This window comes from Vipera ursinii (genome assembly GCF_947247035.1).
Source record: "Vipera ursinii genome assembly, chromosome: 3".
Classification (NCBI taxonomy): Eukaryota; Metazoa; Chordata; class Lepidosauria; order Squamata; family Viperidae; genus Vipera; species Vipera ursinii.
This window is the reverse complement of record NC_139516.1, coordinates 69,959,044-70,103,222: the sequence shown is the minus strand read 5'-3', so window position 1 is coordinate 70,103,222 and position 144,179 is coordinate 69,959,044. Positions and strand designations below refer to the sequence as shown.

The 144,179-nt window shown below is 40.8% G+C and overlaps 3 protein-coding genes and 2 long non-coding RNA genes across 8 annotated transcripts; 3 read left to right on the top strand and 2 right to left on the bottom strand.

Annotated features, from left to right (window-relative positions):
- The first annotated feature begins 19,232 nt into the window (after positions 1-19,232).
- On the top strand, positions 19,233-21,824 carry DIRAS3 (DIRAS family GTPase 3). The gene is made up of 2 exons (XM_083360379.1): positions 19,233-19,407; positions 20,562-21,824. The coding sequence occupies exon 2, from the start codon at positions 20,627-20,629 to the stop codon at positions 21,221-21,223; it is 597 nt and encodes a 198-aa protein (XP_083216505.1). The 5' UTR covers positions 19,233-19,407; positions 20,562-20,626; the 3' UTR covers positions 21,224-21,824.
- A 13,902-nt stretch (positions 21,825-35,726) lies between these two features.
- On the top strand, positions 35,727-88,917 carry GNG12 (G protein subunit gamma 12). The gene is made up of 4 exons (XM_083361129.1): positions 35,727-35,893; positions 56,651-56,754; positions 81,911-82,028; positions 86,174-88,917. The coding sequence occupies exons 3-4, from the start codon at positions 81,933-81,935 to the stop codon at positions 86,297-86,299; spliced, it is 222 nt and encodes a 73-aa protein (XP_083217255.1). The 5' UTR covers positions 35,727-35,893; positions 56,651-56,754; positions 81,911-81,932; the 3' UTR covers positions 86,300-88,917.
- Positions 39,591-44,610, bottom strand: LOC310637529. Its single transcript, XR_014491938.1, has 3 exons — positions 44,329-44,610; positions 40,016-40,059; positions 39,591-39,725 (listed from the first exon to the last, which is right to left on the bottom strand). It is a non-coding gene; the product is annotated as an uncharacterized lncRNA (long non-coding RNA).
- Positions 88,918-94,326: 5,409 nt separating the features above from the next.
- GADD45A (growth arrest and DNA damage inducible alpha) lies at positions 94,327-99,165 on the bottom strand. Of its 4 annotated transcripts, none has more exons than XM_083360464.1 (5): positions 99,093-99,111; positions 98,687-99,055; positions 97,752-97,853; positions 96,859-97,078; positions 94,327-95,818 (listed from the first exon to the last, which is right to left on the bottom strand). In XM_083360464.1, exons 2-5 carry the CDS (start codon positions 98,728-98,730, stop codon positions 95,705-95,707), a joined length of 480 nt encoding a protein of 159 aa, XP_083216590.1. In that variant the 5' UTR covers positions 98,731-99,055; positions 99,093-99,111; the 3' UTR covers positions 94,327-95,704. The 4 variants fall into 4 exon arrangements, with proteins under 4 accessions (XP_083216590.1, XP_083216587.1, XP_083216589.1 ...); XM_083360461.1 differs by having other exon boundaries at positions 98,687-99,038; positions 99,072-99,101; XM_083360463.1 differs by having other exon boundaries at positions 98,687-99,165.
- Positions 99,166-99,393: 228 nt separating this feature from the next.
- LOC310637984 lies at positions 99,394-113,620 on the top strand. The gene is made up of 3 exons (XR_014492009.1): positions 99,394-99,541; positions 103,291-103,388; positions 112,695-113,620. It is a non-coding gene; the product is annotated as an uncharacterized lncRNA (long non-coding RNA).
- The last annotated feature ends 30,559 nt before the right edge of the window (positions 113,621-144,179 follow it).

Sequence of the window (144,179 nt, the reverse complement as noted above, 5' to 3'; positions counted from 1 at the left end):
TGGGGTTCTGTTTGGAACATGGAAACCAATATTAGTAGTTGTGGCTCTTGTTTATATAATGATGAGCATGTGCAAGATAATGCTTAAGAGATGATAGCTTTCATATAAACTATTCACAAAGCTTCCCATTTTAGGCAATTTCTAGAAGTGGTTTGAGGATGGATGCTTTTTCTTTGTTTCTCCTTCAATAACAAACTTGGATATAGAAATTGAGTAGGCAAAGGTCTTCTCATGGAGATCATGGATCTATGAAAAATAGTATAATGCTTAGGAACTTCCATGAACCACACAATGTCTTCTGGATTTGTTGGAATATATCCTCACCATCTTTAGCTGAGTAGATGTAGGCATCAAGTTTGGAGAACTTGGCTCATAGTTGGTGGCTGAAAAATGCATTTAACAAAATTGCAGAGGGCAGGGAAATAATCCAGATTTGATATTATTTTGGAGATTTGGATATGTCCATTCTATGCAAATGGATGGAGCCTGAATTTTCAAACTTTTGGCTGGGAATCTGTCGTTGTATATGTGATATATTGAACTCTCTCAACTTGCCAACCTTTGGCATTCTTCTTACTGGTTCCTGCGTTTTCTGGATCCTGCTTCAGGCTCAGGGAATGAGTCCACTGAGCACAAGGTCGCTAGTGTAGCTTGCTAGCTGACCTTGAGAGGGGGGGGGGAAATGCCTCTTCCCTCCGGCGTGTGCTGCCTTTCCCTCGTATACTTCAGCTCTTTAGTCAGTGAAGCAGGATCCCACCTTCGTCGCCACTGTTACAGTTGCAAGAAAAAGTATGTGAACCCTTTGGGATTACGTGGAGTTTTGCATGAATTGGCCATAAAATGCGCTCTAAACGTCATGTAAGTCACAATAGAAAAACAGTCTGCTTAAAATAATACACAAACATTAGCTGTTGTCATGTTTGAATTGAACATAAGATGGAAACATTCACAGTGCAGGGTGGAAAAAGTATGTGAACCTTTGGACTTAATAACTGGTTGACCCTCCTTTGGCAGCAATAACCTCAACCAAACGTTTCCTGTAGTTGCAGATCAGACCTGCACAACAATCTGGAGTAATTTTGGACCACTCCTCTTTACAAAACTCTTTCAGTGTAGCAATATTCTTGGGATGTCTGGTGTGAATCGCTCTCTTAAGGTCATGCCACAGCATTTCAATCGGGTTGAGGTCAGGACTCTGACTGGGCCACACCAGAAGGCGTATTCTGTTGAAGCCATTGTTTTGTTGAATTACTTGTATGCTTTGGGTCATTGTCCTGTTGCATCATCCATCCTCTGCAGAGCTTCAGTTGGTGGACAGATGGTCGTACGTTTTCCTACAAAATGTCCTGATAAACTCTGGAATTCATTTTTCCATCAATGACAACAATCCGTCCAGGCCCTGAGGCAGCAAAGCAGCCCCAAACCATGATGTTCCCTCCGCCATGTTTTACAGTGGGGATGAGGTTTTGATGTTGGTGTGCTGTGCCTTTTTTTCTCCACACATAGTGTTGTGTGTTTTTCCCAAACAACTGCGTTTTGGTTTCATCTGTCCACAGTATATTTTGCCAGTAGTGCTGTGGAACATCCAGGTGCTCTTTTGCAAACTTCAAACGTGCTGCAATATTTTTTTGGACAGCAATGGCTTCCTCCGTGGTGTCCTCCCATGTACTCCATTCTTGTTTAATGTTTTCCTTATTGTAGATGTGTCAACAAAAATGTTAGCATGTGCCAGAGATTTCTGTAGGTCTTTAGCTGACACTCTAGGATTCTTCTTTACCTTATTAAGCATTATGCGCTGTGCTCTTGCAGTCATTTTTACAGGACGACCACGCCTAGGGAGAGTAGCAACAGTATTAAACTTTCTCAATTTGTAGACAGTCTGTCTTACCATGGACACATGAACATCAAGGCTTTTTGAGATACTTTTGTAACCCTTTCCAGCTTCGTGCAAGTCAATTCTTGATCGTAGGTCTTCTGAGAGCGCTTTTCTGCGAGGCATGGTTCACATCAGACAGTGCTTCTTGAGACCAGTAAACCCAAAACAAGCGCGTGTTTTTAAAGGGCAGGACAGCTGTCAGCAACACATCCAGTATCACACTGATTGGAGTCAAGGTTGGCTCACTCCTGGCTCCAATTAGTTCTTGGACAAGTCATTAGGCTAGGGGTTCACATACTTTTTCCACCCTGCACTGTGAATGTTTCCATCTTATGTTCAATTAAAGCATGACAACAGCTAATGTTTGTGTATTATTATTTTAAGCAGACTGTGTTTTTCTATTGTTGTGACTTACATGACGTTTAGAGTGCATTTTATGGCCAATTCATGCAAAACTCCATGTAATCCCAAAGGGTTCACATACCTCTTCTTGCAACTGTAAATAGCGGGTTCTTTGGTGTAGGAATGAAGACGCAGAGCAGAGTACAGGATAACTCATTGTTTATTTCGTGCTGGAACTGTACTGAGGGAAATGCCTGCAACTAGCTGCAATATATAGTCTAGACTCTAGCCCCTAGGCAGCAGCCAATAGGTTTGAATCAACCATTGCCACCTGGAGATAGCCAATTGCAGCACAGGAGACTTGTAGTCTGGGTTGCTGGAGAGCCCTTAGCTGCTCCAGCAACCCACATGGTATTTCACAAGAGCCCAGTACATAACAGTGTGGTAATTCTAAGGATCATGGAGTGATCTGTCCATGACAAGGCACTGATGGCAATATCCCTCAGACTGCATTTCATCCCTCCAAAACAAAAGACCGGATCTAGCACATGGCCATCCTGTAGATCAGGCCTGTTATCTAGGTCAAAGCTGTGGTGACCGTGAGCTCCTGGCTGCCTCTGACTCTGCACCCAAGGAAAGCAAGTTGAAACCCCAAAGACCATAAACCTGCAACACCAGCCCAGATGTAACATCGAGCAGTATGGGCACAGAGGCTGGAATTAGCAGCAAATCCAATTGATCACTAAGGCCCAACTAGGCAAGTAAGATATCACTCCAGCAAGCCTGCACGTCTCACAACCCCCTGGAAAACAGCAACCCTCTTCCAGTTGTGGGATCCCAGCCTTTGCCAAACATAGTGGCCTGTTTATGGGCACCTTTCAGAAGGCACCCTCCCTAGGCCCAGCCATATCTCCGTAATATACTAAATCAGTCCTGAGCCTTAAATCTAGGATAAGAGTTTTATAAGAGACTACTCTGGCATTCAAGAGCACCAAGTGAAGTCTAGAGGTACCTGAAGCTCAATAACAACAACAATAAACCAGTGGATAAACTCAACAACAATAAACCAGTTGAACGGCTTGCCTTCAGAAGTTGTGGGTACTCAATCACTGGAGGCTTTAAAAAGGAACTGGACAGCTATTGTCTGAAATGGTATAGACTTTGAGTCTCCTACTTGAGCAGGGGGTTGGACTAGAACATCTGAAAACATTCTGAACCAGGAACTGATAATGAGTACAGAAAATCAGAAGGTGAGAACCCGTGTAAGAGCGCTGCTCTTTTATGCTAGTAAAGGTAAACGTTCCCCCACACATACGTGCTAGTCGTTTCCCACTCTAGGGGCTGGTGCTCATCTCCGTTTCAAAGCCAAAGAGCCAGCGCTTGTCCGAGGACGTCTCCGAGGTCATGTGGCCGGCATGACTAGACACCAAAGGCGCATGGAAGGCTGTTACCTTCCCACCGTAGTGGTCCCTATTTTTCTACTTGCATTTTTACATGCTTTCGAACTGCTAGGTTGGCAGAAGCTGGGACGAGTAACGCGCTCACTCTGTTACGCGGCACTCGGGATTCGGCCCGCCAAACTGCCAACCTTTTGCTCTTTTATGCTAGAGGAACATAAACTGATCTTTTCCATACTTTGGTCACAGCTGTGTTTTATATACCTATTTGCAAATTCAATGTAATACATAAAGGCACTATTATAACATGCATTCAGGAACATCATGTTATCAGGATATCTTTCTATAAATTCAGAGCAACTATCCAGACTAGAAGGCTGGGCTAACTAGGCCCTTGATTGCATATGACCCCCTTGCCTTTTCTGCATTGGCTGGTATCTGTTTTATATTTTCTTGCCCTAGAGCAAAGGTAGAAGGGATAGCTCTGTTTTAATTATTTTATTGATTCCTAATCCAATCCCTGTTAAATCCCATTAAATAAATGTTTTCCTCTTTTTAATTCATCACATTCAAGGCAAATAATTTGTAATTGTCATTGGGGATGTATAGAAGAGTTATGGTAAGAACCAACAAATTGGGCATAAGCAACCTGCTTGTGGGCAATGGTTATTAGAACCTTCAAAATGATTTTTTAATTTGGACACTACAGTATTGTGGAATAAGTAACTCAGATTCCTTGTAAAATCTGTTGAGTCATTTTTGCTTTTTAAAAGCTGTAGGCCAGATATGTCAAACACAAGGCCCGGGGGCCGGATCCGGCCCACCAAGTGGTTTCATGTGGCCCGCGAAGCCATCCTGGAAACAGTGAGGGAACGGCCCCCACTGCCTTGGCCCTGGCCCAGAGACCCTCCTTCTGCCAGAGACCCCCAGATCTGTCCCACTCCTGCCCAGGCCCCCATAGGCACCCTTGATGCCAATGATGTAGAGCTGGCCATGCCCACCCAGTAGGCCATACGCACTCTAGCCACGCCCACCCAGTAGGCCACGCCCACCCTGGCCATACCCACCCGGCCCCCTGAGGGCAACCGCAATGCTGATGTGGCCCTCAATGAAATTGAGTTTGACACCCCTGCTGTAGGCTTTGAACCAGTTCAAACTACTTCCTGTATCCAGTATGTTTATGCTTAGATCTCTCAAGTTGGGATCCAAACCTTCTCTCCTACAGTTATAAAAACCTAGAGGCCCTGCATTTACATGTGTTTCAGAATATAAAAAAATACTTTGCCAGAATTAAAAAGGAAAAAAATCCTAAAATACATCAAAATATAAACATTCCTTTTTAGAACAAATGCCAATCACACCAACTTATATTTCGTCTACAAAGGGCCATTTGGAAAGTTGAAAGCAACAAAACATGTCCTCAATCCAATGTTTTACATCTGGGCTAGTAGAGTTTTTTTCGCCCCAACTGCACATTATCTAGTTTGCTATATTCTAATATGTAAGTCTGATATCCAATGTTCATTACAAATTGCCACATTCAAAATTTTTGGTACATAATTGAGCTTTATGTTCACATATTTAAACTTTTAAAATCTTATTAATAAAAATACAAATCTTAAACCAACACTGGACAACCAAAGACCAGCTCCAAAACATACCGGTTAAAGTTTATTTAAATGCATTAGATCACCAGCATTTTTATTAAATGATAGATAGTGGGGGGTTTTTTGGAACATTTGCTAATAAACATGAAGGCTTTTGATGAATTAATGTTTTAATATTGGAAGACACAAATCCAACCTTCTTTAAAACACGAAGCTCCCATAGGATATTTCAATTCTTTATTTAAAAGTTTGCAATACGTTTTGGGGATGGATAGAATGATTCCCAACATCTTCAGGTTTTCGGGCTATGAGACAAATAGAGTGCAGCAAATGCTGTATCTTCCTGTCACAAAGCTTTTAATTCCATTTATATGGCATATTTCTGTAAAGTTCTTGATGCTGGAGGCCAGCCTGAGCATAATATAGAACAGCAACAGAAAAAAAGCTGTCAGGGTTGTAAAGACTGCTTTTTCTTAGAGGAAAAATAATCTTAAAGTACGTTTAAAAATAAGGGGTAAGGTTTCTGAAATGGATCCTAGGGTAAGATGGTGGTGATAGTGATGGTGCTGAAAACCCATTTTAAAGCCCTTCCTTTCCATTTTCAGTGGTGATAGCACAGGTGCCCAAGACAACTACTTTCTAGCCTTTCCTCAAAACACGTCTGTTAGATCCTTTCATTAATTGATGCCCCCAGGATTAAATAAATCTGACTTGTCCTTGTAAGAATGAAGATGCTTTTCCTTGAAATCTGAAGGCCAAAGTATGATGGGCTTCCTTTGAGGCACATTAAAAATTTTCTTGTCTTCTTGTTCTCTTCTTTAGGAACTCGTTTACCTTGTTCTGCTCTCAGCTTGATTTTTAGGATTGACCTAAGCATGCACATACACAAGGATTTTAGAACTAGCAAAACAACAACAACACAGATCCAGCAAGGTTTTTGCCAAAATGCTTTACTGTTGCAGGAGAGGAGTAAACATGCTTCATTGCCCTCCTCCATCTAAATTCCTCTCAACTGGGTTCCCCATAATTTTTGCAGAAGGGCTGCTTAGGTGGTGAGAAGAATGGCAGAAGATAAATTATTTCTCTAATTCTTCTAGACATCTGAAACAGAGAGGAGTTTAATCAGAACGACCTTCATTCCTTTTAGTGCGGTTATAACAACTGTGCAGGCCATGTTAGGATTGCTAATTCTGTATCTCTGCCTAGAGCTCTTCCAAATAATCCATGGTAAGCATGGTGATATAAGTCATGTGCCTGGAGGTAGCTTATATTTTACTGATATAAAATAGCTTAAGTACAAGACTAGAATGATCACAAAGCTAATCAAGAGAGCTTCGGGACTCAGCATGGATTCAAGCTTTGTAGCTCTCTTGTCAAAACAATGCCTGCTATTTCACCCTGGATTGTCAAAGTGATGTCACAGAGGGTCTGTTCCCACAGCATGCTTAATCCAGGCAGTCAATCCTTACAGGGCTTCTGACAGCGTGCTGTCACACCAATTGAATCAAGTCACCAATTGGGGAATAGAAGCCCTGCTTATGTCCTACTCCAAAATGCCTGGTTTTAGCCATGAGCTTTAGCACCAGAAGACCAGCAAATTTTTATTTGATCATGTAGGCACAGTCTGGACTACCAGACTTTGGCACCGAGTTCTGCATTACAGAGGTTTGTATTTCCAGATAAACTTTCTTTTGAGCTGTTGTTATCATTGTTTTTGGAGGACTAAATACACAAAACAAGAGAACTGGGTTTAGCATTATCAGAAAATGGCTGCCTAGCTGGAGTATAACTGGTTCTAATCCCCTGGAATTTAATTTACTTTATTCTCTGGAAAGTAGATAATTAAGTCAACTAAATCCCTTTTGGTGTTCTCACAAGCCACAAACCATCACTCTTATTGATCCAATTAAATGGGTTGTGGGGATGGGAACACAATACAGTAAATGAGAAAATGGGAAACCTATAAACTAGAAATTGATTTTTATCTTAGAATTGTTGAGCTAAATGATAACTAAGTTCACACATCACACTAAGATGTGATGTGACTTGTTAGGTATCTTATATTGGTGAACTCACAAATTGTGACTCGGTATCTTATCACAGTGTTCTGCAACCAAAGAACCTCAGCTGCCTGACTTTTCTGCAGTGTTGTCCTTTCTGACAATTCCAGGTCTTCATGTCCACCTGCCGAAGGCCTTCAAAGAGAAGGAATACTGGGGTTAGCATTATAAGTGAATATGGGACTCAGTAACTATCCCCTCTCCTGCCTTTTTAATTGTTTTCTCCATGTTGTCTATAACCAGGGCTTTTTTTGTCATAGAACGCTCAGAACAGAGTTCTGGCACCTTTTTTGGATAGAACCTTGTATGGTTGGCAAGGCGGGTTGTATGACATGTGTGAGTTCCGGCACCTTTTTCTTTTACAAAAAAAGCACTGTCTATAACCAACCTGAAATAATAGCTATAGGCTAGAAGAAGCAGAAGGGATCAAGGGGAAAAGGTTACAAGAAAAGCCACAACTATTCAATGTCTCAATTTGGTTGGAACTGCTAATCAACCTCCATTTCTGGGCATGGCTTAACATACCTAGTCTAAAAGGAATCAATAGGCACACCAACTTTATTGACACATCCAACTTTATTGACACATGGCGAGATAAAAATACTCCCCATTAGGAAATGTTGAGATCAGGAAGAGCTTGTATGCTAAAAGCTGCCTAAACCTTGAGGCACTTTCTCAATGCAGCAAATGTTAAATCCTTCCATGAAAAGCCAATCCTAACTTGACTGGAAAAACTTAATCCAACAAATGTAAAGAGACGTTTCTGATTTATGACATGATCCTCTCCGCCTCTCTTAAATTCCTATCACGTTGTTCTCCAGGAGGCAGACTCTCCAACCTTCATGTGATACGTACACAATGGGCACTTGAACAGTGATGTCACTGGGGGTTATTTATTCTCTACTTAACCAAAAAGGGAAGACTTTTTTCTCATTCAAGTAGCAAGGTGCTATTGCACAATGTGTGTGTGTGTATGTGCGTGTGCATGCACGTGCACGTGTGCGTATGTACAGCAGCATATCAGTAACGCCATAAGGGAGAGATTGCTTATATGCATTAAAAGGGAGGGTTCCTCCAGCTTTCAGTCAATGCATAGAAAAGCTCTCTGTTCAAAGGGCATGCACGACAGGCTTTCAGTCACCATGGTTATGTCCTCATGTTTCCTGGGGAGAAAGCCGGCAGCAAGATTAATCAGCATTGATCGTGACCAGCTTCACTCAGCCCACACACTACTGAAACAAGCCGGATCATGGGAGCTGACAGCAAGTGCAGGTAGGTCCTTGACTTACAACTAGAATCAAGCTCACAATTTCAGTCATAAGCTGCCAGTGTATAATAAAGCAGTGAGCATGCCCAATTTCACCTTTTCCACGACAGTCATTAGGTGAACACAGCGACTGTAAAGTGCATGTTGCAGCTGTTAAACAAACATTGTTCGCCATGGGTTGCTTTTTGCTGGGAATAAATGCCAGTGGCTGGCAAAAAAAAAGTCATAAATCACAATCACATGGCTGCAGGGTGCTGCAAATGTCCATAAATGCAGTTTGGTTGGCAAGTGCCCAAAATGTGGTCATGTGACCCAAGTTCCTTTTTCGGGGTCTGTCATAACTTTGAACAGTTGATAAACAACCAGTCATAAGTCAAGGACTACTTGTGGATGAATGGGGGCAAGGGCTCTCCATCCTACAAGCAGAGTATAAAGTTCATTTACTAGAAGTGGAAGCAGTCCAATGACTTCCAAATGCTTCAGATTTTATCCAGAAAAGGCAAGGTCTTTCTCAAGTGGAGTTTCATAGAGCCTCAGGTTTTGCAAGAGGTCACTACAATTTCCATGAGAGATTATAATTTAAAAAAAAACTTTTAAAAAAAACTTTGCATGCTGTGGCATGCTATGTTGAGAACACTGCAACTCAACTTATTGATCATGCTAACGTACCCTGAGCTGTGGATATATAATTATTTTTAGGCAAGAGTTCCCTCACACCTGAAAACTGGTTTAAGGGTTCCTCCCCCAAAAAAACGGGAGTTGTGAAAGGCTGCCTCTAGAAAGGGTGGGCAACTATGGCAATTTCGCAACCATGTAGACTTCAACTCCCAGAATTCCAGAGCTGTCATAGAAGTACCCATAAGGGCAGCAAAAATGCCAAGAACCAAGACAAATCCGCAAAGCTTTGTTTGGTTTTAGCTAAGTGGTTTATTAAAGTCAGCCATTGTGATTTCTGGCTTAGTATGGTTTGTGAAAATTAATGTATGGCCTATCAATAAACTGTGATTAAGTAAACCATGGCTGGGTATTGCATGAGTGTATACAGTGTTTTGGTTTGGTCTTTTCTTTCTTTTTTTTGCCAAAGTGTGTGTTTTTATTTGATTGATTTATTTTATCCTACTTTTATTATTTTTTATAACTTAACACAAGGCAGCGAACATACCTAATACTTCCTCCTCCTCCTGTTCCCCCCCCCTCCCCTAACAACAACTCTGTGAGAATTGGTTTAAGGGTTGAGGTGTGAGATGGATTGGGCTGAGAAAGAGTGACTGGCCCAAGATCACCTGAGGCAAGACTAGAACTCACAGTCTTTTCATTATCGTGTCTTCCCATCTCCAGATGAACAACAGATTTAGAAACCATAAACTTGGAGCTCTGTAAAGTACCCTGAAAAGGTTAATGTTTAAAGTAAGTTAGCTTTTAAAATTAATGTTCTTGATAATGCAGCCACCCAAGGCCAATTAAGTAGCAGTTGGAGCATGCAGAGAAAGAGGCAACCTTCAGGAAATGCTGTCGGCTCTTGGGTGTTTTAAAGACTATAGTATAGAAAAGAAAAATAATTCTGTTTAGGAACCTTTAATTGTTTTGTACTATCTTTGCATAGTTCAAGAATTTAATTGGGCTGAACGGGCTTTGAATTCCAACTAAAATGCCAGTTAAATTCCCATTATAGTTTCCATTCCCCCCCCCCCGTCGACTTAAAGTGGTCTCCCTTTTCGGTTTCTTACTAAACATTTGTGCTATCTTCTGAACGTTAATTGAAGGGTAGTGTTTTCCCTCCAGCAAAAGCCAGCTGAAAACTGTAGCTGGAAAAAAATCCCTCCTATAGAAAAAGGGTAGGCTACAGTAGGGACGCAGTGGCTCAGTGGGTCAGGACGCTGAGCTTGTCGATCAGAAGGTCGGCAGTTTGGCGGGTCGAATCCCAAGTGCCGCGTAACAGAGTGAGCGCCTGTTACTCGTCCCAGCTTCTGCCAACCTAGCAGTTCGAAAGCACGTAAAAATGCAAGTAGGAAAATAGGGACCACTATGGTGGGAAGGTAACAGCGTTCCGTGCGCCTTTGGCGTCTAGTCATGCCGGCCACATGACCATGGAGACGTCCTCAGACGAGCGCTGGCTCTTCGGCTTTGAAACGGAGATGAGCACCGCCCCCTAGAGTCGGAAACGACTAGCACGCATGTGCGGGGGAACCTTTACCTTTACCTTTACAGTATTCACGATTCAGCATTTGTAGATGCAGGATCACTAGAAACATTCAGGATAATGACGGACTAAAAAAAAAATTCATTCGGTAGCAGTAAGAGCCTTTCTAAGGCAGCAAGAAAAAAACTTCAGTTGAAAATATCCTGAAGACAGGTATGCTGGGGATCTATAGCTCTCCGAGCTAAAGTGAAATGTCCACAACAGTGCTGCATCCATTATTTTATCAGGGTTTCCCTCCATTCTCATTAATTGGATGAGGGAGGGAAAAAATATAAGCATTTCCTTGTACCATCCTCTCTCCAGCAATCTTGGCCTCCCTGGATGGTTGTGCTTCTATTCAGTCCCAAAGAAGACATAATCAAGAATCTCTTTCCTTTGGTCCTTTTCAGATTAGGAAATGGAAGAACCGAGGACAAGCAAAGCCAATGGGGGAAGCCAGATTCACTTAACAACCGTGTTACTAATTTAACAACTTCAGTGGGTCACTTAACAACTGTGACAAGAAAGGTCGTAAAATGGGGCAAGGCTCACTTAACAAATGTCTCCACAACCGAAATTTGGGGCTCAATTGCGGTGGTGAGAGTCGAGGACTATCTGTATTGTAACAAAGCAGCCAATCTGAAGGAAGTCTCACTCCTGGGAATCATGTAGAAAAGTAGAAGGGGGACGAAAACATTAGGAAACTACAAAACAGATTTGAGCCCAGAATTTAACCTTCTTTAGCAGAGTGTCCATGGCATGTCTCAAAATCTCAAATGTGCCCACAACCCAAATATTGGGGAGCCTATGTAAAGATGATGTGGATATTCTGATCTCATGCACTTTTCCTGTGCTGGGTTTGAATCCTTCACACTATTGTTTATGCTGAGAGCTTCCTCAGTTTTCCCTGTAGATGCTACCGTATCCCTCTGATTATATCCCACAGAGCCCATCTTAGTCCTCAACAACTTTATGCATGGGTAGTCCTTGACTTACATCCATTTGTTTAGTGACCATTCAAAGTTACAATGGCACTGAAAAAAAGTGACCGATGACCATTTTTCATTTATGATTGTTGCAGCAACCCCCATGGTCATCTAGTCAAAATTCAGACACGTGGCAACTGGCATCTATTTATTTGTGATCACCTTTTGCGACTTTCTGACAAGCAAAGTCAACGGGGAAGCCAGCTTCACTTAACAACTGTGTAACTAAACTGCATTGACTCATTTAACAACAAGTGGCAAGAAAGGCTGCACAATGGGGCAAAACGTACTTAACAACTCTCTTACTCAGCAATGGAAATTTTGAGCTGAACTATGGTCATAAATCAAGACTACCTGTACTAGTATAATGGCAACCATATTTTTGTGAGTTTAACAAGCAGATGTGCACATAAGGATAAACTGGGTTTAGAATTCCTCCACATAATTTCCAACCTATATTAACCTGCAATTATTCCCTAGTATAATAATTTTTTGCATGTCAGGCAGCTGTTAAAGGCATAGATGATTAGATGGGGCAGTTAGAAAGGCAAGCAATTTCAACCTGCAGCATGGTTAATACCATTTATTTATTTTTTAGAAAGAAAGAAATGGTTGTGCCCTATACAGAAAATTACTAATCTCTGTCTTTAAATGAAAAGCCTAGAGCTGGGTGTATGTTTTGCAATGCATAAAGGGAAGCAGAGTCAGAAATTATACATTTTCTCTCTCCAGCCTGGGCATGGTTAATATGTATACAATACAATGTAGCACATCTTTATCTGGGGAAATTCAACAATGTGTTGATGAAGTGCAGCTGCCCTGAACAGAAAACCTTTGAAAATCAAGCCAAGTTACAGATCTGTAATTAATCTGTCTGCTTTTTTAAATGCAAATAAATAACCCATGACTAAAAATCAAAGGGAAATATGCTGTTTAGCAATAGCACTCCTCCCCTAGCCGCTCAGAGGAAGAGAAAGAGATGGTTGTTTATGATATATAAAGCAAGGTTCTGCAAACTTGGCAACTATAAGATTTTTAGATTTGCTGGCTGGGGAATTCTGGGAGTTGAAGTCCACAAGTCTTAAAGTTGCCAAGTTTGGAGAGTCCTTTATATAGGTTTCCCTGCAACATAACAAGCAGAAAATCTACAGATACTGCTCTTCTGGTCAATACATACGTCTTCATGCTAGGAAAAGCTGAACCTCAAATATTTGTTCACTTTTACAGATATTGATTACCTCTGATTTTAATCTTTATTATTCTCACTGAGAAAGCAGAGCTGCTATTTCAACTGGTTATATGTATCAATCAATCCTGAGATTGAACTTATTTCTTCATGCTGATTATTTCTAGCCAGCCTTTAATTTATCTCTAGGTATACTCAAACTTTCTATAGACATGTCTGCTGCATTTCCCCACATTTATCACTCTGTTGTGGTTTTCCCTTCCCTCTCCTGCTCAATAGACCCCAAAATATAAGTGCTACATACATTCTGGTATTTGCAAATAATAGGTGAAGAACAAAGGTAGACAGAAAAGAAAGGTCTAAAGTTCTGCCTTCTCCAGCCTGGTGTCTTTCCAATATATTGTGCCTACAACTTTCAGAATTCCCAGCTGGTGCGTGATGGGGAATAGGGGTAGTTCTGAAATTTGGTTAATAATCATCCATTGCAGATGAGAGCTATGTTGGTCTAGGCCAGGGTAGCCAAAAATCAGAAGTGTATCAGTTTAGCAAACTCAGATCCTATGTCTTGCACAGCAATAGAAATTCTGGGCTCAGTTGTGGTCATAAGTCAAGGATTACCAACCCAGGTAAGTGAATCTTGCCCCATTTTATGACCTTTCTTGCCACAGTTGTTAATTGAATCACTGCAGTTGTTAAGTTAGTGACACGGTTGTTGAATGAATCTGGTTTCCCCGTTGACTTTGCTTGTCAGAAGGTCACAAAAGGGGATCACATTACCCTGGGATACTGCAATTGTCCTAAACACCTGCCAGTTGCCAAATGTCTGGATTTTGATCATGTGACCCTGGGGATGTTTCAATGATCCTAAGTGTGAAAAACAGTCATAAGTCACTTTTTTCAGTACTGTTTTGACTCCAGTCACTAAAGAATCTGTTGTATATCGAGGATTACCTATACCAGGGGGTATTCAAACTCAGCCCTTTTATGACTCATGGACTTCAATTCCCAGAATTCCTCAGCCAGCTTGCCTGGCTGAGGAATTCTGGGAGTTGAAGTCCATGAGTTATAAAAGGGTCGAGTTTGAAGACCCCTGAGCTATACTATACGGTTGGTTCAAGCTTATTGCTGCTTTAATAAAGGACCTCCTAGATTTGTTAGCATTTTGTGTTATAATGGACAGCTGGGACAGCTGTTGCAAGAATTCAGAAGGGGGAAGTATTCTAGATCCCCCTTTTTATTATTTAAAAAGAACACTTCAAAATAACAACAACAACAACAATAATAATAATAGATATACAACTGTTCTCATTCGGAAACCAGGCACCTCTTCCTCAGGAAGAACAAAGCCCTCTAACTAAAGAAATATAAGAATTGAAACAAAGAATAACTGAGCATCTAGAACAGCACAAAAACAACAGAATAGGGCTGCCTGCATTGAAGCTTGTTCCAAAGAAACAGCTAGCACATGTAGTTATCATAGACTCCCAAAAGACCTTTTTGATTTCTATATTGAAAGTTACAAAGTTCTGCATTCCTGTGATAATGTCTCTTGTAATTGCCTCAAATGCCTTTCAAGTTATGTCTTCCTGTGACAACCCTTGTCTTCTCTGTTAGCATTTGTATATGATAAGCTATGCTTTATTGTTTCCTGTGATGACCCTTGCTCTCTTCATTAGCAGTTGTATGCAATGAGTTATGTTTTCCTATGTTGCTCTGTTATCTGTACTTCCCCCTCCCTGATGAAACTGCTCAATAAATAGAGTGCTGTGCAAAGCTGTTTGGGGGGGCAACACCATCCACCCCGGGCACTCTGTGCTCTCTCACCTTGAACAAACTTGTGTTGGTGCCTCAGTTTGTCCTAGGATCCTGTTCCTGCGCCATCGCAGTTCCCAAGTGTGACCGTTGGAACGTCCGGCACACTGGGTCGGTGGCAAAGGGCAAAATCCTTCCATATTCAAGGTGTTCACCCTTGCGAGGGTCCCTCTAAATTCTCACCCCTGTTACGGGGCTCTAAGAGTTGAGGCCAGAACCCTGATCAGTCGCTCAGCGCAACAAGCACAAGCATTAAAAGATGCAAATACTGCAATATCAAGTATAAGCACCAATTCACTGCAAGAAACAAACCAACTAATGTACAGCACAGCTGCAGTTATAACTGAATACCTGGGATGCAAAATCAACAAAGAAGAAAAACAAAGAAACACCACAAAAATGGAAGGTTAGACTAGAAAATAAGATCAGCAAGTTAAGATCACATACAAGCAAGCTAGAACAGATGAAAGAAAAGAAGCTGATGAACAAGAAGACCAAAGAATACCTAATCAAGAAATATCACTTAGAAACAAGGAAGATCAAGGAAGCACTGGAAATAATAAAGCAGCAATTAACAGCTATAGCCAGGAAAATCAGTAGATACAAAGCTCGAATTACAAATTATAAGCAGAACCTCCAATTTTAATCCAATCAGAAACGTTTCTACCAATCCATCAATGGAGAAACTGCAATGAATCAGTCAGTACCTGACAAGGAAGAAACAGTGCAGTTCTGGAAGCAGATATGGGATAACCCAAAGAAACACAACAAGGATGCAGCTTGCTTAAAAGAGGTGGATGCAAATAAATCAGAAGTTGAAATGAAAGAACTAGTAATAACAACAAAAATGGTAGAAAAAAGACTAAGGAAGATCAAAAACTGGTCAGCAACAGGTGAAGATGAACTGCATGGGTTTTGGTTGAAACCTCTGTTATATACCCACTCATTGCCAAGCAATTCAACAATATACTAAAAGGAGAAATTGAAAAGTGGCTAACAACTGGGAAAACCTACCTAATAATGAAAAATCCAGCAAAAGGGGCAACACCACGCAACTACAGGCCAATTACCTGCTTACCAACAACTTTCAAATTGCTAACTGGTGTGGTAGCTGATGCAGTACAACAACATCTAGTTGAAAACAATCTCTTTCCACCCCAGCAGAAAGGAAACTGCCCCAATAGCAGTGGAACAAAAGATCAACTCCTAATAGACAAAATGATCTTGGAAAACTGCAAGAAAAGGAAGACCAACCTGAATGTGGCATGGATTGACTACAAAAAGGCATTTGACTCTCTGTCACATGACTAGATAATCAAGTGCCTAGAAATAACAGGAGTCAGTAGAAACATCAGAAAATTTGTGCAAAGATCGATGGCACAATGGAAGACACAATGCAGGTCAATGGTGAAAGACTGGGAGAGATTAATATCAAGAGAGGAATATTTCAAGGAGATTCATTATCACCACTACTACTTGTTATTGCACTGTTTCCTCTGTCAACAATACTGATTAACTCAGGACATGGCTATCAAACATCAAAAACATCTGCCAGACTATTCCACCTCATTTACATGGATGATCTGGAGCTATATGGAAAAACATCATCTGAAATAGAATCGCTGCTGAACACTGTCCGTATATATAGCCAAGATATTGCAGTGGAGTTTGGCTTGGACAAATGTGCCACACTTACTCTCAAACAAGGAAAAATAGTGAAAACTGAAGGAATCAAGATGCCCCATGAAAATAATATTAAAAATCTGGATAAGGAAGATTACTACAAATACTTGGGTATCCTTCAAGCTGACAACATCAAGCACACTGAAGTCAAGAAAAAGATTAGAGGTGAATAAATCAAGAGAGTGAAGAAGATCTTAAAGTCCAAACTCAATGGAGGAAATACTGTGAAGGCAATCAACACCTGGGCAATTCCAGTCATTAGATACACAGCTGGAATAGTGGACTGGACTCAAGCAGAACTAAAAGCAATGGATAGGAAGACCAGAAAAATAATGACAATGAATCATGCCCTTCGTCCATGCAGTGACACTGACAGACTCTATCTACCAAGGCAAATAGGTGGACATGGAATGCTGCAAGTACATCAGATGGTTGAAGAAGAAAAAATGGCTTTGGAAGAATATCTGAAGGACAATGATGAAGATGCACTGAAATTAGTATATCAGGAAGGCTTACTAGAGTGACCAAACTGGCCTACAAGAAAGACCAAATGAAGAACAGAATAGAGGCATGGGAAGACAAAGCACTAAAAAAATAGCTAGGAAAGCAGATATTAACAAGACCTGGCAATGGCTAAGAGCAGGAAAGTTGAAGAAAGAGACCGAGGGACTAATTCTGGCTGCACAAGACCAAGCCTTAAGGACAAATGCATACAAATTCAAAATTGAGAAGACAGCAACAGACAGTAAGTGCCACCTATGCAAAGAAGCTGAAGAAACAATGGACCACCTGGTAAGCTGCTGCAAGAAGATCAAACAGACTAACTACAAGCAGCGGCATGACAAAGTAGCAACAATGGTACATTGGAAGATCTGCAAGAAGTATCATTTGTCTGTAACCAAGAACTGGTGGGATCATAAAATAAAGAAAGTCATAGAAAATGATAAAGTTAAACTGCTCTGGGACTTCAGCATTCAAACAGACAAGCACCTGCAACATAACACCCCAGACTTAACAATTGTCCATAAGAAAGACAAAAAAAAATCTGGATAGTGGATGTGGCGGTGCCTGGAGACAGCAGAATAGATGAGAAAGAACTGGAGAAGATAACAAAATACAAAGACCTACAAATAGAAATAGAAAGACTCTGGCAAAGGCAAGCAAGGGTAGTACCAATAGTAATAGGCACCTTGGGTGCAATCCCAAAACAACTGGAGCACCACTGACATTGACAAATTTGCCATTAGTCAATTGCAAAAGGCAGCCTTACTAGGAACTGCTTCCATCCTGCGGATGATATCTGTAATACCATCAAACATCCACATCTGCCTACCCCAGGCCCTTGGTAAGGACTCGCTAGGTAGACAAAAATCCCAAATCCAGTCTGAACATCTGGCTGACTGTGCGATGATCAATAGTGATAATAATATATGGCTGCTGCCCTTTCCTTCCCTCTAATAATTGTACTACCACGCGTCACCGTGAATGACCAAGCAGATAATTCAACAGGTGCGGCACTTCCCCACAGTCTGATCTTGGCGCACCAGAGACACTGCCCGCTTCCGCGGAGAAGGGAAGCGGGGCGTCGCCTGCTGCGAGACCCCGCGGGGATCGCTTCCCTCCATCCCACCCGCCGTTTCGTCCCTCGGCAACCGAGAACTTCACCCGAAGAGGGGCAGGCGTCTCCACACACACACACACACACAACACCCGCGGCCCCTTGGAACGGAACAAAGCTTTCCCCTGAAGCTCTCTCTCTTTAAGCTGGGTTTCGCTTTGGTTTTTCATTCTCGTCTCTCCAGGTTTGGATTCTTTTAACGGCTAATTCCAATGCTGCTATTGCTGTTTATGACAAGCGCCGGGCTCTGCCTGCATGCTAGTGGGACGTTCCCGGTTGTGGGGGTGGGAATGAACGAACGAAGGAATGAATGAACTAACGGGAAGGCGGCGGCAGCGGCAGCGGCGGCGGCAGCGCCGGAGACTGATCTCTCTCCTGGCCGCTCGCTCCGCTTCCCAACCGAACCGAGAGAGGGAAAAGGCGGGCCAGCGGGGAGAGGCGAGGCTGTTGCAGCCGCCGCCACCGCCGCCAGGGAGGCAGATAAAGCGCAGGGAAGGGCTACTCTCCCCCGGGGCGGGAAGCGACTCCACGGCCTGGGCTTGGAGGTAGCTCGTTTTCAGGGAGTGGCCCTCTTGGTGTCGTCCGGTCGTGAGTAGAGCGCCCGGTCTCCCGGGCCTCCCCAGCCTCTGCAAGGCGCGGAAGCGACCAATGCTGGACCGGATTTCCTCGGCCCGAGACGCTGCTCGGCCTCCTCCTGACTGCCCGTGAGGTGCGTGTTTGGCTGGGCTATCCGCTGCGCGGCTGTATCGCTTTTTGGGCTCCCGGCTGTCGGCAGGCCTGCTCGGCTCTCCCATGTGTCGGGACTGAGGGACACGTGTCGTTTCCTCTGGGCTGGAGGTGGATGGGTGGGGGGAAGAGAGCTCGGGATCTGATCGGGTTTCCACGGTCGGAATCCACGCTTGGTACGCTCACGTGTCTATCAACACTGCTAAGCTTGTAAGCCGCCCTGAGTCTTCGGAGAAGGGCGGGATATAAATGGAATTTAAATAAATAAATAAATAAAACACCGTTGATCTCGAGCCAACTTAACCGTTGCTTGGGAGGGTATTCCCCTTTATCTTGAGAAACTTAAATCTCAATATAAATATTCAGCACTGGAGACTTGAGAATGGGGGTGTTCATATATGAGAGGTTGTTGTGCCTCCTCCACCACCACTTTCTGGAAAAATTGATCCGTGATGCTTTTTTTTTTAAAGGTGGTTTATCCGATAACGTAGCTAAACGTGGCTACGTTAGTAGTAAGTAGGAAGTATTTGGATGAGTGACCTCCAGGAAGTGAATCATACAACTCTGGTGTTCCCCAAGGTGGGAGTAGCAAAACGCCCGATCCTATTACTAAGATCACTGCATCATTGCATCCATGGAGTCATCAGGAGTCGGGCCTGACTCTTAAGGTACGGTTTACCTTTTATAGATCTGATTTTCATGTAACGCTAATGGAATTTGGGAATTCTCAATTCTGGGTAGGTATGAACATTCAGACTGTGTGCTCATGGAAAAAGATACCACGTGGTTTGGAAATAGGCTTGTATATGAAACATTAAACTAAGTACCATATTGTGGTTTGCTTATCATTACCTAGCCATGAAGTAGTCCTCTGTTATATCACAATATACCAGTAGGCAATTGTTTAACTGGGATGTTGCAGGTCAGCTTTTGGCTTAGCATTAAGAACATCCAGGCCTGCAAAAATTTGGATCTCCATTAGTTGGCAGTAATGAAGGACAGAAAACGAAGTCTTTGCCATTCTTTGTTGACTCAACCTCTGTAGCCCAAATATCCTTAAGAACGTGCAGTAGTTTCCATGTTTGATCTCTGGTTTGTCCATTTTTTTTACTTATTTTGTAATTGGAGAGCTGGTTATGGGAAGGTGTTGTGCCTGAAACTTTGGAAATCCATTGATAAATTGGGCTAGAATAATGAATAATCCAAACAAGTGCAAAGCAGTTTTCTGTGAAGTTAGGGCAAACTTTCCCTATTTGGTTCCCCCCCCCCCAAATGCATTGCCTTTGGCTACCAAAATCCACTACTATAGCTATGCTAAGTGGGAATCAGTAGCTGGAAATTACATTCAACACATGCAGCAAATGTTCAAGATGGTGAAGACTGGAAACTGTAGTTTAGACCAGGGCTGGGCAATTAATTTTCCCAAGGGGCCACATGAGAAACTGGAACTTTGTGGAAGGATAAACCAGGGGTCTTCAAACTTGGCCCTTTTATGACTTGTGGACTTCAACTCCCAGAATTCCTCAGCCAGGCATGCTGGCTCAGGAATTCTGGGAGTTGAAGTCCACAAGTCATAAAAGGGCCAAGTTCGAAGACCCCTGGACTAAACCAATAGATTTTTTTCTTTCTCCCATATTTTGGCGATTCTTCCCATTAGCTGCCATTTCATTTTGTCTAATGGCAAGGTCATCTCTGTGCACCATACTCCTTGCTTAAAATCTTGAAGCTATGTTTTTTTTTAGGGTGGGGGAAGGGTATTGCTGAATTTAAATACAAGTTGGAACTTCAGCTGCTGATATCTTAATTTGTTTTCCCTTGACAGGCCTCTTCACCAAAGGAGCATGTAAATTCAGGGTTCATCCTTGGTTTCCCAGCTGAACAAGCAGGATGCCGGAGCAAAGTAATGATTACCGAGTGGTTGTGTTTGGAGCTGGTGGCGTTGGTAAGAGTTCTTTGGTACTTCGTTTCATACAGGGGACCTTCCGGGAGACATACATCCCCACTGTTGAAGATACCTATCGTCAGGTGATCAGCTGTGACAAGAACATCTGTACTCTTCAGATCACAGACACCACTGGAAGCCACCAGTTCCCTGCCATGCAGAGACTCTCCATTTCTAAAGGTCATGCATTCGTGTTGGTGTACTCTGTGACCAGCAGGCAATCCGTAGAGGAGCTCCAAGCAATCTATGAGCAGATCTGTCAGATCAAAGGAGACGTTCAGAAAGTCCCAATTATACTGGTAGGAAACAAGAGTGATGACCCTCAGAGAGAAGTGGACACTGGTGAAGGAGAAGTCCTCGCCACAAAATGGAAGTGCTCCTTCATGGAGACCTCGGCCAAAATGAACTACAACGTGCAGGAGCTCTTTGCAGAGCTCCTTAATTTGGAAAAGAGAAGGAATGTAAGTCTGCAGGTGGATGGCAAGAAATCGAAGCAGCAGCGAAAGAGGGATAAACTGAGAAGCAAATGTTCTGTGATGTGACACCTGCTGTGTGGCTAAAATAAGAGCGTAGTCTTGATCTTGCAGAACATCTATTCAGAGATAATTCTGAATATAGAGGTTTTCAGAGGCTAAGTATACTTTTAAGATGTTAGTATTAAATGTGGGTTGGCTCATTTGAATATTTACTTAAGGGCTGTTGGATTTTGCATGTTCCATTTTGCACAGGCATCAGCCACGCCCACTGCAAACCAGTCGGATTCCGTTCTGTGGTCAAGTGCATGATAAAAGTGGAATAAATAATCTTAAGCCTGCAATACTGCTGAATTTTTATATTTTCTTCAATTTGCAACATATTTCCTCTTATACAAATACTAATGTGAATGAACAAATCACAACAGGAGTATACTGAGTAAACCAGTACGATTAGACAGTGCTATATCTAATGCTTGCATATACTTGGAGCAAAAAATAAATGCTTACAAATACAAGTTAACTAGTTCTCTGACTACTGTAGATTATTTGTATTATTTATGGTGGTCCTTTGAATATATATTTATAGGAAAGTAACTTTGTTCTCAAGTATTCCATGTTATATGTAAATACATTGTTGTATGTGTAAATACAGTATGCGGTGATTCTACATTGGCAAGATTTTATGTGAATGATTAAAATTAAGTGAGTTTTTAGTGTCTTATCTATTGACTTTCTAACTGTTAATTGCCGAAGCTTGATTTTCCAAAAAGGCAAGTTTAGTGAATTAAATTGTTGGGGGATGGGGGGTGAATTTGGTATTTCAGAATCTTTTATTCTTTTTTAACTTGCTACAGCTGGCATTGAACATCTGATATTGTAATAGTCTGTTTTAGCTTACCAAATTAATCCATGAATATAAACATGAATTGCACTAATTTATAGACCACAGTTTCTGAATCATGGCTCAGTTCACACAACATCCTACTAGCCAATTAACTTCATCATGGATAAAAGAGAATATTTAGCTCACGGTTGAACTGTGAGGTCCTTGGTACTGTCTGAGATTGATGGTTTTCTTGAAGATGTTTCATTATCAAAGTAGTTAGCATTCATGCTCTGATGTGCACTGATGATGTTGTCTAGTTTGCTAATAAAATGTCTGCAATAAAACCAAGTTCAGAAAGCACCAATACTACATTATGGCTTAGTATATTGCTTAGTACATTATGGCTTAGACATTACGTGCTGTGGTCCTTGAATTGCTCCATAAAATTGGATTTTCAATGAGCATTTTCTCTCAATTTTGCTATCCAAAAATCTGCAGTAATTTTGTGTTAAAAATAATCTTTATTTTCTACAAAGTAATTCTATGCCAGTAGAATTTGAACAATAAAATGCTGCACCAATACAGGATCACAAATTCATTTTATGCAGCTATGCAAATAGCTTATAAATTCATTCTACATTTTATTACCAAATGTGTGCCTAATCCCTGCTGATTAATACATTTGCAACTGAAAATATAAGAAATCCAGATTCCAAAAATGACCTGTGTTATAATAAACATATAATGTACCCTTTGCACCTAAAACAGTCCCATAGAGCAGAGTTCCTCAACCCAGGGTCTGTGGACCGGCACCAGGCTGCAGCATGCCAGAAACCGGTCCACGCAAACAAGCAAAGCCCCATCTACAGGATGCACGTAGCACACGAAACCATGCTCCCTCCAGTCCGCAGAAAAACCTATCCACAGAACCGGTCCCTGGTGCCTAAAAGATTGGGAACATCTGCCCTAGAGATCATAGTAAGCAATAATTATGGCTGGTATCATCAATGCCTCAGTAGCATTATCACCTCAGTTGCATACAAGCACTGATCCTGAACTAATAAAAATACTAAATATTTACAAAGCTACAGATAGCCAAATAGGATTTGAATTGTCTTTAAACCAGTTTAGCTCTTTGGACTTTGTAAATGAAAGATAGGATGTTAAAATAAATTGAGTAGAAGACCGAATTATGAGAGATGTGACTTATCAGGCAAGAGGGGGGAAAAATCTTTGCAGCTATTAAAGACAGCAATCTAATTTATCTCAAATCCTTTTTGATTTTAGACACAGTTGTTTTTACACATTGTGCTAAATTATTCTTTATTTTAATCATATTTTCTAGCACAAATTATAGTGGCCTTCATATATGTTACATTGTAAACCAGACTTTACAAACCATTTTGTAATTATGTGTTGTACTGTAATTTATTGTTTTGTTTGTTTTGGCTTAGCACAATATTTAAATCTAGTGGCAAACTAAGTTAAATCAAAGGTTACTAGTGTGAGAATATGCTAAATATTCACATGCTTGTTCTTTTTCCTACTTGATTAGTTACTTCTCTCCACGTTTCTTACACTAAAGTTTCCTGATTCATATTAATTCCTATGTTTAAAACTTGGTTTGTAAACTAAGCCATAAAAGCAGGATCTGCTCATGATGGGTATTTCATATGCAACAATGTGAGCTAGCTAGACAGTTGTAGAAGAATGAGCTGAAGGGTGATCTATAGATCTATAAAAGCAGTTGGAAAGACAGGATATTTCTACAAACTAGCTTTCTGCAATCCTCATTAGCAAATTGGATGGTCTTCTTTCTTGCCTTTAGCCGTGCAGAGAATATGGTTTTGTGCTTGTAAACCACCATTTTTGCTTTGATTGATTCCAATGATTTTTGATAAAGAGTTTTCTGTTTTATAGCTGGTCTCATGAGAATTGTATATGGAAACTAGGCCATAGAGGAGATGGAAAGCTTTAAGAAAGATGATGTAAGTTTCAGTCTGTAGGACAGGCATGTCAAACTTGCGCCGTCATGTGACGTGCAACGTATCATGACTTTTTCTCCATTGCCGGCAATGGGGTGGGCGTGGTTTTGGCATGATGCATCCGGCCCGTGGGCCAGCAGTTTGACATGCCTGCTGTAGGATGCCTATGATTTGAAAACAGACTTATGATTCTCCCTCAGTTTGTGAATTGTGAAGCAGGCTATCAAAAGATAAGTTTACACAGTCATGGCATTTAGGTGCTACAACCTTCAGACAATCAAGGAAGCCTTAGAGCAGGGGTGTCAAACTGCCGGCCTGTGGGCTTGATGCGTCCTGCCGAAACTGCGCCCACCCCAGCTCCGGCAATAGGGAAAAAGTTGTGATACATTGTGACATGTCACGTGATGTGGCAAGTTTGACACTCCTGCCTTAGAGGAAGAATTGACAAGCTTCCAACCATTTTAGTTTTCAATAAGTGATATACACAGCCTCCAGAACTGCAAATTAGCCAGTCCCATTTTAACCTAGTTTGTAGTTTGCAATATTTTAATATGCTGAACAAACTTGTCAATTGGGCTGAATAAACCATATAGTTAAACCTGTACTGCAGGCATTGTCATAAGCTACAAAGCAGGAGTATTTGCTAATTGATCATGTTTTGTGCTGCATCAGACTCAAGTTTACTTTATTTAAAGAACTTAACATAACTCACCCATCTCAATTTACTGTCTGTCTCTGCCTAACAATGCATAAAACATAAAATAATACAATATAGAAAGCAAGAGAAAATATACAGCCAGTTGATGTAGCCTTGTCCTATATAATACCCTTCAGTGACATTGGTTTGCAATTCCATTTTGCAGCCACCATAAAATTTATGGTCCAACACATCAAATTGGAGAAGATTGGTTCAAAGATTTGTCACATTGACTCTTCATTCTTTTAGCTGCAGAATGAATCACAGAAAGTCCAGTCTTTTTCTGTTTATAGCATCGCCCAGTCAACACCCACATTTCTCAAATGAAGGTATAATTCAGCCAGGCCTTGAGAATGGGGTGGTAGATCTCCTTTTATTATAATTGGTTATGGGTATAGTCTATTATGGCTGTAGTTAGTGTTCTTTCTGCTGATTGTATTTTTTCTCAAATGTATTCCTTTTACTTGCAAAATTTGACAAAGGGAATGAATTTACACATAATTACTCAAAATAGTACACAATTACTCAAAAAGATTTCTTAATATGTGAATAATGCTTGGAACCATTATAGCCTTCTGGTTGCAGCATCAGCCAATGTCAACTGACTTAGTTCTCTCTGCCTTTCCCATTAGCTCTTTCGGCAGGGAAGAACTGTAACTTGGCATGTATTGCTCAGAAAAAAAATCTTCCTTTAATTATTATAAAAAAGTTTTCAGTTCTCTTGTAGTTTCTGGCAATCTTTTAGTAATATTCCCTGGCATTAATTATTTAATATTAGAACAGTTGTGTTTCATTTGGATAAAAGGTAGATTATATCCTTCTCTTTAAAAAAAAGTTTAACTGTTAATCATGATATTAATATGTTTTCCTCATTGTTTTAGCTTTATATAGCCTTAATAAAATCTTGCCCATGTTCCATATAGTTTGCTTCTATTCTATCTAGATCAGGGGTAGGCAACCTTGGCTCTTTTATGATTGTGGACGAACCAGCCAAGTCCACGAGTTATAAAAGAGTCAAGGTTGCCTACCCCTGATCTAGACCATCATATTTTTAAGACTTAAAGAGGTTCAGTTCTTTTATAGTTTTACTAAGGAAAGTCTGCATTTTGTGTAAGGAATTTATTGGCACGTGACTAGAAACATTTTATAGGGAAATAATGGAGAGAAGATAAACATTTTTCAGCTCTACAAGAGGCATATCTTTACATATTCTACCAAAACATTTATATCCCATCATTATGATGAAAAAGGATTGTTCACCCTGGATTAACTATTACAGACGTTTGGTGGCAAGGGTCTGTATCTGAATTTTACATGTTTTTTAATTTTTGGTTGGGAGCCACCCAGAATTGGCTAAAAATGGGTGGCTATTTTGAATAAAATAATAAATAAAATCCTAAAGTAGGTAGCATAGTAGCCAAGTTTGTATTGGGTTCCCTTATTTCTGATAAAAAAAATCCATTCATAGAAAATTAACCATCTTATTTATCCAATTACATTCTGAGTAGTATGAGTATGAAAACCATGATTATTAAATAATCATTATTTAAACAATGTTTCTTCTATTTTTTTTGTCTTATTCTTTCATTATTTCAAAAATATCCAAACTCAAGGACTATAGAAAAAGTATAAAGTTGTTGTAGCATATAAAAACTGGTGGAACTGACAAAACAGTAGGTTAAATAAACTCAGTTCTTTCAAATGTGGCTTTTAAAAATTGCACTCAGCCTAATCAGTTTGGAAATTTTTCTATTTAGGCCTATTTCTTTATTGTTTTTAAACAAATATGGGGAAAAAGAAATCCATGTTTCTGGTAGCTTAATTTAATCATGTGGTAGCAGCTGAATCATGTTTCAGCTTTATGCATACACTTTGCTATTATTTTCAAGGCCTACTCCATTTAATCCATTGCAACTCATAAACATGAATCAGTGCGCCAAAGGACCTACTTATTTCTGAAGCCTTTCAAATTACTTCTAACATTATCTATCTCAGTTCTAGAAATTTGTTTTCAGATGCAAACCATGGAAGCAGTAATCTATTTAGGACAAAAATTCAGGTAGAACGGCCCATGGAAATATCAGAAGATTAGACTCATGGGTTTGAAGTTCTTTTTTAAAAAATATATAAGCTTAATGCATTTAATTAAAGTTGCAGTGATTCTTCTATCCATATGGTTAAGTTATTTGATTCATGCTAGCTGATGCTATAATTTGATACCAAGTTTCTCCTGTCTGTTCCCTTATTAATATTTCTTTCAGTAATGAAACTATTAATAGACACATACAGAAAAACAATCTTGAACAGAGATTTGTTTGTTACTTTGATATAGCAAAAAATCCTTTCCCCATTTTACCATCTCTTCATTGGTTCATCATTATACCATGCTAATATGTGTATATTAACCCTTACATTTACAGTTCTCCAGCTGGATTTACATCAGCACCAAATAAACCATAATTTTCCCGATATTGAATTCTAAGTTCAGCAATGAGGTAGATGAGGTTGATAGGAGATGGAGTCCAATAATCTCCAGGGGACCACAGATTCCTAATCCTTGTTTTGGACTTTTAGTAATAGACAGGTTTTGCTACAATGTGCAAACAAGATTTTCAGGGGAGTGTTTTGTTTTTAAAAAATCCTCATGAGATTTTAAAGTAGTTGAGGTGATCCAAAATAAAAATAAAACCTAAAAAAGAAAATGGGAAGAAAAAGAAGGAGATGACTGCAGCAAATACTCTATGGCAAGGATGGATAAGTATGGTTCTTTTATAACCTGTGGACTTCAACTCCCAGAATTCCTGAGCCAGCCAACATTCTGGAAGTTGAAATCCACAGATCATAAAGATGTCATAATTGCCCACCCATGCTCTTTATGGGAACATGGGGGATATAATCCTGTTTAACATGGTAACGTGGTTTATTCCATGTTCAACAAAGACAGGACAGGATTTTATTTTCTTGGTCATTGTGTTTCACTTTGCAAGCTATGGTAGGACAAAGGCAATATTGTTTTAACATAGGAAAACTTCCAAGTACTCTTATTTGTAATCCAGTCTTAGAATGGTGAGAAGATGGTCAGTTATAATAATCAGAGTTGTCATGGAACATCAAAGTCATCCAATGAGTCAAACTCAAGGACTAAAGTATAAAACAAAACATTCTATTTCTGGTACTGAAACCTCCAGGGAAGGATTATTATCAGTGACCTTTTTCATACAGTAAAAGGTTGTTTTTTTAAACCAACTAAAAAAAAATCCTTCTAAAACTAAAGCTGCTGTTTTTGAATTGATAGCTCATGATCCGTCTTGATCTTGGTGAAACTTAGATAGTAGCATCCCTCCTACTATACAAGAAGAATTTTAAGAAAAAATATATATTTTCACTCCTTGCTTGATTTCTATACATATAAAAAGGCCATCAGAAATTGGTGGGATGGCCATTCTCAACATTCATAATTATTAGTAATATTTGGTACATGATATTCCTGCCCGAAAACATGTTATATTGACCTTCACATCTTTTTAGATTTGGAATGATGCATAGAAGGAATGATCTATCTATTAACACTAATAAATCAATGGGTTCATGTCAAAATAATAGGAATGCTTCCATCCTAAATGCTTTAGTATCGTCAAAGGATTCAATAGAGATATAGAAAGACACACACATCAAAAGGATTTTCTACCCATTTGTCGCATAGCATTTGGTAAATGCCAGTAATTTGAGTTACTGGTTAAATATTTCAGAATTAAAAGGAAATAATGTTTCATTCCAACTGAATAGCAAAATAAGGGTATACATCTTTGTGGCTTGTATGATGGGTTGATCTGAGAAGAATCAGTAATTATTAAAGAAATTCCTCTGGGTGGAAAATACTAAGTACGGCTTATTTTTATTCATGATATTTACTTTTTATTTATATTTATATTTATTTGCACTTATATTTTATTCATGACATTTGTATCCAATATGTTCATTTTTTAAATCACCCTAAATCATTATATGTGACTTGTGTAGAAAATATGGACATCACAGCTCCAGCATTTCTTCATTCTCCCTACACCTAATTCTGAAGAATTATTATCCACACAAAAAAATTCATATTTAACTTTATAGATATTAACTTCTTTTTAAAAGATTTGATTTGGTAATAATTACAGATGGTCCTCAAGTTGCAACATTCATTTAATATCCATTCAAACTTACAATGGTGCTGAAAAAAGTGACTTAAAACCTGTCCTCACACTTACGATCATTGCAGTATCCCCACTGTCACATGTTCAAATTTGTGGCAACTAGCATGGATTTATGACGATTGCAAGGTCCATTGATCATGTGTTCACCATTTGCAACATTTCCAGCCGGTTTCTGACCAGCAAAGTCAATGGGAAAACCAGATTCACTTAATGATGGTGTCATTCACCTATGTTGAAGGAAAAGTCTTCTTCAGGGTCCAGTCCAAGCCGGGAATAAACAACATGGCGACTACTTTAGAAAGAATGTTGTATTTTATTGAATAGGAGAGCCAGACAGAAAGTTGGCTCTGGAAAAAGAGTGAGCACATGTATTAGGGAGTGAGTTTTTATACCCTCTTGGGCTTTTGTTTGGAGTTGTTTCCTATTCCCGTTTGAGGCTTAGTATTTCCTGTGTAGTGTTCTTTGACCTGAGTCTGAGTGTGCCCCTTTGGCATCTGTGGGTTAATCCTATTATGTCCTGTCTTAGAGTTTGGGTCAGGTATGTAGATTTTAGGTGTTTTTGTCTTCCTAAACTTCTAGCTGGAGGGCTCCAACCTTCCTGAATGGATTATTACATCTGCATTTCTACAGAGCTGGTTTCTGCTTGGGGGAAGGAGACTTGGGGCTGTTAAGAAAAACTGGGCATGCTAAGATCCTTTGAGGAAATATAATATTCTGCCCTAACAACTGTAATTATTTGCTTAACAACCAAAAAAGGTCATAAAATTGGGTGCAACTCACTTAACAATAGGCTTGCTTAGCAATGGAAATTCTGATTCCCAACTATGGTGATTTTCTTTCTTACAAGATGTATGCTCACTACTACAGCATGATTTCACCACATTTTCAAATACCTTAGACTAGTTTTTGTGCTGTTTTGCAAATTGTTCATTCCCTGCTTGGTCTTTCTTCCCCTTACTTTGGCCTTCAGCCAAACCTATTATGTCTGCCTCTTTTTCCAGTTCGTGTCTCACAGCCTTTTCATTACTCAAGAACACAGGGCAATTACTTTCGTCCAGGGGATCAAGATTTTTTTTAAAAAAAAATCCCTTGCAATAACATTGTGATTTGATTTTCTTCTCCAGAAAGCACATACTTTTTTGAAATTGTGTGATGTATAGAGGAAAAAATTGCATGCTATCTGTAGATCTGCTTCTTTAATCTGGGGTCCTCCAAATGTATTGAGAGCACAGCTGCCAGAAAATAGCATTTTAGAAGGACACCATTTTGAAGAAAGTTGAACTATAGAACTCTTCAGAAGTGAGGCATTATTCCAATTTTTACCTACAGATAAGGCTTTTTATAGCTTTTATGAGTTATGAGAGTGGGTAGAACTTAGTTACTAGAATGTTAATGAAAGGTAACTATGAGGCACTATACTGGTTGGGATTAATGGAATTTACCCACCTGGAATGGATCAAAATGAAAATAAAACTGTTTGCAATGCTAAATATATATTTTTGGTCTACTATGTTTAAGTAACCCAGGGGGAGATCTTTCTCTGTGGGCGCCCCGGAGCTATGGAACCAGTTACCGGTTGAGCTCCGGACGGCGCCGGATCTTCGCTCCTTTCGCCGCGATCTGAAAACATACCTGTTCGAACAAGCCGGCCTGGCCTGAGGGTGGGATTGCTGGGGTTTTTTATTACCATTTTATGGGGTTTTTTATTAATGTATTTATTGCTTTTTTATGGGCATGTATTTAATAACTTTTTAATTTTTGTAACTTCATGTTTTATTCCTGCCCTGTACACCACCCTGAGTCCTTCGGGAGAAGGGCGGTATAGAAATATTAATAAATTAAATTAAATTAAATTAAATTTAAATTTTAAAGTTGATACACGTAAATAAAATGCAAGAGGCATCACCAGAAAGCTGTCTACTTCCTCTCTGGAGTATCAAACCATGCTCTCAACCTATAACTGTAGGCGTATGTTTTATAGTTTGAGAGAACACATATTAAACACTGAATATCAGCAAATACTATACATACTTCTATCCCACTGACACTCCAGCTGTGCACTGAAATTCATCCCACTTTTCAGTGTTACTTTCACAACAATGCTATAAGGTAGATTTCACTAAAAGAAAGTGACTGAAGAGATGTAGTATATAACCTTTGTACAGGTAGTCCTTGACTTACGACCATTTATTTAGTGACAATGGCACTGAAAAAAGTGACTTATGACCAGTTTTCACTCTTACGACTGTTGCAGCATCCTCATGGTCACATGATGAAAATTCAGCCACTTGGCAACTGGCATGTATTTATGATGGTTGCACTGTACCGGGGTCATGTGGTCACCTTCTGTAACCTTTCCAGCTGGCTTCCAATAAGCAAAGACAATGGGGGAAGCCAACTTCATGTAACAACCACATGATTCACTTAACAAGTGGAGTAATTTGCTTAATAACTGTGGCAAAAATGGTCTAAAATGGAGCAAAATTCAGTTAACAACTGCCTTGCTTAGCAATGGAAATGTTGTGGTCATAAGTTGAGGACTACCTGTATCCTGCAATCTGGGTATTCTCATATCTGGATAGGCCTCAAATATGACACCTCACTTTTCCCAGGCTTAAAAATGAGACATTGTCTAAGAAAATTGCTTCTTGGAAAACTAATATCCCAGGTCTCAAGCAGATTATAAAATTTTATTTAAACCCATAATCTTTTACAAATTAATTGGTTACTTTTACTTTAATGTTTATTTGGGCAAATAAAAAACTGTGTAAAATAAAAAATAAAAACTAGAACAACCATATAAATCCAAACCAAGGTACTATGAGAAGCTAGTACTATTATTTTTAGGTTTGTTATGCCAGTATTATTATTACTTTTGGGGGGTTGAACTGATGTTGTTGGGTAAGAAATAATATGGTTTCTGGGAGGACAAGTAATTGTTGAAAAACATTGAAGAGAGTGATTCACTTTTGGAAAGAAATAAACCTTAAAGGTTATTGATTCATACACAAAACAATTAGCATGTACCAACACGAGAATATTAGAGAGAGATATGCTAATAATGGAGAGGTTTTACAGTAACATAACCAACACTGTTAGACATCATTTAGAAATTAATTTGGCTAATTAGAAACTATATTATTATGAAAATAAGTATGGTACAGTAGACTAAGACAGCCTATGAATAGTTCTCTAAACTATTGCTACAGTACAGGTAGTCCTCAATTTACGACCACAATTGACCCCAAAATTTGTCAAGTAGTTTTGTCCATTTTATGACTTCTTGCCACATTTGTTAAGTGAATCACTGCCATTATTAAATTAGTAACATGGTTGTTAAGTGAATCTGGTTTAGTGTTAGTCACCATCACTAAGGTATTCGGTTCTAAGTAGAGTCAAAACTAGGTGAAGGACCCCTTTGCTCACCTCTTCTACATGACAAATCACTTCTTTTGGGAGGAGCATAATCTTATCCAAAATACATATTGGGGCTAATATTGGTTCACCCATTGGTAAGATTTAAGCTGTACTTTTTGTTCACTATTCCCATCCTCAGTTTTCAAATGCTGGTTCAGGATACCCATAGTATCTCTGGCTTGGACCAGGGTGACACAGTATAAGAAGATGTCATCTATGGATGATGGATGTCCTCTGCCAGTGGTTTCATAACAACACAGGAGAGATGAATGAGACCCATGGAACCCTCATTACACATGGGACCAACCTTCTTCTCCAAATATTGACTGAAACTACCCATTTAGGTAGGAACAAACCATCATTAAACAGTGCCCCCAAACGTTGCAGATATCCAGAAGTTGAGTAATAGTTATTAAACACCACTAAGAGGTCAAATAGGACCAAGATGGGCATATCCCTCAATATAGGTCATGGTAAAGGTCATCCAAGAGCAACAAATGTAATTTCTGTATTATGAACTGAATCCCAACTGAAAAAGATCTACACAATCCTGTTGAAAGAAAAATCTTCACCGGGGTCCAGTCCAAGCTGGGAATAAACAAAATGGAGACTGCTTTTAGAAAGAACGTTGTGGTTTATTGAAGGGCAGAGCCAGACAGCAATGTGGCTCTGGGAAAGCTGACCACATGCTGCTAGGAGTGGTGGGTTTCTATACCTTCTGGGGCTCTTGAGATTGTTTCCTGTTCCTGTTTGAGGCTTTGTATTTCCTGTGTTATATACTTTGACCTGAGTCTGAGTGTCCCCTTTTGTTATTGGTGGTTTAATCCTATTATATCCCCAAAGGTAATATCTTTTAGAGTTTGGGTGGGGTATGTAGATTTTAAAGGTTTCTGTCTTCCTAATCTCATAGCTTCTAGCTTCCTGGCCCCACCTTCCTGAATGGATTATTGAATTTGCATTTGTAAAAGCTGGCCTTTGCCTAGGGGCTGGGGCTGATTTCTGTGGGCTGGTTTCTGTCTTTTTTAAGATCTTCTCCATTATTCCTTTGGGGAAATATAGTTTGCCTTTTTAATATTTCCCAAAATACTTCTTTCTCTGGATTCTTTCCACAATCCATTTCCTCAAGAATTCTCTGTAAATTTGTAATTTTTTTACTGTGGGCACAACGGCACACATCAAATGAAATTTAGTTGCCTGCTCTCAAAGTGAAACACACACATGACACACACCTAAACATACTATACACAACTGTCAGAATCCATTTATATCACATTCATACATGTATGTTTAAAACATTATCCCCTCCCTATGGATTCTACCATCTCCCGAGGAAGGAGGAGCGGATATGGATTCAGCCTGCCTTAGGTTATTTCAAAGACCAAGGGAACCTTTTGAGAAGAAGGCTTCTGGCTTCTGTCTTCTTTTAATTCTGGAGAGGAAGAAGGCAATAACCATAAAGATTCGAAGTTCCTTTTTTTCCCCCACGAAAGGGATGACACAAAGTAGAAGGATGGGGGCTGACCAAATGGGGTTGAGGGAAGGGGGGTTGAACCGGGTACCCTTTATAAAATTTCAATTTGTAAAACAATACTAAGTCCTGTCTTGTATTCCCACAACCAAGCATGTCCTAGTAAAGATTCCTTTTGGACTAGAACTGACTCCCAAGAGTTTTTGTTTTCCTAAGACGTGGATTGGGGTGGGTCCTGACAACAACATATGTACAGACCCACACCCCTACATATACATAACAAATAAATATTAAATACTGTCCATCTTGAATATATAACGGAAGAAGGAAGCTTGAGAGTTCACAAGATTAATGCTGTATGGAATGAAACTATGGCTGAATCTGGATGTTCTGCTTTGGATACCATGGAGCCTCCTTCCAGAAGGTAACAAGGAAAACAGGTCATGAAGATGATGTGTAGTGTCCCAGATAATCTTACAGACCCTGCTCAAGCAACGCTTCTGTGCTATGTCCTGGATGGGAGGGAGGGAAGACTGGACTTTCCAATAGGGAAGGCTGAGGATTACACAAAAGTGATCAAGCATGGATGCATCCAGAGAGTGCCTTATCTCCTAGCATGGATCAAGCCTGCCAAATTCAGTATTTCCATTTCTTATTCTGAAGAACAACTGTAGGCCTCTGCCTTCCAACAACTTAGCCATAAGGGGGAAAAAATAAGCAAAAATTGATCTACTAAGCAGACTCTTAAGTGACAGCTATAAATTCTGTTCTGTTTGGTTAAGGATCATTTATTCTTCCTGAAATAGAAAGTGTTGCCTACAGTTTTTGTCTTTTTCGTGATTGTCAAAGTGGTGCTAGTAAGGGCAACTTTTCATAAAGAGATGATGCCATCTATTGACTAACTGTGATATTACAATTCGGAGGAAAAGAACAGAAGCGGAGAGCCTAAAAATTCACCTTTGGTACACATATTCTCGTATCAGCTAAAGTTAACCATGCTTTATGTAAACAGTATAGACTCACCCAAATGTGGTTTATCAAACCACATGGCTGTATTCATACAGCACATCTGACTCCAAACAAAGCGCACTCTATATTCGTAATCACATGCCCTTAATTAATTTTATTTATTATATTTACACGCCACCCATCTCGCGGTTCCTAACTACTGGGCATCAAGTCTGCTTGGTTATAAGAGCGGTTGTGTCTTGGAAGTCACTTGGAAATTCGTTTATACCAGGGATGGGATCTTCTTCTGAAACCCAATAAAAATGCAAGAATAATAGCGTGCCTAAGGTCAGGCTCTGGTCGATCTGAAATTTCCCCATAAAATCAAGGAAACCCCATTCCAAAAATTAACAGCTCCTTCCTGGGATGCCGTACGAGGGGTAAATTCAGATTCTCCGAAGAGCAACTGGCGGAAAAAGACGGGCGCTCCCGAGTCTCGGGAGGGTTCCTGTAGAGATCTATCTATATCTGCTCCTTAAGAATGGAAAACGACTAAAGGCGGATAATCAATAGAGTCCCTGGAGCCACCGGCTCAGCCTAGCCCAGGGGTCGGCAACCTCGGCTCTTTTATGACTCGTGGACTTCAACTCCCAGAATTCCTGAGCCAGCTATGCTGGCTCAGGAATTCTGGGAGTTGAAGTCCTCGAGTCATAAAAGAGCCGAGGTTGCCGACCCCTGGCCTAGCCAGACGACCGAGCGATCAAGATCTTTCCCAGCCTGCCTGGAAGCCGAAGCGCCGCCGGATCCGCGGCCTCCCGTCGAGGGTGAACCTTCCACAACGCCCAAGCCGCTCGACACTGCGCGGCATTGCAGCCAGTCGGGGCTGAGCCAAGCAGCTGCGCCCGCCTCGCCAGCCCAACCAGGCCCCTGGCCGGCGCGGGGCAGCGGAGAGGAAGCCTCCCACGGCTGAGCAAGGGCGAGCGGGCGAAGAGAGCTTCGGCGGCGGCAGCGGCGGCGGTCCAGGAAGCCCGGTCGCCTTCCCCGCCCGGGGGCCAGGCGGAGCCAGAGCCGCGGAGGAGGAAAGAGGAGGAGCGGGTGAGAGGTCGGCCAGCTCCGGTCGCCCATAGAGACGAAGGAGTCCCGAGTGGCGAGGAGGGCGGAGGCGTGTGGGGGCGCCGAGGAGGGACCCGCGGACGGTGAGCGGCGGCGCGGCGGCCGAGAGGGGCGGCCGGCCGGTTTGGGGAGAGCGGGAGGGTCTCGGCGAGAGGCAGCGCCTTCTTCCTGCTTCCCCGCTCCGGGTTGTCTCCGCCTCTCGCCATTGCGGCGACGGCTGGCGGATGAGAACTACCCCCTCGGCTCTGCCCGCCGCTGCCCTTCGTCCCTGGCTTGGCGGCGTGGTTCAGGCGGCGGCGCTGCTGGGCGCCACCCGGGGGACGCCTGGCGCTTTCCCGCCGCTGCGGGGCGCTGGGCGAGGCGTGGCTGCGGCCCGGCGAGGGCGCTGGGGCGGCGGGGGGGGGAGAGAGTCGCTAGGTCACCCGTCCCTGGCCGTGGCTCGCCTGGCTGGACCCGGGTCCCGGCGGCGCTTGCGGGGACCCTCCTTTACTTCTCCCCCGAAAGCCGTCGGTGGTCATTTAGGGAGCACCCAGGCGAGGTTGTGTGTCTCAGGGGGTTAAAAGCGCCAAAGCGCCTGGGGATGGCCAGGCAGACGCCGTTGCGAAGCCGAAGACCCGGGCCTGGGCACGGAAGCAGCTCCAGGTTCTGAGGCAATGAGCCCTCCCTGCCCTTCGCCTCCCTAACCGGTTTCACGGAGCCTCCGCCTATCATTTTGTTGCCTCGCATGAGAATCGTTTAGGACAGGGGTCTTCAAACTTGGCCCTTTTATGACTTGTGGACTTCAACTCCCAGAATTCCTCAGCCAGCAAAGCTGGCTGAGGAATTCTGGGAGTTGAAGTCCACAAGTCATAAAAGGGCCAAGTTTGAAGACCCCTGGTTTAGGAACTTAATTAATTTCTGTGTCTCCTTCCCAAGCTCTGTGACTTTGCTAGCTGTCTAAGGAGGCGGGGGGGGGGCTGTTCCTCCTGGCTTCCCTGGGCCGTTGAATCGGCCCTTGTTTCTGAAACGCAGAGATTGCTCTGGCCCAGGGACTGTATTGGTCTGTATTCATGTATTCTAACATTTGGCTTGCCTGTGAGAAAGAATGGCATTTTCAGCCCATTTTCCTCAAAGAGAATCCCACAGAAGTAAAATATCTTTTGGCTTGAATTTTAAAAGTTCTGCTGGCCTCCCCCGGTAAAAAAAAAAAGAGGTGTGGTATGAATACCTTATGCAGACAGGCATAGCAGGAGAGAAAGCTTCCTTTATCTGTTAACTACCTAATTACCTCCAAGCAGGTACTATCCAAAGTTTTGGGACAGTGACTCCCATCATCCTGAGCACCGGATTGGGAAAATAGTGTTTTAATTGCCCTGTACACCGCCCCGAGTCCTTCCGGAGAGGGGCAGTATATAAATCCAAATAATAAATAAATAAATAAATAAATAAATAAATAAATAAATAAATAAAATCAGTATATGGCAGATTGATTTTGGCTTGATGAGTGATCACTATTGTTTGGCTGGAAGACCCATCTTTGTCCTGTTTGGTACATTGGTTGTAATATTTGGTAGGTGGAGGCTGCTTACTCTGTACTGTGTGTCCAGCACCATGTGGATGCTATTTTCTCATTGTTAAAATGTCATAATTCATAACCCTAATTCATACTAATTCAGCTGCTAGATTTCAACAGATCTTTGTAGTTGTACAAAAAGGCAGCAGTTTGCATGGTAGCTGGAGATGGATCTAACTATAAATGGTATAGTTACTTTCTTCTCGTGGTGGTGCTTCAGTAAATAACCTGTGTGTCACAAACATAATTTGTGTTGTATATTTTAGGCAAAAATACACGAGTCTTCTATTTCTACTTTTGGATTTTTTTTTCAAAATGGCAGAATTTTGGAAAGAACAAATCATTTTGTGTAGTACACAAGCATGGAGAAGCAGGAGAAAATAGTTGTCAAGGGGCCTTCTGCTGTCTGCTTTCCGTTAAGCTGCTTTTTTTTTTGTTCTATTAAAAAAAATCCCTACAATTTGTGAAAGTGAACCAAATGGGACTCCACCCATTACTGAGGATGTTGTAAGAGGAGGAAAAAAGGAAGTAATTGTTCCAATCTGAAGGCTGGGTGACTGGAAGCATACGCTGCAGAACAGTAATAAGCAGAACAGTAATAAGCGTTACTCTTTCACCATTGCTAGTGAAATGTCTGCTGAATAATAATTGCATTTTCTCCCCAAAGTAACAGTATGATTGGCAGGAATCCACAGTCTTGGCTTTCTAGACTGCCTTAAGAGACAGTTGTCATTGATCATTCCCATAGTGTTCTGCATGAGCAGAAAAACTGAGAAAGGAAGTGGCGTCTCATATCTCCCTTAGTGTTCATCTTTCACTGATGGTGAGTTTCTATCTGTTCCAAAGTTCAACGCAATTGAAATTTCAAGTACAAAACTTACTTCTCCACTTTTCTGGAGGAGATTTTTATATTCCGAAGTCTACTGCAAATTCAGCATAGTGTGAAGGTCTCCTTGCATTTCCAAGTTAGAATTGAAGAAGGATTTCTCTTTTGTTCCAGACACTTGGCAAAGGAATTTGTGGAGGCCTGATGTTGGGAAGCTAGTCACAAGAAAATGGGACAGCAGAACATTAGGGAGTTGTTGAACGTGTTCTGTCATGCTTAAAGTTGGTTTTGTTTGTTATGGAAATTAAACACAAGACTGACTGCATAGTGAAATCCAACAGTTGGATTAAACAACTTCTATTTAATAGCTATTTAAGACAAGAATCCCACCCTTATGCTTGCTTTATATGATTATAACTGTCAACATATTATATCTGTTTTAGGTGACATGAAATTATTTGCTCTAAGAAAGATTTAGCTTTAGCTTCTATACTTTTTGTTAATTTTTTTAGTAGCTATGCAAATAGAAAAAATAATGTTATGATGAATTAAAGTTAGGGTTGTTTTCTTTTACGGAATTCATTTATTGTTAATGGAACTATTTTCACAGCATGTATACTTGAAATATTTTACAGTATAAACTGGTTCCTTGGAGATTTAGAGTATGTCATATTTTAGGGGCTGAGCTAGACCTATTTATTTTCCATTTTAAAGATTACCGGTATTGTAAATGTTGACAATTCGACTGTTTTCAGCATTTGCACATACCCATTATACTTTTTTTAAAAAAAAGATTTATTGCAGTCTTGGTTAATTCTTGGATAGAAGACCTCTAGGCAAGGTCAACTTTAAACTTGATCTTAGTAGACATTGGTCTAGGAGAGGGGTCTTCAGCTTTGCTGGCTGAGGAATTCTTGGAGTTGAAGTCCACAAGTCTTAAAAGTTGCCAAGGTTGGAGACTCCTGGTCTAGGATACCAATGCTTGGGGCTTCCATATTATTTTAAAATTGCAAATATTTGGATTACAGAGTCATACCATCAGTCAAAGTGGCTGAGGAACTCCATAGTCTTGGCACTGCCTCCAAGGAATCCCAGAGTTATAGGATAAACTAGAAGTTTTAAAAAAATCATCCCATGGCAAATCACTTCTATACTGTTGCAAAGAATACTAATAGCTGGACCCATGAAATTACGAGGAGTCAGGTTCAACTTCTTTGACAGAAACATAGAAACATAAAATGATATGAATGGTAAGTTGAATGCCAGAAGTTTGTTTTTCTTTTATTTTTAGTCCTTGGTGATGAGTTAAGATTGAAAGAATTGTGAAAGGTTGGTACTCAATAGTTCAGTTTGATCTCATAATTTGAAAGTTGGTTAATCTTTCAATTCCGCAGTAGACAAATACATCTCATATTACAGTTTCAGGACTTGCAGAATTTGATTATCTTGTATTACTATGGAGACTGACTATATTTCACAATTTGGCTTTGGTTGACTTCAGCATTGATAGCAGTAAGGAAATATTGTCTCATTTCATCTGCAGACAAAATTTGTAATACAGTAGTCTGCTTTTGACCCCTTCTGGCACATGCTATCTGGATTCATGCCTTGCACGTCCCACAATTTGTTCCATCACGATTTACTGAATTACACTACATTATAAACTAAATTACATAACAAAGTATGAAGCAGATTTCTAAACCACAGCGGCTGCATTCACATAACATGTTCACTATTAAAGTCGAACAGTGTATGGCTATTATGTGAACCAGGCCAGTGTCTCAAAGGAAATATGTCAGTTTGCTATATTGTATGAAGATTAATTACCATATGCAAGGAGTGTTTTTCAATCTTGGAAGGCTCCTACATATCTGAATAAGAAATGCATGAATTATGCTATGGAACTAATACAAAATATAATTCTTCAAATACACAATATTGCTGAAGTGTTTAGCATTTGCAACCTTCCACGTAGTTCACGCTATAGAAACTGTGCTTATCAATAGGTTTCTCAGGCTCAAAGTCTGCAATGGATGGTCCAAGCAAGGGTGTTGGGTTTTTTTTCCACTTCAGGCATATGAAATTAGATTATAAGATTCCACAGCAGTCATTTGGAGGACCTGAAAATATATTTGGGATCTGCATTCTGTTTGCTTTCTTTTTCTTTGTAAAGTGAAGTAAAATTGTGTTCAGTTCTTCCTGTTGCTTCCTTCAGAAAAGCCAGTAATATGAGCCATGGTGGCGCAGTGGTTAGAATGCAGCATTGCAGGCTAATTCACTGCAGGCTAACTCACTGCCAGGAGTTCGATTCTGAGTGGCTCAGGATTGACTGAGCTTTCTATCCTTTCGAGGTTGGTAAAATGACCTAGATTGCTGGGGCAATATGCTGACTCTGTAAACCGCTTAGAGAGGGCTGTAAAGCACTGTGAAGCGGTATGTACTGTAAGTCTAAAGGCAATTGCTATCACCTTTGTTTAGAGGAGAAAAACTCATATACGCTGGGTGAGTTCCTCAGAAAATGCCCCTAATTCAGGTATGGGCATAAAGGCCGCAGGCCACATCTAGCCCTTCAGCTGCCCTGTCCTGCCAGCAGCAGTGGCATCATAGGGTGGGACATCAGTGTCAGGCAGCAGGGCATGTGGTGGGCAAGGCATCAGCGCCCTCTACAACAAACCCAGTTTCTCATGTGGCCCCTTGGGAAAATTGATTGCCCACCTTTGCCTTGAGTCTTGGTAATAAGCTTTCTTATCTTTACGCTGAATGTTCTTCAGCAATCCATGTGTACCTGTCTATGTGGGAGGGGTGTTGGGGACCAAGGGATAAATAGTGGATGGATGGATGGATGGGGAAGTAAGCAAGGCTTAGTAAGAAAAGAACCCCGACAGACAACAGATAATACGGAATTGGGAGCAGGCCACAATGTGCTAGGAGAGAGAAAGTCCAGTCAAGAACTTTTTGGAGCAACAGAAGCTTGGGTAAAAAGATAGGGTGAACCTTTCTGATATCAATTAACTTTTTGAAAACCCAACTCAAGGGATAATTAGCACATTTCAGCCATAGGTTTTTATGGGGTCATGTTCTCAACCACTTAGAATGAAATCTACATCTGGGGTGAACTGGAAAAATTCAGAGATGATATTACTCACCTAACTAATTTAATCTACCACATGCTTGAAAATGTGCCAAAAAGGGGGTCGAGTTTTTAGAAATTGGGTTTACATGTGCTTGTATCAAATACTTGACTGAGCAGTGAACAGAGGAAGCAAGGATCAATAGATGTATTTTTAAATTAGACTAGCTCTTCAATCAAACCCAATTACAACTTTTTGAATATGGGGAAGGGGCATGTTAATGGTCTTTGGGGCACTAATTGCATTGCATACCAGGTAGTCCTCGACTTGCAACCGTACTGTAACCCAGAATTTCCTTTGTATATCATGACAGCCATAAGTCGAGGTATCCATATGAGTAACCTGGTTTTACCTCAGTGTTTTGTGGCAGTCGTTAAGCAAGCACAGTGGTTGTTAAATAAGCCCATTGCCCACAATGGGTGGTTTTTGCCAGACCAACAAGGCTTACTGATGTGACTGAGGAATGCTACAAACATCCATAAATGTGAGCTGGTTTCCAAGCACCCAAAATGGCGAAGAGAATGCAAGTGTTTTGGCATTGCTTTGAAAAAAAAAAAGCAATATGATGGGACAAGTTAGCCTTTGAATAAGGATTGCACCCTAGTATGGGAAATGCAAGGGATCCAGTCATCTAAATATATGTATAATTATGCAGCAGAGATACCTTTTGTACATATGAGCGAACTCTGCCTGTACAATTGCTCTGGAGGGGTTGTGGGCTTCTGGCAGACAGAAATGTCCTTGTCATATTGTGGTGGCTGGACTGTAGTCATTCATTTCTTTACTTTTAACAATATTTATAACCAATCTGAATTCGGACACTCTGGGTGAGATACAATGAAGACCAAGAAAAGGTATTGGAAACAGATAAAAGTAATAAGATTTTTAAAAATACGAACAAGAACAAAGCTGATATATCAAGGATACAGTTCATGTAACTTAAAAGCTAAATGTCTGCTGCTGCTTGGGCCTGTTTTTGAAGCATCTGTTGAGTAGTGGCCATCCATAGAAGTAATTACCATCACCTGGCCCACAATTCACACACCTCGTAAGGAGAGAGGACTTCCACAGACCTACTTTAATTAGCTAGATAGGTGGAGCAGATTTGATTTTGGCAAGTACAGGTAGTCCTTGACTTACAACAGTTCGTTAGTGACCATTCAAAGTTACAACACCACTGAAAAATGTCAATTTTTTCACACTTATGACTATTGCAACATCCCTATGGTCACATGATTTACATTCAGATACTTAGCAACTGACTCATGTATATGACGATTGCAGTGTCCCAGGGTCACATGATCACCCTTTGCGACCGTCTGACAAGCATAGTGGGGAAGCTAGATTCACTTAACCACCATGTGACTAGCTTGACCACTGCAGTGATTCCCTTAACAACTATGGCAAGAAAGGTCGTAAAATGGGACAAAACTCACTTAACAAATTTCTCACTTAACAACATAAATTTTGGACTCAATTGTGGTCGTAAGTTGAGGACTACCTGTACCTAACTATATCCTGGTGCTGCGTTGCAAAAGGCTTTAAAAGTGATAGTACTTAATAAGTAAATTGATAATTGGTACTTCAATTTGACACAGAAGCTGATTAGCAACCAGTGCAGATTTTTTCCAAGAATAAAGAAACATAGCACTGAAGAGAGGGGTTTAATGCTACAAGGGAAATCTTCTGAAGAAGATTGGAGGATTTCCCCTGTAGTATTATGTTCTGGGATTGGAATTTGATTTGGGTGGGCAGGCTATTTCCTTAGCATCTGATCTATCTGGCAAAAGGAGTCAGACACTTTTTACTTAGGCATAAATTTTATTCATTCCAAATATATAAAATATCTGATTGTGGAATGTTTAACCAGTGTATTTCTAGGGTTTTAAGAATGATTGGAAAAACATAATAAAAAGTGAAAGTAATATTTGTTCCTGTATCAGGATCACAATTTACAGTGGTGTACTTGTTTTTTATAGAGCTTAATATTATTTAAAAATATATTATTGTGCCTTTGAGTTTTAAGATCAAGTTGGCTAATAACAGGAGCAAAAAAAAAGCCAAGGGGTGTCATATGCAACCACTTTGCATTTAAATTGAAAATCAACAAAACTTTCAAGGATTTGTGATAGTTGAAAGAAGGTATATGACAAGTAAAACAGAATTCCCCTTGGAGAACCTTTAAGGTGCCATTTTTGAACAAATCCCTCTCTTTTTAGCATCAGCTTTTATTTGAGATACATCACACTATTGGCTTTCATTTAGCTTGTGATCAAATAAGAACTTTGAGCCTCTTTTTCCACCTTAAATTCAGGGTTTTACACTTTGTTGAAATTCATTATTTAGCTCAGACATGTCAAACACAAGGCCCGGGGGCCAGATCCGGCCCGCGAAGTGGTTTCATGCGGCCCACAAAGCCATCCTGGAAACACTGAGGGAACAGCCCCCACTGCCTTGGCCCTGGCCCAGAGACCCTCCTTCTGCCAGAGACCCTCAGATCTGTCCCACTCCTGCCCAGGCCCCCATAGGCACCCTTGATGCGAACGATGTAGAGCTGGCCACGCCTACCCAGTAGGCCATATGCACTCTAGCCACGCCCACCCAGCAGGCCATGCCCACCCAGGCCACGCCCCCCTGCCCCCCTGAGGGCAACCGCAATGCTGATGCGGCCCTCAATGAAATTGAGTTTGACACCCCTGATTTAGCTCAATGTTCTGCTTTAAAGAAATTGTCTGAGCATTGATTTGACTTTGTGGCATTAGCTACCTTTCAGTTTTACCTCATATCAAAATGTTATTAAACATTTCACAGCAAGCTTTTAAAAAATAAAACCTAAGACTGATGCCTATGACACTCCAGTCAAAATTTCTCTCTGGATGGTTTTAGAAACTTTACTGAGCACACATTGACCTAATTTTACATACCATGTTTCCCCAAAAATAAGATCCAGTCTTATATTTTTTTGCCTCCAAAAGAGGCACTAGGCCTTTTTTTCGGGGGATGTCTTACACGTTTACCTCAGGACCGCTGTAGCCAGGTCTCCCATTCCCTGACACCTGTTGTGCCACCACCCGACTTTTGCGGCCATTCGCAGTTGCTCACGGTGCTGTGCAGGTTCTGAGGTTTTGTATGATAATAAAATACAGGAAACCAGAAATTGCCTTCAAGCTTTACGTTTATATTCAGCTGAACAAAGATGGGCTTCTCTAAAAAAAAAAGAGAAAAAGCCCCAAATATCAGAAAAGCCTTATTTTTATACCTTCTTTGATTACATAAGCAATTCACCCAGCAAAGCTGACACACATAAGATGAAGACTTCGCCCTTTAAGGCTGGCAAACTGTAGATAAGAAGGAAGAAAGCAGAAGTAGCTAAAAATGTTCCCTTTTGGGTGTTCCCCCCAAGACACCATATGTTCCCTTTTGGGTGGTTTAGGTGTTTCCCTAAGACACCATATGTTCCCGGGCGGGTTAGGATATTGGGTGTTTCCTTTGATGTCCTTTTATGACCTTGCATTCATGGTTCTGCAAGTGACCAGAGATAGTGGGGCCATCTGCACTTATTCACAATTGATACTCTCCCCTAAGTCTGGGTCAACAATGGCAGGACACTACATGGTGCATTGTGCCGGTGCCACCGCTTGCGGTAGGACAGCATGTGGCATGGCACATCACGCTGCGGTGCGGCAGCACCAGTGCAATGCACTACATGGCGTCCTACCATGAGCGGCAGCATTGGTGTGACGCGCCACATAGCCTCCTGCCGCAAGCAGCTGCCAGCAACCGGAAGAAGTGGAAAGGGCGGCTGCTGTTGGTGCTGCCGCCACACGGTGAGGCGGGTGCTGGGGCATGGGAGGCCTGGCTGGGGGGCCCTGAGGTAAGTGGGTGCAGGGTGCATGGGACAGCTCCATGCCCCCCATTCCTGCCCTAGCTTGATTATTACGTGTGTGCCTCGCTCCATCTTGTACAACCAGACGGTGGGACAGAGTGGGCGGAGTCTTAACTAGGGCTTATTTTTGGGGTAGGGCTTATATTAGGCGCACATGTAAAAATCAAGCTAGGACTTCTACAATAATCTGAGCATTAACTTCTACAATAATCTGAGCATTAAGTAGCAGTGTTAGATTTTAAACTGTGGGCTAATGTTTAAGAAGAAATGCAATCTTTGCTGCATCTATTTTTTTGAAGGGCATTTTTAATATAATTCTCTGATCAGAACTGTTGGGAAGAAGCACTAGGAATTGAGGTGCACAAATCAAAGCTAAAAGAATCGATACTCTACAAAACTTTGAAAAAACATATTTTTTTAGGAAACTATATTTCTGACTGAGAATTTCAATACTAAGTAATTGTTTCCTATGGATGCAGTAGGTAAGGAAGAGAACAGAAGGATTTGTGCTCCTGTCCACATGAAAAAACAACTGGCTGCAATTGCATTGTTATTCAGTGCTGATTCAATTTGCCTGTACAATATTTACAGAATAATTTGGGAGTAGATAATAGACCAGTAGCAGTAGCAGATTCCTTATCAGGCTCATTGCCACATTTTGAATTGCCTAAGAATCCCCACTTTTAGTGTTTCTTGCAGTAATTGCCTACTTGTGTTGGATACAAACATTTTCATTTACGTTAACAGTAGGAAAAGCTACCCCCTGCCCATGAAATATAATGAGGGTTAACAATTAAATGCTTCTTCCTTCCTTATGTTTCTGCTTATAACTGATATGTTGTCTTTCAAAGTAGCTGGGAATGGCCTGCATTTTTCTCTATAGGAAAATACTGGATTTTTTTTTTAAATCTGCACAGTGGCTTGCGAGCAAAAATTTAAATTTTACACAACAGATTAGTAATAAATACAATTGTGATGCAGAAGAATATCTGTTGAGTTCAGATATTTTGGGTCCCAACTGAATTTTTTCTTAAAATTAAAAAACAACAACAACACAAAACCCCACAGCGGTCTCCTTGTAAAAGGCTGGAAACCTCTTTCCATCCGACTAATAGCAGCAGCAGCATATGACCATCACAGTCTTTGTAACACTTTTTTTAAAAAACGGCCTTCCTGGCAGCATAAGATTTTTCTGACCTTGATTTGGGAGTACTTATTGACATGACAGAGGCAGAAGAGATTAAGAAGAGGTGGCAAAATTACACAGAAGAACTATACAAGAATGAGCTTAACGTCCCTGATAATCACAATGAGGTGGTCACTGACCTCGAGCCAGACATCCTAGAATGTGAAGTGAAGTGGGCCTTAGAAAAGCTGAGCAACAACAAAGCTAGTGGAGGTGACAGTATTCCAGCTGAGCTATTCAAAATCTTAAAAGACGATGCAGTAAAAGTGCTACACTCAATTTGCCAGCAAATTTGGAAAACTCAACAGCGGCCACAGGATTGGAAAAGATCAGTTTACATTCCAATTCCAAAGAAAGGCAGTGCCAAAGAATGTTCAAACTATCGCACCATTGCACTCATTTCTCATGCTAGTAAAGTTATGCTTAAAATCCTACAAGCTAGACTCCAGCAGTATGTGGATCGAGAACTACCAGAAGTACAGGCAGGATTTCGAAGAGGCAGAGGAACCAGAGATCAAATTGCCAACATACGCTGGATCATGGAGAAAGCTAGAGAGTTCCAGAAAAACATCTACTTCTGCTTCATTGACTATGCTAAAGCCTTTGATTGTGTGGATCATAACAAACTCTGGCAAGTCCTTAAAGAGATGGGCATACCAGACCACCTTATTTGTCTCTTGAGAAATCTATATGCGGGCCAAGAAGCAACAGTGAGAACTGGACACGGAACCACTGATTGGTTCAAAATTGGGAAAGGAGTCCGGCAAGGCTGTATACTGTCGCCTTGCCTATTTAACTTATATGCAGAGCACATCATGAGAAAGGCAGGGCTAGATGAATCAAAAGTTGGAATTAAGATTGCCGGAAGAAACATCAACAACCTAAGATATGCAGATGATACCACTCTAATGGCAGAAAGTGAAGAAGAACTAAAGAGCCTCTTGTTGCGGGTGAAGAAGGAGAGTGCAAAACTTGGGTTGAAACTAAACATTAAGAAAACCAAGATCATGGCATCTGGCCCTCTCAATTCCTGGCAAATAGATGGGGAAGAAATGGAGGTAGTGACAGATTTTATTTTCCTGGGCTCCAAGATCACTGCAGATGGGGACTGTAGCCAAGAAATTAAAAGACGCTTGCTCCTTGGGAGGAAAGCCATGGCAAATCTAGACAGCACACTAAAAAGCAGAGACATCACCCTGTCAACAAAAGTGCGGATAGTCAAGGCTATGGTCTTCCCAGTTGCAATGTATGGCAGTGAAAGCTGGACCATAAGAAAGGCTGAGCGCCAAAGAATTGAAGCCTTTGAACTATGGTGCTGGAGAAGACTCCTGCGAGTCCCTTGGACTGCAAGGCGATCAAACCGGTCAGTCCTAGAGGAGATCAACCCTGACTGCTCTTTAGAAGGCCAGATCCTGAAGCTAAAACTCAAATACTTTGGCCACCTAATGAGAAGGAAGGACTCCCTGGAGAAGAGCCTAATGCTGGGAAAGATTGAGGGCAATAGAAGAAGGGGACGACAGAGAATGAGGTGGTTGGATGGAGTGACTGAAGCAGTAGGCGTGAGCTTAGATGGACTCCAGAAGATGGTAGAGGACAGGAAGGCCTGGAGGAACATTGTCCATAGGGTCGCGATGGGTCGGACACGACTTCGCAACTAACAACAACAACAACATTGACATGATACCAGGGGCGGGCAATTATGGCTCCTTTTTGACCTCTGGACTTCAACTCCCAGAATTCCTAAGCCAACCATGTTGGCTCAGGAATTCTGGGAGTTGAAACCCACAGGTTATAAAGGGGCCATAGTTGCCCATCTCTGCAGGATACCGTACATGGTTGTTAAATCTAGGCCTGAACTCATAGAAGATTAAGATTTTTATATTTAATGTTGTTACAGTTTTCAGATGCAGGGCCACAGCTGTAATTAGGTTGTTTGGCAGATACTTGATGATTTGCCAGCCATTCAAAGACAAAGGACCTTTTTGCAAATGAATTTCTTTAGAGGGAAAGAACTCCAGTGGAGTGGTTAAAATTCAAGCTGGCCATTCATTAGTATAAAATTATATATTTTCAAGTTAGTATTTATGACAACCATCTTTTGTTTGGAACTCAAGACAATCCACATAAGAGTTCCCTTTTCTTATTTCTTTCCATAAAAATTGCCTTGTGTGGAAAGTTGGTCCGAGAGAGACTGACTGGCCTCAGATCATCCAGTGAGTTTATGTGACTGAGATGGACTAGTCCAGGGGTGGGGAACCTTGGCTCTTTTATGACTTGTGGACTTCAACTCCCAGAATTCCTGAGCCAGCATGGATGGCTCAGGAATTCTGGGAGTTGAAGTCCACAAGTCATAAAAGAGCCAAGGTTCCCTACCCTTGGACGGGAACCTTGATCTCCAGCTTCTAACCCAGACATGTCAAACTCATGATGTCATGTGATGTCACACAACGTATTGGGACAGTTTTGCCATTGCTGGCAATGGGGAGGGTATGGCTTCCGGATGATGCATCCGGCCCACGGGCCGGCAGTTTGACACCCCTGTTCTAACCCACCACTTTAACCTTTGCAACACAAAGTGCAACTTCAACACATCTGGAGGACACCAGATTGGAGAAGGCTACACTGTATCTAGATATGAAAGGCAAAGTGGATGCTGCAATTAGTATAGGAACATCACCAGTATTTTGGTTTTACTGCTTAGACCAGTAATGTTTCAAGTAACAAAATACCTTATTTGTGTTCTATTGAGCTCAATAACTTAAATATAACTCAATCATTTAGAGCCCTCTAATTTGTTTGATCCATCTACATACCATATATTTTTTTCCATTTTCCAGAAATGGAATTAGGCTGTTTGCACATTAATTCACACAACCAGCTGTACGATGTTGGAGAGAGACAGAAATTTGAGTAGGATAGTTGTTATGACTAAGTAGGGTTTTAATATCCAATCCAATTTTATAATGTAGTGTATTTACATTTTAAGACAACAAACTATTTGCCTTTATTTCCCCCAAAATGGTTGTACGTAATTTTATGATCTGAAAGTCATGTTTGAAATATTGATTAAACTTTGTTAGTACCTATAGTTGCAGTGCAAAGAACCACGTTCCTCTCTTTAACGATTCAGATTTTTCTTTTGAAAAAATGCATGCTTACATTTCAAGGGACTTCCGGGTGGCAAGGCTCCGTCGATGGCGGTCATTTCTGACCATCAGCCTCGCTGTTCCGTTTAAACCGTGAAAACAGCGACGATCAGCTGTTTCACGGTTTGGAAATCCCCCCTTTGGGAGAAGGGGGGGTGAGTATTCAGGCAAGAGGTAGAGCTCCCCTAGACCCCCAGAACTTAATCTGGGGGTTGAAGGGTGAGAGCTCCCTCGGAGCCTGAATTAACTCCGGACTCGGGACTCTTCTGTTTCAAGGCTTTGAAACAGAACAGGACGCTGCAACCATCCCTGCTTTCAACATTGTATTTTGGATTACTTGGCAGAAATGGCAAAAATTTCAGCATACCTGAAAGAACAATCGCAACAGAGATATATTTCGGAATGGAGAAGATGGACTGAATATATTCAGAATAAATATGGGACTAAAAAATTTCACTTAGCATATGAATGAATATTAGAATTATAAGATGTACTATTATTTATCTATGTATAAGGGGAGTTAAAGTGTGATAGGATTTAAAGTGTATTCATAGTTGGTTAGCATATTTTAGTTTAAGCTTGTTAGAGGCAATACCCTGCTTTCAGCTCTGGGAAGTCGGGGGGGAGGGTGGGGATGTGGGGGGAGGGGGAGGGATGGAGTATACTTAAAATGTACTGTAAAACTTTTCAATTAAAATATATATTTTTTAATGTTTATAAATTGGAAAGTCTTAAATTTATAAAATCAGTAAATTCTACTTAAAATATATACCATCTTTTGAAAACTTCCTTTTCTTTACTCCTTTCCAACAATACAAGTACATTTCTCCTCTTGGAGCGTATTTCACTTCTGGCTTTAGCTATACTAATTTCAGTAGTTCCAGTTGCTGTTTGTGGGTTTGTGTATAATTTCATTGTATGTTTTTGTAACTTTTAATATAAATGAACTTGTGTTTTCAATAAAGCATGAATTATCTTCCATAAATATTTAGAAATTAAGGAACTTCTTATATATGACTAGCAGTCAACAAAATTCAGACATAGCTGATAAAATGCTACTTAATTATTTTTGTTTACGATATGGAAGATATGTCATATAAGTGAGCTTAATCATCTTTTCATCTTTAGTTTTTTTTCTTGCTAAACCAGTTGCAAGATTAAAAAAAGATGTATGTCTGATAATACTTTTAATTGATTGAATGAGTTTTGCAGCCTATCACAGTCTTGTGGCTGTAACTTTGTTTTTAGTTAATAAAGCATCCAAGTGCTTTTTGCTACATGAATGTTGTATGTTTCTACCGCTGTCTAACATGTTAATCTGCATTCATATGCAGATGACATTAATGGATAAAACTGCATTTCTTTGAACTTGAACTGAATGATGAAGCTGTTTCATTTTTAAGTTCCAAATTAGAGGTAAAAATGACAACCTAGCTCAGATTAACATTTCAGTATAATTTCAGTTCTTGTATATAGTTTCTGTTGAAATGAATTTTACTTCAGTTGTCACTTCTGAAATACTCTGAAAAATATGTTTTAAAGTTGCTGTTGCTCTATTACTCATTTGAAGTTTGTATTAATAATTACATGGTTAGTATAGTTTTTATTATTTTAATTAACAGTATTTCAGTCCTGGGGATTTTGAACTGGAGTACGTTCAAGAAATAATTGCAGAGAAGTAATTTCATCTATGCATCTAGTATAACAGGAATTTTAGTTAATAGGTATTTATTTAATTTTCCGAATCCTTACAAGTAGTCCTCATTTAATGCGATTAATTGGGATTAGAATTTCCATCAATAAGCAGTGCGGTTATAAACCATGACATCATGTAAGTGCACCACATAGCAACAGAAATCCTGGCAGTTCCTGTTGCTGTTGTTAAGTGAAGACTCATGTGATTACAGCTTAAGACTTCCTGCTCTTTTCCAACAAAGTCAGTGGGGAAGCCGGCAGCAAACCGCAAGTCCCAGACATGACAAGCCTTTCTGTAGGCAGTTCAGAAACAGGTAGGGAGGGGTACTGTAGCTTGTTGCAAGCATAGTTGGGCAGGGAAATTGCTGTGGCACAATGTGAATATGGCTGTGTAGGGGAGTGCTGTGACCCAGTGCAAGGGAGGGTGTGTGTATGAGTACTATGGGGTGCAGACAGGTGGAGAGCAGGTAGGTGCAGCGGCTTGGTGTGAACATGGCCAGAGCATGCTGTGGCCAAGTGGGCATGCAGTACAGAGTGCAGGCAGGGAGGTGGTGCAATGCACTCTACAGGGTGCGAGATCTGCGGGACCTCATACTTTGTCAGTTTCCTCATTGACTTTGCTTGTGGGAAGTCAGCAGGGGAGGTTGTAAACTGTGATAACATAACAGCAGGATGCTGCAACCGTTATAAGTACAAGCTGTTTGCCAAGTGCCTCAACCGTGATCATGTGAGAGAGGAGTGCTGTCATGGCTGCATAAATAACCCTTGTTCAGCACCATCAAAACTTTGCATAAAAAGCTAATTCAAGCTCTTAAGAAAGGCTGTTATCAAAAAATCATAAATGTTTTTCCAGAAAAAAAGATGCACAACTCTGACTTACACTGCTCCATTTAGTCCAGATGTGAGCACTAAATCTCTGATTGCTATGCTTAAAGAAAGAATTAGTGGCCCACAACTACAGTGAGTGATAGTTATTAATGTTATCACCAGAGAAAATGGGATATTGGCCCATTTTTCCAGTGTTGGAGGAAGTACTGGGATTTTTAAAAAACATAGATGTGCTATGGTTGTCTGACGGTTTAACATAACCTTTTTCTTTATTTCCTTTATTTTCCAACTGAAATTGGCCAAAACGGGGAGGGGGGGGCTATACCTGTGTTTGAACAGCACAATGTCAGGTTTCTTTGAAACAGGCAGAGAAAATAATGGGTTGAGAACAGTGGTGGGATTCAAATATGTGAACAACCGGTTCTCTGTGTGGATGCCGCTTCCGGAACTCCATTCTGGACCTGGGCAACAAAAAATTAGCTACCGGTTCTGCTGAACTGGTGCGAGCTGGCTGAATCCCACCACTGGTTGAGAACCACAGATTGTTTATCTCTGATCAGACTGCTTCAGTTCTCTAGAATCTTAGCAAGTTTGTTTCACCCAAATATCCTTGATACCGAGGTTTCCTGCTTATGAAACATATTCTGTTACCTAGCAACAGCTCCTCTTTTCCTCATCTTTTTAGTATCTCAAACTAACACTTTAATTCTCCATTATGAAATTCAGGGCACATTAGAGTAATTTTAATAGTACTAAAAAGAGAATCATATAAATGGACTGAAAGCCAATTTAATTACCGTACAATCTAGAGATTAAAAATGACAAATGTAAAGAATAGATTGGTTTTGTACGTCTTATTCATATGCTTAGATTCCTATCCCTGAATGAAAGATGGGATATAAAACTAACAGACATACATTATTTTATAGTGTGTCTGTGCTATTTTTTCCTAAACCCAGATTGTTCTTATGTTCCACATAATCCCAAACCATTCCAATTAAGTGGCTTGATTATGTTATCTATAGAGATGCAGTGTTGGGCAAAATACCTGTTATGTGCAAAGACCACATGTTATAATAGCAATAGCACTTAACAGCCCTCTCTAAGCAGTTTATAGAGTCAGCATATTGCCCCCAACAATCTGGGTCCTCATTTTATCGACCTCAGAAGGATGGAAAGCTGACTCAACCTTAAGTTCTACCTAAGCTGATATATTGCTCATGCCTATACACAAGAATCTAATGTTCAACTAACCGTCAGCACTAAATTAGCACTAGATAAGTTAACAGAATTCAAGAGATGCTGGACTTGGACCACTTGTGGGAATGTTACAATTCCAGGCTGATTCCTGTCTTGACTCTGCCCTCAGGCTCTGCCTGTCCTCTTCTTGTAATACTTGAGTCAGGCTGTGGTCAAATACTCATACACTAGTAGGATATTTTAAATCTGAAGCAGGTGTTTAGCTAAAATTCTCATTAGCAGTAGCCTGGGTCCCACTGAAGCTTATGATGAACCATTTTCATTTCTTCCTGGTGGTTAGTAGGCTGTGTGAGTAGAGTGCTGGGAGGGAAACTTATCATATCAGTAAAATAGCACAGTTTAGAGATCAGCAATAGCCCTTTACATTAAGGACCATATGATCCTTTTTCACTTTTTTGTGAAAAGGTTGCAGATATGTTACTGTAAATACAATTTAGTTTTTCCTTTCTTTATATCAAGGGTGTCCAACCTTGGCAACTTTTAAGATCTGTGGACGTAAGTGTTAAAGAGCCAAGACTTAAAGTTGCCAAGGTTCAACACCCCTGATTTAAATAGTCAGCATATCTCCAACACAGCTATGCTCATGGAATTCTGCCTGATATGCCAAAGTGGCACCATTGAACTGTTTATTGCATGGACTCTTAATGTGCCTTTCTTTGCCTCCTCCCGAAGGGTATTTTCTATAGCAGGGGTGTCAAACTCAATTTCATTGAGGGCCGCATCAGCATTGTGGTTGCCCTCAGGGGGCCAGGTGGGTGTGGCCTACTGGGTGGGTGTGGCTAAAGTGTGTATGGCCTACTGGGTGGGCGTGGCCAGCTCTACATCGTTCGCATCAAGGGTGCCTATGGGGGCCTGGGCAGGAGTGGGACAGATCTGAGGGTCTCTGGCAGGAGGAGGGTCTCTGGGCCAGGGCCAAGGCAGTGGGGGCCGTTCCCTCACTGTTTCCAAGATGGCTTCGGGGGCTGCATGAAACCACTTCATGGGCCGGATCTGGCCCCCAGGCCTTGTGTTTGACATGTCTGTTCTATAGAGTCCCAGACCTCTGAATAGATTGGGCACAGCATCCATTGGCATGTGGATGGGAAAGATGTGCATGGGAAAGCCTGCTTCGGTATGCATCTGGCCTTTCCTTGGATCACACTGACATATCATCACTCCTGTACAGCGCTTTCTCTTCTACCAGAATCAACATCTGTTGTGTGATTCATTAAATATGAGGGAGAAAATACTCGCACATCCCCTAAAAGTATTACTATTTTTGTGTTTCATTGAATACTACTTTCTTTTACTGTACTGAACCAACTTATTCTACCGCTTTGGATAAAATAACAATAACCACTGAGAGACCTTCTAATTCATGCTGTTTTCTGGCTCACTGAACTGTGCGAATTGGGACAAGAAAGTGTTAAGTATAAGGAAATGGATTTGGGCAAGTGACTTCATCTATTCTAGACCTTCCGGTTGACCTATTGAAGCGGAATGACATCCATTAATCCCCGCCTTCTTCAAGTGTCCTAGCTCCTGTATGGAAATATAGTGCTTCAAGAGGCATTTAATTTTTTCATCAGGGAAACTGGGTGCCAAGTCAAACTCACAGGAACCAGGACTCATGCCACATATCCACCAGTGAGGGAGTGCAGAGAGCATCTCCTCGCAGCCCTAGCGAAGAGATGGCGAACCTTTTAGAGACCAAGTGCCCAAACTGCAACCCAAAACCCAGTTATGTATCGTCGAGTGCCGGGTGGGCGTGGCCCATTGGGTAGCTGTGGCCAGTTGGGGGGGCATGGCCCATTGGGTGGGCGTGGCTGCAGTGGTAACAGCAGACTGGGTGGGATTAAAAAGTTCAATCAATCAATTCCATCTTTGCGAGATCTTTTTTTTCCCCCGCGAGAAGTTGAAATTGATTGATTGAACTTTTTTTTTTGCACACAGCGGGGGATGCCTAAAGCGAAAAGGTTTTATAAAACCCAGGTGAAGGACTAGGGCTGGGGTGCTGGCGTGCATGCCCACAGAGAGGGCTTTGCGTGCCAAAGGTTCGCCACCACGGCTCTAGCAGTTTTGCTCATACCACGCTTTTTCACGGCAAGGAGAAATAGAACGGTAAAGCCAGAGGCAATCCTAATAATGGTCTGGTAGGAACTGCAGCAAAATCAGCTTCAAATTTACCCAGGCATTTCCTATTCCTCAATTCTCCATGGAGAAGAAACATGAGGATAAAGTAAAGCAGGAGTAGGAGAGCAAGTGGGCTGGGCAGGGAAAAGAGCTTTGCTCAATGCTGTAAGAGCTGAAAGCCTGGGGCAGGGGTAGACAACTTTGGCTCTTTAATGACTCGTGGACTTCAACTCCCAGAATTCCTGAGCCAGCTGTGCTGGCTCAGGAATTCTGGGAGTTGAAGTCCACGAGTCATAAAAGAGCCAAGGTTGCCTACCCCTGGCCTGGGGAATGTGAGCTGGAGGTTGAAGATTTTATTGTATCAGATTTTTGTAGATCATTTTCATAGAAATGAACACTTTGAAAAATTGTTTTTAGAAACTCCCTTTTTTTTGAGGTGTCACAAAATTATCTGTGGTTTTATTTAAACAGACCTGGCAAGTTATTAAGGTTTAATTTCATGATCATGATAGAATTTTGTAATAAAAGTCAAAACAGTCATCTCAATTCTATTAAGTATGTTTGAAAGTGATCTTTTATTGTAAGGTAAACAGAAAGCAAGCCAAGGCTGAAATTGAATATTGACTGAATTGGCAGTAACCCCCCCCATTTAACTCAATGAAATGTATATCCATTTATGTGTGTGTAAAGACAGACACTAGAAATTTTAAACAGAATAATTTCATACCAAAGGTTTGAATGGTGCTTTGTCTTTCAGGCTATTTATTTTAATATAAGACTTATTTTTCTAGAAGCCAATGTAAGGTTTGCAGTCATGTTGAACATTCAGTGTATTGTCAAAAGTTGCATTTTTAGGTGTCAACAAATATGCCATTAAAACATTCTGATTTATAAGCTGTGGTTTATAAACCACAGTGACTTGAGTTCACCAAAAAAAATTGATGCAAAAATTGCATTATGGCATAGCAGGGTATATGAGTTCAGCCAACGGTCCACTTGCTTTTGTGCTTATTGAACATTATATTCCACTGTAAACACTTTAAGGAAAGCAAGCATTTCCATTTAACTATAATATTATTAGCGACCAGAAATGTTTAAAAAGAAAAGTCTTTATAGCACTTTTACTGCTGCAAGAAGAGGTACGGTTCCCTATACAGAGACATTTTTCCCCCTTTTCATTATGTATAGATTTAATTCCTGATATATCTTGTTTTACAGATTTGCCAAAAGCCAAGTACACTATTTGTGGTGGAAAAAGGATTGGAAGCCAGATTACCTGATTTCTGGTGCTTTAAAAGCCCAAGTGTTCCTGTTCTTTGAAGGTATTTTTTTCCAAAAAATGGCATGCTTATTTTCAAGTTCAGGAATTATTAGTATTTTTTATACTTTAGTTTGTGGGAAATTTTGTTGGACTGCCTCACTGGGCTTGGCTTTCTGATCTATTGATTTAAAAGTTACAACAAACTGCCTTGCATCTCCAGACTGGACTAATAATAAAATGTTTGCATAAATTAATTAAAAGCTGGCTGTTTAGGAATTAAGTTTAATGTATTACCTGGAAGTTATAAATAATAACTTATTATTTTTATTTATAAATTTTACTGAAGTTCTAAATTTACATTCATATATTTAATGTTATCAGGATTAAGGTTTTTAATAGTATCGAAGACGAAACTTTCTTAGACATTATCACTGATCTGGAGAAAGTAGTGTAAAACCCAATGGAAGGTTTGGTAGAAAGGTAACTAGCCAAGGATATTAAGCTGATGACAGTAGGCAGTGAGGCATAATCAAGAATTGCTTATGTTTTCCTGGATCAGAAACCCAGGACTGCAGTAATCGGAGACAGATCTTTCAGTCAGTACAAATAGTCCTTGAGTTACAACCACAATAATGATGATGATGATGATGATGATGATGATGTTGGAAGGGACCTTGGAGGTCATCTAGTCCGACCCCCTGCTCAGGCAGAAAACCTTATACCATTTCAGGCAAATTGCTGTCCAGTCTCTTCTTGAAAACTTCCAGTATTGGAGCATTCCCCGCTTCTGGAGGCAGGTTGTTCCACTAGTTAATTGTTCTAACTGTCAGGAAGTTTCTCATTAGTTCTAGGTTGCTTCGTTCTTTGATTAGTTTCCATTCGTTGCTTCTTGTCCGGCCTTCAGGCGCTTTGGAGAATAACTTAACTCCCTCTTGTTTGTGGCAGCCCCTGAGATACTGGAACACTGCTATCATGCCACCCCTCGTCCTTCTCTTCATTAAACTAGACATACCCAATTCCAGCAACTGTTCCTTATATGTTTTAGCCTCCAGTCCCCTAATCATCTTTGTTGCTCTTCTCTGTTCTCTTTCTAGAGTCTCAACATCTTTTTTACATCGTGGTGACCAAAACTTGATGCAATATTCCAAGTGTGGCTTTACCAAGTCACTGTAAAGTGTTATTAACACTTCACGTGATCTTGATTCTATCCCTCTGTTAATGCAGCCTAGCACTGTGTTGGCTTTTTTGGCAGCTGCAGCACACTGCTGGCTCATATTTAAGTGATTGTCCACTAGGACTCTGAGATCCCTCTCACAGTTACTACTACTGAGCAAGGTACTACCTATACTATACTTGAGTCCAAACTGAGTCCAAAATTTCTATTGCTAAGCAAGACAGTTGTTAAGTAAATTTTGCCCCATTTTGCGACCTTGCTTGCCACAGTTATTAAGTGAATTATTGCAGTCGTTAAGTGAATCTGGCTTCCCTGTTAACTTTGCAAAAGATTGCAAAAATGATCACATGACCCTGGGACCCTGCATTTGCCATAAATGCATGCCCTATGCCAAGCGTCTGAATTTTCATCACGTGACCACAGGGATTCTGCAACAGTTGTAAGTGAAAACGGTCATACGTCAGTTTCTTTCAATGCCATTGTAATTTCAAACGTTCACAAAACAAATGGTTGTAAATCGAGGACTATAGGTACTGTGGATAGACCGTAGAGCAGAGCTGGTAAAATTTTCTGCAGCTCGAGGAGTGTTTCTTTTTAAAAACAATTTTTAGGGAACCAAGAACTGCAAGGGGCATAGCAGCAATAAGACAATGTCCCCACTTCCAAGAAATAACAATTGCTGGCCTTTGAGGGGATTGGAATAGTTAAAAATTAAGCCTATAGGAAGTTTTAGAAATATGACAGTAACAATATAAAATACAGAAAACCATGATACAGGTAGGACTCAACTTAAACCGGGTTACTTACCGTAATAACTGAAGTTGCAATGGATTCCCCTCCCCAAAAGGTACTTCTGACCCAATGTTGAAGTTATGATAGCCATAGTACCACATTCATGTTCATTTGATTGCATTTTGGGCTCTTGGCAACTGGCTTCTCTTTATGGCCATTTGCAGTGTGCCGCAGTCATGGGACCCTGATTTTCAAAGTGTTTCCCTGGTTTCCAGCATTCCATTTTCCGGCAAAAATGCCCATTGGGAAAAATTAATTCAGCTAACAATCACTGCATAAAATGTTGTCAAATTGGGTCTGGTCACATGGTAACCTGTGGTGCCCTTTTAACAACTGCAGTGACTCGCAACTGCAATTCTGGACTCACTTTGGTTGTAAGTCGGGGACACATGCCATCACTCAGTTGTACAGTTTCTGAAGGCCACAAAAAAGAGGCTGAAGACCCAAAGCAGCCTGTAGGTCAGGGGTAGGCAACCTCGGCTCTTTTATGACTCATGGACTTCAACTCCCAGAATTCCTGAGTCAGCTGACTCAGGAATTCTGGGAGTTGAAGTCCATGAGTCATAAAAGAGCCGAGGTTGCCTATCCCTGCTGTAGGTGAACCAGCCTTGCTGAAGAGAGTTCACTGTTTACTGTATTTCCAGTTCTAGATGAGCAGTCATATACATTCTGAGCCTTCTTGAGGAATGGAAAGTCTTAAAAAGTTGATCTTATGCTGAAATTTTAGCACTCTTTCTCTCTCCCCCTCGTGTGTTATCTGTGTTAGCAGGTAGCATTTGAAAGCACAAAGTTTTGGGTGAAAATATCAGTATATCAGTCAGAATATATTATCTTGAGCCCAACTTTTGTTGACTACTTTCTCTTTGTGTTAGTGGTTGTAGTATTGAATCTAAGAAATAGTCACCTTTCAAGAGTTTACTTTTTTTTCTCTGTCAAATAAGCAGTACATTATTTATAGTTGGCAAATCAGATTATGTTTAAATCTAAAATATATTTTAAATATGCTGTACATGATATCAGAAACTGCCCTGAATTACTGTTACCTTTGTCCACTAGAGGTCAGGCTTCTACCAGGCCTAAATATTTTGAGACTTGCATAATTTTTCAACCTATAAACTGTTCTGTTTACTAAGGTTAAAAGCTTAGTCATTCATTTGAAACCAGAATTTGTATTGGGGGAGTGTTGAATTGAAGGGATAATTTTTGTGTTGTTTGACCTGTGTTTTTCTAGTTTCAAGTCTTGGCCAAAGGATACTGGAGAAAATTTAATTTCTGTGGAAAAATGACTATTTAGGAAACTCAAGGTGATGCACGTGGTGCTAGTCTATGCTCTGTGTTCACAATAACCCGGTGAGGAAGGTTAGGTTGAAAAATAATATCTAGGCCGGAATCATTCATTGAACTATGAAGTCAGGTAGAACTGGAATCTAGGCATTCCTGGTTACAATTAAACAGTCTAATCGTTAGATGAAACTGCCCCTCATTGTTTTCAATAGTGGTTAAGTGGTAAACATTAACATAAATATTAAAAATATGCATTAAGTTTGTTCATAGACTGCCAGCTGTCCTCAGCACACAATGTGGTGTGTTTCTGTATCCTTAAATGACTTATCTGGAAATGTCAGATATATATGTTAGCACAACAGGAATCTGAGGACTAGTTCCGTGAGTGATCTGGGGCATTTCAGAAGCTCGTTAATTACAGGAGCTTTTACAGGTAGACAGACCTGTGTCTGTCTTCCGTTCACTTAGTTTCCCAGTCTTTGAAAAGATTTGCTGTCTATTCAGTTTTCGTTTCATTTAATATATGCTTATTAATTTGATGTATTTAGTTTAAAAATTGAAAACGATGCAAGAGAAAAAAGAACAGAAGAAAAAGAAAAGAGGGGAGGGGGGTTAGTTTCCCAAGGTAAAAGATACATTGTGGATTGTGTGTAGCCCCCGGTTCCCCCCTTTTTTGCCTTCCCACAAGCTTCCTGAATTCCAGCTCATGAAATTTAGTATCAAACTGCTATTGGATATTATTATTTATTTATTACATTTTTATCCTGCCTTTATGACTTCATGAGTAACTCAAGGCAATGAGAATGCATAATAGTCCTTCCTGCTCCTGTTTCCCCTTCTACAACAACCCTGTGAGGTGGGCTGGGCTGAAAGAGAGTGACTGACCCAAAGTCACCCAGCCAGTTTTCGTGCCCATGGCGAGACTAGAACTCATGGTTTCCTGGATTCTAGGTCTGCACCTAAAACGCCATATCAGCAAAATTAATAAGTTTATTAATTTATTAATAAATTAATAAGCCAAAATGTAAAAGCTTCCATCTTCCCTCTTGGAAGCTGTTCCAATTGTCTCACAGCCGCAATATACCACAATCCCGCCCTCAAAGGGAAAGCATCCTTCCCTGTCTGCCAAGGCACTGCCAAACTTCAGTGTAAAGTATTGCATAGTAGTATTATTATTATTTTTTTTATTGAAAAGTTTTAACATACAGTTTATCTTTAACAATCCCCCCTCCCCCTCCCCTCTCCCTCCCCCCTCCCTCTCCCCCCTCCCCCCCCGACTTCCCAGAGCTAAATACAAGGTATATATATATATATAAAAACAATCATAAACAACCATATACTAAAAACCATAAACTCTAAAATCCATCACTCTCTAGCTTATATAGGATAAAACAAACCTTAGTAATATTAAATATATATAGAAAAGCTAAAAGAAAAAAAGAAAAAAAAGAAAGAAGACCTATTCAAATGCTACATGAAACTTCTTGACCCTATACTTGTTCTGGATAAACTCAATCCATTTTCTCCATTCCATAATATAACGTTCTTGCGAGTGATCTTTCAAATAAGCCGAAATCTTCGCCATCTCTGCCAGGTCGGAGACCTTTAAAGTCCACTCTTCTATGGTCGGCAGTACCTCTTTCTTCCAGTACTGACCTATCAAAAGTCTTGCTGCCGTAATTAAATTTAGCATCAATTTAGTGTCCACAACCGTAGCATAGTAGTAGTATTATTTTTTAAAAAGCGCCACATCCCACATGAAATCTAGGTGCACCTTCTTGTTCTTCCGGCAAAGCCTATGTTTACTTCCAATTTTTTTCTGCGCTCCCATAGTTACTGGTAACTGAAGCAGGCAGGATCTGCTTTCTGTCAGGAAAGGGGGAAGCCGACTTCGTGTAGCAGTTCCTTGTTCGGATGACGAAGGGGAGCAGGTTATTGCTCCTTTTGCTTGGTGTTTATCCGGGGAAGTGAATGCTCGCACCTTTCCAGCAGCTCTTGGTCCTTGGCCAAATAGCAAAAGCAAGCAGGTGACTAGATTCATATCTGACACTAAATTTTCGTACGGTTTCTTTGCTTTTGACTTAGCATGACCTGTGAATCAAGCAACTCTGGTATGTTCACATTTCAAGCAGGCTGGTATTGCTCATTCCACAAGTCATGATTAAAGCAAGCCATGTTTTAATGCAATACAAGAACCTAGCCCATATTTACCTTCTGATCTATTGTCCCAGGGCAGTTTGTAAGTGAGCACTCTGTGGGGGTTAGTACAGAATTACTTTCCATTATTTTCTGTTCAAATTCGTGAATAGAATTTCAAGACTACTAAGCCAGCGTTTCCCAAATATTTCCGGGTTGGTGGCCTGGAGCAAAGGGGGAGGGGAGGAAGAGGGGATGGTTTTGTGTGAGGGGCATGTGCACGTGCACACAGCTTCAAGTGGGGCTGTGAGCTCCAGCACCCGCCACTCGTGCAAGTAGGGCTGCATGCATGGGTGCGCAGTGGTTCACCACTCACGTGGCCTGGTTGCAAATAGTCCAGAGCCTGGTAGTGGTCTGTGGCCCACAGATTGGGGACCCCTGTACTAGTTTCTCCAGAAAATATTGTGAAACCTTTGTGTGCTTTTCAAGTTGAGGATAGTCCTGTAAACACAGATAGCTTGCTCTGTGACTATGTCATAATTTCTTCAAATCCAGGTGATTTTCTACGGTCTTATCTTTTTAACATATATAAGTTAGCCAATTGTTGCTTTTTCTGTCCTTTTCAAACACTTTTCTCTTGCCCTGTCTGTAAATCCTGTCTTTTCAGAGATTTTGAGAACTAGTATAGAATATAACTGCACATTGTGATAGAAATGTGTTGCTATCTTCATCTCAAAGCTCAGAAGATGCAAATTATATCTTTGCAATGTCTGTTGTAGGAATGGATAAAGTTTTGTGGTTTCCCAGAGCTGTGTATATAAAAAAAACCATAAAAACAAAAATGTCTGCTTGGGTTCTGTTGTTAACTATATAAGTCAAGGTTCCCCTGCACATGCGTGCTAGTCGTTTACAACTCTAGGGGCCGGTGCTCATCTCCGTTTCAAAGCCGAAGAGCCAGCGCTTGTCCAAGGACGTCTCCGTGGTCATGTGGTGGCCGGCATGACTAGACGCCAAAGGCGCACGGAACACTGTTACCTTCCCACCGTAGTGGTCCCTATTTTTCTACTTGCATTTTTACGTGCTTTCGAACTGCTAGGTTGGCAGAAGCTGGGACGAGTAACAGGGGCTCACTCTGTTACGCGGCACTCGGGATTCGACCCGCCAAACTGCCGACCTTCTGATTGACAAGCTCAGTGTCCTAACCCACTCAGCCACCGTATCCCTTGAAGTAGCATAACTGTGCTTAAATAAATAATATACTACAATGTAGCTTAAGTTCCAATATTGAAAAAAATCATAGCCACTACAGTATTTATATACCTGCCCCTCTTTTTAGTGATGACAACAGGTTTTTTTTAAAGGGGCCAGATAGAAGGGTTCATACAGTTAGTCCCTGACTTACAAGAGTTCATTTAGTGACCATTTGAAGTTATGATGGCACTGAAAAAAGGGACTTATTACCATTTTTCACACTTACAACTGCTGCAGTATTCCCCATGGTGAAGTAAATCAAAATTCAGATGCTTGGCAACTGACTCATATTTATGACGGTTGCAATGTCCTGGGGTCATGGGATTACCTTTTGTGACCTTCTGACAAGCAAAGTCAATGGGGAAATCAGATTCACTTTATAACCATGTTACTAATGTAACAACTGCAGTAATTCGTTTAACAACTATAGCAAGAAAAGTCACAATATGGGGCAAAATTCACTTAACAACCATCTCTCTTAACAACAAAACTTTTGGGCTTAATTGTGGTCATAAGTCGAGGATTACTTGTACATGTGTAATCCTAGGGGATATTTAAGCGTTGGCTAATAACTGTAGAGCCAGTACATTGCCACGTTGGACTGTAACGTTTCTGATCATATAAGAATTGTATTTCTTATTAGTATTTAAACTATTTGATACAAATAATTCAGTATTCTTATTAAAGGAAGGTGGTACATAAAAACCCAGAAAATTGTTCTTGCGCTGAACCCAGATTGGTTTGGTACATCCAGTGCATTATCCATATTCAATAAATAATAATAAATAATAATAATATGGAAAGTTGTTCAATTTTATGTTAACCCAATAACTTGTTGTATCTTAACATGCTGTACCATCTGGCCTATTGTGGTTTATTTCATAAACCAATGAAACAAACTTAGCAAGATAGATGAATTCACCTTGTGAATCGCATGCTCTGTCTAGTGATTCAATCCAGAATCTAGGGATGTTGCTTTGGATAATGAATTAATTTCATTTCCCTCCAAATGCTGGCTGATAATTTTTATATGGTTGCTTATGTATGTTTAATTTTTAAATGTGATTACTTATCTGTCTCTTTTAATTCACAATTAAGGGCTTGGGGAATTGTTTACCATTCAAGAATTGATTAGAATGACTTATAATCCCTGTAAATATAAATAAAGACATACAAGCAGTTGTGCAAACATTATTCATTGTAAGAAACCCTTTAGCTAAAAATTTAAAGTTCCGCTGTGGAACACTTAAAAAGGACCTTGACCTAATGGTTTTCAGAAATAATTAGAAGGAAAAAGAAAAAGACTGTTTCTTATAAGAAAAGGATAGGAGAGAAAGGGAACAGAAAAGGTGGAGATATGTTAGTCGACATTTTCTACCTACCTAATCTTTTTTTGGAAAATAATTACATTTAGCATTTTCATATCTACGTACCACTAACTATCTAAAGTACCTTAAGGACTAAAAGTGCCACATTTACATAGTTGGGATACCTCTAGAGCAGATTGAACTTGACTCCAGAGCATTCTGCTATTGTCACTGTTTATCCATCCCTGGAATTCAGTTATGGCATTGCAGAAGCATCTGTGGAAAGCTGCAGGCTGCTGATGAAGGAATAAATTGGACTGAAAAACACAGGGTAGCGTGAAGGAAATGAGTCTGTCCAGTAAAGCTGGTGTGGTTTGCTTATTTATTTATTTATTTCAGCTTAAAACTGCTAATTTGCGTGTGTTAGATTATGAATAAATTGTTCTGTTACGTTGAATAAATGACCTTCATTCTTAAGAGATACACTTACGCTTATACTTATACTTATACGCTTATATAACCAGGCTCGAGGTTGACTCAGCCTTCCATCCTTCCGAGGTAGGTAAAATGAGGACCCAGATTGTTGGGGGCAATAAGCTGACTTTGTAATAATGCCGCTTGGGGGGTGTATGAAAGCCCTAATAGGCAGGCATATACATAGAACGAAGGCTATTTCTAAGCACATTGGTTTGTGCTTTAGATTGTAAGCCGCCCTGAGTCTTCGGAGAAGGGTGGGATATAAATGGGATTTTTTAAAAAAAGTGAACCTGCACACAATTGCATAACTGTTTCTGGGCTGTCAAGGTGATGAGCCTACATTCGTCCTACAAGTTAAAGCATTTCAAATAAAAGAAAGAGATGATGAGACAGTGCCTTTTCACTGATTGAAATGGGACCCCAATAGGGACCTCCTACATGGGGTGGGGTGGTGGGGTGGCTGACATGGTAGAAAAGATCCCCACCCCCAGGCCACCCTGTCTTGGTTATCAGCTTCTTATTTAACCTTCTTAATTTTAAATCATTTTGTGTTATCTTTTTTTTACCTTTCTATCATTCTGTAAGCCACCCAGTCGCTGTACTAGTGAGATGAGTGATGTATCCATTTAACAAACAAACAAATAAAATTAATTTACATTTATTGGCTGCCCAGGGGACTCTTAGATTTTTGTTTTTGACACATCTCGAACAGCATAGCCACATTTAATAAATACATTTTTAAAAGGTGGTAGGAGTAAAATATAGTAATAGGAGACAACAGTGATGTTCTAGTGGAATTGACAGAGATTTGCTTCCTGGAACATTTTCTACTTGAGGTGTAGGAACACTTGGTTAGCCTGCTTTCAATGGTTCATTGCACCTGTTGCAATATGTTCATTTATTTACAGGATTGTACCATATCTGTGCTCCCGGCCATTAATTATTCACTCTGAACTAAAGGCTCCAATAACAGCGAGAGTGTAGCATATTCTGGACAGTCTTGTCATAAGAAGGCTCATTGCTACTGCTTCTGTAAGAATCCATAATTATACCTCCAGGAGATACAAAGGAGAAAAAAAATTCTGCTTTTCTATTATTTATTATGGGGAGGAGGGTGAAAAGAACTTGGTTTTAGTCTAAAGGCCAAAAAAGCACCAAGGAAGTACATTACAGGCTTCAAACTAACGAAAGGATGGAGCACAGTCCCAAATGCCTCAGTGAGCATTTATTTGTCTAGAGAAGAGAGGGAGGGAGGTGGGAGGGGGAGAGGGAGGGAGGGAGGGGCTGGATATTATAAAATATTTTAATTTGGATTGTAGTATGAAGAAGGAATTGAAGGTAAAAGGAAAGTACCCCAAGTCTTCCCTATGTTTAATCATTCTATGGCTGCCTCTGTGCCATCAGTTTAAAAAGTAGATGGATTTCACGCAGATTGTTATCTCTGATCAGAGCAAATAATTTACTGTTCCAACCAGATTATTTCATCATTCTCACTTTGAAAGAAAGCCTCAGAATGGCACTTCTCTTCCTTTCTCCTACATTACATCATTAGGTCAGGTTCGTTCATGAGGCAATGTAATTACAATAAAATGAAAAACTCTGGAAAATAATATGAAAAACCTATTTATAATTAGCTTACTTTTTTGTAGTCCTTGTTCAAAAACAGCATAGAACAAAATAGTATCTTTTCACAGATTTACACTCTTAATTAAATTTGAATGGGAGGGAAGAAGGGAAGGGAAATTCCAGGCATAAATAAAGTGACTCAGAGTCATTCCAACTTTGAGTCAGGTTTGGCTTGTTTAAGCCAGGGGCTTGTCTGCCATTGGGGGAATCTCCGTTTGTGAGTCTTGGAAGTGCACAGGATGTGTATTGGATCCATGTCCCTCCCGGTTGGTTGAAGCTGCTTGGGAAGGAATGATGAATTCATCTTTAAGTGATGAGGTCTCCTCCTCAAGAAGCCACTGCTGGAAGCAGCAGTTGGATAATTTCCAAAGAGGTGGTGGAGCTGCAGCTTCAGAAGTCCTTGAGGAAGTGGACTAGGATTAAAAGACCCTACTTACAATCACTCGTGCAATGTGGGTCCACATCAGTTTGCCTTTGCACAATAGGCCAGGAAGTTACAGCTGATTCAGAATACATTACTTATAGTCCTTGACTTACAGCTGGGTTCCATTATAGTTGTAGGTCAAGGACTATGTGTTGGGGAGGTGCATCTCAATTCACTTGGGAAATTCCTGCTTTTAAGAGCTGTACTAGCTTCCACTTGGCTCCTGGGTGAAGTTTGAAGTGCAGGTTATCATCTGTAAAGCCTTCATAGCTCAAGGAGTGATTATCTACAGGACCATCTGTCTTCACTTATGTCCTCCTTATTTATTAGATCATATTCCACTGTTAAAATTATGTTTTTTGTGGAACCTGAGAAACAAAGTTTTGGCTGCTCTTGCCCTGTGGGATAATATCCCCTTGAGCTTTGGACAGCTCTGACCATGTTCCCATTTAAGAAAACATTTCAACAGACTGTTGCCTGGAGTTGGTTGGATGGTTGAGAAAATCTAATTTATTCAACAAATAAATCTAACTAGAGTTCAACATGGAAAGTGGACAAATGGTGGATCGGTTATGTCAACCCAGTAGAGTGGGGATGGAATTTCATGCCATCAAAATATGTTTGCTGTGGCAATGATCTGAAAAGTGTCCCACTGGAACCGGGAAGCCATCTTTCCTTGATGATAGTCGCTTGGTTCAGTGCCATTGAGCTACTTAGGTACATCTGATAAGGTAGTCCTCAGCTTACAGCCATTCATTTAATGACCAAAGTTATAGTGGCACTGAAAAAAGTGGCTTGTGACCTTTTTTCAGACTGACAAGCATTGCAGCATCCCCATGGTCAAGTGATCGAAGTTTGGACGCTTGGCAACAGGCATATATTGTATTTATGATGGTTGCAGTATCCGGGATTGTGCGATTGCCTTTTGTGATCTTCTAACAAGCAGAGTTAACGGGGGGGAGCCAGATTCATTTAACAACCATGTTACTAACTTAACAACTGCAGTAATTCACTTAACAACTATGGCAAGAAAGGTTGTAAAAATGAGGCATAACCCACTTAACTGTCTTGCTTAACAATGGAAATTTTGAGTTCAGTTATGATTGTAAGTCGAGGACTGCCTGTGGTTGGGTCTCATTTGTTTTCAGTTTGTGGCAACTATACTCTAAATAACATTGCTAAATGTTATTTGTTAAATAACACCGCTACAGGTGGTCCTTGACTTACAATCACTGAACTCAAAATTTCCATTGTTAAGGAAAACAGATAAGTGAGTTTTGCCTCATTTTACAACGTTCCTTGCCATAGTTGTTAAGTGAATTACTGCAGTTGTTAAGTTAGTAACATGGTTGTTAAATGAATCTGGCTTCCCCCGTTGACTTTGCCTGTCAGAAGATCCCAAAAGGCAATCACTTGTTTTGTTAAAGACAAGAGCAGTTTACATTCCCTAGTCTAGTTTAGTCTGTAGGATTTTCAGACTCTAAGCCTGAGGGGAAATTGCTTAAAGAAATTTATGTAGAATTCACCAGGCTGTGAAAATGGTGCAGGAAATACTGAATCCACCAATGAAGATTGTAGGGCCCAGTTACATGTTATTTTGGCTCCAACTCTGGTTAGTCAGAGATCACGAGCTCAGGGAGAAAATCAACAACTTTTGAGAACAATAAACAGCAACTTGGAAAGTATAAACACTATTTGATCATGAATGAGACTGGGTTAGCAATTAAACTTGAAGAATATACCTAGAACAATAAGCTTATTGGTGAAGTTTTTAAAGTTGTTTTTCAAGTAGAGGTTAAAAACAAAGTTTTGAAAGGTCAGTCGTTTAGCTGACAGCTTAAACAACAAACTCCTGCTGCTTACTGGCTAGCCATTAATGCGTACCTCTTTAGCTGTTTTTGCAAGAAAATTGCTAGAATAACCTAATAATTTACCAGGGTTGTATTATGACAGTATGGTATGATTGTATAAGCCTCAAATATGGCTTTTTCTGGGAGAGCCAATTGATAGTGATTGAACAATTTGAACCAGCAGACCGCTTATAAGCAAGAAAGCAGAAATATTAGAAGTTGCAGCTTCATATTTTGATTAAACTCAGCATTCAGCTTTGCTAGAAGACATTTGGAAATATTGGGGCCTTATAAACAGCTCACTAGTTTGGAACTGGGCTTAGTTTTTGCACAGGGAAAGACTCCTAAGGGCTTGAAATCTGAAATGGAGGATAGTAGTAATGTTTTCACGCCTGGCTTATCCATTTTTGCTATTACCTGTGCAGGATTCCAGAGAATCTCTCAAGCTTGAACTATTTCAGGAAACCCATATGGCTACAAAAAGAAAGGAAAGACATAGAGAAGTCAAAAGAAAGAGGAGAAAAATAACTTAGCTCCCAAAGAGTTACATCCGGAAGAGGGGCAGCCATATACATTTAATAAATAAAATTAACCCTCTTCCTCTAGAAGGAGAGTTTCCTGAATGGTGATCCAACTAGGATCACATGTATCAAGTGCATAATTAAGAATGAAACTCCCGTCTAATTTGTACTACCGAATCATCATTTGTGCAACCCCGGCTTAGGGTTAGGTTTAGGATGAGAATTAGGGTTAGTATTAGGGGTTAAGATTAGGGCTAGGGTTAAAAGTGAGGGCAACAAGGCTGCATCAATGGCTTTCCTACAGCTGTTCTTACACTTCGTTGTTTTCTTGGAGGATTACATTATTGACTGTTTAACCATAATCTAGCTGTTAGTCTGGTTTTAATGACAGGTAAAATGGTAGTTAAAACCAGTTAGCTGATCCCAGCCTCCAGGTTATAGCTAATATATTTCCACTATAACAACAACGTGACCCGTGGCCCGGATTCAGAAAACAACAAATCAGACCACATCATAGACTGATACATTGGCAAACTAAATCAACAGAGAGCTTCTGGTTGCCTAGCTGTGAGTAGTGGATCAGCTGTTTTGGATGGTTTGCAATTATTCTTAACATGCAGTTTTGTAATCTGGACGTGCTGTTTGATCTGTCAATTGATTTTTTTTGAATGCTGACATGCTGTATTCCATTAGCTCCTGTTGGGCTGCCAGCTGAGTCTTGTCCATTTGTGCTTTACTAGGCTGAATTTCAGAAGACAGTTTATATGATGCTGACCTTGAACGTGTTTTGAAATTTTGGTCCAAAATTGCCTAGGGCTAATTTGGCTGAGCAGGATGTTTTTTTTTAAAAAAAATAATAATCTGACATAGTTACTATTTATTTCTATCTCAGTACAAAGTGTTGCCTCTTACATTTAATTCACCTAAAATCTTGGAACTTAGTAGCCAAAGAACTCTCTTGATTTGTTTGTAAAAATACGGACCTACCTTTCTGGACCAAAGTAATAAATATAATAAAAATGCAACTAATCTCTCCCCCCACACATCAGGTCATAAAACAAAGGTTAACTCACAGCACCCATTTTCTCTCAGTGGTATGTACTCTCTACTGCCTGATATATTGCATTCAATACCTGATTCCACACTCTTCATTGATCGATATTAAGCAGGAATAGCAGAGGACAGCATCTTTTTAATTGTGCTGCCAGTTAAAGAGTGGAATGCCTTTCACAAATGCCTTTCACCAGAAGAACTGCTTTGCTCTCTCTTTGAGATTTTTTTTCATGCCCTTACTTATCAGTAGACCATTCTATATATATAAAAAAATGATTATCAATTTGTAGCTTAGGGTTGAACTGTGGGGCCCTTGGTGCTCTCTGAGCTGCGGACCTGTCCTCACGCTTCTATGGATGTCTCCAAACAAACGAGATATACCTCTCCATCCAGTTGTATCACTACCACGGACCTCAATCTACAACATTGTTAAAGAATTGACAAAAAAGCTTGGACATCTCACAGAGGGAAACAAATATTCCATCAACTCCCCACTACAGTGTCTCCAAAGAATCAAAGTCCTGGCAATAGATGGAAATGAAATCATGGTCTTATTTGATGTCTTTACATCCATAGATCCAGAATTAGCAAAGAAATCCGTGACAGCACTACTGCACAGCACACCCAACCTAATCAAATGCACCAAAATTGAAATGCCCAGAAACGTGCATCTTCTCAAGCTGTGTCTGACCACTTACTTTCAGTTTGACAGACAAATATATTAAGAAATCAAAGGAACACCCATGGGATCCCTGCTTTCAGGACTCGGACCATAATGCAACACCTAGAATCTATAGTATTCCCATGGATCTGGTGCATAGAGGACACCTTTGTCATAATAAAAAAGGAATAACTAGAGAACACACACAAAACTCTCAACAACATCTTCAAAGAAATAAAAGTCACAAGGGAAGAAGAAAATAACAACACGTTACCCTTCCTGAATATCCTCAGGTAGCAATGGCAAATTAGAAACACAAGTCTATCATAAAACCACCCACACCAACCAAGTGGTCCCCTACCAAATAACAATCCAACCACCTACAAGAGAAGCTGTCTAATTTTTAGACGAGCACAAACTCGCCACAGCAAGCCTGGATATTAGAAAAAGGAAATACATCATCTATACATCTTTCAACAAAATTGACACCCAATTTTATCAAAAGGTGCCTGAGCACTCAACCCAATATAACACAGCCAACACAAACAGTGAAAAGGATAACACTGCCATACATTAAAAAAAATCTCAGAAACTACCAACAGATTATTACAACCACATGGCATTGCCATAGCACACCAACCAACTAAAACCTTCAAAACATCCTAGGTACATCAGAAGATTCAGCAGCCCCAGAAGAAAAAACAGGAGTCATCCACAACATACAGCATAAGGACTGTAACTGCCACTGTGTAGGACAAACAGGCAGAAGACTAGCAGAACACATCCATGAACACCAGCTAGCAATCAGAAGACGTGGTAAACTCCTTAGTTTCACAATACATGAAAAGGCTTAGCCATAGATTCAACTGGGAAACTGTGAGCATCCTAGACCAAGCCAAGTCCAAAAATGTTAGAGAATTCCTGGAAGTCTGGCATTCAAACAAATCAGCAATCAACAGGCACATAGAGATAAACAGCATCTACATATCATTCGAAAGAGACAATCAGAAGGCCAAAAAGGAAACAAAAAGATCAAAACACCTCCTTACAAGCAATCAACACCCAGATGAACAGAGATTAACACCAAGATTAACACTAGGCGATCAATCAAGAAGTCAACAATACCCAAATCAAACTCAGACAAACAAGCTAACAATAAACAACAACCTAATCAAGGAACCACCAAGACTACTCCCACCAACACTGACAGGACAAAATACAGGGCAAGATGTATAAAAGAGAGCAAACCCCACTTCTTTTTATGACTGATGATGCTACCTAGTTTGGTAATGAAATGTCTGTAAGACAACAGCCAAGTTCAGCACCAAGAACCTCATAATTTTGATTATGGTCAGTGCTTTTCTTAAATATTCTTGTTGATGAAGTATAGGTAAATCCTTCATTACTAGGTTTATCGGTAATTTAGCAATAAACATAACTTTATAAAAATAGATCTCCTGTTGTGTTTTACATATTAAAATTATAAGATACATGTTATTTTTTATATAAAAGCATCCACTTTAAAACACATAGGTGATTTGGCAGATGAACTAATTACTACCTGAATTAAGCCATTATATCTCTGGTATTTAGTGCTTAAGAGAAAGAAGTTACATATTAATCTACTAGTAAAGATACTCAGCCATAAATTAAGGTTTTTTTCAATCTCTTACATTCCACTCTTGGTGAAAACCGTTTACTAAAATCCATTTGCAAAAGAATGTGAACTGGGCACTGCTATTGGACTATTAACTCTGGCTCAAAGGTGTTTGGAACCAAGACTGTGGAGAGAGAGGAGTTATCAGTCAGGTCAAGTAGTGCAGAAACTTTAATGAAGTCAGAAGGAACTTAGAAAAATTAACAGTAAAATACCATGTTTAGCTGAAGGGACCCTAAATTTAAGGCAATATTTCCACCTATTCCATAGCGTTTTAAAATGTTATATTCAAATTTAAAACCACGTTCATAACAGGGTTCATAACATTTCAGGTTAAATCAGTGGTGGGATTCAGCTGGTTCTCACCACTTCAGCAGAACCGGTAGCTAATTTTTTTTTGCCCAGGCCCACAATGGACTTCCGGAAGTGGCATCAACATAGAGAACCAGTTCACATATTTGAATCCCACCACTGGGTTAAATTGAAATTAGATTGGATACTTTGTGAACTAATTGCATAGGACAAGGACTGCCTCAGACTTTACACAAGAATAGTCAAGTTGGTTGCAAGTACCGTCAAATTACATTGAAGTTTCAGGCAATCTGAATGGCTCCCTCTTGGATGACATTAAATACCTGGCTCTTCTTCCGGACCTTGCGCTAAGATGGATGAAACCCCTTTGTCTTAAACTGCAAGTCTCTTGATGTTAGTTGCCCAGATTTGCCATTTTGTTTATTTTGAGTGCTGTACTTTTATTGATATTATTGTATTTATATCTTTATATACTGTGAGCTGCCCAGAGACAACACCAAAATCAAATAAATAAGCAAATAAATAAATAAATGAATTAATAAATAACATTGCATCATAGAATGTATGAATGAGAACAGGGGTCCCCAACCTGTAGGCTGTGGCCCACTAATGGGCCGTGAGGAGTTTTCAACCAGGCCACAGAAATGGCTGGTGTGCGCATGCACACATGCATCTTCATTTGCGCAAGCAGTGGGGCAGTGGGTGAGCGGTGCGCATACACTCCATTTGTGTGAATGGCAGTCACACATGCATGCTGCTCGCAAAATGGAGCTGCACATGCATGTGCGTGCTTGCCTGCCACTCGCACAGAACCATCCCCTCTTCCCTCCGCCGGTCCGCAAATCGGAAATGTTGGAGAACTTTGAGTCAGAAGATACTGTAGGAATTATGTGTCCCAACTTCCCACTCAGTATAGGAATCCTCTGGACCCTCCTTTATATCATTTGAAAACGTTCAGTAAGATGGAATCCAACATATTACTTTTTCAGGCACTTAATAAGTTGAATTAATACAGTTTGCAAAATGCATATCTATATAATATATAATGCAAATAGGTTCCAGATGGAAATCACTGTTTTATGTTCTTGTTTTAATAATCCTTTCCAAAAGCAACTTTTTATGAACTTAATTGTAAGGTGGTATTCACAAAAATGAGAGATGATATGACTATAATTGGTAAGGGCATTACTTTTCCTGTCAAGATAAATAAAGGGTAAGAAAATATAAGATTCCTACATCTTGAATAGAACTTAACATTTGGGCAGGTATATATTTCTGTTTTGCAATGTAATAGTTTTTTTTTTCTAAGCCTGCAATTGCTATGGTTTATGAACTGCATGAATTCAACAATTCTGTTTTTCTTCACATTTGGGTAACCAGTCATTTCCACTTCTCTTCCGTTTGTTTTTCATTTAATTCATAGTTGGGGAGGAAGGCCATCTTGTGAATTATAAACCAGAAGGATTCGGTAGTTCCCAAACTTATTCTTGACTTCAGAGGTCTCCCTGGGATAAAATAAGTCCTCATATTCATTTTTAGAATGGCTCTTCCCTGTTTGCTTGACACACAAGTTAATTCTGGAAAACTTTGAAAGTATTGTGGATTTCTTTGAGCAGGATGATTTTCTTCCTGACCTTATTGGGTGGGTGTCCCTGACTTGAAATAACCAAGAACAATCACACACTAGATTCACATACTGTTATTAACATTCTCAAAACTTCTTAACTTCACATTGGAACTACTAGTGCTCTTTAGATCAGGATGTACAACAATTTTCAAACTGAGGAAAGCCTCTTACATGAATAATAATAATAATAATTTTATTTATATACCGCCCTTCTCCCGAAGGACTCAGGGCAGTGAACAGGGCAAGAATAAAAAATACAAAGTTACAAAAGTTAAAAAAGAATTAAATATATGCCCACTAAAAACAGTAAATACAAATATTAAAATAACAATAAAAACCCCCACCAATCCCCCATCAGGCCAGGCCGGCTTGTTCAAATAAGAATGTCTTTAGATCGCGACGGAAGGAGCGAAGATCGGGCGCCATCCGGAGCTCAACCGGTAACTGATTCCATAGCTCCGGGGCGCCCACAGAGAAGGATCTCCCCCTGGGGGCCACCAATCGACATTCTCTGACCGGTGGCACCCTGAGGAGGCCCTCTCTGTGGGAACGTACAGGGCGAAGGGAAGTTGATGCCGGCAGCAGGTGTTCCCTAAGGTACTCCGGACCCCTGCCATGTAGGGTCTTAAACACCATTACTAGTACCTTGAATCTCATCAGTGATCATCAGTCGTTGCTTTTTCTCCCTCTTGTTGAAATACAGAATAAAATTCTATACCAAAACATACTGGCAACTTCCCCATCTGGTTAAGGTCATGAAAATTTGCCTTGGATATATGTCTTTCTCATGCAGCTAATTGGAAAATAACCCAAGTAGCACTCTAAACAATGGCCAAAAGGGAAAAAAGTGGGTTGGGACCAGAGCAAAAATTTAAATTATTTGCTTTAAATTATATTTAAATTGAATATAATTAATATTACTTCCCATAAAACTGGCAGGTTCCCCCTATCATAATAAACCTTTTCAGAGACAACTTTTACAAGGGCTTTACAAAAGCTGTGGGATGCTTATTTATTTTAATAAAAGCTTCAAGGTTTTTTTTTTAAGCTGAGGAGAGAAAATATATTAGCCCTCTAAGTGAGCAGTAGCTTGCTTTTGTTGGTGCCTAAGTGTGAGAGGCTTACCCAGATTTAACTACAGGTAATAGAAAGAATGATGTAATTTTCAAAAATATGCTACAAGCATGGGTAACATTTATCTAGAGAAAGAATCACTTTGGCTGTGTGATTTCATTACAGTAGATCAGCATCACAGCGGTGAGTAAGCCTGAACTCACCAAATCATGCTGAGTCATGCAAGATGAGAAAGGACTTATCACTTGCCTTTTATGGAAAGGCTGATGCTACAGTTATGAAAAAAGTAGTCCCAGCAATAGGTCCCATTGTTTCGGTAGAGCTTGACTGATCATCTCACACAAAGAGAAAAACATAAGGGTCACGATGGAGCTAAAATTAAGCACTGCTGAATTAGCTTTTGTTCACCGAGAAGGGTGTGCATTGAATTTAAAAGTGCTCCGTCTTGTTTGGATCAAGTGCAGAAGTCATCATTCTGGATGGGAAAGCCAGTCACTCATTTCCCTTTCTGCCCCCCCCATCCCCCCCCAAAAAAGAGAATGTGTCTTAATTTTCTGTCCTATAATGCCATGTCCTACTTACCTTTTTAAAAACAGCTGTTGTCACTGTCTGGTTATGTTGATCATGCTCCTAACTGAGGCAGGCCTTGCAGAGTTACTGGTAGAGTTGTAAATATGTCAGTTTAGAGGCTCTCTGAGGAATTGAGGAGGATTCTGGCAGTGGGCAGTGTAAATTCTGGTAAACAGTCTTTTGCAGACCATAGCAATCACGGAGACATTCTTGAATAAGGTATCCAGTAGCCAGAGTTTTATTTATTTAATTCACAATAGGAAATGTGATCCTGCTATAGCTTGTTAGGGTTTTGTTAATTCTGTAAACTGCATGCAATTCTGATTCTGTGATTATCAAAGATTTGCATGCACAGTTAATGAAACATTCAAAACAAAGCAAAACAATGTGATAGCCTTCAACTCCCATAATCCCTGACTGTGATCCATGCTGCCTGGAAGTTACGAAAACTTTACTCCAGTACATCTCAAACATATGCATTTTTAATACTTCCCTCCTTTCTGTGTTTTCTAGAGAATGTCATATATTGTTCAATGATAAAACTATGCTAGACTGAGTGGCTCTGAGTGTTGGAGCCTTCTGGTGACAAGGTGCTTACTGGATGGAATGGTCCTGTCCTAGATGGACCCGGCGCACAATCTGAGGGTCCTCTCAGACTCGACGGCTCCTGCTGGAAGTGGCAGCCATGGCTGCGAGGGCCTTTGCACACTTTTGGTTGTGCACCAGTTGCACACATTCCTGGGCTAGAAAGCTCTGCTTATAATCACTTCTGATCTTTCATTTGGATAGTTGCAATGTGCTCTACTTGGGCTCCCCTTGAAAAACATTCAGAAGCTTCAACTGGTACAAAATGTGGATGTTAAATGAAATAGCATGTGGCTGCATTGCTTAGTGACAGCATTTCCAGTAGACCCGGTTTGTGTTTGTTAGGTCAGTCCTTTTTCTGCTGGAATCATCTTTCTGTCTGCGATAAACTGTACCCTTCTTCCTAAAGCAGTTACCATGTTCTTTATCCCCGGCTTGGACTGAACCATGATGAAGACTTTTCTTCCTACACTATCTGCCTAACGACCTGCACAATAGCTTAATGACCACTTCCAGAAATGCCAGGTTTGAGGTCATTGAGCAAAGCAATCATGTGGCCAGTCACCTCACATTTCACTTAATGACCATTTTGTTCCATAACCAAGATTCCAAGCTTGATGGTAGTCAGTCGAGAATTACTTTTGTGTTTTTAACGCACTAAATTGCTAGCAAATTACCCTTGGAAAATGATTCCCAAATTTTCTGCTAATTGTTAGCTACCCCAAGTACTGATTAGACAAAGATTTATACATCAAATTTATACATGAGTCTGATATCTTCACAAGTAATGTGTACAAGAATAAAAATGTGTGCCACTTCTGGCTAACCATCTCCACACGTGCACAGCTGGTATTATTTACCATAAGAATCTTAGCTGTACTATTAACCAGTTTTTAGCATGTTTTTGTAAAAGGATATGAAACTTAACTTGCTGAAAGTTTCTTTCTGAAGACCAAGTAATTGCTTGTCGTACCAGTACAATAAGCACCATCCTGCTGTGTGTCAGTCTATGACTAGCTTAATGCTCCTGCCTGCATTGTTGTTGCCCTGCCAGTTTTATTAAGATGTTTATTTCGTCCTTTAAGGCAAGAAGTACTTTTGTTGTTTCTCTAAAATAAGTATGTTAAGTGACTTAAGATTTTATATTTTGCTCCCTAACCAACAACAACAACAAAAAGGATTTGAAAGTCGGTTTTGCCTTGGAAATAAATTCCTATCGTTTGCTGCTTTTCTTCTCGTATCATGTACCTCCCAAGATTTATTTGCTAGACAAAGAACCAAAATGCCTGCCAGGATGCTTGACTGATGATGTAATCTGCAACTGGCAAAAACCTTTTCCCTGGATCTGATTCACTGGATACATACCTACATTGCAGAAGGCTTTTTGTTTTGTTTTGTTTTACTCCAGGCTTAGGGTGACTAGATGCTTTCTTCTGATAAATTTCACTGGCAGTATATTCACCTGAAATATTTTTGTTTTTGCTTTTGTTCACAACTAAAAAAATATGTACTGTACACATTTCTAGTGAATGTTATGGATACCTGACTTTAATGTTGCCAAATCACTGATCAGAGATGTATAAATAGAAGCAATAAATTAATAAATAAACTCTTTTAGAGCCAATGAGGAAGCCTGATGTTAATATGGCTAATATTTATATTTCTAACCATCCTCTAAAACCTTGTCCATAGGAATCATATGGCATTTAAAAATAAGATGTAAATTGGAACCCAATCTTATTCAACTCACTGATTGAAAGCGGGAGTTTAACTTGTCTGGATTATTGTCTGTATAGGTCCTGAGCTGTGAGAACTGGAAACTGTTAAAAAATTACTGTAAATGAGGATCAGAACTCATAGACTCCCAGTTTCTAACCTGGTACTTTAACCGCTATATACCACAGTTGTTTCCCTAACATTTGTAGGCACTGAATGGCTCAACAACTGTGATAGTGTTGAAGCCCAAGACAGCATATGACCCCTTCTGTCAAGGGGGAAGAAGGCAGGAGCAATTATTTAACTCACTGGCTATTGATGGTTGAGACCTTGGAATTAAACAGAGAAGGAATTGATTTTGGTTTGCTCACAGGATGTATGGAGAAACCTTGTTATCAACTGGCTTCTCTATTAATACTTAGCTTTGAGTTTGTTTTTCTTTTATTAAAAGCAATAATTTTCATAGAATGCAAATGGATTCCCATGTGTGAATCAATAATGCTTGGGTCAGTAATTCTGCTGGGCTTTACTTGTCAGTTTATTAAACTCAGATCATTAATGGTAGTAAGTACGGTGTCAGTTCTTCTGCAGATAGATGTAGCTTTGGAAGTCTCTATCTCTGAAGACTGCTTTGTAATTTTTAATATATGTATGTCACAGATTACACTATTTTAAACAGGGTGTCAAGGACTTTTGGGAGCAGGCACTTTTGAAAGTCATTAAAATATCTACTAGCTGGCTCTGAAACTCAGACTAATAATTTAGTTGTTCTGCTTCAGGTTTTAGCAGCATTGTCTACAGAATTGCTATCGTACTGGTGTTTTTATGAGCAGAATCAGATTACATTAAGAGTTTCATTCTGTTCCATGGGGGGGGTGAAGTGGGCGGGTTTGGGGTGGGGGGGATTTGGGGATATATTGTAAAACTTTGTTTTTGTAAAACTCTTTAATAAAAAAAGGGTTTCATTCTGTTTATCTGCTTACTTATACATAAAGCTCACAATTCTCATTTACAGAATTTGGCTGCAGTAGAATGTCTGTTCTCAAAACTAGGAGCAGAGCATTCCAGTTTTGGCAGTATTCAGGCATAATCTTGAAAACTAGTCAGGAGTGGTATTTCAGTAATTCACGTGGCTTCCCAGAGGTTAAAAAGCCATTCCAGCAAAACCATCTTGTGCTACAGTGGTCATTCGTTGGCTGAACATGATGATCAGAGTCTGCAGATCATTGGAAGGGATCCAACAGTAGGATATTAAGGCCTGTGACTCAGCTCTGAACACTCAGTGCCAAGCATGATAAGCAATGTCATTGGGATTGGGCAAAGAAAATGAATGTGATCTTCTTAAATATGCTTTATGTTCCTGTGAATGGGTAATTTGATTTAGTCAAGAAGCTGATTTTATAACCTTACATTATTTCAGATTTTTGGAGGTGCAGATTTTTTTTAGAAGAAATAAGATAATATTTTGAAAAGCGTATGCAGTTTGAATAAGTCTGAAGAAACATCAGTGAAAAAATTACTAACGTTGAAGTGCTGAAAGTTGAATACATTGAGGAAAATGTTTTTTTAAAAAAGATCCAATAAGCCACCTTCATCCCAAACATTTGAGAAAGGAGAACAGTGGATAAATCTGCTAAATGTTTTAGCTCCAGTCAGGGGTAGGCAACCTTGGCTCTTTTATGACTTATGGACTTCAACTCATAGAATTACTGAGCCAGGAATTCTGGGAGTTGAAGTCCATGAGTCATAAAAGAGCCAAGATTGCCTACCCCTGCATCTAGAGCAGGGGTCAGCAACCTGAAACAGTGAAAGAGCCACTCGGAACCGGTTCCCTCGCAAAAGGAAAAACTGGGAGCCGCAAAAAATGTGTGTGCATGCGTATACATGCGCACATCAGGGTTTGACTGAAGAGTGGAGCCAAGGCTAGATATGCACCTACCCTGCATATTTGAATTGATTGGTTGAACTTTTTTAGTCCCACTTTTTTTTGGGGGGGGACTGCACATGGCAGAGGACTGGGAGCCGCAGGAGACGGCTGAAAGAGCCGCATGCGGCTCCGGAGCCGCGGGTTGCAGACCTGTGGTCTAGAGGATATATTTGGGAGTGCAGTTACTGCGCCCATTGGCAGACAGAGTTGCATTAAAAGCCTGTGATGATTTTGATCCTTGGTATGTGTACTTCCTGCCTTTCTTATTTTTATAAATAACTCAGGATGGCAAACCTACCTAATACGCCTTCCTGCTCCTGTTTTCCTCATAACAATAACCCTGTGAGGTAGGTTGGCCTGAGAGAGTGTGACTGGCCCATAGTCATCCAGCTGGTTTTCATGTCTTAGGTGGGAGCAGAACTCACAGAATCCTGGTTTCTAGCCTGGTGCCTTAACTACTAGACCAAACTGGCTTGTGCGCGTTCTCATTCTCACTCTCTCTCTCTGTGCATGTGCATACATATACACACCTACCCACACAGAGAGCTGTCTTACCTATGGTATAATTAGCAGATGGTCTAATGGGCATAAACCTTGAATACTAGACCAGTGGTCTTCAAACTTGGCCCTTTTATGACTTGTGGACTTCAACTCCCAGAATTCCTCAGCCAGGCACCCTGGTTGAGGAATTCTGGAAGTTGAAGTCCACAAGTCATAAAAGGTCCAGGTTTGAGGACCCCTGCATTAGACCAAATAATATTTAGCAGGTGATCTAAAGAGACCAACTGCAGAAGAATAGAAAAGTACTTTGAACATTAAAGGTGTATAACATTCAGTAAAAAGAATACATTTTTACTTTTTTTGTGTGAATAAATACACTGCATGTCTTTTGAAAACAACAAGTCTACTGCTTATTTCCATTTATAAAATGAAAAAAAATTTGAAAAAAAGATTATTCACGGTTATGAACTGGCACTCCTAGTGTGCTTAAAAATAAAAGATTTCTACATTTATAAACTCATTGTTCCCAATATTTTATCAACTTTACTATTGCAAAGCTATTTACTTCTTCTGTTGTGAAAGCTTAGTTACTATTACACTGGAAGACATGAAACACTCTGAACCTTTGTTCCAGTTGTTGATTAATTATGATTTTTAGCCAGCAAAAGCAACCCATGGTCTTTTCTTTACAGGGCTTGGAAGAATTCACTGAGAATGTCTAGCAAAACCTGTGGCACAACAAACAACATAGCTCAAGCAAGAAGAACTGTTCAGCAGTTGAGAATAGAAGCATCTATAGAAAGGATAAAGGTTAAGCAAAATATATTTTCTTGTTAGAACTATGTGGTTTATTATTTAAAGTGCATTCTCTGTCTCTCCTATTACATTTTAAAATGCTTTTAAAAAATCAAATTATTGGAATTATTGGAATATGGCTTTGTGGGTCTAATTTCTTTTGCTTCATGAAACTTCAGGGCCAATAGTTAGATCCCTGTAATAGAAACACATTTGGAGATTATGCTGGTTAGTCACATAACTCATGATGTAATTTTGATCCTGTTCTGATCAGTTTTCAAAGAGTCATCCTGCTGACTTCCAAAGAAACAGAGTCCCAGGACTCTTACACAATTTCCCTCCAACCTTTTGTTGGATCGGGACAAATAAAAAGGATAAATACAAGAAATAATTGGTGAATTGGAACAATAGAGCAAGCGTCAGGAAAGTGAAAGGCTAGAACAGGGGTCGGCAACCTCGGCTCTTTTATGACTCGTGGACTTCAACTCCCAGAATTCCTGAGCCAGCATAGCTGGCTCAGGAATTCTGGGAGTTAAAGTCCACGAGTCATAAAAGAGCCGAGGTTGCCGACCCCTGGGCTAGAATAAAGAAATCAAAGCAAAGAATCCCAAGAAGAACAAAAAGAGCTATTATGTATATTTGAAATAAAAAGAAAAATATTAGTATATACTCAGTGTTAGCAGAAATCTAACAGTTGCTCAAATTCTATTTTGATGCAGTCTTCTTGTTGAGCAGGAGGAAGTGCAGAAATTAACCTTGAGGTTGATAAAAATATGATCGGAGAATTCATCTTTAATAAGTTTACACCTCTAGTATCAGATTAATTGCAGGGTAGAGAGGAGCTAGTTGATGATTTAGTCACAATTCCCACATATTTTTCAAAATCAGAAAACACAGAAAGCAAAACATTTAGCAAATTACAGACCAATCAGTTTGCCATCAATACCTGCAGAAGTTCTAGAGCAAATCATAAGCAAGTGTCAGCATCTTAAAAACAGTGATAACAAATCAGCATGGATTTGTCCTGAATGAGTCTTTGCAGACAGATGATTATCTCTTTTTTTGATCAAGCAAATTCCATAATAGGTTGTGGGAATGCTGTAGGCTAAGGATGTGAAAAATATAAATGGTTGTAAACCTGATATACACTCTTCCATTGTGGAAGTTTTGCCAAACTGGTTCGGCAAGCCATTCTTTGGCAAAAACAAAATCCAGAATACTTTGGTAATTGGGTTTCATCCAAAACAAAAATGATTTTATATGGCAAATTGGGAAAGGTTAATTCATTTAATCCCCTGTTTTCACTCCTCCTGTACACAGTTTGTGTGCTGGCTTGTCTGCCTTTTATCTTTTGAGACCCTTTTGATCTGTATATAAATCAAAATATCTGAAACATGCATGGTTTGGTCTGAGTACAAACCATCGAAAGCCAGTTCTCCTATGCATGGAAAAATTCATGCGTGGAGGATACTACATATTCTTCCAGTAGACATACAGGTAATCCTCGGTTAACGGCCATTCATTTAGCGACCTTTTGAAGTTAGGACAGTGCTTGAATGAATGGTGGTGACGACCAGTCCTTGGAAGTTCCAACTGTCCTCCCACTCCCCCATGATCACAGTTGGATACTTGGCAACTGGCTTGTGCTTATGAGAATTGCAGTGTCCCATGCTTACATTATCACAATTTGTGACCTTCCCTGGCAGCTTCCCACAAGCAAAGTCAATAGGGAAGCCAGCAATGAAGGTCACAAGTTGCTCTGGTAAGTCTCTCTCATCCACATGCCCTTCCCAAACCTCACTGCACCTGGTTGGTACCCCAGCCGCTCGCATACTCCCATGCAGCCTCTCCCCACTGCCAGCAGCAACTCCAAGTCCTGACATGCTTCCTCCACACCTCCCTGGCCACCCCTGCACCTCCTCAGTCCCTCTCACAACCAGCAGCAGCTATTTACCTTCCTCCCTGCCTGCTTGCAAGCCACCTAAGACTGGCAACTTCCTGCTGGCTTCCCCACTGACTTTGTTTGTTAGGACATTGCAAAGAGGGCCTCACTTAACAATCCACCATTCTCCTTAACAATGGCAATGGGCATTGCCATTGCTGAACGATGCGACCATATGATTTTGCACTTTACATCTGCATTGCTTAGTGATGGAAATTCTGGTCCAGATTGTAATTACAACTGACATATATTTTGACGTGATCAAAAGCGTTTGACATGCTGATTAGCAAGCTGGTTAAGTATGTGTTGGATGGCATGATAATTAAGTTGATACATAACTGGTTCAAAGCTCAGTTTGCAGGCATGTTTATCAATTGTCCTCGATCCGATAGAGGAAGGAATAAGTATTCTTCAGGTTTTTTTCAACACTGACATGGGTGAAAAAGTAAAGGAAATACTTAACAAATCTGCAAATGACAAAAAATTGGGGAACAACACTTTAGTAAACACATACCAATTGCATAAAGATAGGCTGTGGAGTACTTGGCTTAGTAAGAGTAAAAGTAGTCCTCAAGTTATGAGCCATAGCTTAGCAGCCATTCAAAATTCTGATTGATTCCCTCAAAGTTATGATACAGTTATGATACAGTTCCAAAGTATCAATCAATCAATCAATCAATCAATCAATCAACCACACACACACACACACCCCAATGATCATGTCACCACATGTTTGGAATTCTCTAACTGGCCCACAAGTTCAGTCATTTGCAGTGAGCTGCAGTCATATGACCACGTTTTAATTCTGGTTTTCGACAAAAACAACCCACAGCAAACAATGAGCTCACTTTATGGCTGCAGAGTTTGCTTAACAACCACCACACATGGTGACCAGCTTTCCTACTTTCACGACTTACAACCATAATGGGCAAATTCCATTGTGGTCATAAGTCGAGGATTACCTGTATTTGTGAAGAAAATGGAATAGTAGTTGATTACAAATTAAATACAAGTAGCAGGCTACCAAAACAAGCAAATGGAGTTAATAGAAGTATAATTTCCAAATTACGGAAAGTAGTAATCATTGTTCTGCTTTGCTCAGATCCAATTTCAAGTACTGTGCCGTTTTCAGCCACCATGTCTTACAGATCTGGGTCTAGAGAAGGACAACCAGAATGATTTCAGGGAACAGGAAACCAAATCTCAAGAAGAGAGATTGAACAGGCTGGAGATGTTTAACCTTGAGAAACAATGCTTGAGAGGGCCTATTATAGCATTCTTCAAATTAAGGGATGTCACATAGAAGGTCAAGCAAGGCCTGTCCATTCCTATTCCAAAGTGCAGGTCACGGAAGAATAGATTTAAATCCTAGAAAGATAGGTTCTGATTGAATGTTAGTAATGATGTACAAATCATAAAACAGGTTGACAGTGGATCCAGTTATTCAAAGAGGTGATAGGCTCCCCTGTTTTGAATGTTGAAGCAGAAGGACATCTCTCTACCAAGGATGATTTAATTGTGAATCCTGCATCGAGCAAGGGGTTGATTTGATGGTCTGAATAGACTCTTCCAATTCTTGTTCTGTGATTCTCTAGCCATTTGTAGAAAGCTGCCATCAAGATGATGATGATGTTGGAAAGGACCTTGGAGGTCATCTAGTCCAACCCCCTGCTCAGGCAGGAAACCCTATATCATTTCAGACAAATGGCTGTCCAGTCTCTTCTTAAAAACTTCCAATGTTGGAGCATTCACAGCTTCTGGAGGCAGGTTGTTCCACTGATTAATTCTTAAAAGTTTCCATCCATTGCTTCTTCTCCTGCCTTCAGGCGCTTTGGAGAATAGCTTGACTTCCTCTTCTAGATTATGTCTCTGTTGTATCTTGATCAACCTGGTCCCTTAGAGCACCAGGGCTGTGATTTCTTTGTGAAAAATAATGCCAAAGGCGTTCCCAGACTTCTTAAGATGCATATGTGAAGAACAGAAAATGACAAGCAATGCATACCTACTTTTAATTATATTTCTGCATAAATATGGCTTCTCATTTTGCAATTTGTTTATTTACCACTGACGTCTCAATTCAAAAACAAAATCTAAAAGACTACAGAGCATTTTTTTTGTGTACACAGGGACATATTCAATGAATGTATATTCAAATTCACTTCATTAAGGGAAGCTTTTTTGGAAAATTTATAATTCTGCACCTTTTTTTCCTCCGCAGGTGTCGAAGGCATCAGCAGATCTAATGTGCTATTGTGAGGAACATGCCAGGAAGGATCCTTTACTAATGGGCATACCTACTTCAGAAAATCCCTTCAAGGATAAAAAAACCTGCATTATTCTATAGGCAAAGCAGCAAAATGCCTTCAAAACCTTCCCCTGCAAAACCAACCTAGCCAATTCTTAGAGAAGTAACCTGAAGGTCACCTGGTAGCCATTGCATAAAACAGCAACTTATTTCCGCCTTGTGTATGAATGAACTTTTTAAGTTTCCTTGAATGTTTGTTTTTCCCATCCTAAATGCCAGGCATACGGTTCTAAAAGTTACTTCTTGCAAGATGGAAGGGTTCTGCAAATGTTGTTAGGCATGGATTCTGTTGGCTTTGTTGGATTGAACTGGGCTGGGCTGGGCTGGGATAGGCTTGATTTTAAAATGCAGTGAGTGTTCACAGATCCAAGGATTGAACTATCAAGACCAAAGTTGCCTGAGCTTCATTTACAGAGTAGTGAGGTAGACAAGCCTAGAGTGCTAATCAAGCTTTCTTTTGCATTTGATTTTATACCAGTGTGTACCTTGTATATGTAAATGGAGTCTATATCTAGGGTGTATGCATATGTTTGTTTAGATGTATAGACACATTCCAGAGTGCATTCTTTAAGTGCACTCTTCAGAGTTCATTGATGCATTTATTCATAGGATTTCTGCAGTTCATGCTTTCACTATTTAGTATATCTTAAGCTCTCAAAAATGTCTTAAAAACCTACACATTTGTACATACCATCAATTCTGATTCTCCAAAATAGTTTTGAAAAGTGACATGTAGCTCCTTTAATCTTACCTTTTGTTTCCATCGAAATGTAGACTACACTAAATTCATATTGATTGTGATACTGGTGTCTAAAAATTTCTCCTTTCTTTTTTGTCTTTAAGAGGAATTCTGTCCTTTGCCTTTCCTACACAGTTTCTAATGAACTGATTTTTGAGAAGCTTTCAGGCTTTTTTTTAGTTTGATCCCCAAATGTACATTTCATAAATGTCAAAGAATCACTAAGTAGGAAGAGAGACTCCGAGTAAAATCTATGGTGCTACTGCTTCTGCACAAGGCCTATTAAAATCAGTGGTTGTGCTAAATAAATGCTTGAAGGATTATAGCAGTTCTCAGCAGCAGCAACCAATCTCTTCTATGTGTTAACATTATTAATGAATTTGGGGACTGTTCACATGGTAATGAGATGCTGAATAGAAAGAAGCAACACTTATATATTTTAAGCCAGGAGTATGTATCTGTATTCTGTTTGTTTGGCCTTTAAATTTTTATTGTATTATTGTGATCTGCCTTAGCTCTATATTTTGAAGGTGGATTAATCGTAGCTTTTTGTTGTTGTTCCTCAAGAGGGGAAAAGAATTGCCCCATATATAAAGGTCCTCAACTGCACGGTTAGATTTCCTTCATAGAAACTTTAGCACAGAGTGCAAAGTCAACCAATAGTGCTCACCCAGAAGCATTCATTTTCAACCAGCCAAGGGACACCCCCCCCCCACTTCAAAGATTTCTTCCTGTTAGGAAGACCTAGACTTCCATTGTGTTTGTATCTGCTTGGTAACAGCTAAACACATACTTGGATTCACCGTTAACTGTATTGAGAAGCTAGCTGCAGAGCTGGTAAGCCAAAGTCCCTACCCAACTTACTGGTGCTCTTCACCGCATTAATCAAGCTGCTTGTGGAGAACTGTATTAGTGCTGCATGCTGCTGTGTTGATACTGTAGTTCTTTTTGCCTTCATGTTCCCAAAATATAAATTTAACACATTTTATAAACTAAAATAGCTTCCTAAAGATAGCACGGAACTGATAACAAAACCACACTTCTGCTTTTTTATGATTTTCCTTATTTTATGTCAGTCTGCTCATCACTTAAATCAACGTACAATTAATTAATTGGATTAGCTGGAATTTGGTGCCATCTTAATTGCTATCATACTTTTAAAAAGTGTCTTCTCTGACATCAAGTCGTAAGTTCCTATCCCAAATCACCAGATGACCTATCTTTTGGTTTGTTTTAAGATATTAGACAGCGGTTGATTTTTCAGCTATATAAATCTGCTTTATGAAGAATGATCCTTGCAACATGATCCATGTTAGCCCATGGCAACAACAACATGGGTTAACTTGCACTTCTGTTAATTGTGTTGAACCAGACAGTACTTAGGCTTGTGTTATGATCTTAACATAAGTAAAATCCAGTAGAAAAGGTCAACCTATGTTTGACTTTCCTACTTGGAAGTGGTTAATTCACACCGGTACATGGTCTTCTGGTGTACAGATCATGTACCTAAGCTTGTACATGATGGCCATAAAGTATTGAAGCTCTTAAATGTCAGAGTTGATACTCATTGCAATAAGCCTATAATAAATGAGGAGAGACTGCATTGGCAGGTCTGTCAACTCTAAGAGAGTCGGCATAATTATTTGTAATGACTACATTGGTATTGCCATTAGTAAATGGACACCTGAACATTATATTACTTGTAAGAGCTCAAGTTGATACTGGATCTTTTCTCACCTATCCCCGACCCAACCTGTTTCCTACAAATGCTATTCCAAATATCAGTATTTTTTTAAACAATTAGAATGTTGCTCTTTTTAGACCTATTCTCATCAGATGAATGCAATTTAAAAAATTCTCAATGCGTTCACCAATTTTATATTTTCATATAAAATGAATGCTATTTAAATGATTGTGATAATATATATATATATATATATATATATATATATATATATATATATATATATATATATATATATATATATATATATATATATATATATATATATATATATATATATATATATATATATATATATATATATACTGATATGCAAACAAAAGCATTTTCCATGTTGCAAACACTACTCTGTCACCAGCAAATACTGCTCCGTATGCTTTAAGGTAGAATAAATTTGGACACTTTCAGCTACTCTCACTAGTGAGAAGTTTAAACTGATTCTGATTGCTTTCTGCCTCCCATGTACTTCATGTAAGATTGGAAGGTCCAAAAACCTTAAATTTTAAAGTCAGATTATTTACGATAGATGAAGAACCTCTGTAACTTACTTATATACCTTCAAATTACTGAGCATCTAATAAATGAAGTTTGTTTAGTCCAGGGGTAGGCAACCTCGGCTCAAGGTTGCCTACCCCTGGTTTAGTTAAAGCTAAGATTAACACTTGGTGATCAGGCATCTAAAAAAGCATCCAGAAGACAAATTGGCTAGAAAAGGCATTACCAAATGAAAGAAGGAAACCCTTCCATGTTGCCTTGCAATTAATTGACCAGTGCCATTAATTTTTTTCTAATTTCTTCTACCCGTCTCTCAGCTCACTTTTTTCCAAATTAAGGCTTGAGTTATGAAAACCTTGATATCGGGCCTGTTTTCTGGGCTTTTTGTTCTCTCTGAGTTGCTAATCATGCTACTTTAGCCTTTCAAAGTTGAGCTTAGCTCCTGATGGCTTCACAGACGCATCCATGTAGCTTTGGGGCAGCAATATAGAAATGATTTGCCATTGCCTTCTTCCAGAATGTGATCTTTTGTTTTTAAATCTTACCATACTTGTGTGTTCGCCGTGTTGTAGGCTGGATCCAAAATAGGTTGGATCCAAATATGCCCTTCCATATGTGGGAAAAGCTTGATTAGGTCCCCAACAGCAATGTTTTAGTTTCACTCTACTATGTTCCCAAGAAAAAGGAATACTAAGAATCCAAGCCAATACAATACATGCTTGCAAGGGAGAAAGTCCCATTTCACAAGTGAGCAGTGCTAACAAGACATACCTAAGAGCCCATTCAGAGACTACAATCTCTCATGGTTTATTAAAGAATAACCACTATTCATTATAACGGGGCTTATTTCTGAGTAAGCATGTATACTGTTGTACAATACAACCAAAAAATGGTTTTGTACATTTGCCAGACGAAGCACGGGAACTGCTAAGAACTTACATCTTAAAGCAGTCTGGAAACTGCTTTCTTTGTGTTTGCAGAGCAATGCAAGCAGCAATTTGATTTATGCTGTGGTGCTTTGGATCCAAACCAACATTTTCACCAGCAGTGCTTTAAATTTGTATTGTTCATAAGTATTTTACAAACCGAAGATAATGATTGAAAACACTTGGGTTATAAACTGCAGATGTTTTCATTTGAGCCAAGTGAAGTGTTGTGCCAACTTCCATTTATGAATGCATTTGGACTTCCCCTTGAAAGGCTTATGGGTTGCCAACCTGTTTGATTTCTTGTATTGATTGAAATGTAGCAGTTTTCAATCAAAGGAACAATAAATTCAGAACCAAAATGTAACTAGCTGCTTTGGGTTATTTCTTTCCAAGTTTAAGTTGTTGCTAGATGCCTCTTCACCCTTCACCAGCTTTTCATAACTTTTTTTTTTTATATTGAGAGTTGAAACATACACACATTGCTTGTGTGTGATGGTGATACCACAACAAGAAACTGAGAACATTGCATTTGTATCTATTGCCTTGGATTCACTTCAGTGGGACTTGCTGCAATGGTGCTTAGGTTATTGTGATTAACAGAATGGGGGGTGGAAATGAACACCTCTAATTTAAAATAGTAACTCCTACACTATTGTGAAGTTTGAAAATAAGAGTATGAAACTTAACAAGCAGTTTTTAGTCATTATACCACTAACCTCCACCTTGGTGCTTTGATAGAAACATCACGGAAGAAAAACAATACTGTATTGTAGAGACACGCTGCTCTTTATTTATCCCTTTTAAATGTAATAACAGTAATCTACTTTATTTCTTACAATCTTCTCTGTTTTTTTCTTGCTCTCACAAAATTATTGTTTTTGTGTTATTGTAATGTTGCATTGAAAAGAATAAATACCATGATTTGCCTTTGAAGTAAAAAAAGAATGCATGAAATTATTTTAATAGTTTTGTTTTATCTTTCACAGTCTGTAGTATGTTTGCTTTCATTGTACCTCTCTATACAATGTGATTGCTCTTGGAAGATGGTTTCTTGCAAACATTGGAAGGGTTAAAAACTGTAATTAAGATTCCTTTTCACAGCTAATATATTTAGTATCATGGATATAAAATACTTTAATTAAATATCACTTCTTTTCATACTGTCTTCTGCCTATCATTGCACTGTACTGAATTTAAGTGTGTTAGAAATAATAAATCACTTTAGTTGCATCATTTAATAATGACATGAGAAATTGATTTGAGTCGGGCATATTCTGTAATCACATTCTGCTGCTATCGATACAATTATTGCTTTTAAGGCATCAGTTGGAAAGCCAAAGGGTGACCTCTACTTTTACAGCCTGACTTCACTGAACCATTTCAGAGGAACACTGAACTGTAAAGACATCTGCACATTCTTTCTTTCCAAATGGTTTGCAAAGCATGCCGACCTTTTAGCTTCAAGAATAGTGAACATATTTCACCTTTGATTCTGCATGCTCTATCCTGAAGAGATAGTTATGAATAACAAGAATAGCACTTGCCATAGTCAGATTCTATTCAACCATGTGGTGATAATCCTCGGACTGCCATAGAACTGGTGTAGCAAATCTGGGCTCGCTGTCCTCCTTGCTAGGTGAATTTGCACTTGGTATGCTGTTGTTTGTTATATTGAGGAAAGAAAAAGTGAAGCATAGGATAAGCCCGTGTAACCCAGCACTGCTCAGAATATCTGCCTTTCTATTGGTAATTGGGTTTTGCTGTGAATCTGTGGCTGGGGTAAGCTGCATGTTGGATGTTCCCCTGCTCTGTTGGAAGCAGGAGATCCTTGGATAAGTGACATATCCAAGCAATGCTTCCTTTGACTAGATTCTGCTTAAAGCTTAGGGAACAAGGATTAGTCTCATTTCAGATGCCCAATTCTGTTGATTGCTGTTCTTGGCGGCTCCTCTAATACTATCTTCCATCCAATTCCATGCATTTATCTGAGGCTACTGAACTCTATGTAAAGTAAGGTTGAACCCCTAAGAAAGACATGATTTATAGTTGGGCTATTTTAGAATGGAATACCAAATATTCACTAAAAAAAATAGTTTCCATTGCCCTTAAATGGTACATTCTGGAAGCTTGTCTGTGTTGAGCAATGCCCATCTTCCTGCCCTGTGATTGTTTCTGTGTGGGTGTGTGCTGACACAGGCTGCTGAGTAAGAGAGTGAACATTTGTCCCACTAATTTGTTGCAGCACTGGAGTGGAGTTTCTGCTCAATATTCCTACACGAGGAAGGGTTTATAAAGTGCTGGTAGTAGCTGGGAACGATGGGTCATTGCAGAGGGTCCAGTTGGGAAACTTACAGTTTGTTTTCCCTGGTGGTTTTTGTCTGCAATGCCACCTCCTCAAGCCTCACGTCACACATACGTGTCCTGTGGCAGTTCCCATTATCTTTGAAGATCAAGATGGTAGCCGTAGTCCCAATACAGCAGAAAGGTACCAAGTTGAGAAAGGCTGACCAAGTGAATTCAGTCTTGAAATCTTCTCGGTGAACTTAGGCATCAAAGAGAGCAAAGGCTCTCTTTCCTTCCAGATATCTTAATTTATGTAGAGTCGTACCGCAGGCAGCACAAGATGGTTCAGATGGATATATTTTTCAGATTTTCATTCCAGCAGTTTCAAGTGATGATTTAGCAACCTACTTTCATGTTCTATCGCTGTATACACACATTAATTGCTGATGAAACTGTGGCTAATCATAGATCTTGTAACTTTGTGCAGGATACCGGCCCATCTGGTTTTAGCCATCTGGTTTTGCTGCTGAATAGTCTCCATTCATTTTATTCAGTCAGGTTCAAGGTCCCATAGCAACAATTTTTAGACAATAACGCTCTTCCTTACTCTCATCTTTTTTTTAAAAAAAACCTTTTTAAAAAACTTACGTGTTTTAATACCTGCTTTCTAAGTGTTTTAAAAGGAAACTGGAAAATATTTTTAAAGCCAAGTCAGCCATAATTGTAGGTATTATTTTGTATGGCTGACACTTAAAATTGCAGGCAAAGCAGCTATTTGAGGTTTCAAGGGACAGTGTCATATTTCAAATAATAGTATGCTTTTCTTTCTTATTAACACTTTGTTATTTGCTTCCTATTTGGTGTTTTTAATTTCATGCTTTCTAAGAAAGCTGAGTAGCTGATACCAGCCTCATTACTGAGGTTTGATATGCTTTTATTTCCCATTTTCTATTTTTCCTGTAACGTGGATTATTTTTTTGAACTTGTTACAAATATTTTATACTTACTGAATACTTAAGCCACAAATGATGCCCTGCATCCCAGTCTAATTCATAATTATCTTCCTTTTGCCCACTTCAGATGTTTATGCAGTTTAGTTTTTTTTCTACGGTGCATTACTGGGACTTGGGCTGCTAGACAAATAATTAAGCAATTTATGAGAGAGGTTCCCTATTCTTATAGCTTGAGAATAGAATGGAACAATTCAGCTGCTTCTGGATGTAACCAAGATTTCCTTACCTGGGACTCAAACTCCTGAATTTCCTTCTGTGTCACAGCTGTTCTTGGAAACCGAGGTTCAACACATTTTCAAAATCCTAGAATGGAAGAGGCTACTGGTGCTGGGGATCTTAAAACATAGCATGGCCTCCCTATTGCGTATGTAGTAAAAGTTATTTCTGAAGATTTCCTTATGAAGAATTCTACAAAGAGGAGGGGCTACTAATGCCTTTTCTTACAAGAGGCTTATGTTATAGTTAGCTGATCTAGTCATTGAGCAGTCTCTAGTCCAGGGGTGTCAAACTCAATTTCATTGAGGGCCGCATCAGCATTGCGGTTGCCCTCAGGGGGCTGGGTGGGTGTGGCCTGAGTGGGTGTGGCCTACTGGGTGGGCATGGCTAGAGTGCGTATGGCCTACTGGGTGGGCGTGGCCAGCTCTACATCGTTCGCATCAAGGGTGCCTATGGGGGCCTGGGCAGGAGTGGGACAGATCTGAGGGTCTCTGGCAGAAGGAGGGTCTCTGGGCCAGGGCCAAGGCAGTGGGGGCCGCTCCCCCACTGTTTCCAGGATGGCTTCGCGGGCCGCATGAAACCACTTCGCGGGCTGGATCCGGAGCTCGGGCCTTGTGTTTGACATGTCTGCTCTAGTCTATAAAAATAACAGATTATGGAATACTGTTCAGCATGAATTGCTATTGGAAACACTTTCTACCTATGACAAGGTGTCTCTTACCTGATATATAATAGAACAGATATGCCTAACCCAGGGGTAGGCAACCTTGGCTCTTTTATGACTCGTGGACTTCAACTCCCAGAATTCACTTCACTTTCAATTCTTTGTAATGAGACAAGATAGGAAGCATTTGCAGTACATAAGAGGGTTTTTTTTGTTTCAATTACTATTCTTCAGCTGTTTTTCTAGACTCTTACAAGACCACATACATCTTTCCTGTACTGATGATTCATTTGCCTTTTTACCCAGATACTCAGGGCAAAAGTGTCGTTTAGGAGAACCCATCATTCCTTGAGTGTGTGTGTGTGTGTGTTTGGCTGGCAATCAGGTGCATGAGAAGAATAGCACAGCTACTCTTATTTTCAGGTGTGTGCTAATCCCTTTGCAGAACCACATTTTTTTATTTTTGTTAAGTTTTCCAGTGTTACCTGCTCCATTTTTTGAACGCAAACAAGACCTTCCAATTCATTACTACTACTACTACTATTATTATTAAGTTTGGGGGAAAACCTCTATTTTATTAAAGGGGTTTATAAATCACAGCATATTCTCATATTCACAGATGTTATGCTGTTACAACAAAACTTCCAAAGTATTGTGCAAAAACTTAAAAGCTGAAAGCCATGCCGTACAATCGTCACAATCGTTCTCCAGGAATTTTGTGTTGCCTCTAGCCTAAAAAGCAAAAAGCAACCATTTCCTGATGCTTTTCAAATGTTTTATTTCAGTGAACACAGTCCAATTTCAAACATTAAAAGGCAGCAGTTCAACCATTTTAATACAAGTGGTACACAAAATCCCTAGCATAAATAAATCTTTCACTGGTCTTGCGAGATAATTTAATATTTCTTAGAAGAAAAACTGAAGAAATGGGCATGTTGAAACAAAAGAGAATGGTTGCTAGAGTAAACGAAACCTTTTCGGTCTCAAAAGTGAAAGGTATTTAAAACAGAAACTAGGAGTTTCCTTTCTGACAATGCCAACTAAGCCCACTGGGTGGCTTCTGAAAGGAACTCTGCCACACTTGATTTCACAACCGTCTTGCAGAACTCTTAACTTCCTCTGGGGACTTCCTATTGCTCCCTCAACATGGCTTCTGCTTTGAGTCCATCATTGACCAACCATGCTGTCAAACATCCTTCAGTTTCACACAATGTGCAGTTCAACCTCAGCCTACTGACTTGACCTTCAATTACTGTAATCCTTGTGTCAGGCTGGGAAATTGCTTCCTGAGCAAATAACTAAAGTATCTTGAAACTTCAGTGCAACTTTTCTCTATTCAGTTCAACCTTATTTGCCTGCTGTCACCGTTCAGGCAGATTAATAACGGGGACCCACTGATCCATGTAGCGGCTTTCACGGCAAAAGCAGATCAGCTGACTTAGGGCTGGATCCTTCCATTGAGAAGCATGTGGATTCTGCAAGAGGAGAGGAGACAGAAAATGTTCACTGTCAGCACAAAGTAAAATGCTGCTGACAATAAAAGGACCTATATATAAAAGACACAAAATGCTCTAGATAAAGACTGCAATGCAACATTTATTACAGGGGGTGGGCAGGTGGGTGAAAGTTCAATTGAATACCTCCAATTGATCTTATAAAAACAAAGCTGCGTTAGTGATTTGGGGGAAAATTTAAACTTTTAAAATATCCAGGAGCTCACCCTAATAGAGTTGCCTCTCCCCCTATAACTAGCAAAAGAGCTAAAATAAAAAGTAGATTTTTTTAAAAAAAAGCCTGTCTGCAGCATGGTTTAGATAAAAAATAAGAAATCAATATTTTATTCACAAGCTTAGCATTATGCACATACTTCACAATTACAAAAAATCATTTGTCTTTGCATGAACAGCCAAGTAACTGTATAAAGTGTATTTGCAGTTCATGTCAAATAATGGCTTGACCTATAGAAATATTGGCTGCATTCCCTTATTACAACTTGAATGTAAAAAATATATTAAATATTGTAAACCTACTTCTTAAAGTATGTCTTCTGAAGTTATGAATAACTTAGCAGTTCCCAAATCACATCAAGGCCACAAATTACTAACAGTGACCAGTCTTTTAATCACAGCCAAGTGAATTATCTAATAATGACCTCTGAGCTAATTAGTAATGAGGAAAGACAAATATAGGCAGGGAGTTACTGTAGGAAGGTGACTCATGGGGTTGTACACTCCTGTTGTCAACAGGATGAAACATGTTTGTACAAGTCTTTGCTTTCAAATGCTCAATAAGCAAAGAGAGAGGTTGTGATACAATTTGTGCAGAGGAAAAGGCTAATTAAAGCAAAGGCCATGCAAATTCACACTTGGAACCAGATGCAGAAAGGTAAGAATGCTGGAAATTTAGGCTTACTTTGGCTACAATTATAGCTAAGTGGCAGGCCATGAAGAAGCAACAGAAATTATCCTGTCCCAGTAGGTTTTATACCCCATCTCTCAAGAAAACCAAAACTTACTGTTACTAGCACACAGTGCAAGTCCGCAGGCTGTTCAACCCCTCCGCTTGCCCCTAAAAGCAGAAGCTCTGCAAGGCGGCTTGGGTTATTCACTCGAAGTATATTAATGTCATTTTCACAACAAAAAGCTTGAATCAGAGTGAAGTGAATTTGTAAAGCAACATCCTGGTTGTCTTCCTCGTCTGCTGCCAACAGGCAAAGCACCACATTATCTGGATCCCTGAAGGGATAAAACAGTACAGATTGCATTATTCACAGCGTGACAAAAAATAATAGGTGTATTTTATAATGAGGAACTGAGACAAAACAGGAACTGAAGTCATGGAGCATATTACAAACATGGGAAATAATTTTGTCTGGGTATAAGCAGAAGCTGAGACATTGTCTTATATGGGCTTGAACTTCAGATGACAGAAACTAGATTTTTAAATGCTCAGCATCCACAGTTCCAGCCTAGAGTGGAAAAGGGCTTTTTTTTAAAAAAAAACAGCCTGATGACATTTTAGCATCAAGGCAAAAAGACATAAGCAAAATCCCTGGTCAGCAGTTTCCATTAGCTTAACTGTCATTTGGCTCTTAGAACTCTTGCATTGTGGGTAAATTGGAAAGAGAAATAACATAACTGCAAATGCAATGCTTCTGTGATCAACACAGAGAAAGCTGGACACATCTGCATTTGGCAAGAAACTCAGGATTTTTTTTTCCCTGCCTGCATAAATGCATGTTCAGGAGCTTTGCTTCCGACAGATCATCCCCGCCCTGATGTTTCCTGAGGTAGATCAATCAACCCGGTAAACATCAAAGTGCAATATCACCATGAAGAACTTGGGAGGATACTGTAGTTGTGGCTCCCAGGCAACAAGTCAGGCACCACCACCTCACTCTCCACTTACACGTTGAGTAGTTTGGCAGCCTCATACACCCCAACGGTGATGCTTCTCTGAGTCAGGGCTTTGCTCAGGACTTCTTCCAGGGCATCCCCCACCTTCTCCATGCTGGCAAACCCAAGGAGGGGAAAGGAAAAAAAAAAGTTTCAAAACTCCAGCCAAAATGTATTCTCTCTCTCATCCAAGATCACCATAGCAATACATTTAAGGGGCCGTTTCTCTCCAGCCCCGAGGCCCTCACCCCTCCAGCCTATGCTGCATAACTCAAGATCCAACAGCTGAACAGAAAAGTCCTCTCAAGTGGAAACCGATCAGCAGCTCCTAAGGAAGCAGGGAGGGGGAGGGGAATCATTTCCGTCTACACTGGCAGGGGTCTTCAAACTTGGCCCTTTTATGACTTGTGGACTTCAACTCCCAGAATTCCTCAGCCAGCAAAGCTGGCTGAGGAATTCTGGGAGTTGAAGTCCACAAGTCATAAAAGGGCCAAGTTTGAAGACCCCTGGTCACTCTACAGGAGCGATCGCTGCCTAAGCTTAGTTCGTCTTAGTCCCGTGTCCTGTCAGAAAAGGCCGTGCCGTCCTCTCCTCATCACACACGCACACACACACACACACGAAGGCACAAAAACGCTGCCTTCTCCTAAGTTTCTATTCCCACACAGGCGCAAATCTCCCTTCCTCGCACCGCCTCTCTTCCCCGATCGCCTTCAAGCCTCTGCACCGCGCCTGGCCGGCTCCCCGTCCCCTCCTCCCCTGCCCAGCTGTGAGGTGGCAGTCACGGTTGCCGGCCGGCCGGCCGGCGGATCAACGCCCAGCGAGGTGATCTCCGCTGCGGCTTCCGCGTTGCTTGCCGGCCCTCCACCCCCAATTTCCACCGTGCAACTAACGGAACGTCTCTGCAGGGGAGAAGCCGTTCCTCGGACGGCCAAAGGGATCCCGTACCTTCCAAAAGCCTGATGGTCTCCAGCCAGATCTTCCAGGGTCATGTTGCAGCTGCAGGTGCCTGCAGAGAAGGACGGGAAGAGGTCGCGGGGATCGGGCGTTCTGCCCCGATCCTCCTCCTCCGCCGCCGCCTCCTCCTCCTCCTCCTCTCGCCGCCTCGACGTCCTGGAGGGTCTCTTCGCCGTTTGCTTTCCCGCAAACCGGCGGTCCCGTCTCTCCAGCAAGCCAATCCCCAGCTTCGGCGGCGGCGGCTGCCGCTGCGGCTCTCCCTCTGCTCGGAACTGCGCCGCGCGTCCCTTTGCGCTTTTGCCCCAAGTCTCCTTCGCTCCGCGCCGCTTGCAAGCCTTGGCGCCTCTCGATCTAGTCCCGCTTGCAGCCTCGGCGCCTCTCGATCTAGTCCCGCAACGCCGGCCGGCCGGCCGTCCCCTCGGCTGCTCTCCGCCGCCCAGCTGGAATGAGGGACAAAGGATCCCTCGGCCCGGAGTTATCCTGCCAACCCCTGGCCAACCGTCTGGCGTCTCATTTGCATACCGCCGCTCTATTGGGCCATGCAAATAAGGCGGTGGCGTGTGTTCCTCCACTTGACCCCCCCTCCCCCCGCCCGCGATTTCCAGCGGAGAGACAAGGCAGAGAGCTGTCACTGACTTTCCTCTGCCTTCGCTTAATGCTGATTGGGCGTGGCGGTCGCGAGGGGCGGCGCTTGCTGTGGGAGAGCGGCGGGCGGCTGGTTCCCTTCCTTCCCGCCTGTCTGGCTTCAGCTGTTTTTCCTGTTGGTGCGCGTTTCCCCCCCCCCCTCCGCGCTTTGTTTTGAAAGCGGGGGGGGGGGGTTAGGCGATCGAAGGGGAGGGATTGACGGTAAGCTTCTGTTTGCAGCCAAATTGTTCTGCCGATTTTCGTTTACAATAAATAATTGGTAGCAAGCGAGTTGCAAAAAGTCAGAGGGGAAACCGACCGGCTGCAGCGAAGTTTATCTCCCTCGGGGGCGGCGGGTGACGTTGTTGGGCTGACTGCCGAATGGTGGAATCCCTCCAGCACTAAGCTCAACAGCTGGCAACAGCTGGCTGCTTTTTCCTGGACTCGGGAGGTAACCAGGATTGGAGCTGGTTAATGCGTGGATGGAAGAGTGGGACGTCGAAACGTGCTGGAAGGCAGAGGCAGGTGTCTTCTGTTGTACGGTTGCGTTTGCGGAGACACCAGGTGCAGAGCACAACTCAACCTGAGTATTTTTTTTACTTAGCAGCTTAAGACCTACTCAGCCACAAACTAGCCCACCATGTTTTGGTCTCATGGGTTGTGCCAACCCAGCCCTTGCGGCTTGCCTATGATTCATTCGGTTGTGTGAACCCAGTCTCTTGAGTGAGTTCGGGCTCCCTTGTTCGGTTGTCATGTTCAAACACACCCACTGAATTAAGATGCCACTTCTTGTTGTTGCTGTTTATTTGGTTTGTTGTTGAGCTGCTAAAGACATCATGGATTAGATAGGCCACATGCCGTGATTATTAAAGCCAGTGACCAAAACGAAAACATTAATACAATCCTAGGTCAGAACAATATTACATATAATGAAGTAGAATAAAGTTAAAGGCCAATTGCAGTAATTAAATATCTGCATATCTACTACCGCAAATGCAGTAGTATGCCAGGTTCGAGCTGCAAAAAAACAAAATTTGTGGCAACCAAGTAAATGATTCTCAGTCTTTGGCAACGAGTAAAAAAAAATGGCTTAAATTGTTTTGCCAGTCACTGCTTGTTTACCTATTTGGCAATACCGAACCCTGAAAATAGCTCATATCCTGGAGAGAGGCCAAATGATGTCAACCTGTTCATAATAGTATTCCACCATTGCAGCCTAGGATTGTCAGATATTGGAAAGGAAAGCAGTCCAGTTGGAGCCAGGGGGATCCTCAGCCAAGCTAATAAAATAGCTTGCCAGATTTGCACCTTGATTCTAATTAGACCACTTGCAGATCTCAAGGCTGCATTGGAAATACTACTAGGAGTCAGAGCTCTTAGGAAACCTGACTGGATTTTTTTTCAAAAGTTTCAAAATTTGTATAAGGCCTGTGCTGCTGATTCTGCAACCTTTTAATGGCAGCCAGAATGAAAATTCTCCCCCGTTTTCAAACTGATGTGGCATTCCTGTGCCTCCGAGAAGGCATGAGTGGCTTGACCTTCTGGAAGCTTAGAAGATAGCCACTTAATATCTCAAGCAGCTTGCTTCGTAATCTACCTGTAGGCTAGCGGTGAATCTTAAATCTGTTGAAGAAAACCATTATTTTAATTTGGGGGAATTAATAAACTGTTCTGTCCTTGACCCGGGCAGGCCTCAAAAGAATCCCTATTGGGCAAGAACATTAAGGATTCCCTGCAGGTGTGCCTGGATCAGTGGCAGAACAGGATCTATAGTGCTTTGCCATGGATTACCAATTTGTTGTAGTTACAGTGGCTGTGTTAACTAAATCTTGCTGGATCCTAACTAATTGCCGATGTTCTTATCTACACTAAACCACACAGTCATCCACATTTTAGTCTAGCATGTTCAAACTCAACAATTAATATATTTTATTGTTTTCTCATTATATTTCTCTCTTTCAAAAGGCTAAGGCAAGGCCACTAGGGAGTCCCCACTCCACCTAACAACCACTTTTTTTTACTTCAGATATCTTTATTTACAAAAAATAAGCCTGGTGCAAGTCACCTTTATGACTCTAGCAAGTTGAATCCAAGGACAAGAGAAGAGAAAGGGTGGGTCCAATCGTGCCATGTTAATTGGGTTTTTGTTTTGTGCATGTGCATTCCATATGGATGAGAACAACATCAAGCAATGACTTGTAGGTGTAAAAATATGTCATCCAGAGCTAAGCACTACAGACTCAATTTTTAAATTACCTCCAATATAATAATTAGTGTGGCCATGTGAACCCATCAATGCATACTTTCAGTGGTTGGATACTGGTTGTATTTGTGTACATGACACCAAGTTGTAGTTTGTGTCACCACGATTTTTTGTGCGAGCTGTGATTTCCAAAGCAGAATGGCTAAGTTCACACAACACACCAATCAAAAGCAGATAAATCACATTCTCATCCTTGTTTATCTGCTGTTGGTTCAGTATGGTATGTCCACTCTGTTGTTGCATGCATCAGTTTGCAGCAGGGACTCTGAAAATGTGTTATGCAACTCCAAAAATTCCCAGTTATGAGGGCTTCTTAGGAATTTTAGAAACTGCAGTTTATCACACTTTTAGTGCATCACTAAAGGGAAAGCTGCATCACTAATAGTTAAACAAAGTCATTGACATCCATACAAATAAGAACACTATCAGGGTCTAAACAAGTGGATCTAAATATTAACTAGCTGTAAGCAGCAATTTCTGTTAAGGCCAGAGTGCCTTATTGTGCCAAACAAACGATGATATTTTTGATATATTTCAGTATTATATAGAATAGAAAAAATAACTACTTCTGAAGCAGAATGGAAAGCCAGCATACTGTATTGTTAGTTTAGTATAAATTGTGTACTGAATGTGTTATTCAGTTACATGGAAATTAGTTGGTATAAATGACAGTTGTCTAGAGTCACAATGGAAAGCTGAACAAAGGAAAACAATTATGACAACCTATCACTTCTGAACTGGAGAAAGGAAGGAAATGGTCTGTGTCAAATAAATGTAAACTAGGAGCTGGTAGAGATCTGCTGTATGAACGTACATCTACAAAATAGCTTGCAAATTAGTTGAGATTTTTATTCTGCTTTTATGAGACAAGACCAAAATGACAGATTTTAGGTTTCATAATAAAAAGGTATATTTTCTGCCAATCTTTGCAAATCTATGGTAGATCAATGGTAGAAAGCACTTTGAGTTTATTTCACAATCCAAAACACCAATGAAGAAGCTCGCATTGAAAGAATAACCTGTAAAGAACATGGTGCTGAGCTTCCAGTTTCTTTATAACTGATCTTGGTTTGAAAAAAAAACACGAATAATTGTGCATGGACAGAAAAAGTGAATTCTGCAGTGTGTGTTTTGGGTTCTCTTGCTCTCTCTCTCCACCCCCCTACCCTGATAACTACATCCCTGCAGTATTCCTCAAACCAATAAGTATAACCGTCATGTGGACAGCTAAAACAAAGGTTTGGAAGTGGGATGATTTCATTTTTTGGCACTTTTCTCACAGAATTTGGGGCATAAATTTTAATTGCCCTGCATTACATTTTGTACTTTTTATCTTATCGTAAGCCGCCCAGAGTCAATTATTTATTTATTAATTAAACATTTTAATACATAAATAAAAATTGAAATCAATTGAGAATGTGCAAATTGTGCAAGGCAAAAGAGTAGCACCCCTTTTGCTGCGGTTGTTTCCTCATGCAAGTGGGAACCCTCACACAGTAAGAGGCTTGGATAGACTCTGGTGGGATAGTTGACTGTGGAGTAAACAAAGTCAAGATGATGGCTAATCAAAGTCCTTCCGCTTTGCAGGCATGCACTTATGAAAGGGGCGGGACTTGGATTGCACATCTATGACTGCCAAATGGACTTTAATGGATGCTGCCTCCATGCCTAGTTACTTCTCACAATCTGATTTGTGTCTCACATACAGCCCATGTGATTCCCTCTGCATGGTACATCTACCATCGTTGTCCCTGTATAAAGTCAAAAGGAGCACAAATTATGGGAATCCTTGGCTCTCCACCTCTGGTAAGTTCTGATGGGTAAGAATGAAAGTTCCGGTTTGTTGTATATGCAAAAGCATATCTGGTGATAGTTTGGCTATTACCTATCAAAAATTGTTTAACCAAATGTTATCAATGCTTACTGCAAAACAAAGCATCAGTCTGAAGCATAAATGCATTTCCAACAATATTGCTAGGTCCTATATAGGAATGTTAATACGCAAATATAATACTGCTAAGCTTGTAAGCCGCCCTGAGTCTTCGGAGAAGGGCGGGATATAAATGGAATTAAAATAAAAATAAAAATAAATAAATATGGCTGCAGCCCTGTGCTTATAATAACCCCATCACATGCTTTCAATAGATTCCAAAAGATTGAAGATCCTTTCTAGAAGGTGTTAGGACTTAAAACAAGTCCTCTCCCGTTCCATTTTCCCTTCCATATCAACAAGTAGAAATCATTGCCTTGTGCTTATATCTTCTGGAATATTTTGGGTTTTTTCTTGGATGTACAAGCTGCATGTCTTGAGAATTTCTTGAATATCTGTATTCAAGCTGTATCTCATTTGAAGCTGTCTGGTTTTTGCCAAAATTGTATGTATTCAGTCATTTAAGTGTGTTCCCAAATATGATCTAAACATCATAAACTACTCCCAAATATAATCTAAACCTATCTCCAGAAGCTGTTAAATGCTCCAACACTGAAAGTTTTAAAGAAGAGATTGAACAACCATTTGTCCTGCTTGAGGCAGGGGGCTGGACTAGGAGACCTCCAAAGTCCCTTCCAACTCTGTTATTCTGTCTGTTTTGTATGTCTGTTACATATTCACATCTTTCCACCCCATAGCCAGATAGACTTCTTCAAAAGTATGACTCATACATCCAATGGAGCTTTCTCCACTAGTTAGCTATGCCTAGAATTGCAAAGGAAGACTGCAACCTTACAGAAGTTTATTCAGAAGAAAATCCTGTATAGTGAAACTTAATTCTGAAAAAATGTGTACAGTTTTGTCTAAATTATTACAGGAATCTGAGGCATCAATTTCACTTTTTTTAAAAAAAAAATGTGCTGATGTATATTTATCTAGTGGTGAAATATGAGCATCATCCATACTACAGTATTTGGCATTTGAGGAAATGCCGTCTAATTAAATCCATTCCCTTTTGGACCTCATCTGCAGTCTCAATTGTGTTTTCCAGTTTTATAATTACATTGGCAGAAACCAAATGTTCTGCTTCTTCTAAGAATCCTGGTTAAAGAGAAGCAAGAAAAGGGGGCATGTGAAAATTCAGAACAAGTTTGGAGAACGATAGAATATTGGTTATTGTTAAAGCTCAGAGCTATTGCACTGGGATCAATGTGACTGTATTAAAACCTCATTAAAGGTGTGGATTAAAAAGAATATAGTAACCAAAATGCCATACATTCCTAAAAATCAATTAGGAATTATGATTAAATTATATATAATCTAGGGACTTTTCCCTAAAAATAGAGAAAAACAGATGTTGGAATATAGGAATAGTTAGTAGATTAATTTTTTGTTGTTGTCAAAACTATGGTCACAATTTCAGGGATTTTTAAACTTGAAGCAATTTTATTATCATTTTTTTTAATCCTGTAGAAGTTTAGTATTAAAGGACGGACTAGAAACGATGTAAGCCAGGGGTCTTCAAACTTGGCCTTTTTATGACTTGTGGACTTCAACTCCCAGAATTCCTCTGCCAGGCACGTTGAAGTCCACAAGTCAAAAAAGGGCCAAGTTTGAAGACCCCTGATATAAGCAAACCAATTACAAAATAAGGCTAGTTCCATCTTTTAATGTCCCTTTATTTCTAAATTTAGAAAATACTACAGGTGAAACTCGAAAAATTAGAATATCGTGCAAAAGTTCATTTATTTCAGTAATGCAACTTAAAAGGGGAAACTAATATATGAGATAGACTCATTGCATGCAAAGCAAGATAGTTCAAGCCGTGATTTGTCATAATTCTGATGATTATGGCGTACAGCTCATAAAAACCCCAAATCCACAATCTCAGAAAATTAGAATATTGTGAAAAGGTGCAATATTCTAGGCTCAAAGTATCCCACTCTAATCAGCTAATTAAGCCATAACACCTGCAAAGGGTTCCTGAGCCTTTAAATGGTCTCAGTCTGGTTCAGTAGGAATCACAATCATGGGGAAGACTGCTGACCTGACAGTTGTGCAGAAAACCATCATTGACACCCTCCATAAGGAGGGAAAGCCTCAAAAGGTAATTGCAAAAGAAGTTGGATGTTCCCAAAGTGCTGTATCAAAGCACATTAATAGAAAGTTATGTGGAAGGGAAAAGTGTGGAAGAAAAAGGTGCACAAGCAGCAGGGATGACCGCAGCCTGGAGAGGATTGTCAGGAAAAGGCCATTCAAAAGTGTTGGGGACTTTCACAAGGAGTGGACTGAGGCTGGAGTCAGTGCATCAAGAGCCACCACAACAGAGACGGATCCTGGACATGGGCTTCAAATGTCGTATTCCTCTTGTCAAGCCGCTCCTGAACAATAAACAATGTCAGAAGCATCTTACCTGGGCTAAAGAAAAACAGACCTGGTCTGTTGCTCAGTGGTCCAAAGTCCTCTTTTCTGATGAGAGCAACTTTTGCATCTCATTTGGAAACCAAGGACCCAGAGTCTGGAGGAAGAATGGAGAGGCACACACTGCAAGATGCTTGAAGTCCAGTGTGAAGTTTCCACAGTCTGTGTTGATTTGGGGAGCCATGTCATCTGCTGGTGTTGGTCCACTGTGCTTCATTAAGTCCAGGGTCAACACAGCCGTCTACCAGGAGATTTTGGAGTACTTCATGCTTCCTTCCGCAGACGAGCTTTATGGGGATGCTGACTTCATTTTCCAGCAGGACTTGGCACCTGCCCACACTGCCAAAAGCACCAAAACTTGGTTCAATGACCGTGGGATTACTGTACTTGATTGGCCAGCAAACTCACCTGACCTGAACCCCATAGAGAATCTATGGGGCATTGCCAAGAGAAAGATGAGAGACATGAGACCGAACAATGCAGAAGAGCTGAAGGCCGCTATTGAAGCATCCTGGTCTTCCATAACACCTCAGCAGTGCCACAGGCTGATAGCTTCCATGCCACGCTACATTGAGGCAGTAATTGCTGCAAAAGGGGCCCAAACCAAGTACTGAGTACATATGCATGCTTATACTTTTCAGAGGTCCAATATTATTCTATGTACACTCCTTGTTTTATTGATTGCATGTAATCTAATTTTCTGAGATTGTGGATTTGGGGTTTTCATGAGCTGTATGCCATAATCATCAGAATTATGACAAATCATGGCTTGAACTATCTTGCTTTGCATGTAATGAGTCTATCTCATATATTAGTTTCCCCTTTTAAGTTGCATTACTGAAATAAATGAACTTTTGCACGATATTCTAATTTTTCTAGTTTCACCTGTATATGGTATTTGAATACTTTTGACTACTATTTAATATTCAAGTTAAAGATAGCAGGGAGCAATCCTGCATAACCCATCACTGAATGTGACAAATTTGAGGATATATGCTTCAGTTGGTAGTTGATTTCCTAGGGTATTTTTATACTTGATTTCACTAAAGGAACATTATCAACTATTTAAACTAACTTTTTGAGATTTAAGATTACAATGATCACAAGATATATTTTGTCCAATATTTCAGTGCATGGTTATAATGAGCAGAATTTTTAATTTGCCTGATCCAGCATTTAAACCAAGAATGGGCAAATGTTAGTATTAGGAAGTGTGCCTAGCCTTTTTTGAGTGGTGAGTGATGCAAAGGAGGTCTTAGATTTTCTAGCAGAAGCTGGTTTTGCTGGAAATTATGGGGCTTACTTTATTTTTTGAATTGTTAAAGACTATTTTAAAACTTACATTATATGTTTTATTGTTTCTCACCAACTTACCTGGAAGCATATCATCCATTTTCAGCAGTGTGAACCACCAGCTACATAGAAGGGGTATAAGGGCTGCACTTGGCCCTCGAGTTTCAGATGGACCATCCCTGATTTCTTTAACCATTGCCTTTTGGGGATATGTTTCCTGAAAAGTTTGATATTAAATACTTTTTGAGAGGGTAGTATATCTAATATGGAATTTCTTTCTAATACTCAACAGCCATATTTTTCAATACTTGAAAGAATGCTTAGTATAAGTAGATCCACTTATAGATAACTAGCTGGAATTTTTTCTTTCATAAACATTGTATTTATTTAAACAGGCTACAACCTTCAATTTCAAACTTAATACCATCTCCAGAAGGAAAAAAATAGATAAAATAAATTCATCTGTTCGCATTATTGTATTCTCATCTAAGATTAAGACACTTAAAGGGAAAGACTTTATGCTTCTCCCAAATCAGTGCTCTCGTCCACTGTACCTCAATGTCTCTGATTTATGTCCATGTTGGGTCCAGTCATCAACCATTATTGTAAGTCTAGGTTCCCACCAAAATGCTGGAGCTCTATAGGGCTTCGGAAAGGTGTTTTTCCACTGGTGGGAACCCTCTCCCTTGAGGATTTCTGTTATGATGGCATCATGCCATTATCCTAGTATTTTACCATTCACTGTTCTATTCAGTTATCAGCAGAAGGTTAGTGTCATGGCAATTTAGGACGCTGAGCTTGTCGATCAGAAGGTCGGCAGTTTGGCGGGTCAAATCCTGAGTGCTGCGTGACAGAGTGAGCGCCTGTTACTCGTCCCAGCTTCTGCCAACCTAGCAGTTCGAAAGCACATAAAAATGCAAGTAGAAAAATAGGGACCACTATGGTGGGAAGATAACAGCATTCCGTGCGCCTTTGGCGTCTAGTCATGCCGGCCACATGACCACGGAGACGTCCTTGGACAAGCGCTGGCTCTTCGGCTTTGAAATGGAGATGAGCACCGGCCCCTGGAGTTGTATACAACTAGCACGCATGTGCGGAGGAACCTTTACCTTTTTTTAATTTCCCCCTATTATAACAACTTCAGTGATTTTGTGTAACTTGCCAAACAAATAAATAGATCACATAGGTGGTGTTATTTGTCTTCCATTCATCAGCTAGATGAGAACACCACAAAATACATATAAAGTTTCCCTTTTCTTTTGTGGACAGCAGCAATGAAGATGCTTACAGGTTATTTCCTAATTGCTGCAGTCTTTGTCTGCAGGTTCACATCTTTGGATGTGCAAGAGGGAACATGGCATGAAAACCTCTTTGCCTGAGAGTTACTGAAGGTAGATTCATTTCTAGAAGAAAAATATTCAGCTGCTAGACAGCACAGCTCAAAAAATGTTGCCAGAAGGTTTCCTACATCTGAACAATTTTTGTATGATCCTTTGGATACGTCAAAGGGTTTTAAGCATTTGGGTGCTTCCAGAGAGAAGAATTCCAATATTACCCATCAAAAGATGCTGTACCATGCAGCAGTTTCATCTTTCTTCTTTTAGTGGTGAGAAAAAAGATGGGAAATGTTGAGAAAACATAAAAGGAAAGACTTTGTTTCTTGCTCTCCTGCTCCTCACGATCATTAGTGAGATGCTCATCCTCGCTCACTTCAAAGCTTTTTTTACTGAAGCAAAGATAAATGCCAACGTTACAAAAAGAAATATAATGATGGAGAGACAGACCTCTTTGCTGAGTTTTCCCAACTGGCCAACCAATCCCAAATTCCTATAATTTATTCTTCGATAGGTCTACCAGAACCAGGTTGCAAAACTCCAGATGATCCCCAGATAGGGAAAAAAATTAGAATCTTCTGATCCTGGTTGGCCAGATTATTTTTGCCTCCCAAATCTGAGAGACCTACTTTTGAGAATGGCTCAGATGTCTATTAGCACCACTTTGGGGTGTTTTTTTGTTTTTTTACACAGTCACATCCTGAATTTTTAGTATTCTCGTAAATTGATGTAAAGGCTCAGCTATGATGAGAAACTTTGTACTTGTGTTGCAACAGGAAGGGAGAAGCCATAGAGCTGTTGATGTCACCAAGGCTGTCTTGAAAAGCAAGGTCCACGTTTGCACATTGAAAAATGTCTGCTGGAGATATGAACAGAGCAATATTAGCCACTTGCAGATTTTAATTAGTGCAGTTCTTCAATGAAGGGGGAAAGTAGATTACATTTCAGTCAAATTTTTAGATCTCCAAGAGTTTAACCTGAGAAATGTGAGAAGGTAGAACTTCTACAACTTACATATAAGTGTGTGTGTGTGTGTGTGTATGTGTGTGTATGTGTATGTATGTATGTACATATATATATTCTTCTGGAGTCCATTTAAGCCCACACCTACTGCTTCAATATATACCACTTATACCTTCATCAACTGAAGTAAGTGTGAACATATGACAACTAAACTAAACAAGCCCCAAAACCTTCGGGAAAGGGCGGTATATAAATGTAATAAAATAAATAAAATAAATAAATAAATAAAACATCTGCGAAGAGCCCTTAACTACACAGATTTGGTTTTGGATATTGATTGTTTACTCACCAACATTCCAGGTAAATCCGGCTTAATGATACACATTGCATCAAGACACAAAGTTCTCTATAAATTCCACAATATGAGTCAGCATTTTCTTTATCAGTAAATATCCAAGGAAGAAAGGACATTAAGAGCAGAATTTTCTCCTGCAGGATGAAATAACTTATTTCTGTCTCGGCAAAATAAAGGACAGAAATACAGGCTGCCAGTCATCAGCACAACATATATACTGTATTTCTTGCTTTATTTGTACAGGAATGCTGCAAAAGAATTTCATTTGTTATGTGATAGACGCCAGAAGGTAATGGCAAGGCGTCACATGCAGTGAATTTCCTCCCTGTTTGCTTTGATTTCAGGTCTGCAGGAAAGAAGCAGAGACTGAGCTTTCACCTCTTTTTTAAACAGTAATTGTATTAAAAACAGTATAAAAACTAATGCAAATTAAAAAAAAGAATAAAAAGAAAAATAGAAGGTGCAGAAAAGAAAAATAAGAATATATAGGTAGCCCTCAACTTATGACCACAATTGGAACCAGAATTTCTGTTGTTAAGCAAGACAGTTAAGTGAATCATGCCCAATTTTACAACCTTTTTGTCATGGTTGTTAAGGAAATCACTGAAAATAATAACAATAACAATAATAATACATAAAAATTGGAAGGGACTTTGGAGGTCATCTAGTCCAACCCCCTGTTCAGGCAGGAAACCCTATACCATTTCAGACAAATGGCTGTCCAGTCTCTTCTTAAACCTTCCAGTGTTGGAGCTTTCACAGCTTCTGGAGGCAGGTTGTTCCACTGGTTAATTGTTCTAACTGTCAGGAAATTTCTCCTTAGTTCTAGGAGAAATTTGGTTAGCTTCCATCCGTTGCTTCTTGTCCTGCCTTCAGGTGCTCCCTGTTCTTGTTGAAAGAAACATTGTAGAGCTGGCATAGTCATACTCCACTCAGTATCAAGGATGTAGCTGCAGAGGTGGTCAACAGTATTAAGTATCTGGGGGTGCAGATAACTAACAATCTGACTTGGTCTCTCCACACGTCATCCTTACTGAAGTGTGCAAACCAGCATCTGCATTTCCTGCGTCGGATTAGGGGAGCACATCTCTCTCCTTCTGTCCTGGCCACTTTTTAAAGAGGCAGGATTGAGAGCATTTTAACAAACTGCATCACTCTCTGGTTTGGTGGCAGCAGTGCCTCAGATAGAAAGTCCATACAAAGAATGGTAAGGACAGCCGAGAAGATCATAGGAAGCTCGCTTTCTGGTATTCAGGATGCTCCTTATAATTGCTATGTGCTTAGAGCTCAAAGCATTGTTAGAGACCCCACATACCCACTTTACTGTCTGTTTCTGTTGCTCCCCTCTGGGAGGAGGTTTTGAAGTATTTCTAGCAGGACCACCCGATTCTATAATAGATTCATTTTTCTCGCCATGCACATGTATACATAACCCGAACTAGACTGTTGTTTCTCTGTGTCATAGAATATATGTGGGTATATGTATAATTCTGTATTTATTTATTTATTTATTTTTGCCATTTTTATGTGGTGTATATTGGAGGTGGTGACCCTTTGAGAACTGAATGCAACAAAATTTTATTTTAATGTATGCCGACTAGTGTAAATTCAAAGAGACAATAAAGTTACTCTATTCCTGTGGTGGCGAACCTATGGCACGTGTGCCACAGGTGGTACACAGAGCCCTCTCTGTGGGCACACGCATCATCGCCCCAGTCCTAGGCCTTCAGCTGGGTTTTATAAAAGCTTTTCGCTTTAGGCCTCCACTGCCATGTGAAAAAAAAAGGTTCAATCAATCAATCAATTTCAACTTCTTGCGGGGAAAAAAAAGATCTTGCAAAGTTGGAATTGATTGATTGAACTTTTTAGTCCCACCCAGTCTGCCATTACCACCACAGTCACACCCACCCAAAGGGCCATGCCCACCCAATGGGCCACGCCCAACCAGGACCCAACGATACATAAGTGGGTTTTGGCTTACAGTTTGGGCACTCGGTCTCTAAAAGGTTCACCATCACTGCCCTATTCTATTCTATTCTATTCTATTCTATTCTATTCTATTCTATTCTATTCTATTCTATTCTATTCTATTCTAATCACAAAGTCATTAAGTTAATCTGGCTTCTCCCACTGACTTTGGGAAGGTTGCAAATGGTGATCAGGTGAACTGTTATAAGTACATGCCAGTTGCCAAATGCCCAAATTTTGACCATGTGATCTTGATTTTAGCACGTACGGTGGAAGTGGAAAGTTGCCAAAAAATTTCAATACTAATAAATATGCTGATTCAAAATATTTTGAAGACTAATTAATGTACCATTGAAACCAGAAACTTTTCTTTTGGGACTAATGGATAGATGGCTGGAAAAAAACCATGGAAGTTTTTTCTTGTATATGACAACTGCAGTGAGATTACTCTATGGTCAAAAGTGGAAAAAATCTGACTACTCACAATAGAGGAATGGCTGCTGAAGATGATGGCGCTTGCAGAAATGGATAAATTGACTTCACTAATTACAGAAAAGACAATATCTCCATTTAGGGCTGACTTGCAACCCCGTCTAGACTTTTTGCATGAAACGGGGGGGGGGGGGGAATGCATGTAGGATTTGTGGTTTGATATTAGAAAAAAAATCAGTAGTAGAAAAAATGAGTTTTTTAAATTATTGAGATAATGTTATTATCTTCTGTTATTATCTGTTATAATGTTTTTATCTTTTCATCTTGTACTTTTCTTTCTCTTTTACTTTATTTGTTTTTATTTGTTTTTTATTTATGTTAGTTTTATATTCTCATTAAAACTTTATGTTCCTTAGCCAGTCATGATGCTCTTCCACCTCTGTGCATCCTATGTCAACTCCAGACTGCTAGAGTCAGCCTCTGGTTTGGCCAGCACTCTGGACCTCCAGCCTAGATCTTGCCTGGCAAAGAACTAAATTAGCCTTGTTTCTGAGCCATAGCCGTGCACGCTCCAGTGGGAATCATAATTACAGGGGGGAGGTGTCCAAAGAGGGGCACAAAGCAATGAGAATCCAAATATAAGGAGCCTAAATCTGGTGCTGCTGCTCTGAACTATGTACTCAGCCTTACCCTGCTGGACCTCAGCATCTTCTTCAGAAGAAACAGAATTACTCACCAATTCACCCAAACTGGATTGAACCATTCCTGATAAAGGCGACATCCTTGTGCTTGGTGTGAAAGTTGCAACTTGTGCAAAATGTGGCAGCCGGATGGGACATCCGACTGTGCACGACTGACAATCAGCTACCAAGCCCTGTTCAGGCATACAGGCAGTCCTCGACTTACAACAGTTCATTTACTGACTGTTCAAAGTTACAACAGCACTGAAAAAAGTGACTTATGACCATTTTTCACACTTATGACCATTGCAGTGACCTCATGGTCATGGGATCAAAATTCAGACGCTGGGCAACTGACTCATATTTATGACGGTTGCAGTGTCCCAGGGCTATGTGATCCCCTTCTGCGACCTTCTGGCAAACAGAGTCAATGGGGGAAGCCAGATTCACTTAATAACCGTGTTACTAATTTAACAATTGCAGTAGCCCACTTAACAACTGTGGCAAGAAAGGTGGTAAAATGGGGCAAAACTCATTTAACAAATGTCTCGCTTAGCAACAGAAATGTTGGGCTCAGTTGTGGTTGTAAGTTGAGGACTACCTGTATAATGCCCAAAGCAAATTGGAACCATAATGCTGACCAGTTGCACATTATAAACCTGCAGAGTCTTTAAAACTTAAATCTAAAGCTGTCTTGCTGCATGTGTTGTGACTACCTAAGTCAGGGGTCTTCAAACCTGGCCCTTTTATGACTTGTGGACTTCAACTCCCAGAATTCCTCAGCCAGCCTGCAGTCATTAAAATTGAGCTTTCTTTATGGGGCTGAAAAGGCTCTGAAAGGCTCTGCTCTGAAACCTATGAAGTCTCTACTTTCCTGTCCTTGTGCACCCCTCCTCCCCCCAAAATATACCTGTTCACTCAAGCCTGTCCCAGTGCAAATACAGGTAGTCCTCATTTAGCAACTGCCTCATTTAGCGACCACTTGCAGTTACAACGGTGTGATGAGAAAGTGACCTGATGATCAGTCCTCACAATTACGACTTTCACAGGTCTGTAAAGCAAAGGTAAGGTAAAATAAGAATGGAAGTACGGTCACGGTTTCACTTAGTGACTGCTTTGCTTATTGACCGAGTTGCCAATCCGAATTGCGGTTGCTCATGTACTTGCATTATGGATTAAAGTTTCGCTCTTTTATCTCTTTAATGCATAGGTGGTATGTTAACATGAATCATTTTCAATTTATTGGTTGCCGATTAATCATTTCATTAGTTCTTTATACATACCATTTCAAGATGACAACATGGGAAACTATATGTCTGCATCTCTCTGTCTGTACACAGACACCAACACATCCAACAGTATAAACATGCCCTAAACACTAGCTTTTGGCTTTTTTTTTCTCCCCTGGATTTGTAGTCATCTTCTGAACATGGTGAACTCTTAGGAACTCAAAAACTGGACTATTGTTGTGCAGACTTTCAGCCGGCTTAATAGGTATTGCCTTCCTAAGGATTTCAGATTGTCTTGTGGTTTAGCACAGCTGCTTTTGCTTTTAAAATGTTTTTACTGTTTGCTATAATTAGTGGCTGACAGTTTTAGATTAGTCAACGGGTGGCTCACGCACATGATCCTAACATGTTCAAAATACACATACCTACATAACAACTTCCTGCTCCAAGAAGCCCTGTCAGGGAGAGCACTTTTAGGGGGGCTTCTGTTCCCTGTCAAGCAATGTGATTTTCTGATAGATCAGAGCCCTGAAGCAGAAGCCAAAAAAATTGATGACAATGGTAAATTGCAGGGCAGGGTGGAATTGGCATAAGAGACTCTCTCTCTCTCTCTCTCTCTCTTTCATTCTTTGGTTTAAAGCCAGGTCAATTGCAAGAATCCTGGAGACACAATCTGATACGCAGTGCTTCAAGGAGTTGGTGAAAGGCATGCCAGTGGCCAACCCCTGAGTACAAGTAGTCCTTGACTTACGTTCACAAATTGAGCCCAAAATTTCTGTTGCTAATTGAAATGTTTATTGAGTTTTGACCCATTTTACGACTTTTCTTGCCACAGTTAAGTGACTCAATGAACTTGTTAAATTAGTAACTCGGTTCTTAAGAGCATCTGGTTTCCCCATTCATTTGCTTGTCAGAAGTTTGCAAAAGATGGTCACATGACCCCAGGACACTGCGACCGTCATAAATATGAGTCAGTTGCCAAGCATCTGAATTTTGATCATATAACCATGGGGAATGCTGTATCGGTCATTGAACTTGGAATGGTCCCTAGATGAACTGTTGTAAGTTGATTATTCTCTGTACTTGATAGGATACGTAGGGTTTTAACTAGAATAAAGAGAGAGTGTGCAGTCCTGAGTGGAAAGCTGGCTAATATGGATCAGAGTTGATTGCATGAACAGATCCGGAACAAGACTTGAATTGCACTCCAGGTGATGGGGAAGAGAGGAAGTCAGAAAAACAAAGGTATAGCAATACTTGGATAAAATGCCATTCGGGTTTAGAAAAAGGAATCCAACGTTAAATTCAACCCCTTTGTCTCCACAAGTTGTTTCCTGCATATTTCCTGGATATTTATGATCCGAGCTTGTCTCATCAGATTCCAGGGATTCCATATGCTCACCGTCTGTTGGCTGTTATTGCTTCAGTTTCAGAAATGTAATGCCGTGGCGCCATTCATGTCTGGTTAATAGAAGGATTTGAAAGCTGCCGTCATTTGTGTTTGCCCCTGGCACTCAGCTCCAAGTAGGATTGCACCTCAGGAGGAGAAAGTTGCGATGGTGTTGCCTTCAACCCACACTCGGACACTTGCTTTCTCATCCTTGCAAAAGCTGGATGTGGGACAATATTGGATCATGGCTTATCTATAACCTGCAACATAATCAAGCTTACCCATATTTCATGTGGGCTCCTCTCTCCCCCACCGTTTTCATTCTGCTGTTTTCCCAAGAAACTCGGGACAGCATACAAGAGTTTCCAAAACAGTGTACATTAACATGTTTTACAATTGTGATGCAGTCATTCCTACATTTGAATTGATTCCTTGCAATGCAAGAGGCTGTACTATATTCAGGATTTCAAGATTTCCTGTGCCTCAGTAAGGAAAACTTGTCAAGCTTGTACTGACCAAAGGACCAGCTTTTAACTTTTACAAGTAGGAATTCATTACCACTTTTTTCATTATACAACCAGGTGAAGTGTGCCAACAAAAATGGAATTATAGCAGAAACGTGATGGCTTTTTTTAGCATCCTGGCAGAAATGCAGGGTTTAGCAAAAGCAGACACCAATTAAGGGACAGTTTTGTCTCAGGAACAAACCAAGAATGTTTGAGCATACTCTCTAGTCACAGAAAAATGACTGGTAATTTGGGGGGAAAACAAACACCAGAATACCAGCTGAAGGAGGAGAAAGTGCCGGGTTTGGGGAGAATGAATAAAACTCAGAATAGAAACTCTCTTGTTATGAGACTGTTCTGCAAGATTTTATGGCAGTTCTCACTTTCCTGAGCCTATGGCTAAGTTCTTTAACCACAGTTTTTTGAATAGCCACAATGGCTGGATTGACACATAACATTAGCCTATAAAGCATGATCACAAAACAGAGCAGCTGCATTCCCACAAGTCAAACTGGCAACCAAATAAAACTCACACTGGTGTATGGATTAAATCTATTAGAAATCACATTTTAAAAGCAATTTTTCGGTGCCCCAGTGACGCGGAAGGATGACAAAGTATGCATGCTGACATCACAATGCAAATTTTACCCGTTACAGATGTGAACCTTTGCAAAATGGGCATGAAATGTGAGGCTCCTGTTCTAATGCCCCAGTGCACATTTCATCAGTCAAGCGTCATTGTGGCTTACTGCTGATACCTTTGCGTTTATGTGAGCTGAATTCAATCTCGGCATTTCAAAACTCTTGAGGAGACCATTGTATTTAAACTTCAGGCAGAGCCCCCCAGTCAGCCCTGTGAAATAGCTGCCTGAGGCAGCAGAGCTGCCATAAAAGGCAGTGGATCAATTGCTATTTAATTGGTTGCTTTTGATGTTGCAGTCTACCTGCCACAGATGGGGAGGAGAACTTGTGGACTGCTGTCTTGTGCACCAAATAATTTTGTTGTCTTGCAGCGCTGTGTGCCTTGGCATGACACTTGCCCCTTTGCCTTAGATCTAGCCATCTTCCACTTCAGTAAGAAACAGGATCACCCCAAGTAACTTGAGTTTGTTCAGTCTGAAAACCTTCCACTTGCCATTTCAAAAGCAGAACAATGTTTTACCCTGAATGACATTTTACACACTGCTTATGAATTAACTGTTGTATTCCACACTTTCTGACTATCATATGTTCAAAGGCTATTTTTAAAAATAGAGACCAGAATTGGGGAAGTTGTAAAATGGCACTCTAAGTTGTATAATGGCAAAATCATGGGTGTTTTTTCAAACATTCTAATCTAAGACTCCTTAAACAGGAAGTATGATGTTCTGCAAACAGTTTTAAGTTGGGTTATAATTACTGCCAATGCTAGAAATAAGAACTTCATCTTATCTTCAACTTCATTTTAGTGCAGGTTCGCATCCCACCAGGCTCAAGGTTGACTCAGCCTTCCATCCTTCCGAGGTAGGTAAAATGAGGACCCAGATTGTTGGGGGCAATTAAGCTGACTTTGTAATAATGCCACTTGGGGGTGTGTGTGAAAGCCCTAATAAGCAGGCATATACATAGAATGAAGGCTACTGCTAAGCTTGTAAGCCGCCCTGAGTCTTCGGAGAAGGGCGGGATATAAATGGAATTAAAATAAAATAAATAATAAAAATAAAATCTGATTTCCATATTATGAATATCAATAGACTTTGAAACTCCTGAGATGACTAGATTCATCTATCTTTGTAACATTAGCCCCTTGCATAGGGTTGGTGACAGGACATTCACCCCATGTTCCAAAACTGTGAAAGATTTGAAAGAGTTGTTGTAAAAGATTTGTGGATTCATGTACAAGAGATTTAAACCCCTTAACCAGGATTTTGGGAGTAGATTAAAAAAACCCTGATGAACGACCCATCTCTTTCATTCCAAACTAAAAACAGTAGGAGTGCTATAAGATGTTGGTTGAGGAAGAAAAAAAAATTAAAGGTTTCTGATTGCTGGTAATTGCATAGACATGTCATGTGCTAACCTTGGCAACAATACCAAAATGATTCATCTGATATGTTTGTTTGACTTCCCAGTCTAGCCTACAGCCCTGCTGCTATTTTGACAATTTCAACATTTGTCTCCCATTTGAGTCTGTATTATATTTTGCAATACTTTGGTAATTAGTATAACAGTTCCATAGATGGGCTAGCTCGGGAGGATTAGGACAAAATGGAAATGTGTCTCCAACATGGAAAAGAATTAAACTGAAGGCATAAATAAATCCAGTTTGGTCTCGTGGTTAAGGCACCAGGCTAGTAATCAGAAGTTCTAATCCCACCTTAGATATGAAAGCCGATTGGATGTTTATGGGCCAGTCACTCACACTCTCTCTCTGACTCATCTCACAGGGTTGTTGTGTGGAAAAATAGGAGGAAGGAGTATTTAGGTATGTTTGCCACCTTGAAATATTTATAAAAATAATAAAGGTGTGATATATATATATATATAGTAGATATATACAGTAGATATATCTAGATATAGATGTAGATATAGAAATAAAATGCATTTCTTATGCATTTCAGTGTTGTGGTATGAATTTTGTTAGTTAACGTATATGTTTATTTTTGGAATGTTGTGTTATTTCATAAGTTGATTTACTCTTGGCAAAACACTGCAGGCCATCACTCTATTTACTCTCTGGAACGGTGCAGAGACTAAACATAATCCAATGCACTGGTTCCCTCTGCCACGACAAATGTAAATTTCTCATCAATATCCCCTTCCCATCCAACAGGCAATCATTTGTTTCTTACGACTATGCAAATAGTGTTACTACACTTTCAGGCAGTGTCCAAGTTGGCTGTAAACAGAGATGCCTTGACATTTCCAAGCAGAAGCGGCAAGAGAAACTTCGCCCGGGCAAATGTATCTCTAAAGCAATTCCCTCTGCCTGCTCAAACCATTCCTGAAAGGAGCAACGCAAATATTCACTATTCTGAAGAATTTCATGGAACACCGTCTCTCTCTCCCCCCCCCCCTTTTGCACAAACTGCACTTCAGAGTAGTTTACAAAAGCGATTTCAGGCAGAAGTATCACAGTCATTCCTACTTATTACACCCTTGCTGCAGTTGAATAGGCTACTGAACTACAGTGAGCTGAGACTTACACCCCTGTTGCACATTATGAGAAGATCTGATGTGATAGAAATGAACCGCCTGCTGAAGGGGAAAGCTGCTGGTGGAAGCAGGTAAGAAGGGAGCAACAGATGGCAATGCAGTGGGAAAACAGGTGGAGGCATTGTTTGAAGACCAAGCAAAGTAGGCTTAATTTGCTGGAGCCTCTGCTTAACCTCAGCAAGTGGCGTTCTTTTACGCTGTTTCATATTTACCCATCAGGCAAATGATCAGAATTCAACCATCTGTACTCACTGCACTGAAAACGGCCTTCAAGCTAATTGTCAAAGAAATTCCCTCCCTACCCTGTCCAAGTGAATACAGGGCCTGAGAAAATACTCTCTATTGCTTGGGAAAAAAAAGTCTCTCCCCCCCTCCTCTCTTGGGAGTATTTTCAGCTGCAGGGTAACTCCCAGGTTCTTCTCACTTGGCAAAAGTGCAAAGAAAGCTCTGTGCATCACCGGCTTTGCTTTCTTTTCAGGGCCCCTTCCAAACAAAATAATAAAAAAAGCCCTGTGGTATTTGCAAAACAAGGTCTCTTTGCAAGTGTTAAGGCTTCAGCCTTGATGAAGACAACTCCAAATTACTCCCATGTTTGACATCAAATGGCAATCAGGTAACGAGGGCCACAATTTCTGTGAGGTCTGGGAGAATAGAAATGCTTTTTTTTCCCCTGGGGTGTTAATCAAAAGTCTCTGGTCTTTGCAACAGATTTTCAGTTTACTGCGCCAATCTAAGAGTGCAGCCGATGTGTCTTCTACCAAACTAGAAGATGCCTGGTTTTCACAGCTCAGGGCATTTCTTAGCTAGGATTCATGTATTTAAGCTGACATTCATTTTCTTCACACACACTGCAGGAGCACTTTGACCTTTGGTCCTTTTGCAAAAAAAAATATATCACAATAATTAGTTTTACCTTTAAGGCTAGGCCCTCTGCACCTTGCCCTCAGACGGAAAAAGTATCGTGAGAAAAAATAGGGAAGCTGGTTACTCAACCAAATCTACATTAAAACTTCACACTTCGGGCAGAATGAAATGGGATGGTGGCAAATGTGGGTGTGTAAACACAGATGTGTCTCAGGCATAAAGAAAGCAGGTGGTGCCAAGTTTGATTACAGCAGCCAGAAGGGAGAAGAGACATGGAAATTAGAGGCCTCCCTTCTCCTGCAGTGGGTATCTCAAAGAGGCCTTGGTCCCGCTTGTTAACCTGGCTGAAGAAGAAGGGGTGGTTGTGGGAGATACGTTAAGCTGGTGGGAATGGCCTTGGTGTACTTTTTTTTTCTGCATTCCTCCTGTCTTTATGTGGAAGTGATCTTGGCTTCAGCCTGTAGTTCTAGCTTATAAAGTTGTAACATCGGTGCTATGAAAACTCACCTTGGCTACTGCGTCACTTCCCACCAGAAGGCTTAACCACACTTTGGGGAAGGAACCATTAGATTTCCTCATATCTCTGGTAAATTCCAAGAATACAATCTCTAATTTTCCATTTGTGGGTCAATTATTTTCAGGGGTACCCTCAGATTGGAGTCAAAAAATGAAGTTGACGGCTGTAATGGTGCAATTCAAATTCCATCTGTTTTTTGACCAAACACCCTTGATTATTTTATTATTCTATTGAATTGAGATAGTCCCAAAACTGAGCTGATGGGTTGTAGTTCCCTATTTATTTTTCTCTCCTTCTGTTGTACCAAGATCAACAATGCCACAGTCAGGATTCAGAAAACACGGCTGGATCAAATTCTTATATTCTATCAAAGATCCCATCAGGGTAGCCTGCTGGTTAGGTACAAGATTTGAGCTACTCCAAAGTGAATTGTGTGAGCCAAGACCGCTGGCCTTTAAATAACTAAACAGAGCAATATTATTTTGTGCAATAGCAATTGCATTTATTAAAATAAACGGTTGCTTACCTTGTAGTGCAGCATATTTTGATTATTAAGATGAAAGATAGAGGTTAAGCTTCTATGCTTAATTTTATGTTAGAGTTATTAGCATTATATAAACTTGTTTGAGATGGGCGGCCATAGAAATTGAAAAAATAAACAATAGGTTTATATTCCTTTCACTGATTGAACTCCACTGATTTTGGAGTTTCATGTTAAAAATGTCTGGCTTGCTCCCAGTAATGTAACTCTGGGCTTCAGCCAGGTATGATTTGAAGCAGGGGTGTCCAACCTTGGCAATTTTAAGACTTGTGGAGTTCAAATCCCAGAATTGCTGGGTAAGGCTGGCTGGGGAATTCTAGGCGTTGAAGTCCATCAGTCTTAAAATGTCAAGGCTGGACACCCCTGATTTAAAATGAAAAGAAGGGATCAGAGCACAGCAGTGCTTTCCAAGGCACTTCCCTGTGTTATCTGTGCACAATTTGAAGAAAATCTCTTTCCCAAGGGAGATTTATAGCGTCCCGAGAAGCTGCTTGAAGTTCACACAGGAGAGGCTAAGCATTTCTCTTGAGAAAGAGCTTTTCCTCACAATGTGGTGGGACAATAATAAATGGAACAAGACATCCAGCAGCTGCCTTTTGTTTTTTTTCCACTGCATTTTGACTGGCAGCTGTTTTTTTAACCTCCTCCTGTTGTTGTTGTGTAAGGGAAGAAATCACCGTTTTAATTTTGGGATGAAAATAAAACTGAGTGGATCCTGATTGGAGTACAGGTAGTCCTCGACTTGCGACCATTTGTTTAGTGAACGCTTGCACTGAAAAAAGTGGCCTATCACCATTGTTTCACACTTATGACCAGTTGCAGAATGGTTACATGATCAAATTCAGACACTTGGCAACTGGCATGTATTTATGATGGTTACAGTGTCCTGAGGTCATGCGGCAACTATCCGGCAAGCAAAGGCAATGGGGAAGCCAGATTCACTTAACAACTTTGGCTAGAAAGGTTGTAAAATGAGGCAAAACTCACTCAACAACTGTCTTGCTTAGCTAGGGAAATTTTGGGTGTGGTGATAAGTTGAGGACTATATTCTAAAATAATGACTGAGGTTGAACTTCCCTCCCATTCTCACCAGGTGAGAATTTGGAGTTTGCAAATTCATAGTTTACACGTCTCCCTCCCACAGCTATCACTTCTTCATTTGCCTAAAGGCTGTTTCTTCCTCATGCGGATTTCTGCACTAATCTCCATTTACCTAACATGTCCAACTCCTGCTAAGAACTTCCTTTTTACTGGCTTAGCTTGGCTCCCTTTCCAGATCTGGGTGCAGTTCGGTTTGAACAATCTCCCTGGAAATAGTTTCATACTAGAAAAAGTGCAGGAATGAGGCATCATAAAGGCAATAGTTTGATATAGTCGTTTAAGGCCCTAAGAAACAGGAGATTGTGAGTTCTAGTCCTGCCTTAGCCATGAAAGCCAGCTGGGTGATTTGGGGCCAGCCACACTCTTTCAGCCCTTCCAACTTGACAAGGTTGTTGTTGGGGGGGACAAGAGGAGGAGGAAGCAGTTTTAGATATGTTCGCCACCATGAGCTGTTTGAAAAGAAAAATCATAAAGGTGGGATAGAAATAAATAAGAATAAAAATCATAACCATCATGGTGATGAATAATCTTTCCTATGAGGATTTTAAAGCAAAGTGTATCTTTATTGTTGGAGGGGGGCAGAATGGGGGCAATTAAGTGCAGGAAGAAATTTTGCTGTTGTCTTTGTTTTTATGAAGGAGTGATCCATTGGGTGGTGCCTGGTATCCGTGGATTGATCCACAACCAGATGGGCCTGTCTTTAATCCTCTGTCACTGCCTATTTTGTCCCCTTTAATATCCCCCTTCTCCCCCCCTTTCTCTTGTAAGTTGTAGTCCTCCACTTACGACCACAATTGAACCCCAAATTTCTGTTACTAAGTGAAACATTTGTTAAGTGAGTTTTGCCCCATTTTATGACTTTTCTCGCCAGAGTTGTTAAGTGAATCGCTGCAGTTGTTTAGTTAGTAACGCGGTTGTGAAGTGAATCTGGCTTCCCCTGTTGACTTTGCTTGTCAGAAGGTCACAAAAGGGGATCACATGCCCCCCCCCGGGACACTGCCACCACCATAAATACGAGTCAGTTGCCGAGCATCTGAATTTTGATCATGTGACCATAGGGACCACTAAATGAATTGTTGTAAATTGAGGACTATTCTGTATTCCTTCAGTGGTGGGCCTAGAAAGGAAGAGTGAGCAAAGGAGATAGGTAGTCCTTGACTTACAACAGTTCATTTAGAGAGCGTTCAAAGTTACAACGGCACTGAAAAAGTGACTTATGACAGTTTTACACACTTACAACCATTGAAGCATCCCCATAGTCATGTAATCAAAATTCAGACGCCTGGCAACTGGGGAGAACCTTAAACCTTCAACTCCTATAATTAGGATTAAGGTGTTTCTTTATGGCTTTTGCATATTTCTCTACAGAGAAAGATCTATATATATATAGATTCTTCCCTAACTATATGACACAGCCCCATCTGTAAAATTCAAACAACATATATGCACCAAAGCACATGCATTTTTATGAAATGCCTCTTGGGGAGGGTTAAAAGTGGAGAAACGACATGGTATATTTATTTTTTTCCCCACAGCCGCCTTTTTCACTAGAATTCTCTGCCCACCACAACTGCTTACCTTTCCTTCCTACATGTCATTAATCTTGCAAAGATGCATTTTAACCCTTCCTGGGACTCCAGGGTATGGGTGTGGGAAACAGCTAGGGAGTGTAAATTTGAGAACAAAAACATCAGAGGAAGAGTTAAGCTTACACACACACACACACACACACACACACACACACACACACATGCTGTTTTTCTGCTGGAAATCTAAAGCTGCCACATGTGGGCTGCAAAGAGTAGGGCGGCAAGAAGATAATTTTCTGAATGTTTTCACTGCTATGTAAAGGTTTTTGCAGCATCCCTTTCTGAACCAGGTTTGTCCATACTGATTCCCCTCAGAATGCACAGCTTGACGCTTTTTTAGATTTATTTTTAATGTACTGTGTGCAGGGTGGCATACAGAGTGTTGACAACGTATGGTAAAGTCAAGATGGTTGGCTACCATAGTACAATCAAAGCTCCACATAAATAATCACCATCGGCTCTTTTGACCATGCCCTGCAAATAACCCTGGTTTCCCAAGTGTCAAGAAAGAAGCCATCTTATTGTAGCTTTGCGAAACGGAATCCACGGAATGGCGTTTACTTCGGACAAGCACTGAAACCTCAGAATCCAAAGATTTCTCCGGGAGTTTGCAGCTGGCAGAAACCAAGGGAGCAAACCAAGCTGGTTTGCCAAGCTGTTTGGGAAAGTTGTTTGCTTCCAGTAGGCAGGAAATGATCAAACTGCTATTTAAAATGCTAATTACAGGTTGCACCTAAAACAAAATATGCCCTGATAACAATTCCCATACCATTGGAAGTTTCTGTTCTTTCTAACTGGGGGGGGGGGGAATATGAAAGCCTCAACAGTTTCTAAGTTACATCAAATGCATAGCCATATCCTTAAATAATTTTAAACTCTGAGCGCAGACAATTCAAATCCTGCATCGAGGAGAATGGAATGCATTTCTTCACAAAAGAAATTGCTGCCATTTATTCTATTATATCTAAACAGTCAGAGCTTTCAGGGAACTTGCTTGCTGGCTAGGCAGTTTGTAAGTTTCTTTTATGCAAGGGCCAGATGTTGTAAGTCAGTTGGTTTTAATGCATTGAAAAGCATTGGAGAAAGTGCAGGCAAACTTGTTTGGATTTTAATACACAAAGAACAGGCTGAAAAGAGTGCCCCTAATTATAATTGCTTGGGGCTGGGTGGGTGGGGGGAGAATCTTTTATAGATTGAGAGAGCGGGAGAAAAGCAAGCTGCTTTCAATTTCCACAGTGACCTAGGTTAGTTCTAATGTCACATTTGCTCTTAGTGCTCAGGGGCCTTTGAAGAATAAAAGCTTCGTGGCAGGGACTAAGAACACCACTCTATAAGAAGCCTGTTCAAAACTGATATTTCAAACTTTGACGTGGGTGCTTCGAAAAAAGATCTGTGTCGTGATTAATACCGTAGTGCACAAACAAGCAGAACTGGCAAGCATCTTATCCAGAAGAACAAGAAATGAGGTAGACAAAACAGGTAGTTCTTGACTTAGGACCGTTGTGTTTAACAACACTTCAAAGTTAGAATGGCCTCAGAAAAAGTGACTTAACAGCCTGTACACCCACTTATAATATTTGCACCACCCTCAGCATCATGGGATTCTAACCTGAGCACTTGGCAACCAGCTTGTGTTTACGACGGGCGGTATTGTCCTGTGATCAGACGATCGCAATTTGCTACTTTTTTTTTAAATAATTTCCAGCAAAAAAATGCCCATTGGGAAAGCTGGGTTTGCTTAACGACCTGTGATTCCCTTAAAAACTGCCGTTAAATTGTCATACAGTAGGGTCTAGCTCAACTTATGATCTCGATGACTAATGACAAAAATTCCATTCCCAACTGTGGCTGTAAATAGAGGATTTATATATGGTCTCCTATTTACATGTGGTCTGCACATATGGTGTACCATTTTGCCAAGAAAGGAACAATGGGCGAAGCTTAGGATTGGCGGGCAGGCTTAGGCTAGGCTCAGCTAGCAGCGCCTACCAACTGTGCTTCCCCTTTTCTCACCTTAATTGAACCGAGATTGTGATATGCAAAGTGGGGCAGGTCTCCTAATTCCACACACAGAACAATGGGAGGGACACTGGAGAGCTACCTTGGTTGCTAGGTGGTGTGTACACCAATTTCCTCCTTCGTGACAACTGTAGGCAAGGGAAGTACGCTTCAGAGTCAATGGAGCTTGAAAGGAAAGAGATGAAACCAGTTCTCTGCAAATATCTGTGCGATGCCATTCTTTGGGCTGTGTTCCACTGTTCCCCTTCAGAATACTCTTGCTAAATCCCACTAGTTACAAAGATCAAGCTTTAACAAAAGAGGATGGGGAGGGAGAGGAAAAACCCACTTGAAATGGACAGTTGAATGAGAATCTTCAAAGTTTACGGGTCTTTCCAACTGCTGTTCAAGGAAGCGTTTTTTTGAAGGCCCGCCTGATTGCGTGGTTTTTGATTGCAAAGGAACCAGGCTGGCCGAGGACCAACTTGTCCTGTCTGCTTCCCTTCCTGTTCCAGGAGCTGCCTGCTGCTCTGGTCCCAGCAGCCTGGGTTTTGGTTTTTGTTTTTTGCTATGAGATGTTGACAACATCCTGGTTTGTTTCACTCCTAGTGTTTCTTCTTGCTGCGTAGAACTTGGCATAACTTTGGTGCTCTCATGGATACTTCAGCTTGTTGCCCTTGAGAGATTTCCTTGGACTGCGTCACTGGGACGAAAACACCCTAGATCTGGGCTCTTTGGTAAACACTGGAATAATGCAAAACAAAGAAAGACGTTGAAAAATAATTGCAGGGAGAGTAGCAGGGTGGGGGTGGGGGGCAGAGAGGATAAGGGAATCTGACAGGAGACTTTTCATTTTCTCAGAGAAGGGAATCCGACAGGAGACTTTCCATTTTCTCCTTTCAGTGCCGAGAGCTGTAATTTCCCTTCTCTACTTCACCAAATGCAAAACAATCAATCTTAGTGGATACGGATCCCTACGGTTGTGATCTAAACTCCTGCTGGCATAAGGACACGTTGACCGGACTCCCCAGTTTGAGAATGCTGCTTCATTGATCTGGAATCAAGGGCAGATGTTTGCCCACTCTTTCTGCTAAGATGCAAGGCGTTATCCTCTTCTTGACATCACCTGATTGTGGGCATTGGGCAAAGACAATCCAGCTTGGTCTAAAGATCTGCCCAAACAAGGAAGAGGAAAAAGCACTATCAAGGTTTAAATCGGGTTGAAGGTGAGAGAGGGTTGGTGTGATTGGGGAAACACTGGCGTTCCCAGCCTGAGCAGTTAACTCCATAAATCGCTTCTGAGCAAAGGTGACAGTGTGTGTAACACTGAAGGGAGTTCGTCATTGCTCAGGCTGTGCAAGTCACACAGCAGAAATGAAAGGAAACCCCTGGGAATTATACAGCATAGGTAAAGTTCTGGCAGGAGAGAAGGCTATAGAAGTGATGCTTGTTCAGCAAACCCTTTACTCCTTTCCCCATCCTCACCTTGTCTAAATCAGGGGTTCCCAGACTTGGCGACTGTAAGGCGTGGGGACTTCAACTGCACTTAACACGGCTGGCAGGGAAATTCTGGGAGTTGACGTCCACACATCTTAAAGTTGCCAACTTTGGGAAACCCTGGTCTAGACAACCCTAGCTTTGCACCAGTCTGTGGAGCTTCAGACAGTGTGAGACTTTGCAGAGAACTGCTTGTTTACTGCAGAAAGAAGAAAGATCTGTAGGGGATCTCATGCTGCTCTCAAACCACACATTGACTGCTTGGGGTCAGAAGGCTTTGAGATCAGTGGCTTGATACAGCTTTAGTGAGATGCTTCAAAGGAATACTTGTACACTTGGTAAGGCACAAGATGCCAAGAGTTTTGCTGCCAGCCGTTAAGAGGTTGATAAAATTGGCATCCTGAGTCACACACAATATGAAGGCATAGTGTGGCACCCTGAGGCTCCCCCTGGTGTTTTGGATACCAACTCCAAAAGCTTAAGCCACTGTAGCCAATTGTGGAGACTGGTAGGAGTTTATGCAGGGACAAGATTCTTTATTCCCCCATTAAGCCTTGATGTGGTTTGTTTGTTTATAATGTTCTGTGGCTTGGGTGTGTGAATCAAGGCGCAGCAGCTCACTGAAGAGACCATAGTTTTAGCATTGTATCTGGACATCTGAAAGCAGCCAAAGTGTAAAGTTAAAAATCAGGAGGAGAAACCAAGTGTATTCAGACACCTCCCAGATGAGAGAATCCTGTCCCTTGTCTGAGGACTCTCAAGCCAGCTCACATCAGATGAGCCATACCTTGGCTCATACCTGTAGTAGGCCACACCTTGGGCACTTCATCTGGACCTGTCCACTCAAAGTCCAGCTCCAAATGATTCCAAATGCTTTTATCTGCCAAAGTGCAAACAGTGTTTCTCACAGTAGTTAGTCCTTTGAATTATCTCTTCCCAGCAGGGATTGAGTCACCTTGAACAGGGCTGCCAGGCAGTCATCAGGAGATGCAATAAAGGCAGAGGATTATGTGCCCTTATCACTATGATGTAAGCCCAAATATGGGTTCTTACCTACGCTAGGATTCACTCTCATCTTCTTCCAGTGGTGCTTTAGGTGTCTCTTCATGCGCTTTATTTTGCAGGGCTGTTCAGTAGACCAAGGTGCATCGTGGGGACTGACCAGGACCCTCAGATCTAACAAGCCCTCTCTCCTCATGAGGTGAGATGACATCAATGAGCTAAAAAGCAATCTGTTGTTCTGTTCCAGCCTACGACCGGCCCTGTTTGAATGTCAGGGATAACCCCTTTTTATAATCAACAGGCTGGAAAAAACCCAACCAAATTTATTTACAAAGAGTTCAAACAAAAGTTAAACAAAAAGTTCAAAAGACTTAAACCAAAAGGTTAAACGAGTTAAACAAGAATAACAGGCCAGGACTCTAGCAAAAGATCTTCAAACAGTTGCTTTCAGCAACCAGCACCTCCCACACATTCCCCTTTTATCAGCAGTCCCAAGGCGTGGCTTCTCATTGCCTTCTCCCGAGTTGCCTCATTGCTTTCCTCTGTTCTGTTCTGCTAGATTGCCTCCTGCTCCTAGTGTCCCTGAACAGAGCCAGTTGTGGATCGTCTTCTTCCAATCCCTCATGCTCACACATCTGAGTCTGAGGAGGAACAAGACGGGAGGGGCCAGGCTGAGAGTTCTGCAGTGCATCAGAACCTTCCTCTGACACCAAAGGCTCTCCAAACCCCTCCTCCTCCTCCTCTTCAGAATCATCCGACTCAGCTGCCAGAACCACAGGCTGATGCTGAATCACAACATCTGTCCACAACAACAGACTAATGGCAATGCCTTCCAAAGCAGCATTATGTGGCGACTGCTCCATGCTGAAGACAGTCTTAACATCCGTCACCTAGTGTGTGCTGGATACATAATGACCTAGAACAGGGGTAGGCAACCTTGGCTCTTTTATGACTCATGGACTTCAACTCCCAGAATTTCTGAGCCAGCATGGCTCGGCTTGGAAACCTCTCCCTTTCCCCTCAGCATGGCTGGCTCAGGAATTCTGGGAGTTGAAGTCCACAAGTCATAAAAGAGCCAAGGTTGCCTACCCCTGACCTAGAACATATCCATAATTTTCATGGATGTCACAAATCCCTGAGATAAGCCATACTCATTGTCACCAAGCAGCAAATAATCCCCTGTGGGTTGGTTCAGGGATTTGTAGTCACCATGACAACTATGGACATGTTCTAGGTCATTATGGGCCCAGCATGTTCAGAGCACCACCAGTCTTGGCCTCTCTGTTGCCAGCCCAGCAATGGAACCCAGCAGCTCAGACAGGGATGATACTGGGTAGCAGGAGGCCAGTTCATCAGCAACAATCCTGTTTCCTAGAGGCCCACTTCAACCAAATACCTCACATCTGGTTATCTGCCATTCAACAATACCATCAGGTGGAGTCCAGGATCACCAAGGATCCAATATCCTGGTTTTGAGTGAAGAACCTGGGGCTGGTCATCAGGATTGCTCTCAGCAAGGGAACCCAATGTTCCCAAGTGCGGCCTACCCCAGGATCCTATCATACCTCTGCCCATCATGGTTCCTATGTTCCTACCACCTCCTCTCCACCTCCTCATTTCCCTCCCACCCCTTGCATCTTTCTTCTAGGCAAAGGTGTCCATGCAACACCCAGGCCACCAAACAATCACTCATCTAACCATCCCCAACATTTCCAGTTCTCACAGTAAGCCTTCCACCCCCACCCCCAACCCCACCCCGTTTCTTCTTTGATTACATGTTGTGTGGCATGCATTAACGTATGGGGCATTATGACAGCCCCCCCCAACACAGCATCAAACCAAAATCTCTTCCCCCTCCCTCCAAACACATACATACCAGTAAACAATGGGGGAGGCAGCCAAGAGAAAGTTTCTGTATCTCTGGTTGCCATCTAGCTATCATCTGGACATTTGCAGCTCAGATATGGGGCAACCCCTATTTTATGCAACTTTCCATCGATTATCAGACTGGCAAGAAAGCTCTTGCAACCTGCTGGCTTTCTGTAGATGATTATTGTGGGGAAGACAGTTTGCTCTCCTAATTTTTTTTTTAAATGGCCATTAAATAAACAAACTTAACAGATATGTCTGGCAGCTCTCTTCTTTGGAGTTTGAAAACAGGTGAAGGGCCCAATTCTGCTCAAGCTGCTCTCTTTCTCCTCTAAGATGAGCTTGCAAAGGTGGTTTCTTACTACTACCCAGAGTAGGTCAGATGGCTCATCGTGTGCAGCCCCTGCCGTTTATTTGGCTCTGCAGCCAAGTGGCAGATCGTCAGCATTGGGCAGCCGGCCAGCTGCTTTCCTCAAAGCTTGGGTCAAGGCAGTTCACCAGGGACTTTACTGTTTGCTTCGTGTGGCTTTTCAGCAACTGGCAGTGAATGGCTACAGGCTGGGAAACTCTCCCAAACCCAGAGGACTGCAGAGGGACTGACCCAGGACATTCAGTTTCATGAACTGAACATTTTTGGTTTTTGTTCACTTTTTTTGCACTGCGTAGACATTACTGAGCATGATAAATGATGAGTGCTTCTGCTAGATCATGTGCTTTTGAATAACACAAGGAAAAGTTTGCAGCAGAAGGAGCCAGGAGATAAGAGCACAACGTGTGATGGGCTTTCATGTGGATCCTGGATCTGTGGTGGTGGTGGCAGAGGCGAAGAAACAAAATGATTGGGTAGTTCAGGCCAGTGCAGGGGCTTCTGTGATTGCAGCAGCGTAGAGGACAACTTGATCCCCCGAACCATGAAACAGCATTCCTTAAAATACATGGTGTACATTGTGCAACTTGCTTGTATCTTATTTCCCTTTATTGCAATTTTGCAGGTCCTGTATTGTTGCAGGGCATATGTTCACCCTTAAGGCAGGACATTTCAAAGTCTCCCTCCCCCCCACCCCGGAAAAGACCCCTCTTATGCCCCAGAGCTGCATATGCAAGAATTAAAATGTAGGACATTCACATCACATTCAATAACCATTTCTACCACCCATGTATAACGCTCAGCAGCTTGACAACCACACCCCCTTGATTGCATGTTGCCAGTGATGCTGGTAACTTAAATACTCCATATCCTTGGTGTCTTTTGCACATTTCACAGGGTTGGTGGGGGGTTTTTTGGGTCACCATACATTTCTAGGAGAAACGCACTCTTGTGCAAGTCTCTCATCCTTTGTTTTCGGATGGAGAAACTGCCTCTCTGCTATGCTTGCTAAATGTGACCTGTGCATAATACGAAAATGATTTAGAAGCAGTGCTTGGAACTTTAGATTCCTGCTATCCGGCTTAACAAGTACATGTTGCTTCTCAGGGGTCTCTCGTTTTTTTTCAGGATGCCTTGCTTTAATGATTTATTCATTAAAGCTGCTACAACTCCCTCCCTCCCCCTCCCCCTTGCAGAAGTCTGGAAAAAAAAAGCGCCCATGTTTGTTTTAACCAATAGCTGAGCGCAGCTGGACTGGCATCAGCTTGTAAGCATTTCATCCAAATCTGTTTTGAAACCTGACAGCGCTACTCTGTGCTCCGAGCTAGCAGATTGCAAACTGTGGTAGGGCACAAGTGGCATGTAAAACCACAGTGGCTATGTCTACCATCTGTTGGGCACAGCTTGCCTCCTCTACAGCTGGGTGTAACTTTCAGCCCAGACTTCTTCTTATTTTTTTAATTAATAAAATGCAGGATGGCAAGACAATGTAATTTTCCGTGTGCATTTTATTGGGGATTGACTCTGTTCAATGCGTTGGTAATTTAGAATGTCGCTGATTTGGCTAATCTGGAAAAGGTTACGCAGGGTGAGATCTTAGATGCTGCAGGCTAGATAGGGCAAATTAAACGAAAGGAACGCAGCACCCAAGGAGAATGCAACAACACACCACGTCTGCAGGGTTACAGTTAAAACTGCACGACTGTTTCTTTTCGGTGAAGCTGTGCGACGGATTCTTTAAAGTCATAGGAAGTTGCCCTAGCTGAAGATGGAAAGGAATTCCTCAGGCTTATTTTTCCCCCAAAAAAAATAATCCTCTAAAATCCCTCCGTGCCTTAGAGCCACCGGAAATGGCATTGGGTGAAAGTTTTGAGAAGCAAGCCCTTAAAGGAAGATGTTTTGCCCTAAGATTTTATTTTATTTTATTTTTTAAAGTAGGTGCACTCTGAATCGGAGTCACATGCATCAGGCATGCTGTCCCCATTTCTGGGCAAGAGAATGACAGAAAAGGCTGTCTTCCAGGGAAAAGATTCTTCTGAAACTGCATTTGGTTTGCATGGGGAAAGCCCCGTTTCCACCATGCAAATCCCAGAAGAGACTCTCTCTTGTTTGCAGCAGAAAAAGACGTGAGTTAACGTTTTCCCTGCTATTGAAAAATGCCCATCATTATGTACCAATATCAGTTTTAAAAAAAAGCGCCCACCCCTTTAAAACTTTAAATAACTCCACTTTGCACATTTCAAATGGTCCTTTTAAACTTTTTCGTACAATTCACCTCTGCCGGGCAGAAAAACCACAGTGGAAACCCAGCAAATGTTTGTTCAGGAACTAAATGAAGCAAGACTGATTTGGCAGGTTATCAAGGCTGCTTTTCCTGGAAGGGAGTGACTGAACTGACTGTACAGCAAACCTGTCACTTCCTGGTTTGTTTTCAAGGACAAATGAAGTTGGCTACTTGGACAGTACGTATGCAGAAAGCAAAAAAAAAAAGTTCCAAGTAAAATCTTTTTCTTTTCACTTCCTTAATTCTTCCCCCCCTCCCATCAAGAAGGAGATGACAAAATGGCTTGGGTGTGGAAGGAGAGAATATTTACGATGATTATAAATGGTGGCAATCATTTCAGTTCTTTGCAAGTCATGTTGATTCAGATACGGAAATTCCTTGACTTACAACCATTTGTTTAGTGACCGAAGTTAACAACGGCAGTGAAAAAAGTGACTTATGACTGGTTTTCACACTTGTGACCGTTGCCACATCCTCAGGGTCATATGTGATCAAAATTTGGTTGCTTGGCAACTGGCATGTATTTATGACAGTTGCACTGACCTGGAGTCATGCGATCACTATTAGTAACCTTCCCAGCCGGCTTCAGACAAGCAATGTCCATGGGAGAACCCAAAAATCACTTAATGACTGCATGATCCACTTAACAGCTGCAGTGATTCGCTTAACAACTGTGGCAAAAAAAGGTTGCAAAACGGGACAAAGCTCATTTGAACAACTGTCTTGCTTACCATTGAAAATTTGGGGCTCAACTGTCATAGGTCAAGGACTTACCCTGTATTTGAAAGATCATCCTGTGCCATTTTCCCATTAGAATGGGGTTAGTTGCATTGCATCTTTTAGGAAAACAATACCCCTTTAGACCTCTTTTAAGTCACGAAATTCTTCTAGAAGTAAAGACCCCACTGCTGGAAATGTGCATTGCCCTGAAATACATATCTCAAAGGTCACCTAAGGCCAGTCAAATATCCTTGTCCTCAGTTGTTTCATATTTTTTCTCTAACTTGAGAAACAAATTATTTCTTGTGGGCAGCCCCGTATCATCACCCCAGGACGGCCCAATTTCTTAGGAATTAGTAAACTTCCATACCCAGCTAGATTATTCGTGCACACAGAACAAAACAACGTGGAATGTGTTGCTAATAGACCCCACTGAGGTAAGATTACAGAATATTATAAGGCAGTATTTTGTCTGCAAGAAATGAAGACACCTTCACTGCAGTTTGTACAAAATCAGAAGTGTCTTCTAAGTAAATGTATGGACTTTCTGGATATACATTTAAGGTTTGGGCCAAAAAATGGCTTCACATTCAATGCAGTATATTAATTTGAGGAATGGCAACAGGTAGCACGATCCTAATTATATACTTTTATAAATAACTCCTACCTCCACCCCAATAAAACTGAAATACTAGATAATTAAATATACTTATGGGATTTGTATGTCACAACATATTTGGAGGCACCAGACTGAATTCTGACTCAAGTCTTCTCTCCTGTCTGATGAGCTCGCTTGAGCATGATTCTTCGGTCACTGCTATAAACTATATGACATGAATGGCTGATTTCACCATCATAACTTTGTTTTCACCAAAGTTTGTTGAATAAGTGGCTTGTTTACACACAAGGTTAAGCTTCCAACCCCAGTTACAAGTAGTCCCCAACTTACAACCATTCATCTAGTGACTATTTGAAGTTACAATTGCACTGAAAAAAGTGATCTATGACCTGTTTTCACACTTACAACCATTGGAGCATCCTCATGATCACATGATCAAAATTCAGGCGTTTTCAACTGGCACATATTTATGACACTTGCACTGTCCCAGGGTTATGCAATCACCGTCTGTAACCATCCAAGCCAGCTTCTGATAAGCAAAGTCAATAGGGGAAGCCAAATTTGCTTAGTGACTGCATGATTCATTTAACAATTGCAGTGGTTCGCTTAACAACTGCTGCAAAAGAGGTGATAAAGATGGGGCAAAACTCACGTAACAACTGCCTTGTTTAGGAACAGACATTTGGGGCTTAATTGTGGTCATAGGTTGAGGACTACCTGTCCTCAACAGCCACATTATGGCTTGATAGAAGATATGGATCTAGGCTGATCCTTTAAACGTTCTGACACAGAATTTTACTTGGTGTGACATTTTCCCAGAGGCAGAATGGGTGTTGTTTATTTTGTTTGGATGTTTAGCCATAGCTGTACCTTCTTTGTCTCCTTCCTTTCTTGAGACAGATAATGCATAAGCTGTTGATGAATTAACAGAGATGGCTAGAAACCATATTTCTTCTTTTTCCTCCAGCAGGATTTGGGAAAGGTTTAGCATCCAGGGTGTCACTGAAGCCAGGCTGCTGGCCAAAAAGCAATCCACTCAGTTTGCAGATCTCTTTCTCTGAACTCAGGAAAGAAAGACCAGCTGTTATCAAATTGCTGTATACAAGACTCTTGTCTTGGTTCTTGAAGGGCATGCTACCCTTTTGACATAAATACTTTCTTACTTACTTGTACATAGAGAGAACAGCTAACTTTGGACCTTTGGTGTTGTGCAGTTCCAAATGGCTGGGGGGGGGGAATGACAGCTAAAGAGGTGAACATGGCTGGGATGGGAACTCTCCTTGAAGTCTTAGCTGCTGCCTTTCTCTTATCATTCCCCTGAACAAAGGGCTGAGTTTCACAACTTGCTAGACTCTGTTGACTGAGTTAAGCCAATAATGTGGATTTGAAGAGACAGGGGTGTCCAACCTTGGCAACTTTAAGACCTTATTATTTAAATATTCTGTAACACTAATGATGATGTTCACACACGGCAATTTATAATGAACCTAATTCTAGGGTCAAACACCCATGAGATATCTATACCAGGTTGCATTTACACTGTACATTGAGCCATACAACTAGCTAATCACAGTTTGATGTGAAAATACATCCAGTTGGACGTATTCAGAAAGCCATCTCTTAACCACGATAGGCAACCTGAAATTTCCAAAGTAAGAATGGATGATAATGGAATTAATCTTTGCAGTTGTAATTAATTAGAACATTATTCGCATTAAACATTTACCAATCTGGTAAATTTCAAAGTATGGTAATCTGAAAGGACCAGAAGAGCAGAAACTTTGTTCTGGCTGAGTTTACCCATTCTGTTATCATAACCACAAAAGGACCATATTTGGTCTTTGGTGATAGAAATGTGATCCTGAAAGAAAATGTGGGAGTCCTATTTGATGGGCAAGGCAGAGTTAGACATTTTGGCTACTGAAATTTGAAAATCACCAGATGGCATCAAAACATTTTCTACATCTTTTTCCTGAAATCTAATTATTGTGCCGATTTGGCATCTGCACCAATAATTCTGCAGCTACTTGTCACCTCTGACACCAAGTAACTTAGGAAGCCACATGAATGCAATGCAAACTTCAAGCTATATTAACATTTTATCCTAGTATTGTGATGCCTGACTTATTTTCACAACACACAAGAAAGTCTCCAACTTGTGATCCAGGCACCATTTTCCATTACAGTCCACATTTATTTAATTTATATGCTGCCCCTCTCGTGGATAAGGCGGCTGTGGGTGGCTTATAGTTTCCAAACTACATTTTCTTCAGGGGTTTTTTTTTTTAGTAACCGAATATCAGTTCTTCAGTACTACCTGAGATTATGGTTTAGGTTTAGGTTTTATTTAATTTGTATACCGCCCTTCTCCCTAGGGACTCAGGGCGGTTCACAGGGCATATATAAATAACAATACAAAAGTTAAAAAGAGATTAAACCAATGCCCAGTTAAAAAAACAATAATACAATACTAAGAACAACAATTTAGAGCAGCAAGTAAAAATATCATACGTAGGCATTTTTAATTAAAGCTTCATGGGGCTTGCTACGTAAGATCTATTTATAGTTACATCTGGTCCATGAAAATGGACCTGGAGAGATAATATCATATAACATCATACACACCGCGGAGCAAGGACTTTAATCTGGCTTTCAGGTGATTATAGAAAAGCAGAGTTAGGATAGAAGCAACGGATGGAAACTAGTCAAAGAGAGAAGCAACCTAGAACTAAGGAGAAACTTCCTGACAGTTAGAACAAATAACCAGTGGAACAACCTGCCTCCAGAAGTGGTGAATGCTCCAACATTGGAAATTTTTAAGAAGAGACTGGACAGCCATTTGTCTGAAATGGTATAGGGTTTCCTGCCTGAGCAGGGGGGTTGGACTAGATGATCTCCAAGCTCCCTTCTATCATCATCATCATCATCTTCATCATTATTATATCTCAGCAGATCAATCATAATGTTAATAATTGTTGACTGGGAAAGAAACAAAAATATCCCAACCGACTTGTAATACAATCCCAGCTGCAATCAGTAAGCAATTGTCACGGCACAGAATCAGGCCTGATCATCACTTCACTGATGCAGAAATTTCTCTGTTCAAGGGCTCCAGAAGAGTTGAAACTGAACAGCTGGAACCCTTGCAAGACAACTGTGATTGCTAGAGATAGAGGCTGAAGAAGCTGCAGAAGGAAAGAGGACAGAAATAATTGTAAATCTGCAGACTGTAGAGTTTACACACAGTGCGCATCTATATGGATATAAACTTTGCACGGCCTTGTTTTTAAAGCAAACATGTTTTCAAAGCAAACGTGTATCTCACAGCTGGCTGGCAGTTGAGCTCAGGAACTTGTTAATCACTGCAGCTGCAGGAGGCTCATTCGGGTGTGCAAAGAACAAGGTGCAGGAATGGCATTCATGCAATCCTTGAACAATACCCGGTGGAGCAAATGTATTTGTGTTGGTTTTGTTTTGAATATAATAGCCTGCTTGCTTGTACTGATTGATAAGAGGCAGAGCCTGAACTTAGCTGTACCTTTGCCTGCATTCCTATTACAGGGAAAAAATAAAACCTTTTTTAAACAAAAAACCATTCCACGCAGGGATCCCAACTGAAGCTGTCTGCAATAATGCAATAATCTATCTTCCCCTTGAAAAGTATCCGTTTGAGAGGAGGGCTTGAACTTTTCCTAACCTTTAACTGAAATAAGGGAGAAGCAGTCTTGGATGACTTCTGAGGCAATTTGAAGCATGCTATCATGGGATAATCTCTCCTCCCATTCCTTCAATCCCTTTTCACAGAGTTTTCTTTCGAGTCCCCTTCTTGCAGCCCTTGCTGATTCTTTTCATTAGTGTGGTGCTGGAACTGCACACAGTGCAGAGGTGGAGTCAGCAAAGAAAAGAACTTTTACAGAATTTTCCTGCAGCTGGATTTAAGTGCAACCCCATCCAGAAAGTTAATACTGGCATGCATTGTGCAGAATATTTTTGGACTACGTGTAGAGGGATTCTTAGCAAAAGCAGATGGCAAGCATTGCAGTTCAGTGTCTTCCCCTTGGATAAATGAACATTTATTAGGTATTTCTTCACTGGATAATGGTCATTTTCTGAGCGCCCGTAACATGGTCTAAACCAGAGGTCCCCAATCTTTTGGGCACCAGGGACTGGTTCTGTGGAGAGAGGTTTTTCCGCGGACTGGAGGGAGCGTGGTTTTGTGTGCTGCCTGCATCCCACAGATGGGGCTTTGCTTGTTTGTGGGGACTGGTTGCTGGCATGCCGTGGCACGGTACTGGTCCAAGGATCAGGGGTTGGGGACCCCTGGTCTAAACAGCCCATTTGGGCCCGGTGACCTTCAAGTTTGGGAACTGTTGTATTAATAAAACTGGCAAAATTAATTGAGGCAAGACTCAGACCTTGAAACATCCCACTCAGTAATACCTGACTGAAGGGCTACTGATAAGACTCCGAGTATAATTTCCAAGTGTAGTAATTAGCATGCCATCCAGCCCACAACTGGCTAATTAGAATGATAGAGAACCAGCTGTTGATTTACGGCTGTTAACCTTGAATATTCAGTGTTAGACAAGAGAGTTCTTGATAGACATAACACCTCTTTCTGCTAGTTACTATCAAGTTTCACTTGTCCATCTTGTGTTTTCAGGAACGATATGGTTGCTGCAATTGCCTTTCACTCTCACAGGCCTCAACTGCACCGTCTTTGACTGAGGTTTATAGCAATGAAGTTCAATGCATCTTGACAAAGCCAGGCTCACAGGGCTGCTGACTGCATGCATACTTCAGAGGAAACTCATTTACACTTATTAGTACAGGGTTGTGCTGTAAAACTGAAATTAACATTGCAAAGGGTATACATGATCTCAAACAGGTGGGGTTATAACGCTTACAAAGTAGCAGGGCTTCTTCAATGCATTGAGCAAGCTGCTTATTTGGTGCAGGAAGAATGGAAAAAAAATGTATGCATCTATTCTATACCATCCAGGTATTTATTTTATTTATTTTATTTTATTGGATTTATATACCGCCCTTTCCCGAAGGACTTAACAATCACAATGGAGCCCCAATGTTCTGTTGCTAAGCAAGATAGTTGTTATGTCAAGTGAGTTTTGTCCCATTTTATGACCTTTCTTGCCATGGTTGTTAAGTGAATCACTGCAGTTAGGTTAGTAACAGGGTTGTTAAGTCAATCTGACCTCCCTTGCCTATCAGAAGGTCGCAGTGACCCTGGGACACTGCAACCGTCATAAAATACGCGTGAGTTGCCAAGAATCGGAATCTTGGATCACCTGACCATAAATGTGAAAAATGGTTATAGGTCACTTTTATCGGGCGCCATTGGAACTTTGGACTAAATGAATGCTTGTAAATGAATGCTTGTAAATCAAGAATACCTTGTAAGGAACATTAAGCAGCATTTTTCCTGGGGAATACAGTGCATCAGGGGTCTTCAAACTTGGCAACTTTAAGACTTGTGGACTTCAACTCCCAGAATTTCTCAGCCAGGTGGCTGAGGAATTCTGGGAGTTGAAGTCCACAAGTCTTCAAATTTGCCAAGTTTGAAGACCCCTGCAGTACATGGCCCTTTATTTTCAGGGCAATAGTTAGTAGGGAAATGGGCAATTTCCCCAATCCACAGTAAATATTGCCACATATCCCGAAAGGTATCAGTAGCATTTGAATCTTGAGAATTTCAAAAGCTTTCAGAGTTGGGGCACCCACCCATCTGCTGTCCTTCATAGCCTCCAGCAGCCTAGCTTCACGGTCCTTGAGGCACAAACATTAGCAGGTGTTGTTTGTGCTCTAAAAAAACTTTCCTACCAGCTGTCACTCAGTTCCTGGTCTGGCCCCCTTTTTTTTCTTACCAGCTAGGAACAAATATTGACCCCCCAGAAAAGCTTTACTGCTCTGAACACCACCTGCTTATGGAACTCATTGAAAATTTGCATAAAAGAGCAAAGTCTACCAGGTGAAGTTTTTGTATGCAGACTGCATCCATCTAATGGTATTTTCTTGAACTATGCATGTTGTGTAGAGCAGGGATGTCCAACCTTGGCAACTTTAACACTTACGGATTTCAACGGCCAGAATTCCCCAGTCAGTCTTAAAGTTGCCAAGACTGGACTCCGTTGCTATAGAACAGGGGTGGGGAACCTTGGCTCTTTTATGACTGGCTGGCTGAGGAATTCTGGGAGTTGAAGTCCACAAGTCATAAAAGAGCCAAGGTTCCCCACCCCTGTTCTATAGAACATAGTATTTTTCCAACGACTGATTATATTGCATTCTTATTTGAAAAAATGTCAACCCTCCTACACCAAATATTTATTCAGATTACCTGACAAAATATATTGAAAGGGTGGAAGAAACCCTTTAATCTTCTGCTGATTAAATTGTACTCTCTTTATTAAAACAATAAGTTGGGTTGAAAGGTATTATGAAGTAATTAGCCCGCTCTAATTAAATGACTCTGAATATTATATTGCAAGGCTGGATTAGCTACATCCTAGCTGAGATTACCTTAGGTAACCTGCTGATGTGCTTGTGTGTTTTTGACTCTTGAGTAACAACCACCTCTAATCTTGTTTTATATTAAGAATTACACTGATGCAAGGCTTCGCTGTGAACCTAAATAACAAGACTTAGGTAAGACTTTATATTATGCAGAGATAATTTTTACAAGGGCTTTACAAGTAGGTAGGACTATAGCTGGTGCATTTTTCCCAACAACATGCAGAAAGTATTGGCACAGAAGAAACTTGGGCTTGCTCATGAAGACAAGGACATTTTAAAAGGTTTTTGGTGTCTATAAATCTACATGCAGTTATTAAAAAAAAAGATAATCAGTGGAGTTTGCTAGATATATAGCAATAGCAATAGCACTTAGACTTATATACCGCTTCACAGCCCTCTCTAAGTGGTTTACAGAGTCAGCATGTTGCCCCCGATAATCTGGGTCCTCCTTTTACCGACCCCAGAAGGATGGAAGGCCAGTCAACCTTGAGCCGGTGAGAATTGAACTTCTGAACAGCTGGCAGCTGGCAGTCAGCAGAAGTAGCCTGCAGTGCTGTATTCTAATCACTGCGCCACCAGGGCTCTGGTGAAGGAAAGCCTGCAAAGCTTGCTGAAATCCGTAGGATGGTTGCAAAGCTGTGTGTGTGTGTGTGTGTGCGCGCACGCGCCTTCACATTAATGCTGATTCTCAGAGACTGCCTGGACCAGGGGTAGGCAACCTCGGCTCTTTTATGACTCACGGACTTCAACTCCCAGAATTCCTGAGCCAGCCATTCTGGCTCAGGAATTCTGGGAGTTGAAGTCCATGAGTCATAAAAGAGCCGAGGTTGCCTACCCCTGGCCTGGACTAATCCCTACAGTTTTATTAACAAGGTTTTGCAGAAGTGGTTTGCCCTTGTCTCCTTCCTAGGGCTGAGAGACAATGACTGGCCTAAGGCCCTCTAGCTGGCTTTGTGCTTAAGGTGAGATTAGAATTCACAGTCTCCAGGTTTCTAACCTGGCACCTTAACCACTACAGTAAACCAAAGTGGCTGACTGCAAAGTTGACCTCCCTTAGACTGTATAGACTATAAATTTGATTAGCCATTCTGAGCAACTGTCATCAAATTACTGGCAAGGATTAATAGCCTCTCAAGTTGTTAGATATTGCAGGCGTATTTTGGTTTGGGATACTGAGTTGGTCTTTAGAAATATGTTTAAAAATTCACAGTAAATAACCGCTCTTTGTGCCTGTACAAATTCTGATCGATTCAGCAACTACTACATATAATCAGTGGTGGGATTCAGCCGGTTCGCACCACTTCGGCAGAATCGGTAGCTAATTTCGTATTGCCCAGGCCCAGAATGGACTTTCGGAAGTGGCATCCACACAGAGAACTGGTTGTTCACATGTTTGAATCCCACCACTGCATATCACTGAATACTTTTCTCCTTCTGCACTGCAGGATTTCTGCCAGTCAGGAATCCTGGGTTCAACCCGAATGATGTTTACTGATTGTCTACCAGCACAAATGGGAAGGGAGTAAGAATTATGATTCCCTCTATAGATTCCCTCTATAGTCCACAAGTCTTAAAGTTGCCAAGGTCGGACATCCCTGCTCTACGGCCTTGCAGGCATCCCCAAGGAGAATGAGGCTTGAGGGGGGGGGAGGAAAGAGGGAAAATTGCCAGAAGATTATCCACTCCTCCCGTTCCACCAACAGGTGTTTTCTTATCACTAATGGACTGACCATCGCCAGATGTCGGGTGATCATATAGTGCCAAATTTATCCACCTGGTGACATTACATGCTGGTGCAAATGAAAGTTTCTCTCTTCCTTGTAAATGGACACGGGGGGCATAATGTGTGCTGAGGAAATAAAATGAGAGTCCACCTTAGGTCATGCTCTAATGGCTGGCTGCTTAATTGCCAATGCCACATGGCAGGTCTTTAATGCCCCACTAGAGCGGAATTATGTCAGATTAATGGGGCAGAAATCAAAGAAAAAAGCACAGTAAATGTCATTTAGTTATACTCCGTTTTGTGTGTAAGTGTGTGTGTAGGTGGGTGTGCCTATGAATCGGTTTTTGAGTCCTGGAGATCACCTGGATTAGTCCTTTCAGTTTTCCTGATAAGGTTTTTCAAAAGTAGTTTGCCATTACCTCCTTCCTAGGGCTGAGAAAAAGTGACTGGCCCAAGGTCAACCATCTGGCTAAGGTGGAACTAGAACTCATCACCTTCTGGTTTGTCGCCTGATACTTCAACCGTTGCACCAAACTGGCTCCCGTATACTACATTACTACAGGTAGTCCTCAACTTATGGCCACAACAGAGCCCAACATTTTTGTTGCTATGTGAGACAAGTAAATTTTGCCCCATTTTTACAACCTTTCTTGCCAAACTTGTTAAGTGAATCACTGCAGTTGTTAAGTTAGTAACACGGTTGTTAAGTGAATCTGGCTTCCCCATTGACTTTGCTTGTCAGAAGGTCACAAAAGGGGATCACATGACCCCCCCGGGACACTGCAACCGTCCAAATTTTGAGTCAGTTGTCCAAACGTCTGAATTTGGATCACATGGGGAGGCTGCAACTATTGTAAGTGTGAAAAATGGTCATAAATCACTTTTTTCAGTGCCGTTGTAACGTCAAATGGTCACTAAATGAACTGTTATAAATTGAGGAGTACCTGTATTAGTTATATTTTTTTTTTGAGAAAAATATGTTATACAGGTAGTCCTTGACTTAAACCATTTGTTTAGTGACCAAAGTTACAACAGCACTGGAAAAAGTGACTTATGACCAGTTTTCACATTTACGACCGCTGCAGCATCCCCAAGGTCATGTGATCAATATTCAGGCACTTGGCATAGATTTTTGAGAGCTGCACTGTCCCACGAGGATGTGATCACCCTTTGTAGCCTTCCCAGCTGGCTTCCAAGCAGCAAAATCAATGGGGGAAGCCAGATTCCCTTAACGTCTGCATGATTCACTTAACAACTGTGGCAAAAAGGTCATAAGTCTTACCTAGTGGTGATGGAAGCGGCAAAGCGTGCTTACTTTTCCACTCTCATCGCGTCCGCAGATAACTGCCCAGCCGCCCTGTTTAGAGTGACCCGCTCACTGCTTAATCAGCGACCGAGGGATGACCCCTTGCAGGGTAGGGCTGAGGAATTTGTACAGTATCTGCAGGACAAAATTGCTTAGATCCGGTCTGGTTTGGACTCCGACTGGGTGGAATCCGGCGGAGTGGAAGGGGCAGGTCTTGGTTATACCATCTGGGGTGAGTTTGACCCTGTATCTTTGGATGATGTGGACAGGATTATGCGCAGACTGAGCGCTACAACCTGTTTACTGGACCCATGTCCCTCCTGGCTAGTTTCGGCCGCCGGGGAGGTGACAGGGGGCTGGCTCCAGGCAGTTGTCA

Excerpts from the sequence above, each read along its gene's own strand:
- GNG12 (XM_083361129.1), top strand. The coding sequence starts at position 81,933 with ATGTCTAGCAAAACCTGTGGCACAACAAACAACATAGCTCAAGCAAGA. Across the intron at positions 82,029-86,173 it reads CATCTATAGAAAGGATAAAG|GTGTCGAAGGCATCAGCAGA; the intron begins GTTAAGCAAAAT and ends TTTCCTCCGCAG.
- GADD45A (XM_083360463.1), bottom strand. The coding sequence starts at position 98,730 with ATGACCCTGGAAGATCTGGCTGGAGACCATCAGGCTTTTGGAAG. Across the intron at positions 97,854-98,686 it reads GACCATCAGGCTTTTGGAAG|CATGGAGAAGGTGGGGGATG; the intron begins GTACGGGATCCC and ends TGGGTTTGCCAG. Across the intron at positions 95,819-96,858 it reads TGCACTGTGTGCTAGTAACA|AATCCACATGCTTCTCAATG; the intron begins GTAAGTTTTGGT and ends CTCCTCTTGCAG.
- DIRAS3 (XM_083360379.1), top strand. The coding sequence starts at position 20,627 with ATGCCGGAGCAAAGTAATGATTACCGAGTGGTTGTGTTTGGAGCTGGT.